This window comes from Trichosurus vulpecula, chromosome 5 (assembly GCF_011100635.1).
Source record: "Trichosurus vulpecula isolate mTriVul1 chromosome 5, mTriVul1.pri, whole genome shotgun sequence".
Lineage (NCBI taxonomy): Eukaryota > Metazoa > Chordata > Mammalia > Diprotodontia > Phalangeridae > Trichosurus > Trichosurus vulpecula.
In genome coordinates, this window is record NC_050577.1 from 266,753,501 (window position 1) to 266,872,226 (window position 118,726).

The 118,726-nt window shown below is 42.5% G+C and overlaps 6 protein-coding genes across 11 annotated transcripts; 4 read left to right on the forward strand and 2 right to left on the reverse strand.

Annotated features, from left to right (window-relative positions):
- Positions 1–482: 482 nt before the first annotated feature.
- PYM1 (PYM homolog 1, exon junction complex associated factor) lies at positions 483–15,520 on the forward strand. Of its 4 annotated transcripts, XR_005010439.1 has the most exons (5): positions 1,766–1,840; positions 2,160–2,300; positions 11,486–11,579; positions 12,001–12,751; positions 15,149–15,520. XR_005010439.1 is itself a non-coding variant. In XM_036758650.1 (4 exons), the coding sequence occupies exons 2-4, from the start codon at positions 2,258–2,260 to the stop codon at positions 12,479–12,481; spliced, it is 618 nt and encodes a 205-aa protein (XP_036614545.1). In that variant the 5' UTR covers positions 483–503; positions 2,160–2,257; the 3' UTR covers positions 12,482–12,962. The 4 variants fall into 4 exon arrangements, 3 of the variants coding, with proteins under 3 accessions (XP_036614545.1, XP_036614544.1, XP_036614543.1); XM_036758650.1 differs by lacking the exons at positions 1,766–1,840; positions 15,149–15,520 and adding an exon at positions 483–503 and having other exon boundaries at positions 12,001–12,962; XM_036758649.1 differs by lacking the exons at positions 1,766–1,840; positions 15,149–15,520 and adding an exon at positions 1,251–1,305 and having other exon boundaries at positions 12,001–12,962.
- Positions 15,521–47,452: 31,932 nt separating this feature from the next.
- Positions 47,453–56,900, forward strand: MMP19 (matrix metallopeptidase 19). Of its 2 annotated transcripts, none has more exons than XM_036761861.1 (9): positions 47,453–47,672; positions 48,063–48,151; positions 50,004–50,134; positions 50,337–50,552; positions 53,444–53,689; positions 54,017–54,157; positions 54,735–54,899; positions 55,287–55,414; positions 55,693–56,900. In XM_036761861.1, the coding sequence occupies exons 1-9, from the start codon at positions 47,583–47,585 to the stop codon at positions 55,987–55,989; spliced, it is 1,503 nt and encodes a 500-aa protein (XP_036617756.1). In that variant the 5' UTR covers positions 47,453–47,582; the 3' UTR covers positions 55,990–56,900. The 2 variants fall into 2 exon arrangements, with proteins under 2 accessions (XP_036617756.1, XP_036617757.1); XM_036761862.1 differs by having other exon boundaries at positions 54,095–54,157.
- Positions 56,901–58,146: 1,246 nt separating this feature from the next.
- LOC118850500 (transmembrane protein 198-like) lies at positions 58,147–63,796 on the reverse strand. Its single transcript, XM_036759941.1, has 5 exons — positions 62,791–63,796; positions 61,317–61,533; positions 60,121–60,702; positions 59,466–59,620; positions 58,147–59,361 (listed from the first exon to the last, which is right to left on the reverse strand). Exons 2-5 carry the CDS (start codon positions 61,489–61,491, stop codon positions 59,224–59,226), a joined length of 1,050 nt encoding a protein of 349 aa, XP_036615836.1. The 5' UTR covers positions 61,492–61,533; positions 62,791–63,796; the 3' UTR covers positions 58,147–59,223.
- On the forward strand, positions 63,302–69,619 carry DNAJC14 (DnaJ heat shock protein family (Hsp40) member C14). The gene is made up of 7 exons (XM_036759940.1): positions 63,302–64,423; positions 64,759–66,207; positions 66,853–66,959; positions 67,260–67,379; positions 67,738–67,898; positions 68,352–68,454; positions 68,626–69,619. Exons 2-7 carry the CDS (start codon positions 64,816–64,818, stop codon positions 68,849–68,851), a joined length of 2,109 nt encoding a protein of 702 aa, XP_036615835.1. The 5' UTR covers positions 63,302–64,423; positions 64,759–64,815; the 3' UTR covers positions 68,852–69,619.
- A 116-nt stretch (positions 69,620–69,735) lies between these two features.
- Positions 69,736–72,249, reverse strand: ORMDL2 (ORMDL sphingolipid biosynthesis regulator 2). 2 transcript variants are annotated; one of them, XM_036760410.1, is made up of 4 exons: positions 72,162–72,249; positions 71,175–71,496; positions 70,904–71,055; positions 69,736–70,272 (listed from the first exon to the last, which is right to left on the reverse strand). In XM_036760410.1, the coding sequence occupies exons 2-4, from the start codon at positions 71,346–71,348 to the stop codon at positions 70,137–70,139; spliced, it is 462 nt and encodes a 153-aa protein (XP_036616305.1). In that variant the 5' UTR covers positions 71,349–71,496; positions 72,162–72,249; the 3' UTR covers positions 69,736–70,136. The 2 variants fall into 2 exon arrangements, with proteins under 2 accessions (XP_036616305.1, XP_036616304.1); XM_036760409.1 differs by having other exon boundaries at positions 72,112–72,192.
- Positions 72,250–72,495: 246 nt separating this feature from the next.
- Positions 72,496–109,832, forward strand: LOC118851677 (SAP domain containing ribonucleoprotein). The gene is made up of 11 exons (XM_036761189.1): positions 72,496–72,557; positions 80,678–80,777; positions 81,085–81,131; positions 81,449–81,516; positions 83,783–83,834; positions 85,604–85,677; positions 86,139–86,167; positions 87,706–87,731; positions 89,022–89,090; positions 107,469–107,558; positions 109,524–109,832. Exons 1-11 carry the CDS (start codon positions 72,522–72,524, stop codon positions 109,563–109,565), a joined length of 633 nt encoding a protein of 210 aa, XP_036617084.1. The 5' UTR covers positions 72,496–72,521; the 3' UTR covers positions 109,566–109,832.
- Positions 109,833–118,726: the final 8,894 nt, after the last annotated feature.

Consider the following 118,726-nt stretch of genomic DNA (forward strand, 5'->3'; position numbering starts at 1 on the left):
TCAAATCCAGCCGCAAATGACAATAATAGTGCCTACCTCCCAGGGTTTTTGAGGATCAAATTTGTAATGGACTTAGCATAGTGCCTGGCACATAGTAAGCAGTTTATAAATATTAGCTATTATTATTATTAGCTATGTGACCATGGGCAAATCACTTGCCTCAGTTTCCTCAACCATAATATGGGGAAATTAACAGTACCTGCCTCACAGGGTTCTGATAAGGATCAAATAAGGTAATATTTATGAAGCAGTTGACACATAGTAGGATCTATATAAATTCGTATTCCTCTCCCTTCCTTTCCTCTAGGATCTCAAGAATCTCTGTCTGTAAAATGACAATACTATGTGCACTATTTATTTCACAAGGCTGTGGAAGAGACAGTGTTTTGAAAGCTTCAAACAACATAGAAATGTCATTCCTGACCTCACTCTACGGATATCCCATTCTGACAGCTCTCATTCTAGGAGCCTCAACGTGGAAATTACAGGGGATCTCAGGGTGGGTGAGTGGCTCTCATTCTCTCAGTGGCACTTAACTCTTTCTGAGACCCTCAGTGAATTACCTTAGTGTATGACCCTTCTTCAGTCTTTCTCCCCCATCCCACCCAGCCTCCACTGCCCTGGGGCAATGTGTGGGAAACGGGTACAATCAATAGGCTCACTGCACCATGTCCCAGGTGCACATTTCCTCTTATCGGCCACATCACAAAATGGAGCGAGAAAAAGAAACCACAGCGAACAAAGGGAGGAAAAAACAACAGCTTCATTTCTACCCCCACCCCCACTTCTCCCTTCCTCCTCTGGTGGGGGCGAGGGCCACACCCCAGCCTAGGCTAGGGTCGGCAAGTCCCCCAACGGGCTGTTAGACAAGTGAGTTTCACTTCCTGCCGGCCCCAAAGTTAGGGCAGGATGTCTGGGGGTGGAATGAGGTACAAGAGGAGGGGCCCTTGGCACCAGGTTATGCAGGCCCCGAGGGGACCTGCTGTAGGTCTCCTGAGTTTCTCTTTTGCAAAGAGACTGAACTGAAAGAGTGATCCTAGCCTCAAGAGACGATGCCAAAAAGTCACTGAGTTTTACCAGTTTTTCCAGGTTCCCCCGCAGTTTCGTGCACAGAGGCTACTACGGATGTGGGTGTGTGGAAGGGGAGGATAGAGTGGAAACAGTAGGAGGCAGAGGATTGGGGGAAGGAATGTATACATGTTAATAGTTGCAAATTAAATGCAAAACAGTAGTCCCTCTTACTCGGCAGTCATCTTAGCTGGGCAGGCGCTGCTGGGTGGAAGAAGGAAGCTGCTGACTTGTTAGGTTGGGACCTTTAACAGTCGGATTTCTAAGTCACGGGATGTTCCTATGTGGCATATTGTTACTATTACTTAGTTTGAAAAAAGGGCTCCCAAGCGATTTAGCTCCATCCCGACTGTCTTCCGACTTCCCCCGGCAGGGAGGACTCTTGGGCATTAGCCTTAGCCAAAGCAGAAGGATGAGGCAGGAACAATTTCCGTGGTAAAGTGCTACAGAAATGTCAGCAATTTGCAGACAGTGAGGGGTGGGCTGGGGTGGGGCGGGGGAAAGGAGAGGAGAAAAGCGAAGACGGAGAAAGATAAAGCAGCAGCCAAGGGGCTCCCTAGCCTCCGGGGAGCAAGTTTAGACGGAATTTAGCTTGGGGGAAGCGGTCGAGGGTGGGAAGGTTTGCAGTTAGTAAAAGGGGAGGGGAGAAGGGCAGAAATGGGGAGTGCTGGAAGGGCTGCAGGGTCAAGCCCAACCCCTCCGATCACGCCCCTCCCTCCTTCCCTCGATCTCTTTCTTCCCGCACCCTCCGGGTAGAGCCGTAGACCAAGAGGTGGGAATCTTTTGCAGAGGGAGAAACTGAGGCGGGAAGGGGAGAGGTGGGGACGGGGAGGAGAGGCTTAGGCCGGAAGGGAGCGCAGACGAGGTCAGCGGGCCCAGCCCTTCCGTGAGACTAGTCCCAAGGTCACCGGGGAAAGGAGCGGGGTCAGGATTTGAACCAAGATCTCCGGACTCGGCCGAGCCGGGGAGTCTCGTGTAGGTGCCCGGCGCGTGGTCCCCGGAGCCGGAGGCCAGCCGCAAGAATCTCGGCGGCCCGGCCCCCTCCTCCGCAGAGGAACGGCCTCAGGCCTCCTGTTTCATTCATTCCACAGACACTGATCGAGCGCCGACACTGCGGGGCGCGCACGCCGGCGGCCCAGGCCTGCAGCGTCTCCCTTTCTTCCGTTTCTGCGGCGCCGCCCGGCCAGGGATGTCGTCCAGCCGCCAGCCAGTTCCCGAGGACGAGCTGAAAGGTACGGTCCCCTCTTAATAACCCCCTCCGTTTCCTCGGCCCTCCCTTAGCCCAGGGCATGAAGTCCTAGGGCGCTCTGTCTCTTTAAGATGAAAATGGCAGCTCGCGACCAGGCCCGGACTCCACTTCCGGCGGAGAAGGGGGCGGGTCCTGGGGGGAGGGTGTCACTCACGCCGGAAGTGGTTCTCGTTTCCAAGATGGCGACTCCCTATGTAACTGACGAGACCGGCGGTGAGTGCGGGCGGTGCAGTCTCCTCTCCCCGGGCCTCTGGGGGTGGGGGTAGAGGTGGAGGGCGGACTTGGAAGGGACCTGCGCCCCGCCCATCCCGGGGCCCCTCCCCTGTTCCCGCCCCCCCGGACCGCCTACCCCATTCATTCGCTCCTTCGGGGCTGCACCTGCGCCCCCTTCCGGTCCTGTGGCGCCGGGGTCCCTTTGCTTCCGGTCACCCAAACTCTAGGCTAGGGTCTTTGCTGGCCAGGGCTAGTCCCCGGGCCTCCGCTGAGCCCCGGGAGTCTCCACTTGGCCCCGGGAGCCTTTGGTCCGCCGGCCCGCGGGGCTCTGTCCGTGTCCCTTCCAATTCTTGCCGCCGCGCCCCCCCCTCCCCCCTTAGCTTTACCCACCTTAGGTGTGAAGGATTGGGAAGGACCCTCTGACTTCTGGCCCTTGCTCCCTTTTACCGACTCTGAGCTTTTTCTTTGGAGATGTGATCGCCAACGTGGGCCGCTTTCAGCATCTCCTCTACCTTTCCCGGGAAACTGTCAGCCTGGGCAGGGAAGGGATCAGTCAAGTCAAGTCAACAAGCACTTACTAAGTTCCCACTGTGTGCCAGACACTGTGCTAAGACCAGAACACAAGTGTCCCTGCACTCAGCCCGGTAATCAAACTACCAACGTCATCCTTTCCCAGCTGTCTCACCAAACTGTAGAAAAGAATTGTAGGAAGGTCTGCTGGGGGCTAAGCAGCAGCCTTGTGCTAGGATGAGGTCCTGGGAGAAGACAGAGATGGAGAAAGTGAGGTCTCATCTTTAGATGGTACTGGTACTGGTCATCCATTTTGCCCAAGGACCAGAGGGAGGAAACTTCTAGCTTGGTTATCAAAACAAATGTACAGAAAATATGTGTAGGGTACATGTAGTATATGTGAGTTCCCATGTAGAGCAGACATTGCATAAGTCATGAAATCATTCATACTGGATACACTATAAAGTCGTGTTATCTAACCTTTAACTGAGCTCTCACTGCTGTCATCTGACTCCCTACAGTAACTATTCCAAACTTTCTCTGTCTTTTAAAACTCCAACTCCAAACCCACCTCTTTTTCAACATATAACCTCCTATACTGAGACTATGAAAGTTGTCATTCCTAAGTTTTCTCATCCCCTGCCCTTAGAACCTTTGCTGTGGTCTCAGTGGATGAGGCAACGATTCTGTCTGCCAAGGGTAACCCTTTCATTTGTGCCCCTGATCTCATTCCTTCTTGTCTCCTTTGGGAGCTTCCATATTAATTACTTTCTCTTTCACTCTAATCTTTTATCTCTCCCTATAAGACTATTTCCTGATACTTAAAAATATTCCACAGTCTCCTTTAAAGAACCTGCCTTTCATTCTGCCATTCCCTAAAACTATTTCCTCTTTCTCCATTCCTTCTTACAGCTAAAATATAAGAATGAGTTGTCAATACTTGATGCCTCCACTTACCATTCATTCACTCCTCAGCACCTTTCAGTCTAGCCTCTGACCCCACCATTCCATTTAAACTGGCCAGTGATTTGTTTATTTGTCAGATTCAGTGGTCTTTCTCAGTTCTCATCCTTCTTGAACTTTCTGCTACATTCAACACTTGATTATCCCTCCTAGATGCTCTTATGTCCTTTGGCTTCTTTGACAATGTTCTGTTTTGGTTCTCTACCTCTCTCCCATTACTCTTTTTCTCTTTTATTTGCTGATTGATCCTCCACCTACACCCTAAGAAGATCCTAGGCTCTCTTAAAACTGAACTCAACATCTCCCACCATTTGTCCTTCCTCCAGACTTTTCTGATTTCTGAAGATACCATCACCCTGGATTCTTACCTTAGAACCTCTGAGTTTTCTTGAAATCTTGCTTCTCTTCCATCCCCAACATCCAGGCAGTTGCCTATTTCTGTTAGTTCTCACTCTCTACCATCTCTCTATCTCATCTTCATCCCTTGTACTGCTCTGGTTCCGTTCTTCATTAACCTTTCTCACATGAAGTCTCTTGTAATAATCTGACTGGTTTCCCTCCATCCTTCTGGTCTTGTCTCACCAACTCATCCTTCAGGTAATTGTCAGAATGAGTTTCTTAAGCCACAAGTTTGACTTTGTCTGTCCTCTACTTAGAAACCTTCAGTGACTCCCGGTTGCCTTTGAGATTAAATACAAATTTCTCCCTTTGCCTTCCATTCAATGCCCTCCACAATCTGCACCAATCTGCCTTTTCAATCTTATTTTACCTTATTCCCTTTTATACCCTGTGAAGCTGGATTATGAGCAGTTTGCTCTGCTGTCTCCTGTCTCCATGCATTTATACAAACCCTCCACCATTCCTAGAATACACTGCTTCCTCATTTCTGCCTCAAAATCTTTTCTTCCACACTCAACTCAGGTACTACCTCCTTTAAGAAGCTGCCTTGAATCTTACCTCCCTTCCCCCTCCCCCTTCCCCAGCTAGAAGTGTTAATTCTGTTCTCGTTTGAAAGCACTTTGTCTGGATCTCTTCTTTGCCCACATCACAATCTACCTTTTATTATAGTTAGCTGTATGTTCCTGCATATACTATATGATCCCCTTTATTTTATACTACTTGAGTGTATATATATTGTATCCTTCCTACCTCGAACACTGGTAGAATGTAAACTTTGTAAACTTCTTAATGCCTGGAACTGTCATAAATTAAACTTTGTATCTAAGGATCTAGCATAATTCCTTGTTTATAACAGATACTTAAAAGATACATACTATCTACTACATACAATTGAACTGTATCTTAAGCATGCTCATGTGAAGCGTCCATAACATGTTTTTAAGATGTGCCAAATGTGCTTCTTGCCTTGCTGCTCAGTAGTCCTTTTATTGTTTCCCTATTTCATTTTCCACAACAGCTTTTCCAAAATGTTCCTCTCTTAAGCCGACAAAACCCTACCCCACTTCCATCCTCCTGGCAGATGACTTGGGTTGCCTCTACCCAGGAAAGACTCAGGACCTTAGCTCTCTATTACCACATTTTAAAATTCTTGAAGGTCTTCCTCTGCTCTCTCCTCTCTTCTTGGTTCGGAGGAAGAAGTGTTTCTCTTCCTTACCAAGGTTAAAGCTTGTAGATGATTAGTTTGATACCATATGTCTCTCATGTCTCCTCTAAGACATTGCTCTATCAAGCATTCTCTCTCTCTCTCTCTCACTCTCTTTCTCTTTTCTCTCTTCTCTCCCCCCCCTTCTCTCTTTCTCCCTTTCTCCACTGTCTCATGCATCTTTGCCTATCCACTAGTCACCAGACCACTACCTGGCCACCTACCTATAAATATCGCTCAATTCTTAAAAACCCTTCTTTTGTCTTTTATGTCCCCTCAGGGTACCATCCTTTCCTTCCTTTCACCATCGAAATTCTCAGAATAAATACTCTCTATTTGATAGTTCTACTCTCACCATCTGATTAGTTCTTAAACCCTTACAGACTGACTGCCTTTCCTCTCAAAAAACTCTATTGAAACTGTGCTCTAAAAGTCATCAGTAACCTTATTACTAAACCCAACAACCTTTTCTCAGTCTTCATCTCCCTTGACCTCTTCAGCATCAGAAACTATTGACCATCCCTTCTCCTTTTAAGTTTTTTTTTTATGATTGATCCCTTTTGTTTCTTTTCCATCACATTTTCTGATATACTACCTCCCACTGTGAACCCTCGTAACAAAGAAAAACACACTAAGCAAGATTTACTAACAGGCAACTTCATCAGCTGACACTGTATACCACATTCTGCACTTAGAGCCCCCCATCTCTTTATCTAGAAACATCCCTTCCTAATGCCTTCTTTTCTCCTTTGTTTCCTTAACACTATACCCTCTTAGTTCTTAGGGTCTGGACCAACACTTGTTGCATGTGTTGTATGGATTCTTTTTGCATATAGGACTAGATGTGTATTTGATTAGATTGCCATGGAAGTCCCTTCTTACTATAAAATTATGTAATCCTCTTCTGGCCATTCCTTCTGTTTACTTCAGTGGTTCCTCTTCCTGTTGTTTCCCAGATGGAACCTCTAATTCCCTCCAAGGCTCAAGTTCCTGATTCCCTCAGTTGTTGATGCTTCCCCCCCCAAATGACTTTGAATTTATTTTGTATTTTCTTATCAGTGTGTTGTTCTACCCCCACCCCCACCCTCCCAGGGGAGTGGGAAGCAATCTAAGACATTGGAAAGAACACTGAGTCAGAGGACTTGGATTCAGATCCTTCCCATTTGCTCAGTGTCAAGCCACCCAACCTTTGTCTCTCATCTCTAAAGTGAGGGAGTTCAATTAGATAGCCTCTGAAGTCCCTTGCAGCTGTAGTTCTAGGATCTTGTGACCCCAAGACCAAAGCCTAAATTGCTTGAGGGCAGGGACTGTCTTTGTCTTTGTATATCCTCTGTGCCTAGCACAGCCACTGGTCTACAACAGGTGCTCAGTGAATGCTTGTTGGGTTGACTTTAAGCTAATGTTGTCCAAAGCTCCAGCATCTTTTCTTGTTTTACTATATCCAGTTCCTGGGTAATCTCATTTGTCCCTGTGGTTTTGGATATCACCTCTATGCAGATCTACACCTCTATTCCTGAACTCACTCCTAAGCTCCAGACTGGTTGCTGAACAAGTTTACCTAAATGTCTACAGACATCTCAAACTTGACATATCCAAATTTGAAGTAATTCCTAGTAGTCCTCAGAATCTCTGAGTGTGAAGGGGAAAGCCTCAGAGGTCCAGTCCATATTGAACTTGAGTGTCCTCTGGACTGTCCACACAAGTAATACTGTCTAGCCTTTATCTGAAGATCTCCCCTGAGGGAGATCCCGCTCCTTCTGTATGTATTTATTAAAAGTTTATTGATTCCTTTTGTTTTTTACAGCAGTCATTTTCCTCTACACATCTATCCTGCCCCATGCCAAACCTGCTCTTTTGTAACAAGGAAAGCAGTTAAAAACTGACCAACATAGCAACTGTATATGATTTCACTGGTAACATTCTATACCCATGGTGCCCCCTTTCTGTACTGAGAGGAGGGAAATGTTTTTCATCTCTGCTCTGGTTCCAACATTAATCCACTGTCGCTTGAGGCAGCTCTTTTCACTTTTGGAGAGTTCTAATTGTTAAATCTTTTTTTCCCCTTAAATTAAGACACCCCCTCCCCAACTCTGCAATTTTCATCCATTTCTCCTAATCTCTCCTTTGGGAAGTCAAGCAGAATAAATCTAAACCCACATGATGGCCCTTCAAATACTTGACCTATATTCTGGCCTGTCTACTATTTTCCAGTCACCCGGGCTCACAATCTCCCTATCATCCGTGACTCCTCCCTCTCTGCTATTCTCCTCCCCCATATTTAAGCAGTTTCAAAATCTCCATTCTACCTCTCCCAGAATCCGTCACATTCACCCCCTTCTTTCATTCCCATTGCTGCCTGCCCCTGTGACAAGTTCTCATTTGTTCTCAGCTGCACTATTGGGATAGCTTCCTAATTGGTCTCCATGCCTTTAGTTTCTATTCCTTCTAATCTGTCCTATATACTTGTAGCCACAAAAGTGATGATTACTGTGGCCTGACCCCAAGGAGTGTGTGATTAGCCAATCCAGGGGTGGGGAGTTGGATCTTATCTTACCTTCCCAGCCATCATTTGTCATGAGGCTTTTCTTCAACGCTGTCATACCTACCTTTCTCCCTCTCTCTCTCTCTCTCTCTCTCTCTCTCTCTCTCTCTCTCTCTCTCTCACACACACACACACACACACACACACACACACACACACACACACACCACACACACCCACAGGATGTGCTAGCTCCCAACTTACTCTTCTCCACCCTTACCTCCAGGGATTGGCCCTTCGGGGCAGTGATAGACCTAATCTGAGCTGTTGCCATTGGAAAAATTCTGCCTCCCATCCCCAGTCTCCTTCTTCCCTCCTCCCAAATCATCTAGTGGCTATGGAAGGTGCCCCTCAGAGGGGTGGGCTCCAGGCTTTAGGGCAGTGACTGGTAAGAGTCCCACCTTTTCATTTGGGTGGGTCAGAGTGAGTTGCGAAGGATGACCAGGCATGGATGGGTTGCAACAGATCTCAGATTACATTACATGATCTTTCCCCTCCAAACCCACCCCTCTTCACAACTTTCCTCTTCCATTTAAGGGTACCACTCTCTTTCCGGTCACCCATGTTCAAAACCTTGATGTCATCTTTAATGCCTCAACTTTCATCTCCCTGCATAGCCAGTCATTTGCCACATCTTATTGTTTCTTTTTCCACAGTCTCTCTGGCATCTTTTCCCTTCTCTACATGACATCTTGCCTGGGCTGTTGAAATAACCTCTGAATTTGTGTCTCTGCCTCATCTCTCCCTTCTCCAGCCCGATGTTTACACAGTTCCTAAAGGGCATCTCTCACCATGTCACTGCCCTAGTCAACAAACTGCTTAGTGACTAGGAGCAACTATTATTTTAGCTTTATTTTATCCTTTTTTAATTACTATTTTTATGTGAAATTTATAATTTTTATAATTATTATTACAGGATTACATATAATTTATAAGTAAGCAAACATGTTGGGGGTACGTGCTCAAACATTTCTATTGGTGGAGTACCCAGTCAAGGTTTACAGGCCACTGGTGTGCAACACTTTAGGTGGCAGAGTGGATAGAGATAAAGTGTTGAATTTGGAGTCAAGAAGACTTGAGCCCATCTTGCCTCAAACCCTTACTAGCCGTTTAATCCTAGGTTAGGTGAGTTGTCTTGGTTTCCTTATCTATGAAATGGGGGTGACAATCGCACTTAACTCATAGGATTATTGCTTGGCTCAAATGAGATAATTTGTAAAGTGCTTTGCAGGCCATTCAGCCTTTCATAAATGTTAGCTATCATTTATAAACCACAGCTCTTAACTATGTTACTCCTCTGTTCAAAACCAGTGATTTGCCACTGCCTCAGCCAGTTGAAGATCCTCCATGAGTTGGCTCCAGGACCTTTCCTAACTTACACATACCTTGCCATGTAGCTAAACTTCAGCCAAATAGGACTTCTCAACATCTTCTGAGGACACACCATGCTTTCCTACCTCCATACCTTTGCTCATTCCATTCCCTTTGACTGGATACTCCTTCATCTCTACCTTTTAAAATTTAACCTGTTGTTCAAATCCCAGCTTACATGACAGTTTTTCCCTGAAGACTTCCCAGATTAGCCCATTAGGGAGTAATTTTCTCCCTCCTTTGAACTCTCGCAGCATTTTTATACATCTTTTGAATACTTATCACTGTCTATTTTATGTTGAATTATTTGTGTTTGTGCCTTTTTATCTCCTACTAGATTGAAGGACACATATACATGATACATACTTACCATGTCATTCATTTACCCTGCATAACACATGTATAAGACACAATAATGCTCAAATAAAGAGAGTATTTTTTGGAGTGACTTAATGTATGGCTTGTCTCTAAGTAAATTATAAGGTTTTAAAGAAAAAGGACAATATGTTTTACTTTCTTCACAGTGTTTGCCACCCAAATACATGTAGAGTGATGTGAGACATGAGAGATAATGTGCAGATATTTGTATTTAGGTGACTGAGGGAAATTGATGGAATTTCATTTTTTCCTCTTAAAAAATTTTATTTATCTCATTTAAAAAACATAGTTATTATCCAATAAACCTGTTTCGTATCCCTGTAACAAAGAAATGGTCAGGCAAAATCAATTGATTTAGCGACTGACCCCTAACAAAGCATGAGATATTCTGCATCCAGAGTTTACTCCCTCTCTATGGAGAGGAAAAAAAACTGTATTTGAGGTCTTCAGTCTGTCAGTTCACAAACATTTCTTAAGTGCCAGACATTGTTCTAAAGCCTGAGGATACAGAGAAAGGTAAAAGACATTTCCAGCTCACAGTCATCTGGAACCAACACCAGTCATTGCATTTACTCTGATTTCTAATGGCTTTTAGAATCATTTTCATTTATATAATTGTAGTCATTGTGTGTATTCTACAGGTTCTTTTTTCCTTGCTCTGCTTAAATTGCTACAGCTCTTTTCCATAGCTCTCTGGATTCTTCATCTTTATTTTTATTGGACAATAATATTTGATTACATCCATTTATCACAGCTTGTTAATTTGTTCCCCGTTTTGTTTCTAGGTTGTTGCTACTACAAAAAGTGGCTATGGCCATTTTGGTATAGATAGGACTTTTCTTTGTTAAAGTCATTGACCTCATTAAGGTATATGCTCAGTAATGGAATCACTAATCATAAATAGTTTAGTATTAGAGTATGAAGAGTTTAGTAACTTTTTTTTGGCATAATTCTAAACTGTTTTCCTGGTCTGTTTGACCAATTTGTAGCTCAACCAACAGTATCTTAATGTGCCTGTCTTCTTACAGCCCTTTGATCTGTTGGGGAATGGCTTAGTCATATATATTTGTGTTTATTCCTGTATGTCTTGGATATTAACATTTTATCAGATATTTGATGCAAATATTTTTTTCCTCCACTCTATAACTTCTTTTTATTCTAGCTGCATTTTGTTCATTCAAAAGCTTTAAAATTTTACATAACAAAATTGTCTTTTCTGATCACTTCTATCCATTTTTTTATGATGAGACATTTTACATTTTAATTGCTCATCCATTTGATCATTCTCATGGCACATAGTGCAAGGCGCATGCATAGCCTGAACCTCTCTTCTTCTAAACAACTTTCCAGTTTTTCAAGCGGTTCTTATCAAATGAGGAGTCCCTTCCCCAGTAGTAATCGGTAGATAACTAGCATGCATTTGGTACTGGTTAGAAAAAATAGAAAAGTAGATCAGTTGAATAGAATAGACAAATGATACCTAAAAGAAAATTAACACAGTTAAATAAATTCAAGGATTTAATTCTCTTTCTGGAGCTTTTTGAAAACAGGGAAGATTGTCTTCAAAACCTGATTTATCCTGTTCTAGGTAAATATATTGCTTCAACCCAGCGACCGGACGGGACCTGGAGGAAGCAGCGGAAAGTGAAAGAAGGTTACGTGCCTCAGGAGGAAGTTCCTGTGTATGTGGTTGGTCTGGGGGGTAGAGGGTGGTGGTGCTGGTGATAATTTATCCCAGGAGAGGCAGGGTGATATGTATGTGCTGGGAGATGTAACCTAGACCTTGGATAGGTGTGAGAGCAGGAGTAGGTGAGGAGGCAGAAGGCTCTTACTGATCTTACCTATCAGAGTAAGAGTTCCTGTAATGCCTGGTTATCATTACCACCAGAACACTGGGTACATTTTCATAGCTCTGGTCCCAGGACCTCCATAACTCCCTTGCAGGGCTGCGAGTTACACTCAGTACACTGAAGGTAGGGGAGGGAGGGAAGGTGAAGCTCGTTTCTCTAGGGCAGGAACTAGAGGAAAGTGTGGTGTGGAAGGAAAGTCAGGCTTGGGAGGCAGGGGAACTGAAGACATGTTGACAGCTTTTGTTCCTCTCAGGTATGAAAACAAGTATGTAAAGTTCTTCAAGAGTAAACCAGAACTACCTCCCGGGCTGAGCCTTGAGGCTGGGGTCCCAACCCCACCACGGCTAGACAGTGGTGAACCAGGCCTTTCTAAGACTGCCAAACGCAACCTGAAACGCAAGGAGAAGAGGAGGCAGCAGCAAGGGAAGGGGGCAGTAGAGAACTTGAGCCGGACTCTGGATAAAGTGTCATTGAAGGAACCAGCACAGCTGCCAAGTGTGCCCCCTGCTCCCCGAGCCACCCCTGCAACAAACCCTGACAAACCTGACACACTTTCCACCACTGAGAAAGCCAAGAAGATAAAGAATCTGAAGAAGAAACTTCGTCAGATAGTGGAGCTGCAGCAGCGGATCCAGAGTGGGGAGATCAGTCATCCCAGCAGAGAGCAATTAGAAAAATTGGCGAGGAGGGGGGCCTTAGAAGAAGAGTTGGAGGACTTGGAGTTAGGCTTATGAGGCTCCTTGTGGACTGGGAATGTGAACTGTAGGACAAACCGTGACGTTCCCTCAGAGGGGCCTGGGGACGGTGGTGGCAGCGGTGGCAGCAGCAGCAACAGCCAGGAGGGAAGCACCCTGCTCTCTGCCCTCCTATTCGTGCCCCGCTGTCTGTGGCCCAGCCTTTCCTTCCAGAGCCTCGCCTCTCCAATTAATCCTCACCTTGAGCCCTTACTTTTTGGACTCTATCCTTCCCTTTCCCTGTGTCCGGAATCTCAGTGACTGTCCCAGGTACCACTCTTCCTGGCTTGGGGTTTTTCTTTTTTATTTGGGTGGGTGGGTAGGATGGGTCAGGGTTTCAGGAAGGGCTGAACTTAGGGTGGGGATGGGTGACTACAAACTCTTGGGTTCTTGGTTCCTGTTTAGTGTTTTGGGGTTATTTCCATTCTACCCCATTCCTTTTTTCTTTTTAAAGAATAAGATAATAAATCCCAAGTAGAGATGTCTGACTGTGACTCTTTTCTTTTGCGATAACCAGAAGGTTGTTAGGGATGCCTTGTTTCCCACACTCAGGCTTAATTGAGCCCATCTCTCCCCTCTACTTGTTTTCTTGGCAGATAACCAGTTGTCCATCAGCATTGGTCTATGAAGACTGAGCATATAAGAATCAAACTGAAGCTTTACAATATCTATGTAATTTTAGGTTACAAGGGACTTGTAGAAGTCATCTAGTCATAACACTGTCTGAATCATGAATCCCTTCCATAAGTGTCCCTGCCTGTTGTTAAGTGGGAAGATACCAGAAGACGTTTCTTCTCTTCCTTATTGTACTGAGTGGGTGATTCTTCCTGGCTCAGCTTCCAGTCCTCTTAGACACAGCTCCAGGTCATGAGAACCAGTAAGGGATTGCTTCATCCTTCCAAACTGCCAATTCTTCAGCCCTGTGCCAGAGCACATTTACATTCTTATGGAATCAGGGTTTGCATGCTGGCTTCATGGACAGTGCCCCAGTTCATTAGATTAGGGGATTCTCCAGTCACTTCTGTCACCTAAGTATATGTTATTTTTAAAATGAATACAAGGTAATTTTTGGAGGAAAGGCACTAGCTGCTGGGGGGAGATCAGGAAAGTCTACACATCACTGGATCTTGACCTGAGCTCAAGCGAGAAGGGTTTACAAGGCCATGCAAAGTGCCCAGAGATAAGAAATAGATTATTATATGAAGAGCAGCAAGAAGACCAGTTGGGCTGGACTGAAGAATGTGTGAAAGGGAAACTAGAGCCAGAATGTGAAATACTTTAATTGCCCAACAGAGGAGGTTTGTATTCCACCCTAGAGGTAACTAGGAGTCCATAGGAGCTTACTGAGCAGAGGAGCCCTAGATAGTCAAGAGATTAGATAAGGGATGGATATGATCCAGTGGTCTTGGTATTTTGCAGGAGAAATTGGCCCCCAAGTGAAGGGTAGCCTTGGAAAATAAAATTCTGAAGACACAAATGATAATAATCTTATTAGGAGGAAAATGGGAACTGCTTAAAAGGACCAATGGAGCTATGGAGGGAACTCAGCCTATTGAGAGTTTTAAAAAAAATGTATGGCCCCAACATAGAAGTGGTCAGGGGGTATCAATAAACAGTTCCTCAAAGAAGAATTACAAATTGTTAACTATACTAAAGATTGTTCCAAATCACTAATAAGAATGTGAATTCAAACATCTCTGAGGTTTTATATCACGTGCACTAAATTTGCAAAAATGACAAAAGATAGAAATAGTCAATGTTAAAGGGGCCGTGGAATGAAAACATACTAATACACGGGGTGGAACTGTGCATTGTTCTAATTCTTCTGGAAAGCAATTAAGAACTATGCTATGAAAAAAATGACAATGTCCTTTTTTTGTTTTGACCCATGGATCCCGCTGCTACACATATACCCCAAGGGAGGTCAAAGACAGAAAGCTCCTACATACCAAAATATTAATTATAGTACTTTTGTAGTAGTGAAGAACTAGACACAGTGAAGGAGCTATGGAATGACTAAATAAATTGTATGTGGATGTACTGGTATATTACTGTGTCATGAGAAAAGACCAATATAAGGGATTCAGAGAAGCACAGGGAGGCTTGTGACCTGTTGCAGTGAAGGAGATAGGACCAGAAAAACAGTAAGACAAATGGCTGCTAAGAAGAACTGTGAAAATGTACCTTCTCTCCATTGTAGACATAGGGGGTAGAGGGTGGGGACTACTGGTTCGGAATTTTGCATATGCCGTCAGATCAGATTGTTGGCTGATTTTGCTGATTACTTTTCTCTTTCCTCTTTTTTTTTTCATTAAGAATTCTTTGTTATGAGGGATGACCCAGTAGGGGCAGAAGGAGGGATACAGGGGGAAATCTAGTCAATGTAAAAAAAAAAAATGTCAATAGAAAAAAAAATTAAAACTAAAAAGATGGAAGGGTAAGTAAAAATAGCAGAGCTCTGCGAGAAGAGTTTTAAGAATTGGAGACATGAGCCAGCTAGCTTGATGAATACTCAAAAACAAGGGCTTTTTAAAAATTACTGTTGGAGGCAAAATAATGGTCAAAAAATATATAGGACTGCTGTACGGAGGGGATTGAATAGTGATAATAGGTGGTGAGAAGGCTGAAGTACTCAACTCTTATTTTGCTTCTTATTTCTCTTCCAAGGAAAATGATTTTGAGATTGGAAAGGACAGGACAAAATTGATTAGCAGGGAATGGAGACTCAAGATAAATGAGACAGCATCTATCTGCCCTCCAGGCCTAGATGAACCCTATCCAAGGATACAGAAAGAAGGGGAAGATGTGATTGCTGATCCACTATTGATCACTGACATATTAGGAAGACCAGGAGAGGTGCTGCAGTCCTGAAGAAGGGCAAATAACCTGACTTTCAAAAAAAAAGAAGAGGTGGATTCTACAAACTGTAATCCATCAAACTTGACTTCTGTTCCTAGCAAAATTCTATCTTAACATTCATTTTTAAACATTTCAAGTTCTAAATTCTCTCCCTCTAGTCCCTCCTCCACCCGTTGAAAAGACAAGCAATATGATATTAATTATATGTGTGAAGTTATGCATATTAGCCATGTTGCAAAAAAGAAAGCAAGAAAATAAGTGAAAAAAAAGTATGCTTTCATCTGTACTCAGAGTTCAGCAGTTCTCTTTCTGGAGGTGGGTAGCATTTTTCATCATGAGTCCTTTGGAGTTGTATTGCATTATTGTATTGATTAGAGAAGCTAAGTCCTTTACGATTGATCATTGTTACAATATTGTTGCGATGTATGATGTTCTCCTGGTTCTACTCACTTCGGTTTGTATCATTTTATATGTCTTCCAGGTTTTTCTAAAACTGTCCTGCTTGTGATTTCTTATGGCCTAGTAGTATTCTATCACAATCGTATACTACGACTGGTTCAGCCATTCCCCAATCGATAGGCATGCCCTCAATTTCCAATTCTTAGCCACCACAAAAATATTTTTGTGTACATAGATTCTTTCCCTTTTTCTTTGATCTCTTTGGGATACAGACCTGGTAATGGTATTGCTGGATCAGAGGGGGAGGCACAGTTTTATAGTCCTTTGGGCATAGTTCCAAATTATTCTCCGGAATGGTTGGACCAGTTCACAACTCTACAAACCAATGGTCCATTAGTATTTGCCATTTTCCTTTTCTGTCATGTTAGCCACTTTGATTGGTTTGAGATAGTACCTCAGAGTTATTTTAATTTGTATTTCTCTAATCAAGTGATTTAGAGCATTTTTTCATATGACTATAGATAGCTTCGATTCCTTCTTCTGAAAACTGCCTATTCGTATTTTTTGACCATTTATCAATTGGAGAATGGCTCTTATTTTTATAAATTTGATTCAATTCCCAATATATTTGAGAAATGAGGCCTTTATCAGGGAAACTTGCTATAAAATTTCCCCCTAGTTTCCTGTTTTCTTTCTAATATTGGCTGCATTGGTTTTGTGTATATAAAAGCTTTTTGATTTCATGTAATCAAAATTATACATTTTACTTCCTGTGATCCTCTCTATCTCTTGTTTGGTCATAAACTTTTCCCTTCACATATCTGACAGGTAAATTTTTCCATGCTGTCCTAATTTGCTTATGATATCATCCGTTATGTCTAAATCATGTTTCCATCTTGGTATATGGTGTAACATGTTAGTCTGTTCCTAGTTTCTGCCAAACCACTTTCCAGTTTTCAAAGCAGTTTTTGTTAGATTGCCCTAAATGCTTGGATCTTTAGGTTTATCAAACTCTAGCTTACCATGTTCATTTATTACTGTGTATTGTGTACTTAATCTGTTCCATTGACTCACCACTCTATTTCTTAGCCAGTACCAGAATGTTTTATGATTACCACCTTGCAAAATTCTAGATAATTTCTTGGAAAGAATTAACTTCTGATCGTTTAAAAAGAGAAACAATTACTAAAAGCCAACATGGGCTTCAGCAAGAAGAGGCCTTCTTAAATTAAGCAAATTTCCTTTTTTGGCAGAGTTACTGGACTGGGAACTAGATCATGGAAATGCTGCAGAAAAAGTATACTTGAATTTGAGCAAAATGATGAGATTCAGTCTAGATGATAATACCTGTTAGGTGGAATTGGAACTAGTTGAATGACAGGACACAAGGAAGAGTCATTACTGGTTCAAGGTCCTGCTGGAGGGAGATTACCAAGGTTGTATCCCAGGGATTTGCCCTGTGTTCTTCAACGGTTTTATCAGTGATTTAGTGGCAGCATTATACAGAGGAAGAAGGGCCAGATTGGGAATTAAGAGGACCTGGGTTTGAATGCTAGCTTTGCCATTTATGATGCGACCTTGGACAAATCTACTTAATTTCTCTGGGGCCCCAGTGTCTCATCTATAAAATGAGGAGTTTGGAATAGATGATTTCCAAGGACCCTTTGAGCTCTCAATCGATAATCTAAGATCCTCGATGAAGATATAGGATATATGCTAGTCCAATTTGTAGATGACACAAAGCTGGCTGGGAGGGGTAGTCTGGTCTGGAGGTTTTGGATTGGAATGAAATGAGACCATTTAAGAAAAAGAAGCTTACTTAACAATATCATGAATGGGATACTCAACAGGGACATGGGAATGATTTAGGTAAATGCAGAACACTTTATCTCCACACAGGAAAGTATCCAGTCACAAAAGCATTGGATCAGAAGGATGCTTTGTTGGGGGCAGAGATCAGATGCTCTAAGGTCCTTTTGGCTTGAAATCTGTGATGCTCTCATTCTTCCGACCACCTAGATTAGTAATTTCTGAGTCATTCACCAACTACCTGTGCTTCTGATGCTCTCCAGACTTCACCACTCTGCCCCCTAGGATACCTTCTCCTCTTCCTGTGCTCTAATCTCCCTTTTATGTGTGGTCTCCCATTAGAATGTAAGCTCCTTGAGGGCAGGGGATGTCTTTTTATTTGTATGTGTATCCACAGCACTTAGCACAGAGCCTGGCACATAGTAAATGCTTAATAAATGCTTGTTGTTTCCTGATTCTGTCATATAACATAGCCTTCTTAACTTTTTGTTATTAGCAAGTTTGATAACTGTGCTATCTATACCTTCATTCAAGTCCTTAATAAAAGCGTTAGAATGAAAAGAGCCGAAGATGGAGCCCTGGCACACTCTACTACAGACATTCTACAAAACTGACACAGATCCTTTATTCAAAACTCTTTGAGTCCAGTCATTCAACCAATGCTGAATCCATCTCACATCTTTCCTTTGGATCCACAAAGATTTTGGGGGGGTGAGGGGGGGAAGAGGAGAAACACACTTGTGATTTAATTGCTATAGGGAATTTTCAATGTAGAAACTCCCCTCACCAATGCAAATTGACCTCTTTTGCAACTTAGTCCATAAGCATTTATTAAGCTCCTACTACGTGCCAGGCTCTGTGCTAAACACCGGGGATGCAAAGAAAGGCAGAACAAACAATAACAAAAAACCAGTCTTTGCTTTCAGGGAGCTCATGCTCTCATGGAGGAGACAATGTGCAAACAGCTTTGTACAAACAAGCTAAACTGGAGAGAATCTCAGAGCAAAGGCACTAAGATCGAGGAGGACTGGGAAAGTGAGACTTTAGCTGAGACTTAAAGAAAGTCAGGGAAGCGTGGGGGTAGACATGAGGAAGGAGAGAGTTCTAGGCAAGAGGGCAACGGTTAGTGAAATGCCCAGAGTCAGGAGATGGAATGCGAAGAGTAGCAAGAGATCAATCAATATCACCAAATCTTGGGAAATAAAGCAGGAAGGGGCTAAGTTATGAAGAATTTTAAAAGTCAAACAGATGACTATATTTGAGCCACTGGAGTTGACTGGATAGTTGGGGTGACATGGTTGGAAGGGCTTTAGGAAGATCAGTTTGGGGTAGGAGTGGAGAAACAAGGCAAAGGAGATGAATCAGCATGCTATTTCAATAGTCCAGGTGTAAGGGAATGGCGGCCTTCACCAGGGTGGTAGTAGTGCCCCAGAAGAAAAGGGGGCATGTACAAGAGATATTGTAAAGATGGAAACCACAGGGCTGATTGGAGATGGGTGGGAACATGAATAAGAGTGGTACTAGCCTGAGACATTGAGAATTTAAGTATTTTGTTCAGGATTACATAGCCAGTAGGTGTCAGAGGTGGGGCTTGGACTTAGGGCTTTGTGGCTGGTTCATTACATTCATTACAGGCTGCCTTATCCTCAAAGATGTAGTGATAATAACAAACGATATTTACATAGTGCTTTAAAATGTTCACACTGTGTATCTAACCTTGAGGAAGCCACTGCTGAGCCCACTCCCAATGTCAATTTAATCATTTCATCTTGAGTCCCAGATGTTCTGTGTCATTATCTGGTCCTGGAAATAGCTTCTCTTGAACATTCTGGAATAGGCCTCAGTCTCAGGACAACTCTGAAGGGGGCTTTGTTTCTTCAGTTCCAAAACCGTTCTTGAGAGATTCCTAGATGATTCTGCTAAAGCCAGACCTGCGGTAGTCTTCCAAGTTCGTATTAGTCTGATTGGCCAGAGTCGGACACACTGTACCTTGACCCCAAAATAGTCATTCTGGTCCGGACTCTTTGAGCAGAAAGGACAATAACTAACCAACCATGTGTTGAAAACCAGTTCAAGCCTTATGGAGCTAATCCTATTAATAGAGCTCTAAGAAGAGCATCAAATTAGGAACACATAGTTCACCTGAGACTTTAGAGAATTCCTGTTTTTATATATCATTTGTTTTTATCTTTACCTAAACACTGTGCCTGACATAAGAATCTTAAAGAAAAATTCATGGGGGTCTAACTTGTAAAATGAATCTTCCTGTCTTTTAAAATGATCAGACAGATACTTTAAAATGGGAAAATAATTTCACTTTCCTAATGAAATTTTATATGTAAAATCCTTAATCCAATTTTGAGAATTTATTACTAAAGCATAATCAAAGCCTGAATTTCCATACTAGATACATTTGGAAGTCAATCATATACATGTGTGTATAGTTCTTAGAGAAAACAGTCTAATCTTGTTGCTTTCTCAAAACTTACTATTCCATTTAATTAGAAAATATTACATCTTTGCCTTATTTGTCTAATTCCCCCCGTAGGTGGATATCATCCCTACATTATAGTTTGACCACAAATACAGATTAAAATTGTAAGATTTTTCATACATCCTATTATAATAACTCGAGATATTCTACTACCAGTCTATTAATAGATTTGGTACTGTACTTACAAAACTGGATAGTTGGTTGATATCAATGTATTGAAGTTACATCTTTAAACAACCCATTGTTTTTGTTGTTCAGTCATTTCAGTTGTGTCTGGCTAGACTCATCGTGACCCTGTTTGGATTTTTCTTGGCAAAGATACTGGAATGACTTGCCATTTCCATTTCCAGCTCATTTTACAGATGACAAAGTGAGACAAGTGAGTTGCCCAGGGTCACACAGCTAGTAAGTGTCTGAGGCCACATTTGAACTCAGGAAGATGAGTCTTCCATACTCCAGGCCCAGCACTCTATCCACTGCGCCACCTACCTGCCCCAAACTACCCTATACATTTTCATAATTTTTATAATAGCCAAAGTTTTTCAAATAAAAACTTACTCCTTATTATAGTAATTCTTTATTATAATAAATTCCCACCTTTTGACAAGGAATGGGAAAAGAATCCTATTTTTTTGGTTCTATATTCTCAAACTTCAGTATTTTAGATTTTGTAACATAGGATCAGTAGGAAAAATAAGACCTTATGACCCTGCCTGAACACAAAGTCTCAAGGTACTTAATAGATTAGGACATCTTAAAAGGTCTATGCAACTTTTTACCCAAACGGTAAATCATTATTCTTGTATTCTTCTCATTATTATCTGTTTTCAAACAAAATATACCCTATCAAATATTAAACAGTTTTTAAATATCTATTTTATCACATTCTTTTATTTTTTTGGCATTAACTTATTTTTAGTTTTCAACATTCACTTCCACAAGATTTTGAGTTCCAAATTTTCTTCCCATATCTCCCCTCCCCTGACCCCAAGACAGTGTGAATTCTGATTACCCCTATCTGTCCTCCCTTCTATCATCCACCTCCCCCTTCTCTTATCCCCTTCCCTTCTATTTTCCTGTAGGGCAAGATAAATTTCTATACCCCGTTGCCTGTATATCTTATTTCCCAGTTGCATGCAAAAGCAGTTTTTAACATTTGTTTTTAAAACTTGGAGTTCCACATTCTCTCCCTCCCTCCCCACCTACCTTCATTGAGAAGGCAAGCAATTTGGTATAGGTTATACATGTGTAGTCATGCAAAACACTTCCATAATAGTCATGTTGTAAAAGGCTAACTGTACTTCCTTCCATCCCATTCCACCCCCCATTTATTCTCTTCTCTCTTTTGACCTTGTCCCTCCTCAAAAGTGTTTGCTTCTGATTACCTCCTCCTCCTATTTTACTTCCCTTCTATCATTCCCCCCTCTTTTATCCCCTTCCCCACTACTTTCCTGTAGGGTAAGATAGATTTTCATACCCAATTGAGTATGTATGTTATTCCTTCCTTAAGCTAAATCCAATGAGAGTAAGGTTCACTCATTCCCTCTCACCTCCCCCCTCTTCTCCTCCATTGTAAAAACTTTTTCTTGCCTCTTTTATGAGATAATTTACCCCATTTTACCTCTCCCTTTCTCCTCCCAATATATTCCTTTTTCACCCCTTAATTTTATTGTTTAGATATCATCCCTTCATATTCAACTTACCCTGTGCTCTTTGCATGTGTGTGTGTATGTGTATTCCTTCCAACTACCCTAATACTGAGAAAGGTCTCATAAGTTACAAATATCATCTTTCCATGTAGGAATGTAAACAGTTTTATCACATCCTTTTAATGGCTCAATTTATAATCTAATAGCATCCAGATTTAAAAAGTTGTTTTTCTAGCAGCATTTCGGATACAATAATTTCCCAAATTTTACAACATAAGCGAGTTTAGAAATACAGCAATAACATACATGGTATCATATACTTAAAACATTAAGTGACATCAATTCAGCCTAATGGATTTCCAACTTATCTTACCTAAAAAATCATTCAACTTATCATCTTTGGCATTTTATACCAATCACATCTAAAACATGGTATAGAGTCATCACATTATACAATCAAGAAGCAATAACAATAGGTAACAATTATATAGTGGTTACCATATGCCAGACGGCGTCTAGCACTTCAAAATCGCTATATCATTTGTTCCTCACAACAACTCTGGGAGGTGGGTACCATTATTATTTCCCTCTTTACAGATCAGGAAACTGAGGCAAACGGAGGTAGGATAACTTGCTTAAGATGGTACAGCTAATAAATTTCTGAGACCAGAGTGTAACTCAGTTTTCCCTGTAATTTTTTTTTTTTTTGCATTTGATGCCACAATTAATAGAATCCATTTCACCACATCATAATTTAGCTACAGGACAAATTTCAACCAAATGCAATCTGGATTTACAATCCCAAAATCAAAATCTCAGTTTTCCAGAGCTATTAGGCACCTGTGCTTTAAAACTTAGAGCCCAGAGTTGACAATTAGCTCATTTTCAAAGGTTCATGATAACACTTTCACCTTTCTGTAAACTTTTTATTTTCTTTCAAAAATTGTTCAAAGAGTCAAAACAATTCCTTTCATGTTTATAAGCTAGCCCCACCCTCTCTTTCCCTGAGGCTTTTCACTTTAACCCTGAGCAAAAGATAAGGAGAGATTCCAAATGGCAACTTTGAATTCCCATCTCTTTGCTTTGAAGCTCACAAGATTCTTAAGAATCTTAAGCTACACCTGTTTCCAGGCCAATAAGAATTTCCCTAAAGGGGTGTCAGTTTAACAATGTGCTCTTCTCTTGGTCTCAAGACAATTTTTCTAAGGGGAAATCCTTTGGTATTTTACTATTACCAGAACCCATCATTCCCTTAAAGGGAGCATCTTTTCCCAATAGGGTGAGGATAAACTTCCCAGCAGTATGGGGGGTAAATCTTACCTTAGTTTAAAAGAATTTGAAATCAAGGAAGGGAGTCCGTTTTGTGTTTTTTTTGTTTGTTTTTTGTTTTTTGGCAGGGCAATTGGGGTTAAGTGACTTGCCCAAGGTCACACAGCTAGTACATGTGTCAAATGTCTGAGGCCGGATTTGAACTCAGGTCCTCCTGACTCCAGGGCCAGTGCTCTACTCACTGTGCTACCTAGCTGCCCCAAGGAAGGGAGTCCGGCCTTTAGGAAGAGACCTCTGTGAAGTTTCTGAAAACCCATCCTGGGGGTTCAAGTCCTGTCTCAACCTGGCTGGCTTTGCCAAAAAATTGATGGGTAAAAGATGAAATAACTTGAGGAAACAAAGGTTCAAGCTTCCAAGAATACTGTTTTATTGAGCAATGCCTGCCAATTGCATAACAAATTGGGACCAGCTCTCCTCAGCTTGGTAGTGGATCCTAAATACAGGGGGAGACAGATGTTTTTGCATTAAAGGATAACAATAAGCAGGATACAAAACAGGATGTATAATTAGATAATCTAGTTTCTGATTGCAGGAAAGATTAGGGGCTTTCTGAATTGGGAGATGGAGGCAAACAGGTGCAATTCCCTGAAATCAGAAAAAGAGGTGTTCTCCCCCCACCCCAAGAGTCTAATTCAAAGGAACAAGGAAACAGTAACAGACAGTATGGGGCCAGTTTTCAGATAAGATATATGGGTTGCTTGAGATGTATAATTGTGAGAAAACTCTTTGCATCAATCTTCAGATCTGACTGGGTTTCTGGGCAGCATAACCTAGGTCATTAGTTAAGGGTCTAGAAGCAACTGGTAGAAATGGTCCAGTTTCCCAGCCATGCAGAACTAGGTTCAACAAATGCCATAAGGTTTTCTCACATTTCCCATAATTGAATAAAATTTTCTCACAACACAGAAATTGCACTAGACCCATAATGAAATAGAAATGGAACTGAGCCAGGTCCAGAAATGAGTCACAAGATGGAGTCAGTTTGCTTCACTAAACGCCCATGATTTCAGTGGTAACAAATCATCTCTTTAACTATTTATTCTAAAAAATTTTTCTGGGAATTGACATTATACTTGCCAACCCATAGTTTGAAGAATCCATCCTTCTCCACTTTTTGAAAATCAGCATGATAATATCAAGCTTCCCATCACTCTCAGAGGATACAATGGTTTACAGCTCCTTAGGCTTGGTTTCCTTTCATCATCCTGTGCTGTAATCTGTACTTTCTATGGTTCTCTTAAATTCTCAGTAGGTGAACAGCCTTTCCCAGGGATCCAGCTCTCATCCTCTGTACCTAAATTACAGTTTAAAACTCAGTCCTGTTTCTAATGTGTTTCTTTGTCATATTCTAGATCCCAGGGATCTAGAGGAAACATCTCCCCTTTTACCTTACAAGCAAGCCTCTCTCCTTGATTCCATGTTAGCTCATGATGATGACATCACAGTTTGATGTCCTTTCTCCTACAGCAGCTAGATAAACAACTCCCATGGGTCAAGAGAGCTCGGAAGAATATCAAGCTACACCTGTTTCCAGGCCAATAAGAATTTCCCTAAAGGAGTGTCAGTTTAACAGAGTGCTCTTCTCCTGGTCTCAAGCCAATTGTTCTAAAGGGGAGTCCTTTGGTATTTTACTATTACCGGAACCCATGATTCCCTTAAAGGGAGTATGTCTTCCCAGCAGGGTGAGGATAATCTTTAGGCATCTAGAAAGGGTCGTTGAAATAAAGGGTTAGCTTAGGGGAAGGTGGAGGTGGGCATTCATGCACTCTCCAATGTGGAAGTGCCCTTCAGAGGAAACTATTTCTAATCCCCAAGATATATACTCTTCTTCTTGCCCCCAATGTAGCTATTAGGATCACATTTTGTTGTCCTTAGCGTTTTTAGAAAGTCTCTTCTATTATATCTCACCGTTCCTGACACTTTCATTATGCTTATAGTCTGAGCTACTTTTTTTGAATTCCTCCTCAATTCCATGGTCTTGCTTCCATCTTCTTGAAAATGATCTTTCAGGGAAGCAGAAAACTGGGAAAGAATTTTTACAGCCACTGTCTCTGATAAAGGCCTCATTTCTAAAATATACAGAGAACTGAGTCAAATTTATAAGAATACAAATCATTTCCCAATTGATAAACGGTCAAAGGATATGTACCGGCAGTTTTCAGAGGAAGAAATTCAAGATATCTGTAGTCATATGAAAAAATGTTCTAAATCACTATTGATTAGAGAAATGCAAATCAGAACAGCCACATCACACCTGTCAGATTGGCTAACATGAAAAAACAAGAGAATCACAAATGCTGAAGAAGACATGGGAAAATTGGAACACTAATGCATTGTTGGTGGAGTTGTGAACTGATCCAACCATTTTGGAGAGCAATTTGGAACTATGCCCAAAGGGCTATAAAAATGTGCATACCCTTTGACCCAGCAATACCACTTCTAGGGCTGTATACCAAAGAGATCATACAAATGGGAAGAGGACCCACATGTACAAAAATATTTATAGCAGCTCTTTTTGTGGTGGCCATGAACTCTAAATCAAGGCATCCCACCCATCAATTGGGTAATGGCTAAACAAGTTGTGGTATTTGAGTGTAATGGAATACTATTGTGCTATAAGAAATGATGAGCAGGCAGACTTCAGAAAAACCTGGAAAGACTTATATGAACTGATGCTGAGCAAGGGGAGCAGAACCAGGAGAACATTGTACACAGTTACAGCCACTGTGATGACTAAATTTGATAGACTTGGCTCAGAAACGCAAGACTCTAAGACAACTCTAAAAGGCTCATGATGAACCACATCCACAGAAAGAATTATGGGGTCTGAATGCGGATTGAAGCATACTATTTGCTTTCTCTCTTTTGTTTTGTTTTGTTTCTTCTTTCTCATGGTTCATTCCTTTGGTTACAATTCTTTTTTGCAGCGTGACTAATGTGAAAATATGTTTAATGCGAAGGTATACATAGAGCCTATATCAGATTGCGCACCATCTTGGGGAGGGGGGAGGGGAGGGAAGGAGAGAAAATTTGGAATTCAAAAGCTTGTGGAACTGAATGTTGCAAACTAAAAATAAATAAATACATTTTTTTTAAAAAAAAGAAAATGAACTTTCAAAATCTGAGCTCTTTAGTTACCTTTTCTTCTTACTGGCAATCATTTACAACTTTGCCATTAGAATTTTTTACCATGTTTCCCCTTATTTTACTGAATTTTTCTAACTCATGCATTCTAATTTCAGTGTTTATGTTACTATGACAGGCTGCCCTTTTATCAAATAAAACAACAAGGTTAACTTTATGTACATGTAAAGTCTCATTACACTGCATGACAATTATGTGTAAATGTTAAGGAAAGTAGGATAACCAAAGAAGAAAAACTTTGTAGTTTTGGGCTTCTCTGACTATCCCCACAGAGAGCTGATCCTATGATATGTTGAGGCATATTCAGGGAAAGGTTGTTAGCTACAAATAGAAACTATGATTAGGGTTTTTATGTATCAGAATGGAACAGATGAAAAGTTTAGTGTGAAGTATTGTTGGGGGACATCCATAGTGAGCTGTTAAGTTAGTATCCCTATTTCCTCATCCTGTTTGTTTCATTCTTACATTACATTCCTCCTTATGGTGTAGGCTCCAGAGGTCTGGACGTGAGTAATGGGACTGACCCAGTTCTTTTCTTGGCTGGGGATTGGAGTTTAAGTTTCAAACTATTGCTCTCCACTAGGTGGTGCTGTAAGGATCTGATTTCTCTGCTTGGCTCCGTTTAACTAATCTACCCCTTGGTTAACTCAGGGAAAGTTAGGTTCCTGGGCCTCTAAGCTGATTTTCTAACTTTAGACTCTCATGTCTATGCTTGGATGAGGGTAATCTAGAATTGTAAACCCTTCTCATGCATGACTTAGACATTCAGACCATTAAGAGGTCATAACTATAAGGGATGGGACAGGGACCGGGGGATATGGAAAAGGTGGGATGACCACACTTGTCTTTCAGCCTTACAATTTCTCCAAGTTATTTTCTGTTTCAATGAAAGGGAATAAAATAAACTATAGCAGAAAGGATATAGTTTAGCCCCTAGAATGAATAGTGTTTTGAGTGGAAGACAAACACTACTGGGCAGTAGAAAGAGGGTGTACACACAAAGAAGTAGAAAGAATACTGAATTTGGAGTCAGAGGACCTGGGTTCAGTTCTAACTTTGCCACCCACTTACTATGTGTGTGACCTTTTAAAAGTCACTTCACCACTTCATCTGTAAAATGAAGGACTTGGATGAGATCATTTCTGAAGTTCCATCCAGCTCTAAACATGATTTTGTGATCACTTTCTTCATCTATATTTCACTGAATCTCCTCATGAAGCAGAGGTGTGGGTATATGTATTAGAGGGTCACCTGACATACCAGGGAAGGCTACTTGCTGGCAATAGTGGCCAAAAGATGTATTTGGGGGACAACTACAGCAATCCCAACCCTCTCTATATAGAGCTTATCTCTATATTAACTCTCTCTCCTGGTTCAAAGGAATTCTAGGGAGTATGCTCTGTAATATTCTTAGAAATTACCAAAAAATGCAGAACTTTCTAATCAGTTCACCCTCACTCTAAATAGAACAGGGGAAATATTTTTCCCCCGTGGGCTAACTACCTTTTCTTAAGGTGGAAGCATGAATTTATAGGTTTTAGAAGGGCAAATGCTGTTAGTTGTCATGTAAATTGTTATCAAGTATTAAGTAGCATAGAAAATGCAGATTAATATTCAAATAAGCTATAGATGTCTGTGATAGGAATTGTAGTTAGGATTGTTTCTCCCCTGCTCCCCAAAGTCTTTCGATTGGTCCGAAAGGATGAAGTAAGGGACTGTGCTTTAAACTGGTTGAAAAATTTCCCAGCTCTATCTTCTGGGAAAGCAGGGTTGAGAAAGGAGCAATGGATTGGACTTGATTTTCATCAAATGGCACAGCTGCTGATTCTGTTTGCTGGCCCTCTGCCTAGTTCCAATCTGTTGCTGTGCATATGTGTTCTCACCCCGTATTCTCCCCGCATCCTTCACCATGAGGTCTGTTCTGCTTGCTTTTCCTGGTTTTAGTTACAAGAGGGCAGTATGTCTATCCCAAGTTGTCTGATGGGCTTTCCAGGGCAAGCATGGAACAAGAAGTGGTCACACTTCTTCCTTCTTCCTTGTCATTTTGTGGCCCAACTCCTGCCTTCATACTAGGGGATTTCAGCATACATATTGATACTTCTCAAGTTCAAACTAACTTCCCGGTTCCTTAGCCTTCTCAGTTCCTATAATGTATGCCTCCGCTCTACTTCAGCAACACGTAAAGACGGACCTACCCTTGATCTTGACATCACCCAAAAGTTCATGCTCAAGTTCATGAACTGCAAACTTCTTTTATTTGATTACAATTGTTTATCATTCCTTATTGTATTATGCCTAATGACCCCAACCCTGTTCCTCACTTTCTCTCTGATCCTTCTACCCTTCAGTTTTCCTGTACTTGCCACTCTCTTCTCCCTTTCCCATCTCAAACTGTTAATCATTTCAATTCTCTGTACTATCTTCTTCACTTGAGTCCCTCGAACCCTTGTCCTTTGGCTCACTGATCATGCTTTGCCAAATCTCAACCTTCAATTTACTATCGCCATCCACCTCCTTTATTCTTATTCATAAGCTGCTGCTCAGAGCTGAAGAAAATCATGAAACTGTACTGATTGGGTCTACTACAAAATTATGTCTCAACTGGGTCTTCCCTATAGTAAAGCAATCCTCTCATGTTTCCCTAATGGATTCACTATCCCACTCACCACAGCAGCTATTTCAAACCTTTTAATCACCTCTCAAGTGTCCTGTCACATCTCCTCCACCCTCTCAGCTGAGAATCTTCTCATACTTCATTAAAAAATGGAGGCCATTCACCCAGAGCTCCCGCATCTCACTTCTTCATCATCTCACATCATTTAAAGATGCCCTCTGCTACTGTTTCTTCCTTCACCCATCTCACATGAAGAGGTAGCGTTTCTCCTTTGCCAAGGCAGACTCCTCTATTGATCTCAACCTTTAGAATTGTCCCATTTATCCTGTGGAGTTAATTCCAAACAACATTAGGCCTCTAGGAAGATGAAAGAGACCAGAGCACTCTGCTGTTCCAGCTTCTCTTGTGGCCCATGGGGAAGACAAGAGGCACCTGGTGGCTTATAGTAGACTACAGAGAACTGAACAAAGCTGTCATGTCCATTGTTTGGCCACTCTTGAACTCTTAGTACATAGTACTTACTAGTGCCTTCTATTAAGTATTTCCCATTTATCCTGTATATAGCTTGTGTGTATGTATTTTTTTGTTTGTTGCCTCCTCCATTAAATTGTGAACTCCTTGAGGGCAGAGAGTGTCAGGATATGGAGCCTACATAGTAGGCCCTTAATAAATGCTTGTTGATTTGATTCATCGGTGCAGAAGACCAGGTAACCCAGGCCCACTGTAAGCAGTACGGGGTTAAGGATAATGTTTTTGTTTTGTTTTCTTTTGTTTTTTTTTTCCCCTCTATTCCCATGACTGAGACCAGTCAGGAGCAGTTCACTTTTGCCTAGGAAGGACATCATTCTCTTCTGGTTCTCCTTCTACCTATCTGACCACCCCTTCTCAGTCTCCTTTGCTGGATCCTCATCCAGATTAGGCCTTCTAACCATAGGTGTCCCTCAGGGCTCTGTTCTGGGATCTCTCCTCTTTTCCCTCTCTACTACATCATTTCATGGTCTTATCATGGATTTAGTGGATTTAATTACCATCTCTATTTTGATGATTCTCAAATCCACCTATCCTGCTCCAAGCTCTCTGCTGATGTCTTAATCTCACATCTTCAGCTGCCTTCAGACTTCTCAGCCGAGATGTGCAATAGACATCTTAAACTCCACATATCCAAAATGGAACTCACTATCTTTCCCCATAAACCCTCCCCTCCTCCTACCTTCCCTATTACTGTTGAGGACAACACCATCCTGTCCCTCACAACCTAAGACTCATCCGTGACTCCTCACTAACTCTCAACACCCCCCCTCCTCCATAACCAATCTGTTGCTAAGGCCTGTCGATTTTTCCTTTGCAGCATCTCTCAAATATGCCCCTTCTTTACTCCAACATTGCATCATTTTGGTGCAGGACCTCATCTACTCATGCCTGGATTATTGCAATAGCCTGCTGGTGTGTCTACTTGCCTCAAGTCTCTTTTTACTCCAAGCTACCCTTCTTCAGTCACTACAGTAATTTTCCTAAAAAGTAGGTCTGACCATGTCATCTTCCTACTCAATAAATTCCAGTGGCTCCTTATTGCCTCTAAGATCAAATACAAAATGTTCTATTTGGCATTCAAAGTGCTTCATAACTACTGCCGCCCCCCTTCTTTTCCACTCTTATTACACTTTACTCCCTACCATATACTCCACTCCAGTGACACTGACTTCTTTGCTGTTGCATGAACAAGACACTCCACCTCTTAGCTTTGGGCATTTTCTCTGGCTCTCCCCTATGCCTGGAATGCTCTCACTCCTCATCTCTGCCTCCTGGCTTCCTTTTAGTCACAGCCAAAATACTATCTTTTACAGGAAGCCTTTCTCAATCCCTTATAATTCCAGTGCCTTCTATTAATTATTTCCTATTTATTCTGCGAATAACTTGTATGTATATATTTTTTGTTCATTGACTCCTCCATTAAATTGTGAACTCCTTGTGGTCAGAGACTTGTCTTTCAGCTCCTTTTGTATCCTCAATACTTAGTACAGTGCATGGAACTTAGTAAGCACTTAAATATTTAAGGATATAGCCTCCAGTCTCAGTGTCCTTGAGTTTCTTAGCTAGGATGATTCTAGCCTCAGGGTAACCTTGGCCTTAGCCCTAGGAAGACTCATTTGAGAATCTTCTCAAGTCTGGATACAGAAACTGGTGTGGCTCAGAACTGCCATATTGAATAGAGGCTTAAGGAATGTCATATTGAAGAGATGCATCCTGGGCCATCTCCAGTAGTCTTGGTGAATATCAGGCCATTACAACCAGGTGGCCCTGGAGGAGAAAGTGAAGCTAGTGACCTTGCACAGCCCTCCTTCACTCAAATCAAAGTCAACTGCAAATCATGTTATCATTTCCCTGATGTCATGGTCCTCTTTGAGAAGAAAGTACAAGCACAAATACTGAAGAGAGCAGAAAAGCCTTTATTTTCTCCTCCCCAGATGTAATAATCAGCCAACAAACACTTAAGCATTTACTATATGCCAGGAACGGTACTATTTGCTGAGGATACAAAGAAAGCACAAGGGAAAAAAAAAGAAAAAAAAGTTCACTAGGGCTTCACATTCTAATGGAGGAGACAATATGTAAATGACTATGTATATAAAAGATTGTACATATATAGACACATACACACATATATGTATGTATGTGTGTGTATATATATATATATATATATATAACATAATATACATTTATACATATAAAGGTGATCTCAAAGGGAAGGCACTAGCAGTGAGGGGGTAGGGGGCACCGAGAAAGGTCTTTTGTAGAAGGTGATATTTGAGCTGAATCTTGAGACCAGGGAAGCCAAGAAATAGAGGTGAGGAGGAGAGCATTCCAGGTTTGGGGGGACAGACAGTGTATGGAAGTCAGGAGATGGGATGCCATGTTCAAGAAATAATAAGTAGTCCTATGTAGCTGGATCATAGAGTACATGGAGGAGAGTAAAATATAAAAATATGAAAAAGGTCACAAGGGATCAGGGTGTGAAAGGCTTTAAATGCTAAACAGCATTAATGTTTGATGTCGGGGATAATAGAGATTCTGTAGTGGAAATATACATTGCTGTGTGATCCTTTGATGTCTCTTAAACTCCATTTTGTAATTTGGAATCCATCTTGTAACTTTGACTTGTGATTCATCTTTCATTTGTATAAATTTATTAGCTGACTTGTTAAACTCTCACATCTTGACTAAGAATCCATCTCCTACCCTGTTCCTTGGCATAATGTCATCACTGTCAAGATGATTCAAAGTTAGAACAGTGGCTTGTCTTTCAACTACTCTGCATCTATACATGGGCCCTACAACCTAGAGATAAGCCCCATCACCATCCAGATGCTAGGGATGAATGCTCCATTTCCATCCAGGATGGCTGGTGGAAATGCTCTAGAATAACCCTAAAAAACCATAATCAAATTTATAGCCAGTGGAACAATCATTGGGTCATCTCCCACCCTTAGCTGATGGTTGAAGACCAACTCTCCCATCCCACAGGTATTACCTAACTCCCTGAGTGAGACCCTTCCACAACCACTCTAATATTCTCCCTCTCTCTCTGCCCATATATTTCAACATTTGTATCACTGGCTCCTAGATCTTTCTCACACCTGCTACCCATCTCTGGTAATGCAAGTGTCAGTGTGTCTCTTATAAAGCCTCCTCTAATAAAACTTGGAGCCATCCCTTGCTGTCAGAATCCAACTGCACCAGTCAGAGAGTTATAAGCAGAGCCTGAACCACTGGTACTCCTCCTTCCTCCTTTCCCCCTTAGCTGATGAGCTAGTGACCAAAACTGAGACTGAATTTTCTGGCAGTTGTATCTCCATGGACAAAGTGGAATAGACAGCTCTTCTGTCTTCTCTGGAGAAAGCAAGGGTCACTGAACTTCATGTTTCAGTAGTAGGGAACCCCTTTCCTCTTAGCTCCATTGATCACTGACTAGAGCTGGGACCAGGATTCTTGGCAGCTGCACCTTTGTGGGTACCGCCTGCCTTCACCAAAGAAAGCAAGGGATGAGAGTTAAAATAGCAAGAGGAAATTCTCTCCCCCATGCCCTGTGGATCCATGAACCAGTAACTGGATTAAAGTCTGATGTCCATGTCACAGTGGTAAGGAAGTCCTTTCCTACTGTGGTCAATATAAGGCTTGTAACTAGTGATACAGATTCCTTCTAGACACAGCTCAAATTCTACCTCCTATAAGAGTTTATTGATTAATGGGTTGACATGGTTAGACTTGAGCTCTAGGAAAATCACTTTGGTAGCTGAGTGGAGGATAGATTGCAGTGGGAAGAGACCTGATGCAAGGAAACCAGCCAGAAAACTGTTTTGATATTCCAGGTGTGAGGTGCTAAGGGCCTGCAGTAGGGTGGTGGTTGTGTGACTCTGGAGAAGGTTTATATGAGGGATTTGTAAAGGTAGAAACTATAAGGCTTGTGGGGTGAGTGTGAGGGAGGAGTTGAGGATGAAACTAGGGATGAAAGCCTGAGTGAGTGGGAGGATGGTAGTACCCTCAGTTGTAACAGAATTGTGAAAAATGGAAGGTTTCAGGGAGAAGATAATGAGTTCTATTTTTGACATGTTGTACTCAAGATGTATATGGTATTTCCAGGATGAGATATCCAATTGGTGATGTGAGAGTGGAGCTCAGGAGAGAGAGTAGAGCTGGATGCATTGATCTAAGAATCATACGCATAGAGAAAATTGAATCCATGGGAGCTAGTGAGATCAACAAGTGAGATAGTATAGAACAATGGTAGGGAACTTGCAACTTTGAGGCCACATGTGGCACTCTAGGTCCTCAGTTGTGCCCCTTTAACTGTATCCAAACTGCACAGAACAAATCTTTTTATTAAGGGAATTTGTTCTGTGAAGTTTGGATTCAGTCAAAGAGCTGCACTTGAGGACCTAGAGAGCCACATGTAGCCTTCAGGCTGCAGGTTTCCCACCCCTGGTATAGAAGAAAAGAAGAGGGATGAGGACAGACTTTTGAGGGATGCCCACAGCTATTGGACATGGCCTGGATAAAGACTCAGCAAAGGACACTGAGAAAAAAGCAGTCAAAAATCCAGGAGAAGAATCAAGAGAGAACATTGTCAAGAAAACCTAGAGGGTATCCAGGAGAAGAGGATGATCAACAGTGTCAAATGCTCAATAGGCTGTGTTTGTACTTCATTCTCAAAGAGGACCATGACATCAGAGAAATGAGGCTGTGCAAGGTCACCAGCCTCAGTTTCTCCTCCAGAGCCATCTGGTCCAGTGGCCTGATATTCACCGAGATGACTAGAGATGGCCCAGGATGCATTAGGAGACCCTGACCCTTTCAGGCTAAGGTCTTTTCAGGTTCTCTGTTAAATGCTACAGCAGAGGATGAGGACTGAAGAAAGACAATTTTGGCAATTAAGAGAATATTGGTAACTTTGGGGAGAGTAGTTTCGACTGAATGATAAGGTTGGAAGTTAGAGTGTATTTTGTTTCCCATAGGTTGCAAAGTGAGGGAAGAGAAAATCAATGATTCCAATCATATTCCGCCTCACCTTTAGGCAATAAATAAAGAAATGAGATAAAACTCCAATTCTTTTAATCATGGAGGTCAGAAATAAAAGTACTACTAACGGGCAGGGGTTAGTCTTGGGAAAGCTAGCTACTCCACAACCGGTTTCCACTATGAATATAGATTCTGGCAAAAACTCAGAGCTGGCAGGAACCTTAGAAGCCATCTAGTTCAACCCAGACCTGAAGAACATACCCTCAAAGTGGTTATGTGACTTTTGCTTTCGTACTCACATTATGAGGTAGTCTATCCCATTTGTGAATAGCTCTGGTTTTTAGGAAATATTTCTTTACAAAAAATCTACTTGCCTTGAGGCCACATGTGGCCTTCTAGGTCCTTGGGTATGGTCTTTTGACTGAGTCCAAGTTTTACAGAAAGGGTATTTGTTCTATGAAGTTTGGATTCAGTCAAAGGGCTGCATTTGAGGACCTAGAGGGCCACATGTGGTCCCCCACCCCTGGTCTAGCTATTATTTCTTGTTCTAAACCCCAATCCTCTTCCACGGGACACCTTTCAAATATTCGAAGACATATTATTGAATATATTGAATATTACCTCAGCTTTCTCTTCTCCAAACCAGACATTTTTACTTTTTTCAACCATTCTGTTTATGGCATGAATCTGAGATCTTTCACCATCATGGTTAACTTCCACTGTATCATCTCCAGCTCATTCATATTCTTCCTACTCCAGGACATTATTCAATACCCAGGAGAATCTGTGACCTCATCATTCTGGATTCTTTTCAATCATGCAGATTGTAATCCATCTATTCCTGAATATTCTGTGTGATTCTTGTCCATGTACCCCCTATAAGTTTACCACAGAGTATGCCCTACGTGCTTCAGGCCTTTCTCAATATTTCCTGACATTTTAAGGATGTTAGTGGAACACGTAGGCTTTCTACCCAGCATCCCTCCCCCTTCCTGTATAACCAGTCCTACTTCCACCAATCTTCCTATCACATGTTTCCCTGAGGACATTCAGGGTGTTTCCAAAGCCTCAGGGAAGTTTTAAGCTACTTTAGTAGCTATTTTTAGTAATTACCTCCAATAAATCTTTCCATTGACCTATATGTGATATTCATTTTCTTTTTAAAATGAAGTTGTATTGCTATCTTCTGTTTTCATATCACCTATATTCCCTACTATATACTTCCCTCTTTCCCCTTCCAGAGAGCTAGCTCTTACAACAAAAATATTTTAAAAGGATTAAAAAATATAGTTCAGCACAACTAAGCCTATTGAAAAAGTCCAAGATTATATACAATGTTTCATACCTGTAGTTTTCCACCTCTGCAAAAAAGTCGGGGAAGGTACCTCTTAGATCATTTCTTAAGGTCCAAGTTCGGTAATTCTAATTTTGCAGCAGTTTGATTTGTTATTGTTGTGGTCATCGTATACATTGTTTTTCTGGTCCTGCTTACTTTACTTCACATCAATTCATATTTGTCTTCCAATGCTTCCTTGAATTCATCATATTGATTCATTTCTTAGAGCACTGTAATATTCTATTACGTTTATGTACCACAATTTGTTTAGCCATTCATTTCCCAATTGAAACTGACTGGCATCTACTCTGTTTCCAATTCTTTGGTACTATGAAAATTATTCTTCTACATATATAGGTATATATGGGGGAGATATTAATTTTATTCTTCAGAGAATATATTTATGTCTCAAAGATAGAAAGAACACATTTTTTTAATTGGCCTGTTTTTCTGGAAAAAGTAATGGACTTTGGAGCAACTAATGGATCCTTGCAATTTCCTGAAGGCAATCAGCTGGGTCTCTTGATCTCCCCTGGCTTTTTAATTGTAAACCCAGCCTAAACATTTGTGCTCTCTGTCCTAGGTATAAAAGCTGCTGAGCAAGCTCTATAGCAACTAGGTATTATCCTCTTTTAATGCAGCCTAAGATTGACTGCTGAATGGGTACTTACATCAAGCTTTCCCTTTACTAAACAGCAAGATCTTTCTCAAATGAATTATTGTCCACCCACTCCTCCCCATCTTGTACTTGTGACATTGATTATTTGAACCCAAAGGTAAGACTTTACATTTATCCCTATGAAATTTCTTCTTTGGTTGGTCCCAATATCAATTTCAATTTAAACTCTTTGTCTTCCAATATAATAGCTGACTTTGTGTCATCTGTGGATTTGCATGCCACTTTATCCAAATTAATTGTTAAAAAATGTTAAACAACAAAAGGCCAAACACAGATCCCTGGAGTACTCCACTGGAAACCTCCTTCCAAGTTGACCTCAAACCATTAATGATGACTCTTTGGGTCTGGCCATTCTAACATTTCTGAATCCATTGAATTTTATCCCCATTTCTCCATCTTTTGCACAAGGAGAGAGTGAAAAGCAAATTAAAACCTTCTTTTACTTGGTGTTTAGCATAGTAACTGACACACAGCATATCAAAACAGATTGAATTCAGAAGCAGATAAGAGAATACAGCTGTCTTCTGTTAAACCAGATATTAAATATGTTAAAACACCACTCTTCTCAGTAATATTTTTGTTTTGTAAAATATAGTGCTTAATGAATTTGTATTCACTTGACTCCTTTTTAATTCAACTAAAAATATTAAGAAATAAATATTTCTGCAGTCTAAAGTACCTCCCAGACTTGCCAGAAAAAAGAAAACTTTATCAGCACTTAAATGTCTCAGGAAACAATGCCTTCCAGTAAAATCCTTTCTCCCTTTGCTTAGAATCAATTTTCAGAAAGTCTATAAAAGGCCAAAAATAAAAGCTAAGGCCCTAGAAAAATATATTAATTGAAGTAACCCAATTTAGAAAGAGAAATGCTTTAGGTCTAGTTAAGGTCCCTGAAAGGATTAAAGGCAGAGGTTCTCAAATTGTGGTCTGTGGACCCTGGGGATCCCTGAGACCCTTTCAGGGGGTCCAAGTAAAATTTATTTTCATAATGATATGAAGATGTTATTTGCCTATTAAAATACTCCTCTCTCTACTCAATGAGCATTGCCTCAGTCAAACTGAGACCTGTTAAAGACCCTAGCTTAAAAAGGCCAAGGTCTTCCACTACATCCAGGGCCATCTCCAGTCGTCCTGATTGATATCTGGCCACTGGACCCAGATGGCTCCAGAGGAGAAAGTGAGGCTGGTGACTTTGCACATCCTCCCTCACTTAAATCCAATTCACTCGCATGTCATGGCATCACCCCCCTGATGTCATGGTCCTCTTCGAGAATGAAGGACGCACAGTAGCAGCAACAACAACAAACAACAACAACATGTGTGAAGCCATATTTTCTTCATATATTTCAATCATAACAGCATATCAAAACAGATTGAATTCAGAAGCAGATAAGAGAATACAGCTGTCTTCTGTTAAACCAGATATTAAATATGTTAAAACACCACTCTTCTCAGTAATATTTTTGTTTTGTAAAATATAGTTATTTTTCATAAAAGTATGTCATTTAGGTTAACATGGAATAACAAATTATTATTATTTTTAAATGAATTAGTAAATAAACATTTTGTTTCCAATTTGTTAAATATTAGGAGATAGAACCCATGTAGACAAAAGCTCTTTGGGGTCCTTGATACTTTTTAAGAGCATAAAAGGGTCTTGAGGCCAAAAGTGTTGAGAATCATTGGCTTAGAGGAATGGTTCATCTAGAAGTGAAACCCTCTTGAAGGCATGAGGGTACTAACGGAAAGGTGAAGTCTCAGGATCACTTCCTGTTACCTTCTGATTCTTGAGTGGAGAGCCCTTGAGGAGAATGATGAAAGAGGGACGGAGAGATTTTAGCAGAACGAGTCTCCTGGGGCTTTTCAAAAGATTACGTGACTATTGTTCTCATGACTAAACTGTGCAATTATGTTTTATCATCTTGTGAAATTTTCCTTGTTAACGATTCTTATAAATAATACTTCGAAATGTCTTGTTTTGGATCAGGGAGGGGTTTTTAACCTGAAGTCCATGAATTTGCCCCTTCAAAATATGTTGGTAACCTTCTTTCAAGATAATTGATTTCCTTTGAAATCCTATGGGTTTCATTTTATGCTTTCAAAAACATTATATGGAGAAGGGACCCATGAGGTTCATGAGATTACCCACAGGGTCCATGATAACACAAAACAAGGTTAAGAACCTTCATTTGGCAAAGAAGTTTGAGGCCATGAGGAGGCAGCTATGTCAATTTGGATATTTCTCTTAAGCAAATCAATGCATGAATTTAGAATAATGATAAATTAATAAAAACTGCTTTTGGCAGGCTTATGCCAACAATGGAAATTATGGTATTAATATGTTTCTTTGACACTAAACAATAGCACAAGAGATTCAATTCTTTGCTAATATCTAGGCAAGCCTCATCTGCTGCTATTCATTCTGCTGATAACAGTTATCATAACCCTGTCAAATAGGAAAATTAAGTTAGTCTGGCATGACCTGTTTTTGATGAAGCCACAGATTCTTTTCTCTAGATGTTTACTAACCATGTAATAATGTGTCCTGGAATTTTGTCAGGAATTAAATGAGTTCAGCTCATTGGCCTTTAGAATGCAGAATGCATTTTCTTCCTTTTTCTTTTTTCTTTTTTTAAACTGGCGCATTTGGCCTTTTCCAATCCAGTGGTACTTTTCCTTTTTTTTTTTTTCTGTTATTTCCATAAGATCATTGACAGTTACTCAGCAATCACACCTACTAGTTTTTTCCATATTCTGGGATGCAGTTGTGGTGGCTTGAACTCATTAAGAGCAGCAAAGTCCTCTCTTATTATTATCTTATTTATCTAGGGCATCGACTCCCCATTAGCTATTCAGGTTCTATCCTTTCCTATGCAAAGATCATTCTCCTTGGCAGAGAAAAAAAGAATGAAAACAGGAGCTGAGCAGCTCAGTCTCTTCTCTCTCATCATTGCCACATCCATACCGAGTAGCAAGTTGTATCCCTTTTTGATTTTCCCATTTTTTCCAAATAAAGCTAAAAAAACCCCAACAATACTTGAACCATCCTTAGCTTTCCTTACCAACCTCAGCTCATTCTGAGCTATCTTTTTAAAAATTTTTTTTTTGAGTGGGGAGGCAGGGCAATTGGAGTTAAGTGTTAAGGTTAAGCCCAAGGTCACATAGCTAGTAGGTGTGTCAAGTGTCTGAGGCAGGATTTGAACTCAGGTCCTCCTGACTCCAGGGCCAATGCTCTACTCACTGTGCCACCTGGCTGCCCCATTTTGAGCTATCTTTGAACTACTGGACCTCTGGAGACCATGCCCTGGGTGACAATCCACTTAGCCTTAGAATGAGTGTTCTGGGTTCCTGCTGTCCTGGTTGTTGACCCAGCTAGTGTAGACACACATAGCCTGCTCTATGTGGCCAGTTCTATACTACGGATCATACTTTCATATCCCATTCAACCATTTGTCCCTATCCATGTCTTTGCCGTTGACCCTGCTGAGAATCTCTTCTCCTACTTCTTGCTCTGGGAACAGTAATCAAATCTGTACTACCATTGCTTCTGGGAAAGGCCAACTAAAACATCTTCCCTGGTTACTACTCTCTTATGCATGTGGTCTCCTCAGACTAGAATATAAGCTCCTTAAGGACAGGAACTTTTATGTTTGTATTATTTGCATTCACAGGGCTAGATATGGTATTTTGCTTATCGTATAAGCTTAATAAGCACTTTTCACTTGGATCATTTAGCATTCCTGACACTATTATCCTATAGGATTACGTAGGAGAGGTGCTATAGGCATGATTGTGCCCATTTTAGCAGATAGTGGAAAGAAGGCTCTATTTGGAGGCAGATGACCTGGGTTTGAAACCTGGCTCTGCCACTTACTTCCTAAGTGATCATGGGCAAGCAGTAATAATAACGGTGATTCTAATAATAATTAATATTGGTATAATGATAATTATTATAATTATAATTCTTGTTACCATACTGTAGTGGAAAGAAGGCTAGATTGAGAGACAGGCAGCCTGTGTTTGAATCCTGGATTTGCCACTTACTTCCTGTGTGACCATGGGTAAGTTATAATGAAGATGATGACGATGATGATGATGATGAAAGCATTTATATAATACTTTAAGGCTTGTGAGGAGGTGCTACTGTTATCTCTATTTAACAAATTAAGAACTGAGTCTGACAGAGGCTGAGTGATCTGCCCAAGGTCACATAACTAGTGTCTGAGACTGGATTTGAACTCAGGTCCTCCTTACTCTGGGGCCAGCTCTCAATCTACTCTACAACCTAATTGCCCCTCTGGATCTTCATTTCTTCATCTATAAAAGGGGTGATTTGAAGTAATAGACTTGTAATGTTTCTTCAGAAACATTAGACTGCCCTAGGGTTACAATTAATCAACATTTGAGGCATGATTGGAACTCAGGTCTGTTTGATTCCAAATCCAGGTCTCAGCTCTCCAAGTGTCATCAGCACTCTCTAAATTGTGGCACCCTGGAGCAAAGTTCTGATCACACAACCCTAGGCATGCCTCTGCAGCAATGATGAAAATATTACCTGTACCCTTGAGGTCTTCAACTTCTTGCCCAAGATTTTCTAATCTTTAATAATGCTCTCTAGGTTTCTCTAGCAATATCATATGTGTCCTCATGAATCACCACCAGTCAGTAGTAATCATTTGGTTTGACAAGTAAGTCTTGGAAGTGTTTTCGTCACATCTTAGATACACACTCCAGGAAGGCAGCCAATCCCTCCAGGATTGTTACCAGATTGACACTTGCCTTTGTCACCAGACTCTCTGACTCACAGGAAAACAGAAATTCAAAATTTAAGAGCAACAATTCAGTCTAACCCATACCCAAAAGGAATCTATGCCATAATAGACCTGACAAATAGTCCTCTAACCTGTGCTTGAAGAGCTCCCTAGCTCTCTGGGCATTCAATTCCACTTATTTGCCCTGACAACTGTAATTCTAAATAAGTTTATCCTGTATCCCAAATATCTCTGCTTCTTTATAAACTCCACCCATTGTTCCTGGTTCTTCCCTTTGGGTTCAAACAGAACATGTCTCATTTCTTCCTCCATATGAAAGCCTTTAAATATTTGAAGAAATACTAGATACCCCCTAGTCTTCTCTTCTCCAGGATAATATCCTCAGTTTCTCTAACTTATTGTATTATGACATAGACCCAAAACTTCAACTGCCCTAGTTGCCCTGCTGTGGATACTTACTTGTCAGCTTATCTATGTTCTTAAACTCTGGCGTAGGCAGAACTGAACACAATACTCCAGATGAGGTCTGAGGCAGGCAGGACAAAGTGAGATCATTATCTCCTCCTTTCCTAGAAGAGATGCCTTTTTTAATGCAGCTCAAGATTGAATCAGCTTTTTTTGGGCTGCTCCATTATGCTTCTGACTCATCTTGAGCTTGTAGTCCACTAAGCTTCCCAGATCTTTTTTTTAGAAAAACTGGTGTCCTACCAGGCTCCTCTATTTTATACTTGTGAATTTGGCTGGTTTTGTGTGTGTGTGTGTGTGTGTGTGTGTGTGTGTGTGCGCGCGCGCGCGTGCCCAACTATAAGACTTTATGTTCATCCCAACTGAATTTAGTCTTGTTAGATTCAGCCCAATGCTCTAGCCAGTCAAGATTCTTTGTCATTAGATTGAGAGCTCCTTGAGGGTAAAGACTGTCTTTTGCCTCTTTTTGACTCCTCAGCACTTAGCATGGTGTCTGATACATAGCAGGCACTTAATAAGCCGTTATTAACTGACCGACTAGCCCTTCTAGCTTTGTATCATCTGCAGATCTGAGAAGGAAGCCAGATATATCTTTATCCAAATCATTAAGAAGAGGATCCTTTCCTTTCTCTAATCCCTCTAGGTGGAGATAATCCCTTTAAGACCCCTCACTTAATAGCACCTAGGGAGCTACAACAGCTTTCCTTGGAGAAGAGGCAGCAACTTCCTCTCCAGAGGGCACACATAGCTCCCTTCTTTCCTTTTCTTTTTTTTTTAACTTGCTGGCTATGAACTTTTAAATTTTAATTGTAATTTATTTATTTTTAATTTATGGAATAAAACAAGCGTTTCCATAACATAGTATAATAAAAAGGGATGATTGCACATGAAACTACAAATCTATTATGTGCAACTTGCTGGGTTTTTTTTTTTTAGGAAAAGCCATAATAATAGCCTCCCCATGTCTCTTATGACCATTGGAAAATGGAACCCCTGAAATCTAAATTCATATCCTTCCTGCTACAGTTAGGAACAGAGAGGGAAATTTGCAAGGTCAGTGATTAAAATTCAACAAAGGTTTATTAAGTGTCTACTATGAATTGTCCTAGGCACTGGACACACAAAGACAAAAAATGAGAACAGTCCTTTCCTTGACCTTATATCCCTTTCTTTTTTGTTAAAGAATTAAAAAAAATTTTTTTTGTCTTTTTTTTGTCTTTTTTTTTTTGGATGGGGGGAAGGCAGGGCAATGGGGTTAAGTGACTTGCCCAAGGTCACACCGCTAAGGTTAAAGAATTTAATTGTTTTTATTCTGCACTTATCAAATAAGTAAAACAAGACTTTCCATACGAGGATAGTACATGAAACTGCAAGCTTTTATTATGTACAGTTTGCTTTCTTTTAAAATATAGAATAAATTCAACACGTGTCTTTCTAAGCTATCCAGCTTGTCTGCAATTCTTTTGATCCTTTCTCCCACTCTCTACTGTATATTTGAAGAATATATCAATGACCGTTTTTTCTTTCTTTTTGGCTACTTATCTCTAGGATCCCCTTTTCCCTCTCCCTCCACCCCCCAAATTGAAAAAAACAAACAACCTTTGTAACAAATACACATAATCAAACAAGGCAAATTCCTACGTTGGTTGTATTGGAAAATGTACATGTTATTTTGCATCTTGAATCCATCACTTCTCAATCTGGAGGTGGGTAGCATGACTCATTATGAGTCCTTTGGAATCATGGTTGGTCATTGCTTTGAATAGTCTTAAGAAGGACTTCAGATTCTATTTCAAAGGATAATTTTTAGGACTAGAAAGGACATCAGAGACCAAACGGTCCAATTCCCTTATTCTGCAGACGAGGAAACTGAAATCCACAAAGGTTAACTAGTGACTTCCTCAAGCTCACACAGGTAGCAGTTAGCAGAAGTGGTATTTGAAGGCAGGTCTATAGATTCTAAATTCATTGTTTTTTTGTTTTGTTTTTGTTTTGTTTTCCTATGCCATATTGCCTATTCCCAGGAGTCCTTTCTCTCAGAATCCAGAACTAGACATACACATACTTTTCAGACAATGCTAGAAAAATGTTTCCCCCCATGCACCTGCTCTATTGCTTGCTTATTTCCCTGCTCTCCTCAGGAACAGTGTCCTATCTGTGGATCAGGGGAGGCTGGATATGGTTCCCCAGGCCCTCCCCCTCCCAGGGAAGGCATCTGGGAAACACCAGCAGGTCTGCAGTGAGTTTCATCCTATCCTACGGTGGATATGGAAGAAGCCTTTGTAGGGTCATGGGAACTGAATGTCTTGGCCCAGCTCCTTCATCCAGCTCCCAAATATTCTGTGTAACGAGTTCCAGCTGTGTACAGTCCTGGCAGGCGCTTCCCATACTGCTTCTAGGAAACTCGTGACTAATTAAGAAGGGAGGGAGTATTTCCCTCTGAAAAACAGAGGTTTCTAGGGCAACAGAGATGGCTGGCAGCCATACCCAGAAAAGGAAAGCCCCTTCCAAGTTCTACCCCTTCAAAGTTCTGAGAAACATATTGAAGAAGAGGGCTATTTCCCTCCCTCACATCAAGAGCACTCCCCTAGGCTGGCTCTGACTTAATCAGGGCCTGGAGTCCCCTCATTTTGTTTGTCTCAGGCCTCGTCCTTTTTGTAGTCAGAGATGTCCAGTCCTTTGTGGGTCATGCCATTCCTTCCTCTGCTTCCACTGATGACCAGTACTTTCCTCAGCCTCCTGCTATTTTTTTAGGCAAGGAGAGGATGTCAGTGGTGCAGAAAGGGAGACAGAGGGGAGGTTTTCTAGTTTCTCCTGTGCTGAGAAATCTCTGAGGAAGACATGGACTTCGCTTTCTTCCCAATCTTCTTTAAAGTTTGTAAAGTACGTTTTATCCATTATATTTTATTTCCTACAATATTTCTGTGAGGTTGGTACAGCTAGCATTTTTGTTTCCACTTCACAGATGTGGAAACTAAAACTCAGAGACCTTGCCCATGGTTGCAAGCTAGTAAGTGTGGCGGGGTGGGGGGGCAATTTGAACTTGGATTTCTGTTGATGTAGAGAACTTTTCACTTCACCATCCTGCTTTTCATATCTTTCTATTTATTGAAAAATACTCTGGGAAATATAACCTTTCCCCCTTTCCCCTTCTTCTTCCTCCCTCGCACCTTGGGGCAGAGTAGGAAACTGGCAACACTCAGGAAGTCAGGCCTTATAGAACTGGGTTGATCAGATTTTCTGACACCCTGTGATCACATCCTCCATTCTCTGCCCGGTCCATCACCCAATTCCCAGCCCAGATGTCAAATTTTTTAAAGAACAGATCTGTGTCATGTTAGCCCTGGGGGACTGAGGACAGTCATGATGCCATTGTGGTCACAGGGAAGTGAGTCACCATGTACCCTTAAAAGGCATTCATTATTCCCATCTGTTTTCCCTGACTCCCCAACTTGAGGCAGCAGGGCACCCAAATAAAGCATATCATGTTTGAGTGTGGGTGGGGGTCCTTTACCCCTAAGAGCCTGGTTCCTAAGCCCTTCATTGTGGTTCTCCCCTGTAGAGCCATCTGAGGGGTTCAATACCCTATCTTACCCTCCTCTAAGTCCTAGTCATCCTAGTTATACCCTTTATATAACCAGTGCTTCAATAGACAGATCATTTCCAACTCATTTACATTTCCTTAATATGGCTTGTCCATCTAGCCCCTACCCTCTTTCATTGTTCCCATCTAATGTCCTGGGGAAACTATACTTGAGGTTAGGGCTCAAAGACTGCTGGGTAAAACTTCTAGGATATCAGACTACTAGGAAGGATATCCAGGAAGTCACAATGCAACTGATTCCTTCTCTCCCACTCTGCTCCCTCCCCATCTTGGGCAGGTTGCCTTTGGGGAATGGAAATAACTTGGGTTATGAGTCTCTCTTAAGGATCTGTCATTTTTTTTTCTGCCACCCTTGAGATCTATATGTTTGTGACTCAGCACGTTTGTTTTACAACTGGGTGCTGGGTGAGTCAGGGGTACAGGAATGACATAGAGAGAGGCAGCTGAATCAGGAGCTTCCTTTCTTCCTGTTACAGGGTCCCTATTTTATGTCTTTCTTTATCTTTGAATTGGGAGGGAGGGTCAGAACTGGGTGCTAAGTGAGAACTTGAACAAAATAACCCTACTCTTATTTTGAGGGTTTAAGATGTCTCTTGGAGACCCCTATTAAAATGGAGAAATTTCAGACTGTAGGTAGAAAGAAGAAGGGCTTAATCTGGCTCTATCTGTTCTTTGGACAAATCACTTAATTACTCTGAACCTCAGTTTCCTTATCTGTGGAAACTGAGCCATAACACTTGTATTATCTATCTCATGAAGCCGTTTAGGAGGATCAAGCGAAATAATGTAAAAAAAAAAATTTTAAAATAGTCACAATGCGTCACATTTATATATCATTTTACAGTTGATAATAAATCTAACTTCTTCAATAAAGGTATGCTATTATCATCATCACCATCTGATAAATTCATTAGCCGGGCATTCAAGGCCCTCCTTAGCCTGCTTTTCACCTTTCTTACCAGAGAGATCTCTACTCTTCCCTTTACAAAAACCTCCTCCTCGCTTTGGTCACACTGGTCCGCTCACTCCCCTCTTGTTCCCAAATGTTTTGTGCTTTCTTACCTTCAAGACAGAATATTTTTTGAATCAGAAATGCCTTACTCCTTCCTCTCCTGCTCCCACATCTTCAGGGCCAATTCAATGACCACCTTCTCCTCTCCTCTCCTCTCTGATCAGCTACATCTGAAGGGCTCTCCTCTTTCTCCTCTGAGCTCACCGTAGTTTATTATGTTTATCCCACTCACTTAGCACTTAGAACATATTTCTTTACGAACTTCCCTCTGTTATCTCCAGTTTATCTTACATTTATCTTACTTATCAGTTGTTTGTGTGCTGTCTCCCCCATTAGACTGTGGACTTCTTGAGGTCAAAGACTATTTTTTGACTCTGTTTATACCCTCAGCACAATGCCTGGCACATATTAGGCGCTTAATAAATGTTTGCCTGATTGTCACGTGTATATATCATATTCTTCCCAATACCTTTAATTTATCCTTTACCCATCCCTCACCCCCACCTAAATATTATGAGATATAAAAGTTGACATTTTACAGTGATTTTAAGGTATACAAAGCACTCCATGTGTATTATCTCATTTAACCCTTAAAATGATCCAGAGAGGTACTGTCACTCCTGTTTTAAAGATAAGCCCTCTGAAGCTCAGAGACAATAAGTAGTTTGCCCACAGTCTCACAGCTGGTAAGTGTCAGTCTCAGGATTCAAACCCATTTTGTCCTGGCTCCAAGTTCAGGGATATTTTTGCCATACTAACCTACACCAGGTCCCAGCTAGCTAGTAGAAGTTGTAACACTAGAGAGTAAGAAAGTGACTCTGCAACACACTACAAATTTCCTGAAATCAAACACTGCAGCTACGCTGGGCCTCATAGATATTTCTCCTCTTACTGTATAGTTACCAAGGAGAGATAGAAAGTCCATTGATGCTAAAAGGTTAAATGATCTTCATGAAGATGTCCAGTAAGGACAGGTTGGGCTAGGGTTAGATGGGATCTAAGAATGACTTTGAACTCCAGACAGGCCTAATCCTGATGACCAACTCAGGCACTTCCCAGATTACCACCATCAGAACAATCTGCTCATGATCAGCTCAGATTCAGGTGTTTGGCTTCCTCTTTCTGGGCTGTATAGACGTAAGAAGTCCATAGAGAAGGCTTTTTCTGCCTAGTAGGGCAGGGGTTAAAAGAAATAGTTGCAACATATCTCCTTTCTAGACTGAGTCACCTCCCTCTGCTGCCCCCTCCCCCCCTCCATAGCCCCAGCTAAAATATTATAAAGAGGGACTAGAAGCAAAGGCGGGAGACTGAAAGTCTGGGGCCTGGGAGATCTCTCAGCCCCACATTCAGCCTATTCCCCGGGGATTTCAACTGCAGTAGACACTCTCCCTGGATTTGGTGTTCTCAGTCTGTGGTAGGATCATGAAGGGGGAACTGCTGTGGCTAGGATGTCTCCTTCCCATAATGGTGGCAGGGAGGTCTGTGAAGCCCGTGGATCAGGAGGAGGCTCTGGTGAGTATTAGTCAATGGTAGGGAGAACACTCTGGGTTTGATAGCAGGATGGGATAGCTGGCTACCTTCTTGCCAGGTATTTCCCATTTGCTATTTCATGCTTCCTTTCTAATCTAATCTTTCTAATCTTCCCTTTTCTTTCTGTTCTGTCCTCTCACTCACCCTGCTCTTCTCTCATTTCCTTCCTCTACCCCTCTGCAGTCTAGTTTTCTCTGTCCCTCCTTCTCCCTCCTCTATAGATTTTGTTTGATCCATCAGAAGATGCCTGAACCCTTGTCCCGTAAATTGCAGAGGAGGTGCTAACCACTGTTGGTGGAAGGATTTTCCTTAACTGGGAGTTCCCTATGCCAATAAAATTGCAGGTCCATTCCTTATTGCTCTCCTTCCTAGGATTACCTAATAAAGTATGGATACCTGCAGAAGCCCCTGGAGAGAATGACAGATGGTTTTGGGCCAGAAGAGGTAACAGAAGCAGTGAGGTAAGAGGTTAACACACATGGTGGTGGTGGTGGTGGGGGCAGCAAAGTAGCATGCCATGATTCTCAGCTAGAGAGCATTGAAGAATATTGGTGTTAAATATATGTGTGAATATGCATATTTATTTATATGCATCTATATGTGTACATGAGTGTGTATATATACCTACACATATATGTGTGCAGATAAATGACAGATAGATACACAGATAGGGGGAGGGGAACAATATTTATCAAGAGCTGATGTGCCAGGCATTGTGCTGAATACTTTATAAACATTATCTCATTTGATCTTCACAACAACTTGGTGAGGTACATGTGATTATTATTTCTGGTTTACTTCAGTCCCATATCATCAGAGTTTAAGTGACTGATAGGAAGGAAAGTTAAGATAGTAAGTGTCTGAGGTCAGATTTGAGCTCTGGTCTTCCTGAGAGGTGAGACAGAGAGAGAGAGAGAGAGAGAGATCCTAGATATATAGATGATCGATAATAGATGATAACAATAGATGAGAGAGATAGGTAGGGAGAGAGACAGAGAGACAGACAGATACAGAGACAGAGAGACAGATAGATACAGAGACAGAGAGAGAGATCATAGATGATAGATAATAGATGATAACAATAGATGAGAGAGAGAGATCCTAGATACATAGATGATAGATAATAGATGATAAGAATAGATGAGAAGGATAGGTAGGGGGAGAGAGAGACAGAGAGACAGAGACAGAGCCAGAGAGACAGAGAGATCATAGATGATAGATAATAGATGATAGCAACAGATGAGAGAGAGAGAGAGATCCTAGATACATAGATGATAGATAATAGATGATAAGAATAGATGAGAGGGATAGATAGGGGGGAGGGAGGGATGGAGAGAGAGAGAGAGAGAGAGAGAGAGAGAGAGAGAGAGAGAGCGCCCCAGGGAACAGCTTGAGATTTTTAAAGGTGTGGCAGTTTCCTGAATTCCTGAATACAACTCCATCTCTTCCTTTGATTCTCTTCTGGGTTTAGCAGTGCCCAAGTCCATCCATTTTCACCCAGTCCTTGCCAAGACATATTTACTCATTGGCTAATCCATAGAATCATAGAGTAGGAAGAGACTTGAGAGGAGATCCAGTCCAACCCATACCCTGAACAAGAATTGCCTCCAGAGTATGAGAGAACGGCAGCCTCTGCAACTCAGCCTCCTTCCTCATTCTTAAAAGTGAGGAAGTCCAGAACTGAAGTGCAGAGAACATGTTCTAAGGTTATCTCCAAAAGCAGCACAGTCAAGACTGGAATCCATTTCCTCTGCCTCCCATCCAACTCTTTTTAATTCTCTCTGTGCTGACTCTTCAATGACCTTCAATTACCCAGTTCCTCAGTTCCAGTTAGGCTTTGGTCTGAATTCAGTTCTGGGAGTGACCGTGAGGAGGAGAAACAGGAGGAGCAGAGATCTGAGCATGAAGAGCATGATCCAGAAAAGGATGTTAAAAGAGAATGTTGCCTGTGGCTGTCAACTCTGATGGGAGAGCCTTTAGAGGAGGGATAGTTTAGAGGAGGAGAACAAGGTGAAGGGGTTGTGGCTTTAGCGAAAAGAAAGGAGCTTAGACCTAAGGGAAAATTTTACAAAAGTCAGAGAGAGAGCTGGAAATTGAGTATATGAAAGGAGACTAAATATTTCCTTTTCTTTAAGGACACAGAAAAGACTCTCTTCCTCACCCCCAACTATGTGGACTAGAGATAAAAAAAGGGCTGCAAGGATCCTCAGACCTTCTATATCATATAACAAACGATATCTCAGGAAGCAAAGAGCACAATACCATCAACCATATCATCCTCCAATGGATTTCCTTTTTTATTTTTTATTCCAGGTCCTTCCAGGAAGCTTCAGAGCTGCCAGTCTCTGGACAGTTGGATTGGGTAACAAGGGCACGAATGGGGGAGCCCCGCTGTGGCCTGGAGGATCCCTTCAACCAGAAGACCCAAAAATATTTACTTCTAGGTGAGGGTTGAAGTTAGGAAAGGAATGTGGAAGGGAGAATGTAGAACCCTGTAAGGAACAGGGATGGGGAAAGATGGACCACTTAGCCTAAAGTGGTTATGAGTTAACACTAAGAGGAGGCAAGGGCATGGGTTTTTTTCTCTCCATCCTTGCCTGGATTGGTAAGAAAATTTGATTTCTGATTCGTATCCGACCTCCCCAGGTCGCTGGCGGAAGAGGCATCTAACATTCCGTATCTTGAATTGGCCATCCACCCTCCCAATCCACACTGCCAAGGCAGCCATTCACACTGCCTTCAGATATTGGAGCAGGGTGGCCTCCCTGAGCTTTCGAGAGGTTCAGGCAGGCTGGGCAGATATTCGTCTCTCCTTCCATGGCCGGCACAGCCCCCACTGCTCACGAGGTTTTGACGGACCTGGTAAGCCCTCGTGCCCTTGATCTTGTCCCCTCTCATCTTCAGCAGATTGCAAACTTGATTATCACCCTCCTTCTCTCTTTTTTTATTCTTTCAGTCTCTTCCTATCTATTCGTTCTTTCCCTGTCTTCAGACGTGCCCAAGTCTGTCCTTTCCTTAAAGAAAAATCTTCACTAGGCCCTGTCATCTCCTCTAAGCTATTGTCCTAAATCTACACCCTATGTCTACATTCTTTGCTTCTATTTTCTCTCCTCTCGGTCCTCAATCCTTGGTAATTTGGTCTGTGACCTTACCAGAAACTATTTTCTTTATAGTTACCAATAATAATTTATTTACCACATGTGATGGTCTTTTTTTTCATTCCTCATTTTTCTCATTCCGTCTGCTGTTGACCACCCTCTCTTCTCCGGGCTTTTGTGGCACTACCTTCCATGGCTTATTGCAGTGCCTGGCGCATAGAGGTGCTTAATAAATTCATATTCTCTGTCTCTCTATCTCTCTCCTTCTCTCTGTCTCTCTCTCTCTCCCCTTCTCTCTCTCTCCTCTCTTCTCTCTCTCTCTCTCAATCTCTCTCGCCTTCTCTCCTCTCTCTCTGTCTCTCTCCTTCTCTCTCCCTCTCCTCTCTCTTTCTCTCTTTCTGTCTCTCTCCTTCTCTCTCTCTCAATCTCTCTCTCGCCTTCTCTCCTCTCTCTGTCTCTGTCTCTCTCTCTTTCTCCATCCCTCCCTCCCTCCCTCTCTCCCCCTCCTCTCATTCTCTTCCTACCTGTCTGACTGCTCTTTCTCAGTCTTCTTGACTGGACTTAGATCACAACCCCAACTGGGGGTGTTCTAGGTTCTTTCCTAGGCTCCCTTCTCTTCTCTCTATATTCTTAGTTGGTGACCTTATCAGCCCCCGTGAATTTAATGACTCCCAGATTAATATATTCAGCTTTAGTCTCTCTCCTGAACTTCAGTCCCATATCATCAATTACCTATTGGACATTTCAAACTGGTTATCCTGGAAATATCTTACATTGAACATGTCAAAAACAAAATTCATCATCTTTCCCTGCAAACACCCCCTTCCTCCAAATTTCCAAGTTTTTGACAAATGTACCATGATAATAACAGCTAGAATTTATGCATTTTATGAATATCACCTAATTCTATCCTCATGACAATTGTGGGAGATAGGTGCTATTATTATATTCATCTTACAGGTGATGAAACTGAGGCACACAGAGGTTAAAAGGCTTGCCTGGTGTCACACAACTGAGGCTAGATTTGAACTCAGGGCTAGTCTTCCATCCATTATTCCACCTAGCTGACTCATTCTTCCAGGCTCCCAGATGTGGGAGTTTTGTTTGGCATTTTCCTCACTTTCCCTCACACTGCATATCTACTCAGTTGCCAGATCTTGCCATTTCTATCTCTACCACATCTTTCTCATCAGACCTCTCATCTTTACTTACTCAGCTACCCTCTTGGTTCAAGCCCTTATCACTTCTTACCTCAACTATTACAGCAACGTCTTAGTAGGTGTCTCTGCCATAAGGCTCTCTCCACTTAGTCTGTCCTTCACCCTCTTATATAAGTGATTTTCCTTAAGCACAGTTCTGACTATATATCCTTCTCCTACTCTGTAAATTCCATTTTAAATTCCAGGCCTTGTTATTGCCTCTAAAATAAAATATAAACTCCTTTCTTCAGGGCCTTTACAACCTGGCCTTATCTTTCCAGACTCATTGGACACTTCTCTCTGTCTCAATCTCTGTGATCCAGCCAAATGACCTTTCTGTTCCTCACACATAATGATCTTCCCAGCTTCATTCCTTTCTATTAATTGTCTCCCATGACTGAAATGCCCTCCCTCCTCACTTCTGCCTCCTAGATATCCTCTTTTTCTTCAAAACACAGCTCAAGAGCTAACTTCTATATGAAGTCCTTCTCAATTGCCCTCCCTCTCGAGCTGCCTTGTATTTAACTACTCATTTTTATTCCTATGTATTCTGTATACATATATTTCTATTTCTATCTCCTTGTTGTTATTCTGTTTTAGAATATAAGCTGTTTGCTAGTAGGGATTGTTGCATTCATTCTATTTGTATTTCCAGCACTTAGCTTAGTGCCTGGCACAGAACAGACAGTTAACAAATAACTAACTGATTTTATTAAATACCAGTCTAGTACCAGCTGTGATTGTACGCTTCTTGAGGGTAGGACTGTCTTTTGCCTCTTTTCGTATCCCCAGCACTAAGTACAGCGCCTGACACATAATAGGAGCTCAATATAAATAAGTTTACTGATTCTTCCTCAGACACAGGATAGCGTTGTGGAAAGATCACTAGATTTGGAGTTAGGAGAGCCGGGTTTGAATATTGGCTCTGCCATGTACTACCAGTTGGGACAGCTAGGTGGCGTTGTGTATCGGGAGCTGGGCCTTGAGTCAGGAAGACCTGAGTATGAATGTGACTTCAGACACTTAAGGGTTGTGTGACCCTGGACAAGTCACTCAACTTCTGTTTGCCTGTTTCATCAGCTGTGAAATCATAGCACCTACTTCATAGAGTTGTTTTGATGATCTAATGAAATATCTGAAAAGCACTTAACACAGTATTTGGCAAATAGTAGTCATTACATAAATGCTTATTCCCTACTATCTGTGTCAATTTGGACACAGTTTCTTCTATAAAATGAAGAGACTGGAAAGCCTCTGAGGCCTTTTTAAACTCCAAATTCTTTGAACCACAACTTCTTCCCAGAGGATACTTTCGAGGTTTGGGATGTGGATGGAGATCACAAAGACAAGAGAGATTCGAGGGCTAGATAAAGGATCTGGAGTAATGAGGATAAAATGACTGGAGGGCAGCTGTACATTTAACTCATCAGTTACTCAATTCCCCTTTTGTGTCCAGGGAAGGTCCTGGCCCACGCCGACATCCCTGAATCGGGCAGTGTGCACTTTGATGAATCTGAGACATGGACAGAAGGGACCAAAATGGGGGTGAATCTTCGAATCATTGCAGCCCATGAGCTTGGCCATGCGCTAGGGCTGGGCCATTCCCGATACCCACAGGCCCTTATGGCACCTGTTTATTCTGGCTTCCGGCCCCACTTCCAGCTTCACCCTGATGATGTGGCAGGGATTCAGGCCCTCTACGGTGAGTCTCTAGAAGTGAAATACCCTGGCTCCCCATCCCTTTCTTTGGTTTTAACCTCCTTCCATCTGGCTGCAGTCCTAGGCCCCATGTCCTCAATTTTCCTCACCAGGAACAGAGAGTCCTCTGGTCACTTTCTCCATTTTCTGGCACCCCAAAAGGCATCAAACTTTACTTGTTGATGCTTCTACTGGAAGTCAAAATGGATTTTCTTTATCCTTCTCCAGGCCCTCTAAGCAAGTGGTGGGGAGAGGCCTCTGGGAAGCTTTTATTTCATATGTGGTATCCTAAATGCCTTCCCCCAGGGCCTGATATGTCTTTAACTTGCAGGCAAGAGAATCCCTCCTAGTGGAGAGGAGGAAGAGGAGGTGGAGGAGGAAGGGAACGAAGTTTCTGTTGTAACCCCAGGGCCCAGACTGCCGGGAGCTGTGCCTGACCCCTGCAGTGGAGAGCTGGATGCCATGATGCTAGGTAACCTCCTCCCTTTGGGGGAAAGAGTTCTGTAAAATTCGACAGGCCATCTACCCTTAAGGACTGGAAAAGTGGGAATGACTCAGGGCTGCCATGGAAGAGAGAACTCCTTGCCTCTAGTATGAGCACATATGGAGGGGGTGGGAGAGGGAGTGTCCTGACTTGTGATTTCATCCGTGTGGAGGACTGCTGGTGTGAAAACTCCCTTTACTGCTACGGGTGTGCTCCTTAGCTATAACGTTGTCCCAGACAGTGGCTCGGGCATTGAGAAGTGAAATGACACAAAGAGTGTGTGTCTGAGGCGAGACTTGGTCTTGCCAGGCTCCAGGTCCTCCTGGCTCTGAGGCTGGCAGTCTTACCATTACCTACAGGCTGTCTCTCACATTGGACAAGTAATACACTTGTTTTGAAATAAACTTTAAATTTCAGATAGGACTTCCTCTGGGTGGGAAACCTTAGAGTGTGAGTGAAAGAGAGAGAGAGAGAGAGAGAGAGAGAGAGGGAGAGTATGTGTATGTGTGTGTGTGTCCTGGGCTTGGCTTGGCTTTTTCACTTTCACCTGTCATCCCTTCTCCAGGCCCTCATGGAAAGACATATGCCTTCAAAGGAGACTATGTATGGACAGTGACTGGCTCCAGACTGGGGCCCCTTTTCCATGTGGCGACCTTATGGAAAGGGCTCCCAGGGAACCTGGATGCTGCTGTCTACTCTCCTCGTACAAAATGGATCCATTTCTTTAAAGGTGAGGAGGGAATAGGGTGTCTTTAAAAAGAAGGGCAAAGATGGTTTAAGATGATAAAGATTTTGGGTTTTGGTTTTTCTGGGCGGGGAAGATCTGTGGTTTTCTTGGTGTAGTAAGGAACTCCCAGTATGGAAAACTCCTTCCATTGTTGCAGATTAGCACCTCATCTGTAACTTCTAGCTTGATCTTAGAGTCACCAGGGGCACTGAGAGGTTTAGTATCTTATGATCATTATGCTAGTATGTGCCAGGGGCAGGACTTGAACCCAGGCCTTCCTGACTCTAAGCCTAGCCCTGGAAAATTATAGGATAAAGGAGAAACTTTCAAAAGGAAGGGATAAAGATATACTGTAGATCTTACTTTTTCTCTCTCCACCAATCCTTTTAGGTAATATGATCTGGCGTTATATGGGCTTCAAATTGGTCCCTGGCTTCCCTAAGCGGCTAAGTCACGTGGGACCCAACTTGGATGCAGCTCTGTACTGGCCCCTCAACCAGAAAGTTTTCCTTTTCAAGGTACAAAGTCTTTAACTTTGTGAGAGTGTGAGTATCTTAAAGGGAGGGACTGTTTTTCCTTTAGGAAGTGACTTGTGTCTTGAATATAAAGGGAATTCACATTCCCTTTAGGAATGGTGATGGTGGTGAGAAAGTCTTTTTCCAATGGAAAGATGGCATCCTTAAAGAGGAAGGAAGACTTCTTAAAGGGGGGGGGAGTGGCGCTGCTGCACTGGAAGTTGAAAGCTGCATTGGCGCTGCAGGAAATCCTTAACACTTTTCTTTTCTTTTATCCCCAGGGCTCTGGGTATTGGCAGTGGGATGAGTTGGCAGTGAATGACTTCAGCCGTTACCCAAAGCCAATAGGAAAGCTGTTCACTGGGGTGCCAGATAAGCCCTCCGCGGCCTTGAGCTGGCAGGACGGCAAAGTATACTTCTTCAAGGGGAAAAAGTACTGGCGCCTGAACCAGCAGCTTCGAGTGGAGAAAGGCTTTCCCAAGGACACTTCCCAGAACTGGATGCACTGTCTCCCCCCAGCCACGGGCACTACAGCCTCAGCCACCAGCTCCACCCCAAGAACTGAACTGTCCACTTAGCCACAAAAAGGACCACATCTTTCTCAGCTCCAGATAACTCTGCTTCACTTCTTCCCACTACCACTCTTGCTCATGAATAGGAACTGGCTCTAGTCTTTAAATCCTGGGCACCCTAACCCTGAAATCTGCCCCACCCCCAAGGACAGTACCACCAGCTATGGGCAACATGCCTCTGGTCCTGGGCTCATTTCTTCACTCTTGACGGTGGCACTTTGTCCCTGGAGTAGTAACTTCCTTTGACCTAGTGCACCTAGCCCTCCTAGATGGCTACCATGCCTTCCCCACTTTGGCAGGAACATCCTTTCTTTTGTATCAAACATTGACTACTGCCTGGTCATGCACACCTTCTCCCTCCTCTTGGACAGCATCATCAACTTCGTGCCCTAAGGGAATGGCTCTATGGCCCTGAGGCCATCTCTAATTTCAACAGTTGACCGTACTACCCCTTAGAATTGGAGGGGAAGGGAGTATTTGCAAACTGGGACCAAAAAACGTTTACAGAGCTTAGTGTGGTTATCTTTATAGTTCTTGCTGTAGTCAATGCATAGCCTCAAAAAATCCAAATAGGGCATCGCTGAAAAATTGGAGTACAAGGCAAGAAATGTCACCCTTCGAAACTGAAGTTAGTCCAATATAGTGACCAAATGATGAAACAACTCTCCCTGGGAGATGTGATCTCTCTTTCACCACAGCATCTTGTGATTCTCTTATGCACTGATCATATACTAATTTATAAGTTATTGTTGTAAATGTCTTATTATTCCTACTAGATTGTAAGCCCCTGGAGGGCAAGGACCAAGTCTTATTTAAGCTTTTATCTACCCAAGCACCTAGCAGTGTACTTTTTTTTTTGGAGGAGGGAAGGCAGGGCAATTGGGGTTAAATAACTTGCCCAAGGTCACACAGCTAGTAAATGTGTCAAGTATCTTGAGGTCTCAGGTCCTCCTGACTCCAGGGCTGGTGTACTCACTGTGCCACCTAGCTGCCCCAAGCAGTGTGCTTTTCAAAGAAGAAGGGTTGGTATGTTTGTTGAACTAATGAAAGAAGGAAATCAGATCCAGCATTTATCAAACACTTGGTACCGGGCTAAAGAAAAGAGGAACCTAAGAATGGGCTATTGAAGTGAGTGAGGGGGCCCCTGAAATGAGATGCCAATCTCAAGTGTAAGGAAGCTAGGATCTACTCTCTTCATCCCAGAAGACCCAAGATAAAGTTGGATAACGGAATGGTCTTCAGGAGGACCAAATTTGTCAGTCTGATTCTAATGATTAGTTTCAGATATCTAGAAGGATATGGATGGCACTTTATAAGACTAGCCTAGCTTGATGAAAACGTCACTTAAGAGCATGAATTCTTTGCACTGTTTCAATGTTCACCAAGCAACCTTTGGATCTCAATAATTTGGTTTTCAAGTGAGAATTCCTGTGATTGGCAGGCACTGGTTATCTAGTTGGATATATTTCCTTTTGCCAACAAATAAATTGGCATCCATGTTAGTAATTGGGGTCACTTGTGATTTCTGCTCAAATGGACTAATTTCTTAGACCCCATCACTTCTGGGGGATATTTTTTTTAGCCAATAATATTATTACTAAATATTTTTAAGGATATTGAGCATATGTTTTCAAATTTTGTTTTAAGGAGGTTTTTTTGAGTTTTTTTTCATAAGAATTTTATAGGGGTTAGGTGGGGAGGGGAATTATTTAAAGAATGAAAAGTGGAAACATCCATTAAGCAAAAATCTGAAAACTTATCTCAGCAAAAATGGTAAGTCTACTGAACTGGAATTCGAGTCTGCAGAGCTGAGGATCAGAACACAGGACCCTAACTTTCCTACAAGTCTTCAAAGGCATGTTGGTGTAGTGGAGGCCTAGCCTTGGCCCAGAATCCTGCCTGGTCTTACCTCAGACACATACTAACAGTGTGAGCCTAGGCATTTCACTTGCCCGGTGAATTCCCCTGGTAACTCTGACTTTCCATAGGCGAGTTGCTCATCCGCATTAATGGGAGGAATTCCCTAACAAACAAAATCTCTGGGCTCCAGGTAGCAATTGTGCCTTGTGCATAACTGACGTTTGGTAAACCTTTGTTGAATTGGATTGGAAATGATTCCATCAAAAGGAAAAAGAGGAAGGAGGGAAAGTCTGGAGCACTTGGTTTAATTTTCAAAGCCATTTTATTTACATACCATCAATATCTCCCCTCCCTCTGCCTTGGTATCCATTTGTATTCCTTTACTCCAGTGGGGGGAGTTTATGGACTCTGGAGTAGGGCTGGGGGATATTAGGCCAGGGTTAGCAGCTGGAGTGGAGGCGCAGTTAGAATGTTAGTGTCTTACAGGGCTGAGAGGCAGGGAAGGTGCTGGCATCTGTCTGTCTAACATCCTGCCACCCTTATACCCCCTGTAGCTCTCCCCAGAGCTGCCCTCTTCTCTTCACCACAAGGAGCCAGCAAGGGGCAGGGGTCTGAGTGGACTCTGCCCCAGCATACACCACAACCCTGAGAGGAGGGAAAGGGGAAAGCACCAGGGAGGACAGAGCTCCCAAATGAGGTAGGAATGGGGCTCAGGCACTGGAGGTGTGTGGGAAAAAGGAATATTGACTGTCATAACCCATTCCCTTCATTAACCTGAGACATGAGGAGTCAGGGGGACCCAAAAGAGATCCTTCCCTTTCTTCCCAGAAAGGAGTCATATCTGTCTTTAGAAATTCCCTGCTTTTTTGTAGGATCTTCAAAAATCCTAACCCCATTTTCCCATTTTGTGGTACAGGATGTGGGTGGTACAAAAGGAGGTCATGTTGTAGAAGGGAGAAGAGTCCTTCCAGGCTTGGGGTCATGTTGGTTGGGCAGTAGTGCTGAGTTTCAGGGGTGACAGAGAATTCCAGGAATATAAAGGCTATCTCCGTAGTTTGAGCAGAGGTGAAAATTCAGTTCTTCCACCCCCTTCCTCCTTCAATCTCCCTCCAGCTGTCCCCAGCTCCACCCTGGCACATTCTCCCTCAGGGTTGGGCTAGACCACATTTCAGGCCCTCTCCCTTCCACAGCCAGTCTAACAGCTGGGGAGGAGAAAAGTGAATGTGTGTTTCTGTCTATGGTTATCAGTGGAAAATTCTACCTCTTCTGCCCAAGCATTGCCCACCTGGAGCTCTGACCCTTCTGTCTAAGGCACAAGTGTGTGTGTGTGTGTGTGTGTGTGTGTGTGTGTGTGTGTGTGTTTTGCACATGTACAGAGGCTCAGGTTTGGTTGGAGCGAGGGGGTGTGGTGAGGGGCGAGGTGGAACCACAATCAGAGTCTAGGTCCAGGATGGCATGATGGGGAGTACCCATAGTGCTTGGCCCCAGCTGTCGGTCACGGAGACTCTGGAGATAACTCTGTAGGGTAAGACCAGGAAGAAGAGGAAAGGAGGGGAGAGAAAGGCCGGGGTCAGAGGTCCTGGCTCTCCCTATTTCTCCTCTCACCCTCCCTGCCCACTTACTGGTGCCAGGCTGTCAGCTGGGCTCCGGGCTCGGGGTGGGAGCTGGCGACGGTAGCTTCCCTCACTGGCTGCTACCCCAGAATTCTGCTGCCACTTGGCCTCCTGCTGGCGGATCCTAAGCAGCTGGAGGCCCTTCAGTCGATGGCTCAAAACCCCTTTGGAGGAAGTGGGGACTAAGTTGGGACCTTCTCAAAGTCTACCCCAAACCCGACCCCCAGCAGTTGAAAGATTCCCACTTCATACCCATTTAACCTACATGCTTCAGTTAGCCCCAGGATAAAACTACCCCTAGAGATTTCCTTTCTTCCTTCTAGATTTCTCCCCTATGTTTTCTCTTCTCTGTAATCTTCCTTTACTTCCTATGAAGTCTTCTCGCATAGGATAATCCCTTAATAGTGACACCCCTACCTATATCTCTCTCCTGAAGTCCTAAGGCTGAGGACCTCTATCCTGGCAAATTCGAGGATACCCTCCATTTTGTTCTCTGGTGTTCCTTGCAAGCTGTCTCCACCAGGTTGGAGAGTCCCATGTACCCTTCCCAAGTATATGTATTTCTTTCTTCCCTCCCCCCAAACCAGACATTTGAGATCAGGAATGATGTAGGGGATGAGAATAGGGAGAAATATGGGGTGTCAGTATCAAGGTTTTAACTTACCATCATCATGGCCTCTGTGTCCCTCAGCTGTGAGTCTCCACTGAGCAAGGGCCCCAAGTGCCCCCAGGGCAGGCCAGGCACCCAGCAGGGCCCAGCTGTACCAGCAGAGTGGAGGTAGGGCAGGCAACGCCTGAAGCCGCTGGCCCAGACGCCCTCCTAATGCCAACCCCTCCAAGAAGTAGTCTGCACAGCCCACCAGTACGGCTGCCCCCAGCAGGGCTGTGCCTAACATGGTGAAAGGTCGGGGCCAGCGTAGGGTAAGTAAGGCACCTAGAAGTGCCAGTCCCACCAGGCCCCCTGTTGGCACCCAGGCTGAGGGTGGTTGGTAGATGGGTTCAGTGCCTAGTAGGGCACCTGCCCCCAGGGTCAGGCCAAGCAAGAGGCCAGTCAGGAAGAGCCCCACGCTTCGGACCAGCATTGTGACCAGTCCACAGAGGAGGCCAATGCCAAGCGCAATGCCTGCGCTCACCTCCAGGCTCAGTTGAGTCTCCAACACCCGTTCCTTGTGGCACAGCAAGAAGATTACCAGGGCTCCCGAAAGCAGCCCAGACAGGAACATCACTGCCTTGAAGCATCGGTAGCCTGTGATGGGGTGGAGAGGTGGGCACCAGATATCAGGGAAACAGTCCAAGGTGCTGGGCACTAAGAGGTTGAGAGAGGGATGACAGAAGGAAGGAATAGGAGGCATTCCAGGGATGAATGCTGTAAAGAGGAGACATTATGAGAGACTTGGAGGCACAGGGGTGGGGGGGACAAGAAGAAGGGAGGGCTTAGAGGAAAGGCTCAGGCATTGGGGAGTGGAGTATTGGGTAGAAGGGACAAACAATGGGATGGGAATCTTGTTGAGGAGAGTGGGCACAAAAGGGGAAGGGTCGGGGAGGTAGCAGAATGGTTTGGAAAGAGGGCATCCTGTCCTAGAAGACGGTAAGGGAATTCAGTTTAGTGGGGAACAGTGATAAGGGAAGACAAGATAGAAAAAGCAGACAATAGTCAGAAGGACAAGAAATACTGGGATAGGCAAAAGAAAGCTGTCTGGGAAGCAGAAAAGTAGGTGTGGGGTGTTACTATGTATGAGAGAAGATGTTGTGAGTTATGATTAGTATATTAGTATGGTTCTGAAAGACAAAGAGGCCAAGAGACTGTGGCAGTTGCCCACCCAGAATCCCAGGCCTTGGCCTTGCCCCTATCTTCCTCACCAAAGCAGCAGTAGATGACTCCAAAGAAACAGCAGAGGGCACAGGCCAGGGCAGGCACCAGCTCAGGGTTGTCCTGTGGCTCCAAGACACATTGTGGTTCAGGAGGCTCTGGCAGTTGCTGATTAAAGAGCCTGGGGTCAGAGGTCACAGTCAAGAGGGGCGGTGCATGATCCATGGCCAAGGTGACCACAGTGAGAACTGGACCAGTTCTGTTTATCTGCAAAAGTTTGAGGGGGTTGGGCAACTTGTAAGTAGGAGCAGGATCTGCTCAGAGACTCATGAGTCCTGTGAGAATCCCCAGGGTGGACATCAGAAGTCATAAAGGTGACCTTCTTGGCAACTCAGAGGGCCTTGTGGGTTGTCTTGATATTATCACTCATCAACCCAGTCCTCTGGAATGAGGATGCCAATTTTGCTGGGAATATTCTAATGAATAACAGAACAAAAAACATAATGAGGTAGTGTGTATAAATTAGCATCAGATTTGGAGACCGGGCTTCTGGACTTGAATTCGTCTTTTGCAACAGTGAAACGAAATCCTGCAGTAACCTTGATCAAATCACTTAACTTCTGTAGAACTTAGTAAATTCTTCTGTAAATTGATGGGGGTGGCCTCGATCCTACTAGGCAAGTTCTGGACAATCTGGGAGGGACTGATGGATGATAGGGTAAAATTAGACCCTAGGTCTTTCTTGAGGGGTGGGGTGGAGGTGGGAATACAAAGGCCAGGAATGCTGGTTGGGGGGAGGCATTAAAAGCTTTGGATTACAGTTTGGGGTTCGAGGAGCAGGTTCTGGAAGATAGAGCCAATCTGCGCTGGGACTCAGAGCTTCCAACCCTGCACAATATAGAAAGGTTGGAGGTGGAATAAAGAAAAATGATTCATGGAGGAGAGCGAGTCTAGGCATCTTTATAGTAATTGAATAAAGAGAAAAAAGTTGATAAAGGAACAAAAAGAAAAAAGTGATAAAAGAGAAATAAAAGAGGGAGACCCAGGGAGGTACCCCAAGAAAGAGGCATAGAAAGTCTTACTAGAGCTACAGACCTTAAAGCTTTTTGGAACCTTGCCTAGGGTCAGATCCTGGGACAGAGAACAGTGCAGTTGGTCTAAACTCCTTCAATCTCCTTGTTCCTGTCTGAGTGGGCACCCTGCCCACTGGCACCCCATGTCTTAGCACAAATCCCCTCTCGAACAAAGTCAGGATGGCATCCCCTCTCCCCCCTTTGCCAGTACATTATACAGGTTGGTAGAACCAATGAGTGCCTTGAACAAGGGATATAGTTCAAGGCAGCTTTGCATTTGGGTGGCACTGGGACTGGGAAAAGTATATTGCTTCCTTGCATTTGGTCATCAAAGTACTCAGCGAGCTGCAAAAATCAGAGCCTCCAGCGCCTGCTTCCCCACCCCATCCCCCTTCTGATGTCTGGGACTTCCACCCTAGGACAGGATGGGGAGGGGGCAGAAACTACTCACCACCCTGCTTGGAGCCCGGGGGCACTTTCCTAGACTCCCAGTGGCATCTCGGCCCGGAGTCGGACGCCCACGGGTTGTGGGAGGTGGGGGAAATCGTTCCTTTGGTAGCTCTCAAAACTCTTGCGAACAGCGCAACCCAAGCCCAGGCAACTCAATGCAACCAGCTGGGGGGCGGGGAGGGGGGGGGGAGGGAGGAAGGAAACTGGGAACTGGGGGTGGGGGAGGGGGATGGAGTGAGTGTAAGGGGGGCTGACATCATGGGGCGGGCCTAGCCAACCCCACCTCGGGGGTGGGGGCGGGAAACAAGGATCTCATTCCCCTAGCTGGAGTCCCAAGACCCGCAATCTTGTCTAAGAGGTGTTTAGAGGGGAGGGTATCATGACGCTCTTGGGCAAGGGACTCCAAATACTTAGAGGGCTACTCCTCTGCTTCCAGATCAGCCCCTGAAATTTCCACTGGGGTCCCAGCGCCCCCCAACTCCGGTTTGGTTTCTTCCACTTTCCAGAGAATTGGAGTATTGTCTCCTGGAGAAAAGGGGTCGGCATCCTGGACCCCGGGCAGTAGTCAGGGGGTTCGGGGCGCCGACGGGGAGAGAGGCGGAGACTGGGGTATCTGGAAGTTCTTGGGAGAAAGACTCAGACTGGGGAGAGAAATCTCGGAAGGGGAAGGGCGAGAAGTCTTCCTTTCCGTGGGGCTCGAGAGGGATTTCAGCCTCCGGACCACACTAGCAAGTTATGCAAACCAGATGCAAAGCTGGGGTCCCCCGGCTCCGGTACTGAGCGCTGCCCTCCGCTCTGGGAACGTGCCCTCCCCCGGCCGCTCCGCGAGTTCTCTGTCCTTCCGGTCCCTGCCTCCTCCTTGGTGGCCGGGCCAGAAGGCCGAGCCAGGAGCGGCGCGGGGAGGACAGCGGGAGCCAGAGCCGGAGTGGGAGCCAGAGCCACGCTGGGCGGCCTAGCTCGGCTCGCCAGCTTCCCCCCCGCCGCGTCACACAGGCCCCGCCTGATTCGGGCGCTGGGGAGGCTCGAGGGCTACGGGGGAGGGAGGAGCAGAATTGGGGACAGGAGGGCGGTGGAGGGTGGGCCAGGGGTGGTCTCTCCGCCCATTTTCGTTGGAACACAAAGAAGTCTCTGTCCTACTTGGCCGCGGTCTCGGGGCGGGGAATGGGAGAAAGTGAGCAGGGCTGGGATACTCCTTCATCTGGTCTCGAGGGGAAACTGAGGCACAGGGGGGCGGGGCTCTTGCCGTGCCTCCCAGTCTTTTTGCAGATTCGGAGATCGCTGCTCTGCTTTCCACGGGGTTGCGTGTAGCACCCCCCCGCCCCCTCTTCCCCAGGACCGTGTTGGGCTCTAAGTGCCAGATTGCCGCCCCAGCGAACGCGGGCCCTTTAAGGGGTGGGACCTCTTGCCATTGAGGACCTCCTTCCACTGGATCGGACACGCGCGTGCCCCGGGTCAACCGCTGTTGTTCCTCCCTTCCGCGCCGACCCCGGAAGTGAAAGTCTGCGGAGTTCGGCAGCAGTGGGGACGGAAGGCGGAAGCGGAGCGTGAGCGGGAGGCCGAGCCGGGGGAGCGGCTCTCGTAGCTCCCCCGGGCTCTGGACCTCGCAGGAAGGAGAGCTTTGCTGCCGCTGCCTGGTTTGTCTCTCTTCGCCTTCCCAGCTCCTTTCGCCCCCGCGCCGGGCCCAGCCTCGGCTTCAGGGGCTCCTTCCCCCCGCCTCCGCCCCGCCCCTTTCCTCTCTTCCCCTCTCCTCCCGCAGCTTCCCTGTTTCCCCGCCCTAACCCGTTAGGGGCTCTTTCTCTCTGCTGGCTCCTCTCCTTCCTGGCGAATTTGGGGCTCTGCTCCTCTGGTTTGCCGGAGGGCTCCGTGATGTGGGACGGAGGGGACGGTTGCGGTTCCTGCTCTTTGACTAGTAGGTCTGAGCCGGGAGTAGGGAGAAGCCTCTCAATTTGACGCCTCCCTTTTGTTGCAGGCACCCGAAGTCATCATGATGGCTGTGACCTAAATTCCTTCAGGAAGCCCCGGGGTCATGGCCCAGCAGCACCCCGGGGAAAGGAAGCTGTACAGGGCACCCCACAGTGGCTCTTCAATTTGGACTTCAGGGCCCACTGTGGGCCCTGACAAACTTTCATTCTCAGGATTTGGGGATTCGGTGGAGGCTGCACCCAATGGTACCTATTGCCTTACAAGACTTCCTTGTTCCACAAATACACCACCCCAGAGCCCCACCCCCCAATCAGATACAAGCCAAGGTGCTCCAAGAGACCCCGGACCCTTCGGGGAGGGAGAAGATCTTGATCAGACTGAAGCATCTTCAGACGAGGAAACAGGAGTGGACAAGGAGCTTTCTCGGGAAAATGGGGCTGGGGACCTGGAGGACAGAGACTCTTCCATCCCAACTGTACCATCAGTCTGTAACTGTCAAGGAGCTCCCAGTGTTCCTGAGGGGCCTTTCTCTGAGGGAGGAGATGGCTCATTTAGTAATTTTTGCACCTGCTGTACCTCCTCAGCCCTGGGAGAAGAGGAAGATGATGAAGGGCCTTCCAGGGTTCCCAATGACCCTTCTCCTATGCCCAGTGGAAAGAAGCCTCCACCCAGGAGGCAGAGGTATCGCCTGCTAACCAAAGAGGAGCCTAGGGAGGGTGGTCGCAGGGACCCTCGGCCCTCTGGTCGGCACCGGCCTGGCCGGAAACGGAGCCAGGCAGACCGGCGTCGCTGTTTGGTGGTATGGGGGTCCGAGGAACTGTATCGACTTGGACAGAAGGGGTTCTGGTGGCTGATTGAGTTGTTGGTGTTAGTGGGGGAGTATGTGGAAACTGGTGGGCACCTTATCTATTCTTGTGGACAGCTGAAAGGCAGTGATCTGGACCTGCTTCGAGTATGGGTGGGAGGCTGGGTTGGGCAGTTGGGGAGCTGGGCTCAGATGGGGTTCCTGTGTCTATGCCGGACACTTTGCTCTGGGGCAGGGTTTTTTTCCCACTTGCTACGACTGCTGTGTGCTGTGCTACTCTTGGTCCTGGCCTTGCTGTTGGGCTGTCTTCAGCTGACCTGGAGAGTCTTGATGTACATGGGAGACCGATTGGGCTGGCGGACTCAGGCCACCTGGCTCTTCTCCAGGCTGGATTCACCTGCTGTGCACCGATGTTGGACTCATCTCAAAGAGAGCAGGACATGGCAGCAGTTGGTGGGGCTAGTGCAGAGGGGTTGGCTGGAGGTACCCTGGGTCAAGCAGAGGACCAACAGGCAAGGGGATGGGCCAGCATCTAGTGGGCGATACTACCAACCTGGAGAGGAGGTGTCTCGACTCTTGGCTATGGCTGGGATCCCAGAAGATGAACTGAATCCCTTCCAGGTGCTAGGGGTAGAAGCCACAGCATCGGATATGGAACTGAAGAAGGCATATAGGCAGCTGGCAGTGATGGTAACTCCTTTGTTCCCTGCCCCATATTAGCTGTTTTCTCCTGAGAAGAGAGGAGTGTGTGTGTGTGTGTGTGTGTGTGTGTAAAATTTCAAGGCAGAAAGCTGAAGGAGCAGCCCAATTCTAGGTAACTCTTCATTATTCCCCCAATCTGTGGTTTGGTCTCTTGTTTTACTAATATTTAAGAAGTCATTCAGCCACATTACCAATGACCTGGGGGGGGGGGTCATGTGTGGGAGACAGCAACGCTGTTGGGAGCCTAGTCTAGTTTGCATTTTCAGTGGGATATGAAAATAATTTGGAAAGGAGAATAATTTTAATGGTGGGAAAAGGGAGGTGCAAAAAGGATTGAGCTTAAAGAAGAAGAGACTAAAGAATAGGTAAGTAGGAATTTTCTAAAGAGCTATCAAATGGAGGAAGATGGTCAGTGGTTTTCTTTTTCCAATAGGACAGAAAGAAAAACTATTTAAGGAAGCATTTTACTTAGACATGAGAACTTTTCACTTATCTTGAGTTATGAGAGAGGATTAGGTAGATGAACTAGAGTTGAAACGTATTTGGGAAATTAGTGTGTGTGGGTTTTTTTAATCTTTTGGTATGGGTTTGTTTTGGCATTGAGAAAGGAATTTGACTTTTCACTCTTTGTAGGTTCATCCTGACAAGAACCACCACCCTAGGGCTGAGGAGGCCTTCAAGGTGTTGCGAGCTGCCTGGGATATTGTCAGTAACCCTGAGAGACGGAAGGAATATGAGATGTGAGAAATAGAAGAAAAATGCTATGTGAGGGTGGAATGTGTGAGAGGCAATGAGGGCCCTTGTGGCTGGGGGGTGGGGGTGGGGTGGGGCAGTAGGATGTTGCTCGGCTTCTGTTGCTGGCCAGCGAGAAGTGTGGTAGATCTAGAGCTGGAAGGGATTCCCAGAGGCTCTCTAGTCTAATCTCCTTATTTTAAGATGAGGAAAAATGGGGTCAAAAGATGTTAAATGACTGGTTACCCGAGGATTTACTTATTTTTCCCCTAGTGCTCTGTGGCTAACATCATCTCTTTTACCCCCAGGAAACGGATGGCAGAGAGTGAGCTGAGCAGGTCAGTGAATGAATTTCTGTCCAAGCTGCAGGATGAACTCAAGGAGGCCATGAATACTATGATGTGCAGCAGGTGTCAGGGGAAGCACAGGTGAAAAACATGGGGTGTGGTGGTGGTGGGGACGATGTCAGAAATGGAAGGACATCATAGCTTAGAGCTAGGACAGTTGAAGTGTCTTTTCATTTCCCTATAAAGCTTTTAATGGGTTTTTGTAAGGATTTAGAGTTGGTAGTTGTGAACCAAAGATTAAAAAAACCTTGGGATCGGGGACGTGGTTCAAGACGTAGTTGAGCAAAGGGAGAATAATAATTTAATATTAAGTAGAAAGGACAGGGTCCTCCTGGACATGTGTAACAAGTGGTGCCATCAGCACAAGTAATTTGTTAAAGTCAAGATAATGCCTTGGCTGCACTTAGGACTAATGTGAAATTTTTGTGTTGGGGGACAGGAGGTTTGAAATGGATCGAGAGTCTCAATATGCTCGATACTGTGCTGAGTGCAACAAGATGCATCCTGCTGAGGAAGGTGACTTCTGGGCAGAGTCAAGCATGTTGGGCCTCAAGATCACTTATTTTGCCATGATGGATGGAAAAGTATATGACATCACAGGTATACTCCAATCCTACCTCAGAGTAGGCTAGAATGTGGGTAACAGAAGGGCAGAATGTTTAGTTGTCTGCAATGCTAGATAACATGGAAGTTAGTCTTGGGAGAGCAGCTAGGGGGTGTAGTGGAGAGAGTGTCAGGCCTGGATTTAGGAAGACTCATCTTTGTGAGTTCAAATCCAGCCTCAGACACTAGCCGTGTGACCCTGTGCAAGTCACTTAACTGTGTTTGCCTCAGTTTCATCATCTGCAAAGTGAGCTGGAGAAGAAAATGGCAAACCACTCTAGTATCTCTGCCAAGAAAACTCCAGATGGGGCCATGAAAAGTTGGACACACCTGAAATTACTGAACAACAGTCCTGGGAAGGTCCTGGACATATGCCTACATAAAATGGAGTTAGGATATTCATTTGGGTTGAGTCCTGTTGCTTTATCTGACTCCCACTTATGTTTGCAGAATGGGCTGGGTGCCAGCGTGTGGGAATTTCCCCGGATACCCACAGAGTCCCCTATCACATCTCTTTTGGGTCCCGGGTTCCTGGTCCTGGTGGGCGGCAGAGGTAGGTAGTGTTTTTTTCTTGCCCGTTGTTTCAAAGAACTAACTGTACAGAATAGTTTAGTTTCCCAGTGTATCCTGGCCACTGACTTAGTACTTTTTCCTTAATAAGTAAAGCATCCATGTATCTTTAGGAGTGTTCATCTCCTGATTGCAATTATTTGTTTTCCTGTAGAGCTACTACAGATGCCCCTCCAGCTTCAGTTGCTGACCTTCAGGATTTCTTCAGCCGGATCTTTCAGGTTCCCCCAGGCCAGATGCCCAATGGAAATTTCTTTGCAGCTTCCCAGCCTGGCTCTGGGGCCACCCCACCCTCCAGGCCAGACAATTCCGCAGTACCCAAAGGTTCAGAAGCCAAACCGAAGCGGCGGAAAAAAGTGAGGAGGCCCTTCCAGCGCTGATGCCCTGTCTCTTCCTCTTCTCCACCCTCCCCAGCTCAGTGTCAGGGAGTCATAAGGGCTGTGTACAGCATAGGATGGAATTTTTTTTTTTAATTTTCAATATTTAAAAAGTTTCAAGCATTACTTGTTCACTCAGTGACTTGTGGGAAGCCACTGAATCCCCACTCTGGGAACTAAGAACTGAACCTTGTTTGATGACAATACCAAAGAAATAGTGGGGTGGTTGGCAGGAAGGGCCCTGTGCCTAGACCATGGCTAGGATTGGGATTGATGAGCATTTTGTGGGAAACAAACTCTTCAGGGTTGGGGGGGGGCTTTTATATTGTCCCTCCTTCTGAAGGCCAGGGTGATATTCTATTGTTAACTTGGGCCTTTGTTTCTGGGCCCTCTCCTCTATCATCCACATTAGGAGACAAAGCAGAGGAGGCAAGTAGCCCTTACATTCAGGGGTGGGTAAAAGCCCAGGACCATTCAGGGAATGGGAATGCTGCCTCTTTCTGTTCTGTGGTACCTACCTAACCTCAGGGTTGTTTCTGCAAGAATGGCTGATTTGAAAATTTTTTTTTTAAAGCAGACTCAAGTCCCCATGCCCTTGCTGGGTAGGAGGCAGAAAAAGCAAGTTTGGTGGTAGCGGTGGTGGGGGGTTGTCCCCAGCTATCCCTATGTAATCAAAGGGTTTTTTTTAAGTTTGTTCATATTTGTATGTACATATCTATTTAAAGCCAGGGGATTTACCTTTCTATAAATATAACTGGCAAGCTATGCCTACCTCGTGTGTGCGCCCACTTGCCTTGACCCTATTCTTTATGTGATAAGGGTTACTAATCTCTGTTAATAGCTCTTGGTTGAGTGGGGACAAGAAACGGTTTCAGGGAGGCATGGGATATGATAACAATCAGAAAGGTTTATTTTAAATTTAAGATTGGGAAAAATGTAGTTTTTTCTCCCTCCCTTGCTCACCTCTCACAAAGTTCTACCCTTGATTTACATCTGAAAAATAGCTTCTATTACAAAGAAATATATAGCAGTGATGTAGATAGTTGGAAAAGAAAAACTATAGCACCAGACAGAGTGGGCCCAGCCCCTATCCATCTTTCTTGATTCTAAGGAACCTGCCCTTGTACAGGGGAGTCATCCTGCCCCCACCCCCCAAATTCATCTCCCTGGGGTTGGCAAAAAAAGTCAGTTGATCCTTAGGCCTTCAGTAGCTAAAGGGAAGGAGGATAGGGCAGCCTTTTGCTCTTTGTCTTTTCCTACCCTGTACCTAAATGGTTATTGCCAGATCTTAGTACTTATTGATGCCAAAGAGACGGACACCATGGAACTGGGGTAATTTAGGCAGTAGTACACTGAGTAGTGAAGCTGTATTGATGATAAAGTGAGCAGCGTCATATTTGGTGTAGAAGCTGGCCAGGAGGTAGCTAAGGAGAGAAAGAAGAACGTGATAAGAGAAAGAAGGACTGGTCTCAATGATCTCACCTATCCCCTGACCTCTTGTTCTTCCTACCATCTCCCCCAAGTCAGTGACTTTGTTATTTTCTTAAATGACCAGCTCTATCTCAGCTAGTCCTAACACCCCCAAACTGTTGTCACATGAACAGAATTTCTCTTGAATGGGGAAGATAATTTATAGATTCAACAAAATGTACTGATCGATGGAAAATGGAAGAAGGGTCAGGCTACAGCACTGCAAATGGCCCCTTTTCTCTGGCATTACCCTCTTCCTTTTAAATCAGTTATACCTTCATTTGTTGTACACTACACCACTGAATCTAGGTTAGGGTTTCTTTGGAGTTTTCCCAGATGCTCCTATCCCCATTATCACCACAGGGAGGCAGCAAGCCCATTTGTGATTTTCATACTTTGGATTTCATAATTGGTGAATTGAACATCCTCTACCCACCTAGCATGGTTAGATGATGGGGTAGTCTTTCAGTGTGTTTATAGAGATGCTACCCCTTGTGGTGGTGCCTTCCACTTAACTGAAGTCCCCTTGGGAGCCTTTGCAACCCCGACTCTACCTAGCTTCTCCCTCACCCTCCTGGAACTCACAGCACAATGGGAGAAATACTGAGGAACTTTCTGGAGGAGGTGAACTGGAGCCCATAGTCCATCTGCTCCCAGTGTGTAAGGAGCCGGGCCTTGCCTTGGTCAGGGGTCTCAAAGGGTGTCCCCTTCACAGTGTGCAGAAAGACATACATAGCCTGGGAGGGGGTCAGAAAGTAGAAGACATCTTTTTCAACTATGGATTTGAGGTAGGTGGGCAAATCCCCAAAGGGTAAAAGTCTGGATGAGAGAAAATGGATTTAGGCTGGAGGCTCACCAGGTTATGGATGACGTTGGTCAAGGTCCAGACAACTGGGATGCTGAAGAAGGGGATGCTGAGTAGAACCACATGCAGAAGCCCTACCAGGATGATGTAGGCTAGCCAGATGCCTCGGCTGTTCATCACCCTTGTGTTGGGATTCACCTCGCTGTGGGCCACCCCCACGTTCATCCTGCTACAATAGTGACTCAGGAGCTCGACTCACCTTAGCTTCTCTTTCCTTTGGTCTGCCTCCCTCAGTTAACCGGTTTGGTGACTGCAATGAACCTTGAACTTGGGGGGAGGAGGAGGGGAAGGCGCTTTTCTGCTATACTTACGTCTGAAAGATAAAAACAGGTTTTCTGGGATGAGGGGAATTAGTAACTTTTCTTTAGCCTGAAGGCAACGGCCTGGTGCTAAGGATAGCAGCCCTAAGGCGGGCCCGGCAGGGGACGGGGCCGTATGAAGAAGAGGTGAAAGGGGGAAACTGCACCCCTAGTGCTCAGGGGGTGGGCAGGGCAGTCAGAGAAGGCTCGTACAAGGGGAGGTGCCCAGAGAAGTTAAGTACTCGGGAACAACACCTCTCCCTTCCCCGGTCTGGGGCTGCCTAGGACAACAACCTCGGCGCGGGGAGCTGCCATTGACCCCATTCTTTTTGGAAAACGTAGGAAGCTGCGGGAACACGTTCTGGGCCTTCCGCCACCGGGGTGGGTGGGGGGAGGGAGAGCTGGCACTCCAGGCACCGGCTCCCCAGTCCGGGGGCGCTCTTCGGAAGGGGCGTTCAGACCTCCTCCCTCCAGACCGGCCGGCAGCCCACGCCCGAACCCAGCTAAGCCCGGAGTCCCAGAAACCCTTTGGCGGTAACCCGGGGCCCCATCCCCGCTCCTCAAAGTTCGCCCTCACAGCCGCCCAGCACCCCTCTCGGTGCCGATCCCACACTCCCAACTCCCCTCACCTGCAGGATTCAAGGGCCACTCCCGCCAGCCGCAAGTTTGGCTACTTTACCTTGTCCACCTGTTGTCTCCTGGAAGCAGCCTGGCCCTCGAACTGTCCCCATTGGCCCTCCACACCCGGCGCTGCCGTGGGTCATTGGCCACCCATCTTGGTGTTCTGTGTTTCGGTTAGTCAGCAGCTCAGTCACTCTGGTGGGAGGGAACCAACTCTTCTCCAATCCCCTTCGCGGGCAAGCCCTCGTGTGGGGGCGGAGCCATGCTGGCGGCCGACGAATGAATAAAGCTGATGGTGTAGAGTGGGAGTATAAGCAAAGACTATTGGGTGGCGCTGATCCTCTGAGTCTCGGCGGGAGCTCCAGAAGGCGGAGGCAGGAGGAGGGGGGGGCAAACTGGGGGTGGAGGGGGTGACAAGATGGCGGCGGAGACGGTGGAGCTTCACAAGCTGAAGGTACCGTGAGGGCAGAGGCCCGGGCATGGCTGGGGGCCGAGCTCTACGAGGTGACCGGCGCCTCCCTCCCCTCGTTTCTCCCTCTAGGGCTTCCCTCTCTGTTGTCCTGGTCCTCTCCCTTGTTAGACTGTTCTTCTCTGGGGCCTTCTTCCTCATGCTGATCCCTCTCTCGTTCCTTCCCCCCTGCCATCTTTCCTCTCCGTTCGGGTTGCCCCTCTTGGCTCCTCTCTTCTTCTCTGCCGCCCCCGCTTTCTTCTGCTCTCCCGAGAGTGTGTGGTTCCCTCTCCCCTTGCGGGGAGACAGGAGAGATAGCACGCCATACTCCTCTCGCCTCCTGTCCCCTGCGTCTCTGCCCCCGACCCCCTTCCCATCTCCCCGGTCTCTCTCTTTTCCGAGTCCAAGAATCCCCAGCAGGCCGGGTCAGCGGCACCCACGTGTTTGTGTGTCTGTCCGGCTCGCAAAGACGACCCAGGGATACCCCATCTCCTTCCTAGGCGGTGTTATGGCACCTGAGTCTAACCTAGAAGCCTGGGAGAGCCTTGGGATGGGGACCACCAGCATCCCCTCCTCTCACCTCAGGCACTTGATGCATCTGGGTGAAACTACAGCCCTTAAATGCCATAAGGAGGCACTGTCACCTCCTCAGAATAAGCTAGAGATTTTCCTTCCTATAGAGGTTTTGGGTTTTTTTTTTTGCAAGATAGTGAAGGGAGCTGGGGAAGCTTTTGAAAAAACAAACCCAGTTTTCCCTTTTATCTTTCACTTCCTGGACCCTCCACCTCCTTTTGTGTCATCCTCTGAGTAGTATGGGATGCTTGACAAAGATTTTAATATTATTTTTCTTGGAGGGAAGAATTAGCCTCCTTTAGGTAAAAGGGATATATTGGTTGATTTTAGGTGTTTGTTTAGAATGTGACAAACAGTCCCCCTGTCGGATAGTGGTTATTCACTTCGTTTTGGGAAACTTAAGCTAAAAACCGATTTCCTTTATTATATAATATACTAAATGCTCTGCAAGATTTGCAAAAGCTACATCACCTGGCTTGTTGATGCTGACAGTTTAAAGCCTATCTAATAGGAAAGAAAGTTTATAATTTCCTGGATATACTCTGAAATAGGTGCTACTAAAACATTTAACCCTAGCAGCATGGACTGTTTTATTCTCTTGGATTCTGCTTGACTTAACCAATTTTATTTTTATTCTATCAGCTGCTGAGAGATTGTAAGGTTGAATTATAAGCTTTACATTTCCATGGCATGTCAGTTTTGCTTTTTCTTTTTCCTGGACTGATTTCAGGCATCAGAATCTACTTGAGAAAAGTCTTCAAGAGGAGCATGTCCCTGTGCCACAGGAATTCTTAACTTTTTTAGTGTTATCAATACCAATAGCAGTCTGGTGAAGCTTATAATCCTGTTCTTAGAATAATGTATTTAAATGCATAAAATAAAATGCATAAGATGTAACCAATTACATTGAAATACAGTTATCTAAATGTTTTTAAAAACATGTTCACAGACTCCAGGTTAAGAACCCTTGCTGTAGAAACAACTGAGTCTTCTTTTCCCTCATGAAATACTATCTCTCACCTCTCACAACATGTAAAGAAGTTTGGCATCATTACTTATATTGAGGGAGTCCTGCCTTGTTATTTGCTGTATGGGAGGACTTCTTAATCAAGGGGAAGGTGGGCAGACTTCAGAGGGTCCATGAACTTGGATGGGGAAAAAATGTCATTTCACTAAACTTTCACTGAAATTTAGCATTTCCTTTAATTATATAAAAAATTCTGAGGAGTCAATAAGCTTCACTAGACTACCAGAGGTATCAGTGACAACACAAGCTTAAGAACCCCTGCTTTGGAGCTTAACATTTTAATTTTTCTATCTTACATGTGAATATAGAGTTTCTTGAGGAATAAGACTTTGAGGTTGGGTGGGAAAGGTAACATTTAGCTTACTTCAATTGAGCTTTTAGAGATAATTAGAAACAATGCTCAAAACTCCACCTTTTACCTCATTTTCATGGAAAAAAGAAGTTGTGGAATGAAATATCCTTACTGGTTAAAAGGGTATACAGATTTGGCATATTTGAATTCAAATTTCCTTTTTTGCCTGTGACCTGGAAGTCCTTCTTAAATGAATACCTTTGAGGACTGGAGGCCTTATGTTTCTGTAAAGTGAGCACTAATGAGATTTAGTAGCCCTGGGATCAAATCCTGCTGCTGACATTTAACTGGCCGTGTGACCTTGGGCAAGTCACATATCCTTCCTGGGCCTCAGTTACCTTCTCTCTAAAATGAGGGGGCTAGATTCTACATGGTTTCTGAGGGCCCTTCCAGCTCTAGTGCTATGATCTCTTGATTACTATTCTCTCTTGACATGATCATTTTGACCCTATCCATACTATTGACTAAACTTGTGAAAAATGTGAAGAAATGCAACCACCACAAAATACAAAATAGCAAGGGAGAAAGCTGAATGGTAGAGAGCAATTTTGGTTGAAATACAGGGATGGAGACTAGATCTGTGATTTCATCATATTGGTTTTCATTGGTTTTCCATTAATTCTAGCAGCTTCTTGGCTTGTCTTTCAATAATGTCTTGACTACAATCACAACTCCTGGATGAGGAAACTCCCTCTACTAATGCAGGTTGGCATCTTCTCTGCAACTTATAGTCTTAGAGAGTTGCTTAGAGCACTGAGAAGTGAAGTGACTTGCCCAGGGTCACACAGCCAGTATGTTTCAGAGGCAGGACTTGACCTCAGGTTTTCCTGGGATAAGCTTATGTGTCAAGTGCCACACAAACCACCATGGGAATAGTGGTAAAGCCAAACTATATTGTGGGAATTCATTTAAATAGTGAATGTTGATAGTAGCATTAACTGTCCTTTCAGGTGTAGTGTAGTATTGTGGCATAATGGAAAGAGCATTGACTCTGGAGTCAGACCTGGGTTCATATCCTACCTTTGATGCTTCGCACCTGTGTCCCCTAAGACATGAATCACTTAATCTCCCTGGGCTTCAGTTTCCTCATCTGTAAAATGAGGGGGTTGAACTTATATGGCTCTGAGGCCCCTCTGAGCTCTATATCTGTGACTTTTAAGTTCTTTATTTAGTCTCTGCCTTTTTTCAGAGATCTATATTTTAAGAGCTACTTTTAACAATCATTTAAGGAATTATGGATTGCTTGTTATGTAGCAACATTGTAGATATTATAGGAGAAAACAAAATTATAAGTCAAAGTAAGGTACCTGTCTGAAATATAATCTTGTTGATGGAGACAAATATACGCATATGAAGTTAAGAATTTTCATTTCAGGGTGCTACATTTTAAAAGAACATGGACAATAATATTAAGCTTATGTGTCTATGAAGTGTTTCATGATTTATATCCTCAATATTGTGAGAAAGATAGTGTTAAGTATTATTATTTCCATTTTATAGATGAAGAAACTGAAGTGCATGTTAATGAACTTGCCTGTGGTTGTACAACTAGTAAATGTCAGATCCAGGATATGAATTCTGTTCTGACTTCGAGTCAAGTGTTCTTTTTCTTACCCCACACCACCTCTCAAATTAGAGCATGTCTGTGGTTAGATTGTCTGCAATGGTGAAAGGTCTGGAATCCATGTCATATAAGGATTGCTTGAAGGAACTAGGCATGTTTAATCCAGAGAAGGGAAGACTTGGGTATGTGATAGATGTTGTCAATTTTTTTAAGTTTTAAAAGTTTTATTTTTGTTTTTCTCTCTTGTGTTTATACCACAATTATTTCCTCTTAAGTCCTTCTACCCACTTCCCCCCACCCCCACCCCCAAATCGTTTCCTATAACAAAGAAGTACAGCTGTGGTGTATATTGCATTCCACACCAATAGTCAATAGGAGGAGGAAGGTATGTTTCTATATTCGTTCTCTAAGACAGAGATTGTTCATTACCCTTCAACTGCCTTTTACTGTTATTTTCCTTTACATCAATACTCACTGTGCATATAATTCTTGCAGTTACGTTTTCTTCACTCCGAATTGGGTCATACAAGCTCTCTCGATTTCTTGAAATTTTCATTTTTATCATTTCTTTCTGCATAGTTTTTCATTATGTTCATATACCACCATGTGTTCAGCCATTTCTCAATCAAGGGAGCCCTTTTTTGTTTCCATTTTATTGCTAATAATAATAGCTAGCATTTTATTAATGTTGTAAGGTTTGCCAAGATATCCATGTGATATCTTATTTGAGCCCACTGCCTACCTTGTCGCGTAGGTGCTCTTATCCCCATTTTACAGATGAGGAAACTGTGGCTGACTGAGGTTTAGTCACTTGCCCAGGGTCATGCAGCCAGTAAATGCCTGAGACAAGATTCTGACTCCCATTTTCATGAAAATCTGCCTACTCTATCACCTAGCAGCTTCCCAAAGAGGCACTATAAAGAGTGCTGCCGCAAATAGTTTGTTACATGTAGGTCCTTTCTGTCCCTGACTTCATTGGTGGTATTTGTCCAGTAGTGGTGTAGTATATGAACACTTGGGTATCTTGGTATTTAGTATGGTTAGACGACTTCACAGTACTGCTGACAGTGCATCAGTGTTCTCTGTCTTCTCAAAGCTCCTCCATTGTTTACTGTTTCTGTAAGGTGTGAGGTGAAACTTTGGGAATTTTAATTTGTATTTTTCTTATTTATTAATTGATTTAGATCAGTTTTTCATCTGGTGCTTGAGTGTTTGCTTTTTTTCTGAAACTTGTTTTTTCGTGTGGGTATGTTCATAGCCATTTATCTTTTGAGGAATGGCTCTTCAAATATGAAGGGGGTTGTTATGATAATTTTTTTGTCACTCTAAGCAAGGTTTGTTTTTTTTTAAAACTTTTTATGTCAAGGACTCTTGACATTCTGGTGAAACCTGTGGACTCCTCAGAATAATATTTTTACATGCATAAATTAAAATATGTAGGATTACAAAGGAAAACCAATTAACCTAAATTCATGGACTGTCTCCTCCCTACTCTACCCTCTTAAGAACCCTTGCTTTGGAAGCTTCATGGAAGCAGGTTTCTGCTCAGCATAAGAAAAAACTTCTTAACAATTAGAGCCATTCAAAAATATCTTGTGACTTACCAGACTCCTTGTCACTTGAAGTATTTGAGAAGAGAAGGTCTAGATGACCATCTGTCAGACATGTTGTATAGGACATTCCTATCTTGGGTGAAAGGTTGAACTAGTTGACTTCCAAGATTTATTTCAACTCTGAATTAATAATTTTATTAATTCTGAGCACAAACTAAATGTTAGCAAGTGCAAGATTATACTGTAAATTAGCATACCCAACCATAACGTTGGTAAATATTTTTGAGTACTGCTGCGTACTAGAATGTAGCATGTAAGAAATGCAAAGTATGAAATATTCCTTTTTCTCAAGGGGCTTGTAATCTGGTTGGGGAGAGAAGAATTAAAACACATTGAAAAGCTTAATAGCAATTTGCTGTTACAAAAGGATATCACTGATTAATACATCCTTTCCTATAGTTCTGCAGATAATTGCTAAAAGAGGTCAGATAAGAGAGAAATCACTTAAGGATGAAGGAGGGAGTGGGGATTTGAACTTGATTAGCCCTTCTTAAACTGTGGGTCATGACCCCACATGGGGTTAAGACTCACAGTTTAAGAAGTGCTGATTTCTAGACTGTGACATAGGATATATGGGAGAGGGTGTTCCATTCAGGTGTCAGCAGAAGTAGAGGTAGAAAATTGTATTAAAGATTGGGGTATTCAGATAAGGAAGTGATCGTTGTAGAAGAGGTAAGTTTTGCAATTCCGGCAGTTTTGTTTGTTGTTTGCTTTTTGAGGGGACTGAATTTACCTACCTGCTCTCATGGTCCTGATTTCTTGCCACACCTACTATCAGAATTTCTTTATGTTTGCTTAGTTTCTATGCATCTGTCTTGACTGACTTTTCTTATTTCTGTCAGCCAGAGTACTAGAGGCTTTTGGAGAAGAGGGTAGGTAATATTACCTCAATGGATTCACTGTAGGGCCTAATTTCTTAATTGGAATTAAAATTAATATTTACTTGGTTTTTTGTAATGCTAATTGCTGCTCCTGGCAGCCGTTGTCTAAAATGAATTAACTGAAATGAGGGATGTCAGGGTCTGCGGGTGATTGCACACACACACTCACTCACTCACACACTCATTCGTAGAAGTCTATAGGATGAAGGACAGAAAGTGGTCAGTATGCCTTGCTTGGATGGGAATGAATTTTCTCTGTATTAGTTCTAAGAAATTAAACAAGATTTCATCAGACTCTAGGCATATCTTGAAGAGCATACTTAGTGCCTTCTGGGACCTGAGAGTAATTTACATATGCCTTTCCCCAGGGAAGCAATATGTAGTTAGTATACTGTAGATTGCTCAGTTATATTTACCAAGGTAGAGGAGGATGTTTCCAGATAATCTAGAACAGGAGATACAATGCAAAAACAGATTTTTTTGCTTTATATTTTTAAAATTTGTTAGGTTTTTAAATTTTTGAAACTTTTTTTTTTGCTTTATAATTGTTTTCGTACGCTTGCCAGCACAAAGTACTACTAGGGAAATTTGATTTTTTTTTTTTTTTGGTAAAAATTTAAGGAAAGAGACTAGAGGCTTGTGATAACACACAGGAATGTATATAGGTTGGAACTTTATTGAGGTCATTCTTTGTCTTGAATCTGTCCCTTTAAATAATCCCACCACTGGGCATAATACCCCAAGGAGATCAAAGACTGAAATAGTTCTAATATATAGCAAATTATCTTAGCAGCACTTTTTGTGGTAGCAAAGAACTGGAAACAAGATGTCCATCATTTGGGGAATGGCTGAACAAATTCTGGTAATAATATTATATGGTAAGAATTGATGAATATGAAAATGTAAGAGAAAATATAGGAAGAATTGTTTAAAATAAGCAGAATCAGAAGAACAAGAGACAGGAGGACTATGGTACATAACCAGGTAAGGGAGAATGAAATAAAAAGAAAAGCTCACTAAAGAGAAGCTAGTAATGGTCCTAGAGAATAAATAATGAAACATACCATCTTCCGGCTGGAGATCTACTGGAGCCAAGTGTTGTATACATTGTCAGATATGACTGGGTATCTTTTTTGCTGGGGAGGGTTCATTTATGGAAATGGATGAGAGATGGTGTTTCTAGAAGTAACTTTGATTTAAGAACAAAAGGTATCAATAAAATTTAGTTTTAATTAAAAAGTGTTTTCAGTTTTTGAGGATATTAGGAAGGTGGATTAGGTCTGTTAGCCAGGTGGTTGAATAGGATAAAGGACAATTAGCAGTTGGACTGTTTTTAATTTTTTCTACATTTTATCTTGGGGTAGCCACCTCACCCTCAAAGTAAATAAATAAATGACTATGTATGTGTATAAATATGTAATTGATACCTTTTGTTTTTTATCACCTACATTTCCCAGAGTATCACTTCCAGAGAGCCATCCCTTCTAATGAATTTTAAAAGGGAAAAAAGAAATGTTCAATGAAACTAACCAATGTTATAGGAAAAGTCTGATATTTTATTCAGTGTTCCAAAGAAGTAGAAGGAGGTACATTTCTCTTATCTCTTCTTTGTGGCTAAGCTTTTTCACAGTATTCCATTTCTATATTTTTGCTGCTCTTGTTCTTTCCATTTCTGTTGTCTATTATTTTCCTGGTTCTGCTTACTTCCCTCTACATCACTTCCTTTCATCATTTCTTATTGTATGGTAATGTTTTATTAAAACAGATTTTTTTTTTGCCTTACAATGCAGATTTCTTATTGTATGGTAATATTTTATTACATACATGTACCACAGTTGTTTAGCATTTCCTCAGTCGATGGGCATTTACTTTGTCTCCTTTTATTTGCTATTACAGAAATGCTGATGTTACTATTTTGCTGTACGTGGGGCCTTTCTTTTTATCATTGATCTCCATTTGGTATACAACCAGCAGTGGAATCTTGGATTATTCTGAATTGCTTTCCAGAATCATTGAATTAACTCAGTCTCACCAATTATGTATTAGTGGGTTCCCTCTCTTTTTTTATCTACTTGAGTGCATCTGTGGGACTAAGAAGTTTCTTATGTTTTTCCAGCTTGCTGAGCTGAAGCAGGAATGCCTTGCCCGGGGTCTAGAGACCAAAGGAATTAAGCAAGATCTCATCAATAGACTCCAAGCTTATCTTGAAGAGCATGGTAAGCGTCTTCTGGGGCCTGAGAGTAATTTACATATGCCTTTCCCCGAGGAAACTATAGGTAGTTGGTATATTTTGCTCAATTACTTTTACCAAGGAAGAGGAGTATGGTTCCAGAATAGTAGATATAATGCAAAAACAGATTTTTTTTTGCTTTATAATGCAGATTTTTGTTTCAGTAGATCTATATCATCGATATTGAGTTTTGCTTAGACTAATATACAAATTATATTTTTCTCTCTAAGTTTACAAAGAATAAGAATTAGCTTTGGATCACTATTTGATGTATGTGTTTTCATTTCCTTTAGCTGAAGAGGAGGCCAATGAAGAAGATGTTCTGGGAGATGAAACAGAGGTGAGTTGGAAAGGTATGATATTATTTAGTGACTAGCCAGTGCCATGTTCTAGCTCCATTACTTTAATGTTATCCTGTTTTGGAATTATCTTTATCTATTGGAAGGGCTGTTGCTTTTCCTGAAAATGGACTGGCCAGGTACAGAGAGGATCCTAGACTTACACGTGAGAGGGACATGAGAGATGATTTGGTGTTGTTAGGAGAGAGAATTAGCATGGGAAAGGACAAAGCTCCAGGGGAACTCACTTTGGCATTCTGAAAACCTTTTTGCTAATGAATGTTTCAAATTTAATTTGTGTTAACTAATTTGGTTTCAGGAAGAAGAACCAAAGCCAGTAGAAATACCTGTCAAAGAGGAAGAACCTCCAGAGAAGACTGCTGATGTGTAACTATCTCTCACTCAGCCCCTTTAAAAAAATTAGACTATGGGGTTAAGGCAGTTTTGATTAGGTTTGATAGTTTTTCTGACTTCTTCAGAAAAGCATGTTTAGAATATATGAGGAATGTCTACTATATTGTCTCTTTCTTGGAATATCTTCTATTCCTGATTAGACTGCATGGTTTCATTCCAAATTCATGGTCTAGAAAAGCAAAGCAATTTGTTCCCAGGTCACAGAGTAGGGATTACTATTCGGGTGGCTAATAGTCCAGGCCTGGAATGATTCCTTTAAGCTCTGTTTTTCTACCAGAGGAACAACAGAGTAGGTGAATCCATACATGTTCTCTCCTAGGACATGTAGAATAAGGGAAGATGGTTTTGAGGAGAAGGACATATTTTTTTTTTATTTATAGTGGATAAGGAGAGGGCAGGATGCTAGAGTAAAAAATGGACCTCAGTTTACCTAAATTTTCTTAGCACCTGTTTATTACTTTCTTGGGGGTGGAGTGTCTTTTTTTCTAAATGCTCTTTTGGGACTTCAACATTTCAGAGCAGCTCAGTATCCTTTTATTTCAATTGGATCTGCTTTTTACATCTGTATTAACTCTGTTGTTCCTATTAGCCTGAGTTAATTGTAGACTTTGGTAGCTAGAAATGGTGATGTTTGAAAATTGCAGCACCTATCCATTATCCTCTGGAACAAACAATGTTTTTTGTCATATTTTGCTCAGATGGTTTTAATTCCTTGAATTAATGAGGTTAGGGCAAGGAGAATTTGAAGGCCTATTTTCAGATTACACATGCTTATTCAAAGAGCTTTTGGACTAACTAAGCTACTTAGATTAACCTGGTGCAGAGAGTATCTATACCTATAGATTGTGTTTAGTTTTATTTGTGAATATGGAAAGGAGAGACTTCTTATCGGAACAGTAGTGATTACCCTTGAGCCCCAGATTATGATGTCTTTTTACTGCTTGAGTTTAATTGAGTAGAGGCAAGCTGGAGCAGAGAGGAAGGAAACTCCCTCTCTGGGGTTCCCTTTCTACCATGAGGTACTGAAGTGATTTGTACATCAAGATTGGAATGTAGAGGAAGTCGTTAGCCTGGGGCTGGGGGTGGTAGTAGTGGGGGGGGGGGCAGGGGGAGTGCTGTTCTTTTAATGGCGTTGGACTTCAAGTAAGACATTAAACTCCTGAAGCTCTTTATGCCTAAACTGGAGGAGTTGGGGTGGGGTGGGGGGGGCGGGGAGTGAAGGAGAGCTGAAAAATCTCCAAATTTATGAGAGAATAGTACTATGTAAGGACTCAGAAATTTTGCTAAAAACTGATCATTCAACTCAGGACATATTTTAGTGCATTGTTGTCAAACATTTTAAAGCAGCTCCCTTTATTTTAACTTTGGTGTAGGATTCTTGTCAGATGCCCTTTAGTTTCTAGTTTGATCAACTGGGCAGAATTAAATAGGGCAGAGCTAGGTTACAGACAGCAGGGGGCACCTCTTGCCTGACTCTTGGTACAGGGTGCTCTGACAAAAGGGTGAAGGGGGGAACGAGTTCCTGTTCCAGAATTGCTTCCTCTGAAAATGTCATTAAACCATTACTACCTTTCAGGGCATCAAATGGGAAAACTGTCCAGGAGACTGGAACAAAAGCCGCCCATGCCTCTAAATAAGGGACCTTAATGAGGCTGGTTATGACCCACAGTTTTATGGGAGTTGTTTGGTGGAGCGTTAATGCCCTTCCATTTATCCTGGGTACTTCCGAACTTTGTCTCCCGCCCCTCTGGTCCCCCGTCTTTTGTTTTCTCTCTTAAACCTTTTGACCAGAGACTCAGCCATGTTTTCCTAAGACAAACTGACCCCCGCCTCCTTCCTCCTAACTCCCTTTGGCATTTTCATTTGTCCCACTTCCAGGGTTCCAGCTGGAGTGGTAGGCCCCTGAGAAATGGGGGAAACACATGGAGCACACATGAGTTGTGATGTCAAAAAAATGAGAAATAGTATAAAAAAATAGCTATTAGCTCAAGAAAAAAATTGAAAGTTTCTTAGAACAAGAGTAATGATTTCTGGTGTGTTGCTATGCATTTTTCTTTTCAAATTCCTGAAACTACCTTTTCTGATTTTAAATTATTGTATTTTAGCTATAGTCTGCCATGTCAGTTTGTCTTTTTCAGTGGGTGGCAGCTCTCAAAATTCATATTGGAAGTGTAGTCATAGTGTCAAGCTGTAGGCTGCCAGGATTTTTTGATTTGTTCTTCTCTTCCTTCTCTTTCAGGGCAGCAGAGAAGAAGGTAGTGAAAATCACATCTGAAATACCGCAGACTGAGGTAGGCGATTGTCTCCATTGCAGCTTGTTTCTCTTTTTGGGAAGCAGTCTTTGTACCTGTTGCTCCTTTATTTTACATTCCCTCATTCCATTTGTGTTTTCATTCACCCTTTATCTTTAGGTTGAAAAGTGGTATTTTTTTTTATATTTTCCTTTCCTGTCAATTTCTCTAGTGCATTTCTTGTTTAATTGTATATGGGAAAATATTTGGATTTTTCCGTAGGACAGCTAGTCTTCTGTTTTCTAACATTATGGTTTCAGTGGCAACCAAATAAGATCTGGGCATCCATTATTTGATCTTTAGGACAATTATCGCCCATCTACTTTGGGGTATGATTTGCCTGAGGTTTTCTGTAAAAAAAAATTGCACATATGAACTAGTAGGCCAGTAGAACCTTGCTACTTCTCTGATACTGCTGTTGTATAACTGATGGTTGCCAAGTACCGTAGTAGCAAGTTTGAATCGGTAGTTGTATTTGTAAAAATTACACAAGACTTCTGCACCTATTTCTGATCTTTTGGCTAATGAAAAAACTGTCCCTTGACTCAAGGTACTAGAGGCCAAGAGTTAGGGGATTGAGGTAGACCACAGTGGTTGAACCCATGAGAAGAAGTGGTTGGTAACAAAGGGAAATACAAAATGCATCCCTTGACTCTAAGATGATTTTTTAAAAATTAATTTTTGTCTTTTTACATTATCTACATTTTCCCATTATATTCCTCCCCCTCCCTGAGAACCAAGCCCTATAACAAGAGACAATTAGAAAAAAAATTCAACAAAACCAACATTGAAGAAGTCTGACATTATATACAATATTCTACATCCATAATTCCTTCACCTCTGGAAAGAAGCAGAGGAGGGTGCTTTTTCATATTTAGGGCTAAACTTGTTTTCCATTTACAATGTTGTAGTTAATAAGTATATTGTTTTCCTCATTCTCTTTGCTTCATTTTGTATCAGTTCAAAGAAGTCTTCCCATGTTTCTCTGTAGTTATCATTTCTTACAGCACAGTAATATTCCATTACTTTCATGAACTGTGGTTTATTTAGCTATTACTTCAAACAATGAACATCTTCTTTGTTTGCAGTTAAGATGATTCTTTAAAAGTTGTTTCTTACTTGTAGCTGAATTGAAGTTTTGCTGTACTCTTCATCTCAAGTTCTGAGGCCAGATATCACAAAGAACTTTCTGCTTTGTACTTTCAGAATAGTGGGTTAACAGACTCTTTTGAGATGACAGAGTACACTGTTCATTCTTAAAGTCAAAGGTACCCAGCTTGACAGGAAATTTTCCATTCTTAGTTTTGGACCTGAGCCACTTCTTTTGGTTCTTTCAGATAGTCATCCAAACGTAGCTTCTGTCTTTAGTTTTTCTCTTCCTTCCCCACTCAATCAAGAAGCATTTATTAAGTTGTAGGTGGTGAACAAAAATGAAACTATCCTTCCCCTCAAAAGAGTTTATGTTCTGTTGGAGGGAGATTAAATTAGTGCATGCTTCTCTCCTCCCTGCCTAACTTAGTTTTGTTTTCAGGATTGTACTGGTGAATTCATTGTAGTTTGCTTGCTTTTTCTTTCTGAAGAGAATTATAGAGTTGAGTCCTTGTTTGAATGCTACCTGAGTGACAATATAGCTCCTTATTATTAATATTGTTCTTGTAAGGAAGTCTCCATGTTATAAAGAGCTAATAATTTGGACTTCTTTTTCAAAGGAGGCCATATTGGAACCTCAGTGGATTTTTCTCTCCTCCTTTCTCTGTTTCATCTTTCAGAGGATGCAGAAACGAGCTGAGCGATTCAATGTACCTGTGAGTTTGGAGAGCAAGAAAGCTGCCCGTGCAGCTCGGTGAGTGTTTTTAGTTACTAAAATTTAAGAGTATCCTCTAAGGTATCTATAAAGAGGTCCATGGGGATAGGGAGGAAATTGTGGCCATATCTTTGGGGTATAACCATGTAGATGTACTCCACTAAATATGGACCATTTTCTTGTTTTCTAAGCATCTCTGCTGATTTAAACTTATCATCAACAGGTATGACTTCACTGTTCAGTAGACAAGGACTATATTGTTGAATGCTAGTTCTAATTCTCATAAGGGCTTTCTGTTAGCTTACCTCTATGGGCAACTTTTTTCCTTCAGCATGAGAGAGAAAAAGCCAAATCTCTTTCATGGGGTTGTTAGAATTAGCTAATGATTGCAAAGCTAGAGATCACAAGCAAAGAAGTGCCATATGTAAGCCTGACAAGAAACAAGAGATAGATAGCCTGGAGTGTGAACAACTTCCTAATTTAGCTTTGTTTCTCTGCAGATTTGGCATTTCTTCAGTTTCAGGAAAAGGTAAGAAAACAGGGGACGTTGTCTAAGTGTTCTTTGGCTTTTTGGTCTTTGGTGTTTGGAGGTTGGGTTTCCCTAAATTAGGAGATTAGGTTTTGGTTTAGAAGACCTTGACAAATCATCTCATCTATCTTATGTTAGACCTATAATTAAGCCATCCTAGGCAAGTTAAAGAAAAATGGCGCTGGTTTTAGAAGATGGAAGTATATGCCAATTTGCCTCTCCTTTCTGGGAATCTCCAGGGAAGATGTTTTCTAGCTGTGCTAATTCATTCTAGTGTCTCATTTTAAAGGAATTCATTTTTAGCTAAAGTCCAGTACAGATAGTAACTATGGGCCTGTTTTGGTGAAGTATACAAAGAAATAGTTCATGCAGAAGAAAATGAGGAATAAAAGCAAAAGTCCCTGCATGCAAAAAATTTAAAATCTTCTGGTCCTCTAACCAGAAGTTGTCCCCAATGATTTGGAAGTTATTTTAGACTGTTTTGTAAAGAGTAGCCAAATTGATGTTATGGTCAAAAAGACCTACAAGATGATGAGAATAATCTGGAGGGTATTTGGAAACAACAGAAAAAAAATAACTTATGCTATATAAAAACCATAGAATGTCTATTCTAGGAATAATGGTGGCAGTTTTGTTTATTTATCTCAGAGATATAATTGAACTAAAAAATATCAGAGATATTAGCCTAAAATGAGGGGAATGGCGTTCTGCTTGGGTGGACTAAAAATTAGGATATTTGTTTTGCAAAGAAAAACCTAATATAGGAAATGAACAGAATTAAAGTCATAAAGGCTATAGATAAAGTAAACACAGACTTATGTGTTTAAGCCTTGAGATTCTAGAACCAGGGACTATCTCTTGAAATAAATGAATTAAGACAAATAAAAAGAAGTATTTCATATATATAGTATGTGGTAAACTTTTTCTTTAATCAGATCTATTTCATCTTATAGGGAGCTCTCAGTGACAAAGCTCTCTCTACCAATGCCTATCAGCACCTGTTCTGCAGCTCATGGTCTTAGAGAGTTACCTGGGATGTTGAGGGGTGCGAGAGCCTTCTTGATTCCAATGCCAGTTCTTGATTGCTATCTCTGTATACTACACAGCATGCTGCCTTTTAAACTAAACTTTAAGGGAAATTTATGGAAACTTAATACCCCAATATGTAACAAAACTAAAAATAAAAATAGTTTAAAAACTGATGTGGATAAATTCATAGATGGTAGCTACATAATGGGTTATTAAGGGAAGCTTATATGTTTTAGTAACATTTTTAACCTTGAGGTTTATGTCAAGAATGATAAATATACTATGGCCCTTTTCAACATTGTAAGAGACAGAATTCTAGCCGGAGTCTGTCCCACTAAAGCAATACTTAAGTTCTTTTGTCTAAATTGAACTACACACTTGCTGCATTTTCACCAGTGGTTCCTTCCTGTCTTTTCCTTAGTGGGAATAAACTGTCTTTTATGTTATCTTGAGGAGTATGTGTAACTCTTTCCAAACAGTAAATTGGACCTCTGTTTTTGCTTCCTTAGGTTTATCATCAGACACCAAACCTATGGTAAGAAACTTTTTTTTTTGTCCCTAGTATAGCCAGATTTTTTCCCCTTGAAAATGAACTTTATAAAGTCACCAGCAATTGATAGACTAAGATTTTAGCAACATTAAGGCCTATGCTCTGGGAGTCTACTTAGCTTTTTCCAGCCCTTAAAAAGAAGCAGAACCCATATTTTCACGCCACACCCTTTTAGGTCTAGGGCCTTTTTTCACTTTCTCTTCATATTCTGTTGAGCACAGAAAACCCTGATATCAGAAGAGGTGGGTAGTTGAATGGGGAGACTTTGTCTTCCCTGTGCTCTGTCTCCTGTTCTGTCTCCATTTCATCAGGAGTAGAGACTTAGCACATCTTTCTCAGTCACTTTGACATTCTTTTTCTTCTGCATGCAAAGATTAATGTATGTTCTCAGCTAGTGAAGAGCACACTTACCTTTTAGTTCTCTGGTTCTATAGCTTCAGGTCTTGTCGTTGGTGCTGGTTGATGTCTAATTTACTTCCTTTACCGCAAAATCTGTTTATTAACTCTGTTTGTAGTTCACCTATGCATTACAAAGAAAGAAAGAAAAAATAACCATTAAAATGAGAGTTGGAAAGTAATAAATTGGAAGTCTTCTAGCTCATTGTGACCATTCAGTATTTTCGTGCTAATGTAAGCAATGGGAAGCATTTGTGGATACTCCCTGATGCCTGGTCTTAAGAACTCTCTCTTTTGGAGATGTTGTTCATTGGATGTGATTGGAGAAACTCTTGTGATGCTAGATTTCTTAATACCAGATCTACAAGAAAAGGGGAGGTAAAATAAATTAATAGGATAGTCTGTGGATTTGACTTGGAAAAAAAAATGAGAGCAGCATTGTTAGTTTCTGCTTTGGCCAGGAGGAAATGGAAACTAAGTTCTCTATATCTACATGCAGAAATTGAGTTTTTGAGTTGGAAACATTGAATATTTAAAGTGGGGGGGGTATAAATTTTTCAAGCTGCCATTTTCAGTGTATGTTTGGGAAAGCTTGATCTTAAGTCCGATATAAGATTATTACCTTTGATCATTTTGCAAAAGACAGGGCTGAAACTTCCACAATTTTTTCAGACACATTTCAGGATCAGTGGGATGAATTGGTGCCATCGTTTCCTTGGTGGAATTCATCACAGAGCACTCTTGGAGACCAGAAATATTGATAGGCTAATATCTATAATGTTATTTTGTTTAGGTTTTTTGCATTGCACCATAGTCTCTCTTTCAGTGTTTTCTTCTTTGAATTTTGAAACATCTCACCTGTGTCCTATATTTTTGTAGGTAAACATGGATAAATTAAAGGAAAGGGCTCAAAGATTTGGTTTGAATGTCTCCTCAGTCTCCAAGAAGGTAAGGTGTTCTGGCCCTAAGAACTTTTTCTGTACTTTTAGAGCAGCCTGATGGAGAAGAATTGGTGCCTTTTTAATAAAATAGATAGCCACTCTGTACTTCTGGTGAATATTTTTGAATTCCTCCTCTCATTGTCTTTTGGTTATATTGTCACAATAGTTGTTATGAGGTTTTAGTTTTCATAACTGCCACCTAATTTTGTCAGTTGGCAGAGCTTGCTGTTTCTGCCACATATACCTGGGCCTTCCCCATTAGGTTGCTGTCCTGTTTCTATGAAATAGGATTATGTAATTGCATTGTTCTAGGCCCCATGAAAATTACATTGAAGAGACACAGCCTTGCTTTTAGGTAGAAGGTACCCAAAACCCAGAATTTGGGACTTCTTGGAACAAAAGCAAGACAGCTGTTATGTGTTCTCCCATTCTTTTAATATCTCTAGATCATGTAATTTATCAAACAAATGATTACTTTAAAATAATTGTATTATCTAAAAATAGTTATTTCTTGCTTAATAAATTAAGTAATTGGATTGTTGGAATAATGTGTAGGGTGACCAGTTTCTCAGGACATGATTGGTCCTGGAGACTTGGATAAGAATATAAGGAGATCTATAGCAAGTGGTCTTTTAATCTCTGATTAGTCTTCCTCTAGGAGGAAGAGGGCTAAATACTTCCTGTGCTTGAGATGATAGTTGGGTAAAGTGGTCCACGTGGTACAATATTTCAGACCATTCAAACACTATCTTTGCCTCTTCTGTCTATCTTAGTATCAAATGTATTGTTAGAAGGCTGACCAGGGGAAGGATTGGAACTAGTAGTGGATATGATTTTGCTTGAAGAAAAATGCCTGCACTGGTACAAAGATTGAACACCTATCCTATACTTATGTGGCACTGAAATTCCTCGTAGCTGGGCACATATTCCCTAAACTAAATCTGTGGTGTCTGACAGAAATGGGCTACCGTTAAAATCTGAAGCACATTGCTAGACTCAAGTACTCATTAAACCTTTACTGTTTGATTGTGGAGTGGAGAAGAATATTAAGTATTTGATTTTTCTTGAGTGGTATGAAGAGTAGCAGATGTGTAGACTTAATGCAGTTTATCTGGGACTGGGAAAATTGAAAACCAAGAGGCAAGGTATTTCTGGTCGCATTAATATTTTACTATAAGACAAGGTTAAAGGGAGCAATGGGTATGAGACCTGGGCTCCCTTCTACTTCTTTCCTTTCTGTCATCAAGCATCAGGTTGGTGGGGAATTTGGGGGACCAGAGGCTTGTCATTCCTAGCTAGATAGATGCTCAATAAATGCTTAGATAACTTCACTCTGTCCTCTGTGAGTGGGAATACTTGTTTTCTGTGATCCTTCAGAAAGTCCAACATTCACAAATTTGAGAGTTATTCCTCTCATTGCACTTCATAATAAGAAAATGAACGAGGCTTTTAAAGTGACTACAAAACAACCAAAGTTCCTGCCCTACATCTAACCATCCAATTGGTGCAAGGAATTGGTGCACCTAGCACAATGTCTGACACACCGTAGGCACTTAATAAATTCATACTAATCTGGAACTTGGTACTGCACCTGAACATTGCTGCTATACATTATCAGGCCATATATTTCCCAGTGTTTATGTGGTGTGTTAGGAGGTCAAGGTTAGTGGCTTGGTAAGGTCTTTGGGTTTCCTTGATCTGACTTGAGGCCTTAGTTCCCTGACCAATACATACTTCTCAGTGGGTTCTGCTGGACCAGTAGTTGGGCCAAGAGGAACTAGCTTTTGTGAGTAAACTTTCAGTTGTTGGAATGTGGTCTCTTTCACCAGTGTCTTTGGAGTAGGGCATGATCAAATGGCAAATTTGAAAAAGCCTAATTACTGCTATTGTTCTGGGTCAACTCTTCTATGACTGACCTACTTATTTCTGCCTTCAGTTCCTAGAGTATACTGTGATATCACGTATTACGTAGGCATGGAGAAATCTGACATTTCTTCTCTCCTTTCTTATTGTCTCTTCTCCCTTCTCCCTTCCTCCTCTCTCATTTACCCCTAAAGAAAGGCCTACCAACCCATGTTTCTAGCTTAGTTCTTTGTGAATGCAACTCTGTTGGTTTAGGATAATAGACAGGAACAGGGCAAAGAATGGCACCGGCATTTATAGATATTTTTCATGATGGAGTTGTAAATACTCTCTTCCAACTCCTTGGGTTATTTGTGAATGGACTTAACTGCCTTTCTCATATAAAGTACATGATAATTATATGGCCAAGAGCTAGAGATAAAGATTCTGGAATTGGTCCTCTAATATGATTCTCCCCATTTCCCATTACTGCTGCCCCCCTTGATACACCCCTCCCCCCCAAATCCTGAGAAACAGTGAAGAGAATTTTCCTTTTTGATTGACTCTGCTTGGTCATGATATGTGAGGCATAGTAGAAAGAACACTGACCTTGGGAGTTGGGAAAATCTGGGTTCAAATCCTGTCTCTGACTTTTAATAGCTGTGTGACCATTAGCAAATCATTAGACCTCTGGAGTCTCAAGGGTGTGTGTGTGTGTGTGTGTGTGTGTATAATGATGATATATGTAAAATGCTTTGAGAACCTTAAAGTGCTAATATGTCAACTTAACATCATCAACCATGTCTCACTTGTGTTCAACTAATGGTTGTTTTTCTTCCTTTGAGTTAGTTTTCATGCTCAGAAAATGGCCATTCACAGCACTGACCCTACCATTTTAATACCTAGTCTGGCATATAAGAGCCCGTCATTTCTGAGAGTGGTTGAGAGGTGGGTAGAGGGAATAAGAATGTGGGATGTGGCTTAGGCGACACATAATGGTCATAGGACTTTACCTTGGGTGAAAACTAAATCTGGACTTAGAGTTATAGAGTTACTGAGGCAGCTAAATTGAACTGATTGTGTTGGTTTATTCTTTCAAACACAGGCACACCTTGAAAGGTGAAACTTGATGCTTGAGTTGCTTATAAGAAATCCAGCTCAGCCGTTGAAAATCCAAGTTCAGGCAGCTTGGGGGTGGGGGTCTGTTTGTTATTGTTCTCCTTGGGGGTTCCCATTGTCATGATCCTCATTTCTTAACCGAGAAATCCGGGGAATCTAACCAGGTACACCTTAAAAACTAGCAAGCATGGGAGTATCTCATTCCTAGTAGTTTGCAGGAGATTTTCCTTACTTCCTTAATAGTCTCTGACCAGGCATTCCATACTTGGAGCGTCCTAAGTGAGTTTTTGGATTGGATCCTCTGAAATCAATCTGATCCTACGATCAAAGCCCTACTATCCTCTTGTGTATGAATATACGTAAGAAACCAACTGTTTCTGTAGACTATCTCCCTATTTAAAATAATAATAGCAGTTCACATTTATAAAGTATTGGACAGTTCCAAAGTGCTTTTACATATGTACCTCATCTCATGTGATCCTCACAAAATCCTATGATAGAATTGGCTCCTTATCACTTCTAGGATCAAATATAAAATCTTCCCTTGCTGTTCAGAGTCCTTTATAAGCTGTCCTCTTCCTTTGTATTCTTCTGTAATCCAGTAACACTGGTCTTTTTGCTTTTCCTTCAAAAAGACACTCAAGTCTACCAACTTCAGGGAGGCATTTTCACTGACTCTTTCCCCATACTTGGAATTCTCTCCCTCCTCATCTCTGCCTCCTGGCTTTGTATAAGACTCAGCTAAAATTCTATCTTCTACGAGAAGCCCTTCTTGATTCCCCTTAATGCTAGTACCTTCCTTCTGACACTATTCCCAATTTATCATCTTATAGTTGTTTGCTTTGTGTCTCCCCCATTAGGCTGAGCTCTGTGAGAGCAAGAGCAGGGGCTGGTAGGTTGTGTGTGTGTGCGTGTGTGTGTGTTGGGTGGGGGGATCGAGCTTTGTTTTTTGTTATTTATTTATCTATTTAGCAAAATGCCTGGCACATAGTAGGCATTTAATAAATGCTTGTTGACTGACTGACTAGGCTTAAAGTTTAAAGGGAACTTGGAAATCATCTTTTCCACACACCCCTCCCCCATTTTACAGTTGAGGAAATTGAGGCTCAGAGAGCTTAAGTGAGTGACTTGCTTAAAGTTACATAGGTACTAAGTGGTGGAACTAAGAATTGGATCTAGGTCCTCTGACTAGATAGAAATCTAGTGTGGTTTTTACTGTGCTAATGCTGTCTCCCTTAGGCATGATTAATATTTCTATTTTCTATATGAGAGATTGGACTGAACAAGGTGAAGAATAGTTACTGGGTCATTTGACTCAGGTATAGTGTTATTTTCACTGTAGGACCTCCTCTATTTTTAAATGATGCCATTGTTGGGGGTTAGCCAGAAGATCCTTTTGTGGATGAGGAATAGAGACTGGAGGATGTGGTGATATACATGAACCTCTAAGGCAACTTTTCGATATCAGATTACTGCTAGTTTGTATCAGGTACTTTGTAGACCAGTAAAGATGCTGCACCCTCCCCTACTTTTTTGGAAAGAGATTTCCACTAAGGAACTAGAGGGGAAGCTGGCTTTCCCCGTAGGGTCATTTCTGAGCACAAGAGGGCACCAGTGTAACCAAGCATATATGTCCGTTGTGGCCTGTTGTTAGCGTATTGGTCTCCATTCAGCCTTAAAGGGCTGGTCATCTCTTCTTTTTTATACTGGGCTTTGCTAGATGTGGGTCATTAGGGCATAGGAAAAAATAGGGAATTGGGCAATTAATTTAAAATTTGTAGTGCTGTGTACATAGAAGGTATTCAACAAGGGTTTGTTGAATTAAAAATAATATTAGGGGTCACCAATCTTCTTCAGGCCAATATCTCAAAAGATTCCACTTAGTAATCATAGTTATAAGGGAACTCACAAGTCATCTAATGTAACACCCTCATTTTACAGTTGAGAAAACTGAGGCCCAAAGAGGTTAAATGATATATCTAAAGTCCCACAAGTAGTAAGTGACAGTCTCTTTGTGGTGCCACACTGTAATGGACCTTGGTCAAGGCCATTTGTACCTATTCTCATAAGCTTCATGCACTGGAGCCAGTGCTTAGGGTGTTATTAACAAGGGCCTTGTAAGAGTTCGAGGAGTTATAAGATAACCTTAATTTTATTTGAGGAGTTATAAAGTGTCCTTAATTTTTTAAGTAAGTAAGATAGAGAGATTAAAGTCTAAGTAAGGTCAACCTTCTTGACTTCATGCAAAAGGATCCACAGAGCCAGAGCTAAGTTGGAAAAGTATCTGCTCGTTAGACCTGGGGTTCTCTTAAATTAAAAATATTATCAGGCAACAGTATCCAGGTTAAATGTCCTTCCCTGTTTTTCTCTATGAGATATTTATATGACGGGCAATGAAAAAAAGGACTAGATGATCTCTTGAATAATGTCTAGTTATTAATATTCAATGGAAGGTGTATAGTCTCCATAATCCCTCCTTTCCCCCTGTGGAATCTGTCCCCCCAAATACTTTTTTTTCTCCTTAACTCTTCTTGAAACTTGAGGAAGTTTGGAGGCCAAGGGATTTCTGTAGGTATATAAATTGGGGTCAGAGAGATGATGTTGTGGGGAGTGATCATGTTTCTCAGGACAAAGCTAAGACCTAACCCTAGATTGTCTAGTCTTTTTCAGTGAGGTTTGACATCTTGGAAAAAGAAAATCAGTCAACACTTGAATCATTCCTAGTCTCTTCCTAATATTTGATATTCTAAAAATAAATAATGAGAACTGGTGGGATGGGGGCAGGTGGGGAGAAGACTTGGTGATGTTTATCTCTTTCTGAACAAATCTTTAAGGAGTGGTGAAGCCCCTTAAAGAGGAAACAATAGGGGAAACTCTCTGACCTCAGTTTATCCCGTCATCTGGTTCTTCATTTGTCCCTGCTGAGGAACAGAACTTGTCTTTTGTCTGTAACACAAATACATCTTCACCTCCCTCCCTCCCTCCCTACTCTCCCCCTTTACCCACCCCACCCGCTCCACTCACTCTTTTCTATTATGGTTCCAATCAATGATGTCATTATGTGTGCCATTCAACTGCTGTTGAACCACTTGGCTGTAGGAATTTGGAAGAGCAAAGGGCAGAATGGAATTTTTCTCTCCTGCTTAGGGCTCTTGAAAATGTATTCTAATTTTAACTGAGAAATGGGAGTCAGGTTTTTTTTTTTCTTTGCTAACCCACCTAGGGCACCAGGGATTCTATAAACTTTATTCTACCTAAGCCTCAGGGGGAAAAAATTAAAACAAGGAGAGCTTAGGAACATATAATGTAGTCGGGGCAATTTAAGAGGCAAACAAAAGAAAGAATTGGAGAAAGAAGGTGAAAATTTTTTTTTTCTTTCTTACTACATAATTGGAGCTCTGTCTATCCAGCTGACCACAAACTGGATACTTGGCAAGTTTCTGATGAGAAATTATGCTCCTTGTTTCTCCTTGGTGCCGTGGTAATAATTACTAAGACTTTCCCAAACTGTTGGAGGAGATCATTAAGATCATGTGGCCTTGTCCTTAATTTTCTTTTTTCCCTAACTTGAAGAAATAGAGGTCAGAAAATTGGTAGGGAGGAAAGTTCCCCCTCCCCCATACACATACAGCTCTGCATTCCTTCTTGGAGTGTGTCAGAGCTGATGACTTTGATAAAAAACAAGTTTTACTCCTCTCTGTGGTCCCCCTGTGGTCCTGCCCCAGAGTAAACACAGCCTGGGAAGGGAGTCGGGTGGCTGGAATCTGTTGAGTCTATTTTGCTTTTAAACACCTTCAACCATATTGCCAGGCAAGTTCCTGAGTTGGGGTACTTACCTAAGTGGCGTCAGAAGAAATTGGTGGCAGTCTGGGTACTCAGAAGAAATTTTTTAAACCTGCCTGTTGAAGAGATTGCATCTGGGAAAATTGCTAGGAGTCTTATATGTGGGTGGCCTGGGACTGTGCTAACATTTTTGTCTTTATTTAATAAAAAAAATTTACCTCCTCTAATGCTCAAGTAGAGTTTGGTATTTTTAATAACAGCCACCAAAAGAACAAACTCATTTTATGCCAAAGTGGCTTTTGTTAATCACTTAAAACCAGTATTCCCATTTTTTAAAGGCAGGGAAATATAAAAAGCTGCAATTATATTTGGCAGACTTTTTGTGAAGTCAATTTTTGGTTTGGTGATACACACCTTCCCTGTTTTCAAGTGAAATCATTCCCTTTGGGGATCTCATTGTTAGGATCTAGAAGCTGTTAATGCCTCTTCATTTCCTTTTCCTCTACCTCTAAGCCTCATATTTCTTTCATGGTGGTTAACTGGGTTTCTTTTTCCTATTCTCAGATCGAAGACCAAGGAATAGCAGTGCGGATGTTTTTATAATGGACACCAAGTTGGAGTTAACATGGTTTATTGAATCATGAAGGCACTGAAGTGGGACTATTAAGGGCCAGTACAGGGGATTATTTTAGAGACAGATGATGCCTGGTTTTTAGAAGTGTTAGGATTACTTCTTTCCTTCCTTCCTTTCCTTTCTCTTGTTTTCTTCGTGACATCGGCTAGAATATATGCATATGTTCAGAGAAAATTATTATAGAATACTCATTGCCTTAGGCATACTGCACTTTATGCTTCAGTATAGGGCAAAAGAAGAGCAGGCTTAACTGGAAAATGACTCCATTGAAAACCTAAGTAGAAAGGATGACAGATTTACAGGTTGTACCTCCTCTCACCCCCACTCCCCTTTGCCCAATGTTGTACACTTAACTAGAAAATGTGGGAAACTGTCTACTTTTAATCCTCACTCCTGTCTTCTCTGTTTTAATCCTGTCCTCTCCCACATTCTCTCTACCAGTATTTCAGAAAACTACTCATTATGTGCAATTTGAGTCTAGGTGGTTGGCTATGCCTCTCTTTTTCTATATAACCTGATTTTTGTTTGATCTCTGGTCTCTGTCCTATGTTGATTTCATCACCTAACTACTCCAATGAAGAGTGCTCTCCTGCTCTATTTAAACTCCAGCACAGGTGTGTTCCTCATAGCCAGCTGTGATCCTTTTCCTGTTTCTTCATCCACATCCCTGCAGGGGAGATCCTGTTTGTAGGAAGTGTAAACTTTAATGGGAGGCCTGGGTATAACTTACATAGCTCCCACCAGGGCCACTGTAGGGAAAATCTGTGGTGTCTGTGTGAGTTTTCCAGGACATGGCCTATTGAGCCAGAGAGTAGCCATGCCAAAGACTGGTAAGCCAGAGAGTAGCCCTCTTTGTTCGACTCTGGAATTTAGTGTTGATCTGCAACTTGTTTAAGCCTTTTAGAGAACATTTGATTTGAGGAACTAATGAATAAGGACCCAAGCATCCTTAATCTCTTAACCTATGCAGAACCCTTTGTTATCCCTTCTTTAGTTCTTGTATATTTTAGGAAAGACATTGTATCCTTGGAGTTCTTTTTGTTGAACTTCTTGATAGTTTTGGTCTCTGCATTATTTCCACTTAGATACCCGCTTCCTACCTGGATTCAAGAAAGAAAATAGGTATCTTTAATAGAAATTGGACTTCTAAGTGGCATGTCTCAAGTGGGAAGCCTTCATTTCCTCTGCCTGCTTTGCATTGTCCCTTCAGTCCTTCTGAACAAGACTGAGACAACCTCTTTAAGGACATTGAAGCAGAGAAAAGTGCTTTATTGGACAGGAGAGAGATGGACATTGGCAGGGCAGTACTTGGTTCTGGGTTGCCTATGTTCTTGAGCTTCATTCAGATCCTGTAAGAAGAGTCCTCCATCCGCTGGTGGTCCCAGATTCTGGTTGATATTTAAACATTCTCACCTTCTCCTTAATTCCAAGAAGTTGGTTCTGATCTCATAGATGAAGAAGAAGGCTGTGTGTGAGTGAGATGTCTAGAAGAGAGTGTCTAATAATTAATTTTGGAAAAAAAAAATCCATTGCTGTTCTGGACTTCTCCCTTTTCTTCATTGGCTCTGTGTGTTGGTTTATAGTCTTCCCCATGTACTTTGGTCTGACTGGGGAAGGATAAGCACATTTAGATGAATTTCAGACACTGGGGGATGGGGATGACAGCCGTGTGTTTAAGCATTGGAGTGTTTCAGAGAGCAAAACCATCAGTTGATGTCATTTATTCTGAGAGTATGAAATTGGAAGCCCAGTTACCCTGGAGTGTTTCTTAACCTTTACCTCTGAGAAGTCAAGGCCATGTCATCATTAATCTACTGTCACCTAAAAGCCCCTGGGCTCTGCTTTTCATCCCATCATCCTTCATGTGGTAGTGATGTACAGAAAAGAGAATACAAGGCCCCCTCTTTTCCCCTACATTCTATTGGAAAAATGCAGTGTGTCGTTGTGTCCTGGAATCTACGGTCATGTTAATATAGCCATTCCCTGACACAGAGTGGAGTGAGCTGTCAAGGTGTATATTCAGGGTAGGCTATCTCTGATTGATCTTAACTTTTATTTTCCCATTCCTTCTGGAAAAAGGGTCCTGACCAATTGCAACCTCAAAGGACTGAATGATGGTGAAGCATCCCTCTACTCCCTATCAGGAGAGAGTGGATTGTAGATATAGAATGAGGCATATATTTTTGGATATTGCCCATGTGTTAATTTGTTTTTGCTTAACTGTACTTAGTTGCAAATACAAAGGCTTCTTGGTAGAATGGGGGTGGTCATTGGGAAGTAGCAGTTATAAAAGCATCAATAAACATAAATAAAAAAAGGTCCTAGAAAAACAGTGTCAACACCTAAGATTCCAGTGGCTTTTCTGATAGATGCAGAATAGTTTCACTGGAGATGGGTCTTTAGATTAGGATTTATAGGTTATAATGTCTCTTCCTTATATAAATAAGTGAGAGGGGTAATGGCTGACTGGGCTTCTTGTACTAATTTGGGAGCAGTGGGTGGCTTACTCTAATTAAGAGTGTAAAATGAGTGTTCTCTAATTTGAACCACAACAAGTAGTCTCTGCTTTATATTCTCAGGAAATTCTAAGTATATATTCTCTCCTCTCTTGGGTTGTGTCTGTTTTACTATGTGTTTTTCATACAGTGACCCAGATCTTCCTAGCCTTTTATTCCACTTACAAGTTGCATTTGACTTTAGGAGCAAGATGGGAGAACCCAGTATGATCTTGGAAAAGTAATTTTACTTCTCTGGACCTAAGTTACTTTATCCTTAAAATTGGGGGTGGTAGGATTAGGTTATCCCATAAGGTCCTTCTCATTCTAAAATGTAATTCTATGGCTACCAGTAATAGAACCACAGTTGACTCCTTTTGACAGGGTAAATGTGGCAGAACCTAAAGTGATATTCCTTGTTGCCATTAGGTTAGAGGAGGGGAGGCTGGAAAAATGTCTTCCTTGAGATTCAAATTCAAAAATAATTGAGAGTCAGTAGGGAGAGGTTCCAGAAGGGATGACCAAGACTAGAACACAGGTCCCAGGTAGAGATACTTTTTCTTTGATACTTCTCTGTCCAGAGCAGACACAGCCACACTTATGTTGGAATAGAGGAGCAATGGTACCCAGCTGCCATTGTTGCAGCCAACTATTGTTCAGCTTTTAAAAAGAAGCAGCCAGCTGCGGCCCTTAAGTTAGAATCTAATTCTGATTTCCCAGATGAGACTAATGCCAGACCACTCTGTGCACCATGGAAACCATTGCCAGAGCCCTCAATTTAACTTTTGTAGCCATGAAATGAGTTCCCCTGGTCCCTAGGACTGAGTAATGAGGAATTTTTAAATGGTTCCCTTTCTGTTTGGAAAATGTTAGGGCAAGGCCAGAAGCAACTACATAACTTTGCACAGGAGATTGCATCCTATCTTCTAGCCTTCTTCCTTAGAATTTGGATGCCGTTTTTTCACATTGTATATTTGCCTTGGCATTACCCATAAATCTTCCAGGCACCTCCTCATTCATCTGTAATTAATAGGAATCTTATTATTAATAAATAACATCTCTTATTCAAATAATACTTTCCTGTGTACAAATTGCTTTTTCCCCCGTACAGCCCTGTGAAGTAGTGTAAAAGTTATTATCCTCATTTTGAGAAAATTGAAGTTTAGTGAGATTTCAACTTATGAAAAGTCACATAGCTAGCAGGTGTTAGAGATAGGACTTTTACCTGGATATTTTGACTGCAAATTCAGTGTTCTTTTAACTAACTACTCTTGAAATATGTATTCCTTTTCTTTGTACATCACTTATTTCTCTTTTAAGGACTATTTAAACAATGTTGGTACCTTGTTATCAAAGTTGAATGACAACCTTCCTTTCTGTTAATAGTTTTTAAAAAGTGGTCAGTGTGACATGAACTGTCAGTTAGAATCATGTTATTAGGCGGTTTTACCTAATTAAGTTCTGAAGAATATACTTTGTCTGGAAGTGTCTCATGATAAAAAAAAATGTTAATATATTTTTAAGAAGAATAAAATAGACTTGAGGATTACACACACAGATATAAATTGATTCAGTCTCTTTAAATTTCCCTCTTTATAGCTGTCTCTCTAGATCATCTAGTCCAGTAGTTCCAATCCAACAAGCATTTATTAAGTATTTATTGTGAATTATGAACAAGGCATTTGCTAGATGCTAGTGTTAAAAATACAAAATGAGAAATAGTCCTTGCCTTCACGGAACTAAGGCATACATCATTTCTTGAGGTAGAAAGAACACTCACGACTAGAGAGATCAAGAATGGGTTCTTGTAGGAGGTGGTACATGAAGGAAGACAGGGATTCTAAGAAGCTGTGATAAGAAAGGAATGCTTTCTAAACATGGGGTTTACCCTGTGCAAAGGAATGGGGGTAGGAGATGGAGTTCTGAGTTTGGGGAACAGCAAGTAGGTCAATTTGGGTGGAACATAAGAGTCCATGAAATGTGAAACAGCCCTGGAAAGATATGCAAAAGTCAAATTTTGAAGGGCCTTAAATACCTACCTGACAATTTCTTATGTCATACTAGCAGTTAGGGAGCCATTAAAGGTTTAGGGGAGTGATATGGTTAGATTTATGCTTTAGTAATATTATTTTAGAGGCAGTATGAGAAAGGTGGATTGGAGTTTGGAAGAGACTGGAAAAGAGGAGTTCATTTAGGAGACCCTTGCATTAGGTTGGGGGCGATGGTAAGGGCCTTAATTAGCTATGACTCCCAATGTAAGTGATATTATTAGTATTCATTGATTTAGAAAATACATGATGACCAAAAACTATTCTGAATTCAGTCATGCTTTTAAATGAATTTGTATGGTTATTAGTCATAGGAGTATCTATATAACATTTTAAGAATGGTAATGTGTTTATTTGGATAAAGTCTCCAGAAGGTATGTTTGCTTGATTGTTATATTGATTTGTGTTATATATTTTCTTGGAGTGAAATAAAGTTTAAAATGGCAATACTTGGTGTCTGCTTGATGACTCTTGTCTTGCAGTAACTCTGAAGTCTGAGGCCCATGGATTGGAAAGTTGTAATCCAGTTCAGTCCCCTAATTTTATAGATGAGGTAAGCCCAGACAGTTTGAGTTGCCAAAGGTCATATAGCTTAGTAGTAAGCAGAAAAACCAGGCCTCAAAATCAAGTCTTTTGACTCTTTTTCCATTGTATTACAGTTGTCTTACCAACTTCCATATGCAGAAGGAAGGCAGTCCAGATTTTCAGGGACCTGGAAAGAAAAACATAGCTTGGATAGATTTCTGTTGATTGGTAGAGAGAACTCAATTTTTATTGGAGTCCTGGATTCTTGTCTTCAACTTTGTCCTTTGAGACTATTCATTCTTCTATTTATTTCACTATTTGCTATAGCAAATTGTTCTTTGACTGTTCTAGGTGGTAGCTGGACCCTTATTTAGCATAGGAATAGAATTAATGCTAATTGTAGTATGTTTCAGATCTTTGACTTTGTGATTTTTAAAGTAAAAAAGTCATTGCCTAGCATTTTTGACATCAAATTGGTAGCTAGAAGCTGAGATATGAATCATGAAGGGAAGGTTATGGGTCTCTCAGTTGGTTCTCTACTCAGCCCCTGCCATATGCCTCATACTAGATGAATATTAAAATCATAGAGGAAACCAAGGTTGAGGTGAATGTTTAATACAGGGATGCCCTCCTTAACTGGAATCAAAAAGGCTTTTATCTTGAATATCTAATTGCTAAAGATGCATTATGATTTCACTTTTCTGCTTTTTGCCAAGTCATCTCTGCTATCTATACAAGCTTGTTTTACACTCGAATCAGTGCCAAGACCGAGGAAAAAAACCAGGTGACTCCTACTTCCTTTGGCTTCTAGTCCATCTTTGGGCAGTATAGGAGAATTGTTTATATTTATATTATTATCATCTGTGGTATTTTTCTAGAAGGCCACAAAGTGAGGCTGTGGGAGATAGGTAGTAGATAGAAGATAACCTGTGTACCCAGTATGTATTCTTGTAGAGAATTATCCTCTCTGGTAACCTCAGAGGCAATGTGTGTTTATTGGAAGGGAATGAGATTTTGGTTGGAAATAAAGTTTATTGTATCCTAGGCTCAGCTACTTCTCCCCCCCCCACATGAACACTCATAGAAAGAAGAGAGATCTGTTGTCAGTATTAGACAGCTTTTGATGGTGGGGGTGGGGTAGTAGGAGTGCAGAATGGGTAAGGGAAAGGTTTGTAAATGGGTATGACACTAAGCCAGAGGGGTCAGTGCTGCCCACAGATGCACAACCCCATTTGTGCACTTGAGCATGGCCTGGGGGAGCAGTGGGCCTGATGAATGTAGAGAGAGCTGGGTTTTGATCGAGGTAATTTCCCTCAGATGGGTCCCGCCATCCCATGAATCAAAACCTGTCAGCAAGGAGCTAAAGATGGAGTGAAGTTTATTGTACGTCTGTCTCCATGCGACACCATCACGCTAGAAGGGTCAAGTGAGAGAGATCATTAGAACTGTGTTGATTTAGTGGGCCTGTTGTGCACTTTCCCTGCAGGGCAAGATGGAAAGAGGCTTTAGCCCAGGAGCAGGGGATGCTGGAGGGGTGGGGATGAGAGGGCAGGCAAGCACAAAATAAATAAAACCCTCAGCTGGGCAGGAGCCATTTTCAAGGCAAAGTAGGCTCTGTGGTGGTAGTGGGGGGTGGGGGGGAGGGGTGTTATATTATTGTTCTCTCTGGAGCCCCTGGTGAATTTGGAGCAGATGCTCTGCCTGGGTCCCTAGTAGAGGCACCAAAGATCCAATTAAAAGGGAAGCTTATTGGGGGAGAGAGATTCCCTTAGAATTTACCTCCCCAGAGGTTAGACATAATAATAACAGTTATTATTATTATTATTACTGGAAGGGGATGAGTGATGGTTGAAGGAGTAGTCTTCCTTGTTCTCTGCCTCCTCCAGTTCTTTAGCATTGATTTGAAAAGGTCAATATCAGCAAACATGGTCGATCATTAAAATGGTTTTTTCAGAAGACAATAAAGTGAACATTTTGTTGAAGTGGGTGGCAGAGCCTAGGGAATAGGTCAGTGTTGTCCCACGTAGCATTGGCTTTGCCCACAGAAGTGGGGATCGTATCTATGAAATGAATGAACTCCTGAGTTTCAATTAGGGGCTAGAGAAGAGTATTTTTTTTTCACTTTAAATGTCAGTGACTTTAATTTATAGGATTGCCAGTAGTGGCTCTGTACACATGACAGAGATTCTGAACTATAATCAGTAACACTGAGTTGGTTTCTACTGTGACATTTCAGTAAGGTGTTGATATTGCCACATGCCTCCTGCCATTCACCAAAAAGGTATGGTATTTACCCTTTTTGGTTCTTTGTCCTTCCTGATGGATTATGACTATTGCTTAAGGTGATTATATTTTTTTATAAAGCATTCAACTTGCTTTCTTCTTGACTGGGAGATTTGAAGGTTTAGAGAAGCTACATTTAAGAGGGAGGACTTGAGGAAATTTCAGTCATGAGGTTTTTCTCCCCCTTCCCAATTCTTAGATGTTATGGGACAGGCAAGGTGGTTGTAAACTTTTCCAAGTAACTTAGATGATAAGGAATATTATGGAATAAGGAATAATTCCTAAATAAGAATTTTAGTTGATAGAATGAATCCCAGGAAGGTAAATGTAGGGAATTCTTTGGTCTAAACCAAAAGAGAAGGGAGGAAACTATTGCTATCTACTTGTCTTAGGAAGATACTAGAGGAAATAGAAGAAAATATGTTTTTGATTTAATTTGTAGATGTGAAATGTTGAGGTCCTGAGGAGTAAGAATGTAGATTCAGACATAGTTCACAGACCCACCAACTTAGTATCTCCTTACCTCTTCTTCTGGGATATAACTCTTCAGATGTGCTAATTTCACTTCATTAAGATTATGAACCCTCTCTTAAACTACCTTGTTTCTCTACTTAGCATAGTGTTTTACACAGAATGTGTGATTGGTCATAGTTGACATTGATAGGATCATAGATGTAGAGCTGGAAGGGACATCAGAGGTCATCTTGGTCAAACCCCTGGAGAGGTGACATGCCTTGGCCAAGGTTACACAGTAAGTAGCAGAGCTGGGATTAACAGTGTTCTCCAATTCCAAATCTAGTGTATGCCTTCCCTGACACTTAAACAAAATTACTTTCTAACATATAGATGGATGAAGTTGTAGTCTACATGCTGAATATTTCCCCTTTCATTATTGACTTCCTACTTTAAATCAGCCTGACTTTCTTTCTGTCCCTACCCTGTACAATTAAATTCTAATCTTATGATTTACTAGGGACGTTTGGTTGTCTCAAATCAGTAAATATTTGTTAAGTGCGGATACAAAAAGAGGCAAAAGACAGCCCCTGACCTCAAGGAACTCACAGTCTGATGGGTGAGATAGCAAGCAAATATGTCCAAACAAGCTACATACAGGAAAAAGAGGAAATAATTAAAAGCAGAAAGGCACTAGAATTAAAAGGGAAATATATAGAAGTTGGGATTTTAGTTGGAACTTGACACCAGGGAAGTCATTAGGTAGAGATGAGGAAGAATATTCCAGACATGGAGGACAGCCAGAGAAAATGCTGGGACATGAGAGATGGAGTGTTTTGTTCAAGGAACAGCAAAGAGGCCAGTGTCAATGGATCAAAGGGTACATTGGCAAGGAGTAAGGTATAAGAAGACTGAAAAGAGTGGGGGTGAGGGTGGGGTGGAGGGAATTGGTTATCTAGGATTTTGAAGGCCACATAGAGGAATTTGTATTTGATCCTGGAGTTTGAGTAGGGAGGATGACCTGTGCTTTAGGAATATCACGTTAAAGGCTGAAGGGAGGATGGAATGGAGTGGGGAAAGAATTAAGGTAAACAGACGCACCAGTAGGCTGTTGGAATATTTCAGGCATGAAGCGATGCGGGCCTGCATGAGAGCAGTGGCAGTATCAGGGGAGAGAAGAAGGTATGTTCAAGAGATTACAAATGTAAAATCTACAGGCCTTGGCAGCTAATTGGATAGGGAGGGTGAGGAATTGAAGATGAAACCCAGGTTTCAAGCCTGAGGGACTGGGAGTATGGTGTTGCCCTTGACAATAGGCTGTTTGAGGACCCATGATTATCTGTGTGGGTACGAGTGTACACTGAAGTCCCTAGTATGCCTTAGATGGTATTTAAAAGTTGCTATGGCCACAAATTTCAACATCCTATAGTCTCCCTGCTGATCCAAAAGCTTATGTAGGCTGGTTCCCAGAAATACATTCTGTTGCTGGGCTTCTAACTAAAACCTTTCCAGTGCTATAGGACCTGGCAGAGCCTGTGATTTCATGTGGTGCTTTATAGTTCACAAAGCACGTCACAAAAAAAATACCTAATTTAATCCACAACAGACCTTTGAAATAGGTATCCTCATTTTACAGATGAGGAAATTGAGGCTCAGAGAGGTTAAGTGAGTGCTTGATGATGATGATTATGAAAATAAAGCAAGAAAACTATGCATGAAATGGAGTCTGCCCAATTAAAATGGTCTGATTATGAGTCAAGAGGTACGTATGAGTAGGAATTTCTTCAGACTTTCATAATTTTGGAAAGCAAGTTTAGCAGGATAGAATGGTTCCCTTGTTGACTGTGGAGTGGAAGCATAGAAAACTTCCATATCTGTCTGAATCACTTGCATGACTGCTTTCATTCCTCCAATTTCTAGACATCTTGAGCTAGAGCAGGCCATTCTGTGAGGAACCTTCCTTACCTGTGGTCAAGCTTCATGAGAAGGAGAATTAGCAATGCTTTCAAGAAATATAAACTCCTGGGGGTTGTAAAAAGATCCAGCTCAGAAGCACCAAGCAGGAGCTCATTAAATAGTTTGCTTGAGTTCTTTCAGCCTGGCCTGGTGTTGGTTATCTTTATTACTGGTTGTAAATAAAGCCAAAGAAGTTGTCCTGTCCCATGTGGGCCTCCAGGATGGTGTGAAGTAAAGGGGGTGGGAGGGAAGACCTCTGTCTTGACGTTCCAAGGACTAGAACATCTTTTCTTGGAAAAACGAAAACTAAAACTGTGTTCAGGGATCCCTCCCTAATTCTGGCTGTTCACTATTATTCTGGGACTGATCTTTATAGGTTTTGACAGCTCCCATTCTTCTTCCTTACACTAAACATGAGTATACACCGAATCTCAAAGTCATAGAGGGAAAGACTTTTCTAGCTCCAATCTTGAAAGTTATTGGAAGTGAACAACTTCAGTCATTGAATTAACAGCAGGAGCAGGGTACTTGACTCCAACCAATGGCGGCCAAAATATTCTCAATTTGCAAGGCAGACAAGTGCACATGGGTCCTTTGGCTGATTAGATAGCCCAAGAGACTCTAGTTGTAGCCTCAGCTTTTTTTATTCTTTTTTTTTTTTTTTAGCTTTTCCAGATTTGTTCAGGATTTTGTGTGACACTTGTGGGAAGACTTATGTCATTTTATTTTCTCCATAGGCCTTTAGATATTATCCTGTTCATCCTAGACCCTGACCCTGGCTTACCAGTTGGGCCTGTTGACCATCTTGGTCTCCTGATTTAGATAATTTAACCTATCCTTTGTAGGTGTGACTATTCTCAAGAGTGCAGCGCTGAACTGCCAGAGAAATTTAAGTCAAATGTCTTGAGTTGAGAGATTTGACTTTTGATTATTACCATTGTTGCTTGGCTCGATCCCTTTCATGAGTGAAAGGTTCCAACTCCAATCTAATTTCTTGTTGCTTCTGAGGACCAGCCATGTGTAGATGACACCATATGCTGTGGCCTGCAGTTTTCTCACATGGTCCCCTACTTGGTTCCTGCTTTGCTAATTCTGTCTGATAGTACCTTCCTAACCCTTGGCAAAACGCTGGGAAAGGGAGGGGCACAAACAGGAAAGTTTTGCTCCCCATTTCTCTCCATTCACCCAGGGTTCTTGTGGTCAGGAACCATATTGTTTCAATACTTCCACTTATTGTCCCCAAACAGAGTGAGGATGATGAGAAGCTGAAAAAGAGGAAGGAACGATTTGGGATTGTCACAAGTTCAGCTGGGACTGGAACCACAGAGGACACAGAGGTAAAAATATGACAAGGGGATCTCTAGAAGGAAGCAGGGTAACTTCCCTGGCATGCTTCAGGAGCTTTTTTGAATCAAAATGCTCTATCATTTGTTGCACATTTCATTTTGGGATGATGATGTACATATTAATTATGATCAGTAACCTTCCAGATAATTTTGGTGAAGGCCAGTTTTGCTCTTAGGAGACTCTCACAAACTGCCCGACCCACCAGAGATATGGACTCAAATAAATGAAGTCTCTGACCTTATCACTTTGTTTACATAAGTCTGTATTGATATGGAAAAGTGGCTATGAGGGTGAGTTATCATCCAGCCATCTCCCTACTTCTGATATCTTAGAGTCCTTGCCTCTGAGAACTGATATATTGACTGGTAATACATGTAAGAAGATTAACCAAGTGTATAAAGAAACTAGGTATAAACCTGAAATGTAAGTACAGAATAACCTATAACATAGTGCATCTTTGGGATTATCGTTCAGTGGTACCGTTCTTCTTTGAGATTGAGAATTAAAGGAATGAGTATTCCACACCTCATTCTATTTATTCTTCTCAGATCTTACCTCTTCTATCTGGCTTCAAAGTGACTATTGATTTCCAGTGTCTTGAAAAACCATGCCCTTGTGAGGCAGCTTGAACATTAAATATCAAGTCAACTTTATAAATAAATAACTAAAACTTCATTGTTTTACCAGCCTACTCCTTCCAGAAGGACTTGGGATTCTGGGAGTGGCTTCACAAAAGAGGACTGAGTCTTTCACTCTCATTTCTGCTGTCCTCTTCCAGAGCAAATGGGTGTATGTGTTTGGGGGTGAGGTGGGAGAAATGGAGACTTCATTGTTAGCTGCTTATAAAGACTGAAGTGTTATGTGTTGTTAGTAAGTGGCTACTGCAAGGGTTTTTGGAAATAGATTAATGTTTATTTTGGCTTAAAGCATTGCACAAGACTTAGTTAACTTAGTTTGTCCAGTAAAAAGTGTTAAGCTAGTCTTGATCATTTGGAACTTGGTGTCAAAATTCCCAAGCCAGTAAGGCCACGAAGATGAAGATTCTTATTTAGAAGTCAAAGAAGGAAGAGTCGCCTTTGCAGGGGAGAGGGGGAGGTGTGTGGGGGAAATAATTCTTGAGGCAGATTGAGTTCACATTAATAAGAGGGTGTTTTTGTTGGTGGTGCCAAAGACTTGTCTCAGTGGTCCAGGTAGTAATAGGGTAGGGCCCACATGCACTCCATTTCTTTGGATGAAGCCTTAAATTTTACCTCCCTGTGAACATCTTCCCCTTACCCCTGACCCCCTTCAGTGAGAAAAAAACTCCCTATTTGCTGGGGAAGGGAGGTGGCAGGGGTGAGGATGAAGGACTCTGTGCTATTTTGTGAGGTCACTCCCAGAACAAAAAGGTCTTTTTGCAGGTTTTGTGCTCTCTCCAGTCTCCCTCCCTTGAGAGATCCATGATTGGGGCTTCTGTTTCCCCTCCCTCTAGCTATTTATTCTGTTAGAGATGAAGATTTATATGCCTCTCTCATGGATAGGCTTGGAGGCCTATCAAGGAGCTGCTGCTAGGGCTTGAATGCCTGGGAGGGCATCCCCCCTCACCTTCCCCTTGAATAGCACAGGGTTAACCCTTTGCCCTTTGAAATCCCCCACCTCCCCATGCCTAGAAGGCTTTTCCAGGCATTTCAAGAGGCCATTGTTTCCAGATCTACAGTAAGACACTACCAAAGCTGAGTGGCCCTCCTTCCCACAGGAATCTTACTATTTTCCATCCCCTTATTTATTCCCCCCGTTCTGGCCTGGGACTTGGAGAATTGAAGACCTGGCAGCCAAGTCCAAGCCTGGGCTATCACTTGGGCTTGGACCTTGTGACAGTTCATGTGAATTTGAGCTAAGGAAGCCAGGAGCCTAGGCTACTGTTCTCCTTCCCCCAAAACCTCTCTAATTTTTCTCCTCTAATTTCCTCTTCACAGGCAAAGAAGAGGAAAAGAGCAGAGCGATTTGGTATTGCCTGATGAGAAGTTTTTGCTGCCTTCTGCTGTTGATGATTCCCACCTCTGATTCTCCTTGGTCATTTACATACCCACATGTATACAGACAGGCACCTTCTTGGGCTTTATCCCCTGATGAGGGGGACATGTATCCTAGATACAAACACAAGCCCTCCATAGCAGTTTTAGCTTTTTGCCGTTACAACTTAAAGGTGTTTTTTCCCCTGTTGTTTTTGTTTTGTTTTGTTTTTTAAATTCTGGTTGTTAATTAAAAAAAATTTAGAAAAGAGATGAATGTGTCTGATTGGATGGTTAGCTTCTGGAGATGATCTGATGGAGTTTTTGATGCCAGTTAGATCAAGCCGTCATCCCTGAAAAATGGCCTGAATACCACCACCTCCTTGAAGTGATGTAGAGAGGCTCCTACACTGGCCTCAAGCTTCTGAATTCTTGACCCAAAAGTTTGGGAGGCCAGCAAGAGAGAGGTGAACAGTTGGAGGTATTGGGTTAAAAAGATAATACAGTTCTAAGGGGGTGATGCATGGTGGTATTTTTTTTTGGTAGTCTGTGTTAGCAGAAGGGTCTCTTTGCTGGGGTGGAACTTGGAGCCTGGGAGTGGAACATAGATTCTAACAGGGGTGGGCATGTAGACCTTGATGGTTATAGAACTCAAGGGCAAAAAGATGGATCAGATTCTTTAGGAATATTGAGGCAGGTGAAGGGGCATAAGGAATCAAGAGGAAACAAACCAGAGCATTAAGCCTCATGCCAAGATCATTTGTTGAAAAAGTAATGGGCCTGGAACTCAACCCCAACTTACTTGACCCTTACTCTAATATTTCCTCTCTAGGTTGTCCTCATCTACGACAGAATGATGTCATTGGAATTTTTTGCAATAGGTGTTACTTTAGGTCTTAACTGGAAGCACTTTCCAACCTGAAACTTAGTTGTGGGAAAAATATAGTTCTTTCTACCTCCCCCACTTACCACCCTACCTAAAAGAACTTTCAGCTTCAGGTTTGTGCCTAAGGCTTCACAGATGTCTGACATGTGCCCCTCATTTTTTTTGGACCCCATGATCCTATGGTTTTTCCAGCTTGCATTCCACTGAACACTTAATTAAATACTTTTGAGAGTGTGTGGAATTAAAATCTTAGAATTTAGTATCTGAAGTTGAAGACCCCAGTATAAGGGTCAGAATCCACATTGCAGCAGTCACATATGGAAAATGTCTTAGGACTGCTGTATTCCTGTGAGTTTTCCCTATGGATACCTGAACCCCCATCCTATACCTTCCTTCCCTAACTCCCAGAATGCTTTATAAACGTCATAAGAATAACCTATTCCTCTTTGTCTCTTTGAGATCATACTTAGAAATTGTCATCGGGACAAGATGACAGCCTTGGAGAAAGGAAAGCATAGGGTTGAATACCACTTTTTAGAATGGATATGGAATGAGTCTTGGGCTTATCTTTGAGCTCCTATCATACACTTCATTTCCTTAGAATTCAAGAGCAGCTTGTTTAGTTATTCCAGTCCCTAGGACTAGGGGGTGGGGGAGCTGGAGGTCTTGGCAAAAGTGAGGCTGTCTCAGGTGTGCATATACTCTTCCTTCAGTCATTGTAGAAAGTAAGGGACAGTGAGCTCATAATTTCCACATGTGGAGGAAATTGTTTTTGCCCTGGATTTTTGCCTAAATAATGAGGCTTAGATCAGCTGTCTTTGGTGGCCTTTTAATTTCGTAATAAAGTTGCTATATAGAGATGATGCTATTCTAGTTAACTTTAGCTGTTTGTGTTGCTTTTGACACAGTGGGGGTTAGTGGTGACAGCTGAGCTGGGTGGGACTAGTATTGGGTTTTGAAATGTGATGGACTTGCCTCCTGATGACTAGGGCTCCCCTCTTGGAGTAGGGTTGTTGGGGGGGGTGGGGAGTGCCCCTGTGTTGTGAATGGCACCTAATTGATTTTTCCTCTCTGAGCCAGGGGCTGGTCGTGACTAATTTGAGCTGAATAGCTGCAAGAGAGAAAACTGCAGGGAGCACAGTTGAGTGTGGGAAAGGCAGTGGAGGAGAAGAGGGCCAGGGTGAGTGGGGGAGATTTGGATCCAGTTAGTCTATTGCCAAGTCCTCTCTTGAAGGAGAAAGAACTAAACAGGTATTGGCCTGGATGAGTGAGCCAGGCTTTAGTGTTACCAGAGGGATAATAGACAAAAGGAGAGGAAGGAAATAAAGGATTTAGGAGGGGCAAAGGTGTCTTTTTGGTGGTAGTGAGCAGAACAATGCACCACAAATAAATCACGTCACCTGGTTCCTCCTGTACCTCTGTCAAAGGCCTCTTGCTCCACAAAACAGGTAACATCTCAGGCTTAAGATGAGGCATGGATAGAAAGGGAAGTCATTAAATTGAGTTTCTCTCATTTAAATTTTCCTTTCTTCACCCACTCTTGGCTTTAAAAACAATCTCCCTTTTAGTCTTCTCCTTTCCTGTCTTGAGGCCTTCAAAGGATTCTTCTGAAAAAGCACTAAAGTCATTCTAGTTCCTTGCCTTCATACAGATTGGACCTTTTATCAGCATTCAGGTCAAGGGATCTTCAGGGAAGCTGACACTCCTGTTTCTGTGACTTACTCTTCTATAAGTCTTCGTCAAGGTTTAACACATTTCTTTTTGTTGTCATCTTTTTTGTTTTTGTATCTAAAGTTAGGATGGACAGCTGCAGGATCCTACCCTCTAAAGACCTTTTGAAGACAAAGTAATTCTATCTATGAAGTTCAATCAGCCACTGAAATTGGAGGAAAAATATTACCTAGTATATGTGGAAAAAGGAGTACATTCTTTTAGGTTTTGTGACTTTCCTCTATAGTACTGAGGAATGGAGTCCTATGAAAATTCTTTCTACCTCCCCCTCACTACCATTTGGCTCCTTACTCCTCTCCTCCCTCAAATTGGGGAGGGATCTTGGGGGTCAGAACCTTGACCAGCCTGTTCTGTTGGATGGACAGACTCCTAGGGAATGGGTGTTCGTGTGATCTCCTTTGATCCCATTTCCCTTAACCCAGATCAGTAGAATGGTGAAGGTCCCATTCTTCTGTCCCCATGAATGAAACTATTCTGACACTGAAAACATTTCTTTCCCCAAATAAATCTCTGGTTTCTACACAAGAACAGGAAACTAGGTTTGGGCACTGAAGGAGAGCAGAACCTAGGCAGTAGTTTCTGGTGGGCTGACAACCCAGGGCTTGTCAGTTTGTTATGGGTTATACCTCCAACCTAAAACTGTGGATTAGATAAGTGAGGGATGGTGGGTATGTGGAACTAGGGGGCCCCAGGGCTGTGAAGAGAGCAAAGGGGAAGAAAGTCAGTTAAACTTTTGACACTTCTCCAACTAAACAAACAAAACTTTACAATTGGAATGACCTTCCCCTCTCTGCCCTCCTCCCTCCCTCTTCCCCTTCCCCTCCACCTCCCTTCTTCCTAGGTACTGATATTGTTGCCAACTTTCTCTATCTCTTCACTTTTTGGAAGTGGTCTCCATCCACTGAAGATAAAGCCAGAGGGAATGAATGGCCTTCTGGAATGTGAAAGGATAGGTTGCAGTTCAGTAAAGGTTGACTAAGGGTTAGAAATGGCTTAAGGAGAGCAAAGCCTGAGAATAATTGTAGTAAGAGAAGGTAGGGACTGGAAGCTTTGGCAGAAAGAATATGGCACTGGGGAATCTTAGTCTGGTGGACCCTCCAGAACCTGTTCCATGCCTTCCCTAAGCACTGAGTCCAACCACAGTGACCAGAGTTCTGGCTCAATCTTTTCACACTTAATTGTCATAAGCTCAATGTTGCCATTGCCCTCCCAGCTTTCATTCTCCAGCAATTTTCAGATTCATTGTGTTGGTCTTGCCTCATCCTAGTTCAACAGTTACTTATATTGTTGGTCAAGGACTTTGTGGTTTGTGTTCTGCTGTGACGTCTTCCCTCTTAACTCATCCTGTATCCCCCTGGTCACCAGACCTCATTTGCTAAAAACCCTGGCAGGTACTACATACCCCTGCCCTCCCCCAATCCTCACTTTCTAAATGAACTCAGATTTGACTCAACTTCAGCCCCATTCTTCCTAGTGTACCAAACCAGAATACAGATGGAGGCAGCTGGCCCAAACCCTCTTGACCCTGTGTCTGAACCTGGTATGTTACCTGATCACCTAGCAGTCATTTATGAAGGAGCCTTTAAAAATTGAAGGGAATTGGTTTTCTTAGCTGTAAGGCTGTGTCTTTTTTTGGTGTGTGGTTCTTTAGTTCCTTCCCCAGGTAACCTGGAATAGGAGCTTTTGGGGGTATGTTAGGGTTCAAGGACCACTGGGATAAGGAATCAACAAGAGCAAAACTTCCTTGATATTGAATAGAGCATATTTGCTTTTGTTTTGGAGCTCTAACTTGAGACATAGAAGAGCTTGGGCTGCCATGGGGAAGGTAATTTGTTCCATTTTCTTAGTTTCCAGATAAGGAGAACCTGTGACCGTCAAAGTCACTCATTCCATTTGTTAGGGAGTCGGGCCCCTTTGAAGGTCTAGCCTTCATCCCTCCTAAAGTTTCAACTGTTTATCCGTACTCCTTAGGAATGCTCCCATTATTCCACTCCTCTGGAGATTCTCAGTAAGAAAACTGTTGAACCTAAGACTCAGTCTTCTCGGTTCTTCTGACTCTTCCATTCAACCTCATTCTGTCATTTTTTTTCATATCTCCAGAGTTGTGTTCATAGTAGACACTTATTTATTGACATTTATTGAATTGACTTCCCTGCCCCAAAAAAGCTGCAGAACCCACTTAGTAAGGAGCAGTGATGGAATTAATATTGACATGGAAATCAGGCAGGTAATGCACGGTTTGCTTCCTAAAACTGAGCAGATCCCAGCTAGGTTTGTCCACGTAAGGCAAAGTATGGGGCAGGGCCAAGGAGAAATAACTAATTCCAAGTGTTAGGGCCTGGGGCACTAACTGCCCTAGCTATACTCTACCTCAGTTTCCTCCCCACAGGAACAGGAAGCTGTAAATGCCTCAAACCAGCTGTCCCTGCTTAGCTTCCTTACAGGACCTTAGGGAACAACTAGCTTCTCTGTCCCCACACCCAAGGATTAGACACTAGGAGTGGAGAAGCATGAACTGGATGTAACGTACTTGGTGAGGATAGGGCCTGGATACTATATCCCACCATACCCTCAACTCCAGGTAGAGTAGGGAGTACAGGAACCACATGAGAAGTGATAGGATATTTTTAGCTCAGACCAAGTGTGTTTGGAGTCATTTATGTGTATGTGGGAGTGAGGGGGTGGGGAGCAGTATAACCTGTACCTTCTGCTCTTGTACCCCATATCTCTACCCTCAGACATTCTTGGCTTTCAGTTGTCACGATGGCAGTTAGGTACAGGGCAGAGCTAGGCAACTCTGTCATAACTGGTGTAACGGGTATTGACTGGTTTTCCAGTCCCTGAAAAAATTGTAGAGGCATCTATACACACCAAGACACTAAAAATAAGGCTATCAACGACAGCATCGATATGTTCTATATAACCACGATGTGAGGGACTGAAAAGGCTTGGCATGGAATAGGGTATGCCCAATTAACTTTTCTGGTCTGAGGCCCCTTCAAGGTCTAAAATCTATGGTCCTTTGAGCTCTCTGGGCCTGTTTCATTGTCTGAGATAGAGGTAGTTTGCACCTGGAGCCAAGACTTGAGTTTGAATTGCCTTAGGCACTTAATAGCAGTGTGAAGATGGACAAGTTGCTTATTCTGTCAGCCTATTATTTTATTGACTATAAAATGGGGATAATAGCACCTACCTGACAGGGTTCTTGTGGGATTCAATTGGGATAATAATATGTATTTTACAAATCTTAACACACTATATAAATGATGGCTATTATCTGTGAAATGAGGGGGGTTGGACTGTGACCTCGATGGCTTCCAACTTTCCATATTGTGTGTAAGAAGAAGTTTCTCTTAAGTCAAATGTATCTCCATCCCCCATCCCCCACCCCCATCCCGACCAGCCTGAGAATTTTGTAGTCCAGAGATGGGGAAATTTCAGGTTTTGGACTTGATGACACCTTGGGGGGAAAAAAATGATTTGGTTGCCTAGCAACCAGCGGATTGACCAAATGGCCACATTGGTTTCCTTTATGACTTTGGCAAGGCAGAAGTGAGAAGCTTCAGGGAAAAGGGAGGCAGAGAAAGGCTGTGGTTTAAATCATAGAATTTTAGAATTGTAAAGGACCTTTGAGACCATCTAATTCAACCTCTTAGGAGAGAATTCTGGATCCTCCTAGGGTTATTCTATCCTTCCTGCAGGCTGCACAGAGGATTGTTTTCATCTAAGTTCTCCAGAGGAATTACTTTGGACCCTCTTAAGTGCTATTTCCTTTGCTGGGGAATCAATCTATTTCCCCTCAATGAGGCAGGGAGAGACAGTCAGTGGGACTCTTCTTGTAAGCCTTAACTTAGGGCTTTCTTCTGTCATGTCTGTAATGGGATAGGTAGCGTATTGGAAATCTAAAGGCATGTTTGAATCCTACTTCTGCTGCTTACTTACTTGTGTGACCACAATGTGTAAGTCGCATTTAACTTCCACGAGCCTTTTCCTTATCTGTAAAATGAGGGGGCTAGATAATCTTTAAGGTTCCTTCTAGTTCTAAATCCTATGAATTTGGCTATAGGAGGAGGAGAGCTCAGTGCTAAACTCTTTGACTTTATTATTTTTCTTTCAGGTTCAAGTGCTAGATTGGGTCATGTGACCACCCCAAAACTCCAAAACATTTAAAAAACCCCAAAAAGGGCCAATGGCTATCTCTGTCCTATGTCACTTAACTCAGAAACTGCCCCATGTCTTCATTTCCGTGCATCCTTTGGGAGACTGTCTTGGTAAAGAAGTCCTCTGTAATTCTTTTAAGGCCTCCCTATGCCCCCTGACATCCCTTCTCCCTCATTACCCCCAACCTTCTCAGATGATCAATACAGAAACAAAGTTGTTCACGTACACAGTGTGACATATACACAAAAGTAAATAATTATAATGATATGTTCAAAGGGGGCACTGGCTTGGTCCACATACTTGAAGCAGGAAAACATTCCCTAGCTTCTTTTGTGTCTCTGAGCCCTGTCTCTAAAAACCTCTTTGGGGGGACAGGGGATTGAGACCCAATAGGTTCATGTCCAAAAGAAAAAGAGCCTTAGATTCCCCCGAGGTCTTTATTTGGTAGGAATGGGGGTGTCTTCTAAGTATCCCCCCAAGTTCAAGGCTCTAGTTTCCCTTAGAACCTGTATTGGGAGGTCAAATGATGCCCCTGCGCCTTGCCTGGCCCCTGGGCCTGAGATCAAGTGTTTGATTTTGGAGGAGTCATCTTCTGATCTTGACCTCTCCGGTTCTCCCCTCCCTCCCCACCATGGAGTAGTGGTGATGATGATTTTTCTTGGCTTGGGGTGTTAAGAATAGTAAAGAACAGGGCTGGAGAGGAAAAAGTGGGGAACCTGCCAAGATTAGGAGGTAGGGTGAAAAGGGGATGTCATTCCTCCCCCAAAGTACCTTCTCTCCTCATCCCCTCACCAGGGAAAGATAGTCAAGTTCCTTTGGCCAGGCTCCTGCACCCTCCCCAGGGCAGGCTAGAATTTGGGCCTTCTGAATAAACTTCCCAACAACAGTAAGTTTGGTGCCTTTGACCTTGGCCCACTCTTATGCCCAACGAGGCCCCTGGTCAAAAACTGACCACTCAGAGCTTCGCCTATAGGGGCCTCTCCCTTCTAGCCTTCTACAGGATTAAAGAGGGCCCCAGGGATCCTAGGTGAAAAATGAACCAGTGGAGGCAGGCATATGTGAGGAACCCATAGACCTGGAGAATTCCCTTAACTCTTCGTTGAGGGCCCTATTTTGTGAAGCCTTCCCCTACCATACACTTCCCAGTCCATCAGACCTTAAAACTCCTTGCAGCCTTCAACATCCCTCCATCATCCGCCCTGGCCCTCCTTGCTCCCCCAAATATCGAGAGGTATTTCATGTCCGTAAAGTGCCCGTGGTAAGTGCTCAGGATTCATCTCTTTGCTTCAGCTGCTTGCTGCTTCTGTTCCACCAAGAGGAGGGAACTGAGGCATGGGGTAGGGGAAGGGAAGGGGAGAGAAGGATAGGTGGGAGGGGAATGAAGTTAGGGATTGGGAATTGGGGGAGGGGACAGGAGAATGACTTGCTCTTGGAACCCCTCTCCCCCTACACTCTGCCCTAACTAGCCTGTTGTCATGCTCCATTCTCCCAACTACACAACACTTTCTGATGTGTCCACTCTCTTTGCTGCCAGGTATTACTGGCTTCCAAAAAAAAAAAAAGATAAAAATCATAATTAGAGTAACAGACACTACTTTCATATCTTCCCCTTCCCTGCTTGCCCTGAGCTTGTGGGACTTGGAATACTTCTCTCTTCATAATTCCTCCTTCCCTTGGTCTGCTATTCTCTAATTCCCAGCCCAGGGCAGTAATTTTTATTTGAACTCTTCAAAACCTTCAGTGAGAATCATCACTAACCCTCCTCCCTCCCCCAGTCCCCACTCCCCCAACTAGTATAGTTCCTGTTTTCTCTCCCTCAAGAACCCTGGGACTTGGGGCCTCTAGTTTCAAGCTATGGCCCTTTTACTGACCTGAAAATGGAAAGGGGAAGAAGGATACCACAGGCTCTTTGGTCTCTCTTAGCTAGGGAGCATTTGTGCACACTGACCAGTCATTGACTTCTAGTTATATCAACTGAATAGGGGGGAAAAGGGTAAATCTTTGAGTCATTTGCTGCCATAACTGAACTTGGATATGTTGGGGCTTTGCTCGTTCCCCCCTCCCTCCCTTACCCCCTTTCTGAGCCTTACTGTCTAGGACCACTGGCTCTACAATTAAACTTGAAAGCGAGCTGTTTGGGGAATTCAGACTCCCTCTGCCCCTAATTCTCAACCCTGGATGTTTATAATACAAGTGCTTGAGTAGGTGGGTATTGGGGTATAGCAGGGTTTCATGGTTTAAGGAGTAAAATAGGGCACTGTGGAAGAAGGGGGGAGGGGAGAATCTCAGAATCTCTTTCTATGTAAAGCCAAACACCAGAAATTAAAAGAAAAATAACAATAAATAAATAAATAAAATGTCAAAATCCTTCCCACTCTTTGCCATCCCC

Excerpts from the sequence above, each read along its gene's own strand:
- PYM1 (XM_036758650.1), top strand. The coding sequence starts at position 2,258 with ATGTCGTCCAGCCGCCAGCCAGTTCCCGAGGACGAGCTGAAAG. Across the intron at positions 2,301-11,485 it reads TCCCGAGGACGAGCTGAAAG|GTAAATATATTGCTTCAACC; the intron begins GTACGGTCCCCT and ends ATCCTGTTCTAG. Across the intron at positions 11,580-12,000 it reads CCTCAGGAGGAAGTTCCTGT|GTATGAAAACAAGTATGTAA; the intron begins GTATGTGGTTGG and ends TGTTCCTCTCAG.
- MMP19 (XM_036761861.1), top strand. The coding sequence starts at position 47,583 with ATGAAGGGGGAACTGCTGTGGCTAGGATGTCTCCTTCCCATAATGGTG. Across the intron at positions 50,135-50,336 it reads CCAAAAATATTTACTTCTAG|GTCGCTGGCGGAAGAGGCAT; the intron begins GTGAGGGTTGAA and ends CGACCTCCCCAG. Across the intron at positions 55,415-55,692 it reads AGAAAGTTTTCCTTTTCAAG|GGCTCTGGGTATTGGCAGTG; the intron begins GTACAAAGTCTT and ends TTTTATCCCCAG.
- LOC118850500 (XM_036759941.1), bottom strand. The coding sequence starts at position 61,491 with ATGGATCATGCACCGCCCCTCTTGACTGTGACCTCTGACCCCAGGCTC. Across the intron at positions 59,621-60,120 it reads ACACAGAGGCCATGATGATG|GGGTTTTGAGCCATCGACTG; the intron begins GTAAGTTAAAAC and ends CTTCCTCCAAAG. Across the intron at positions 59,362-59,465 it reads CAGCTGACAGCCTGGCACCA|AGTTATCTCCAGAGTCTCCG; the intron begins GTAAGTGGGCAG and ends CTTACCCTACAG.
- DNAJC14 (XM_036759940.1), top strand. The coding sequence starts at position 64,816 with ATGGCCCAGCAGCACCCCGGGGAAAGGAAGCTGTACAGGGCACCCCAC. Across the intron at positions 66,960-67,259 it reads AGACGGAAGGAATATGAGAT|GAAACGGATGGCAGAGAGTG; the intron begins GTGAGAAATAGA and ends TTTTACCCCCAG. Across the intron at positions 67,380-67,737 it reads AGGTGTCAGGGGAAGCACAG|GAGGTTTGAAATGGATCGAG; the intron begins GTGAAAAACATG and ends GTTGGGGGACAG.
- ORMDL2 (XM_036760410.1), bottom strand. The coding sequence starts at position 71,348 with ATGAACGTGGGGGTGGCCCACAGCGAGGTGAATCCCAACACAAGGGTG. Across the intron at positions 71,056-71,174 it reads CCAACGTCATCCATAACCTG|GCTATGTATGTCTTTCTGCA; the intron begins GTGAGCCTCCAG and ends ACCCCCTCCCAG. Across the intron at positions 70,273-70,903 it reads AGTATTTCTCCCATTGTGCT|CTACCTCCTGGCCAGCTTCT; the intron begins GTGAGTTCCAGG and ends TTCTCTCCTTAG.
- LOC118851677 (XM_036761189.1), top strand. The coding sequence starts at position 72,522 with ATGGCGGCGGAGACGGTGGAGCTTCACAAGCTGAAG. Across the intron at positions 81,517-83,782 it reads CCAGAGAAGACTGCTGATGT|GGCAGCAGAGAAGAAGGTAG; the intron begins GTAACTATCTCT and ends CTTCTCTTTCAG. Across the intron at positions 87,732-89,021 it reads CATCAGACACCAAACCTATG|GTAAACATGGATAAATTAAA; the intron begins GTAAGAAACTTT and ends ATATTTTTGTAG.